The sequence below is a fragment of the Gymnoscopelus microlampas genome (genome assembly GCF_963454915.1).
Source record: "Gymnoscopelus microlampas genome assembly, chromosome: 12".
Lineage (NCBI taxonomy): Eukaryota > Metazoa > Chordata > Actinopteri > Myctophiformes > Myctophidae > Gymnoscopelus > Gymnoscopelus microlampas.
Genome location: NC_139949.1, coordinates 33706381 through 33850559, shown reverse-complemented (window position 1 = coordinate 33850559; position 144179 = coordinate 33706381). Strand labels below are relative to the sequence as shown.

The 144179-nt window shown below is 41.6% G+C and overlaps 4 protein-coding genes and 1 long non-coding RNA gene across 8 annotated transcripts; 2 read left to right on the top strand and 3 right to left on the bottom strand.

Moving 5' to 3' along the window:
• Positions 1–6289: 6289 nt before the first annotated feature.
• On the bottom strand, positions 6290–10046 carry tmem88a (transmembrane protein 88 a). Its single transcript, XM_084073738.1, has 3 exons — positions 9564–10046; positions 7729–8052; positions 6290–6809 (listed from the first exon to the last, which is right to left on the bottom strand). Exons 2-3 carry the CDS (start codon positions 8038–8040, stop codon positions 6528–6530), a joined length of 594 nt encoding a protein of 197 aa, XP_083929864.1. The 5' UTR covers positions 8041–8052; positions 9564–10046; the 3' UTR covers positions 6290–6527.
• A 3500-nt stretch (positions 10047–13546) lies between these two features.
• Positions 13547–43050, bottom strand: kdm6bb (lysine (K)-specific demethylase 6B, b). Of its 4 annotated transcripts, XM_084073434.1 has the most exons (24): positions 42962–43050; positions 39645–39955; positions 39080–39121; positions 38570–38829; positions 35333–35444; positions 31839–31962; positions 31412–31468; positions 30724–30943; positions 30357–30593; positions 27870–28025; positions 26978–27310; positions 23461–26126; positions 23222–23348; positions 22619–22724; positions 20511–20716; positions 18504–18703; positions 18007–18078; positions 17274–17422; positions 16987–17101; positions 16699–16886; positions 16369–16510; positions 16113–16239; positions 15855–16025; positions 13547–15436 (listed from the first exon to the last, which is right to left on the bottom strand). In XM_084073434.1, exons 6-24 carry the CDS (start codon positions 31955–31957, stop codon positions 15413–15415), a joined length of 5415 nt encoding a protein of 1804 aa, XP_083929560.1. In that variant the 5' UTR covers positions 31958–31962; positions 35333–35444; positions 38570–38829; positions 39080–39121; positions 39645–39955; positions 42962–43050; the 3' UTR covers positions 13547–15412. The 4 variants fall into 4 exon arrangements, with proteins under 4 accessions (XP_083929560.1, XP_083929559.1, XP_083929562.1 ...); XM_084073433.1 differs by lacking the exon at positions 39080–39121; XM_084073436.1 differs by lacking the exons at positions 27870–28025; positions 39080–39121.
• Positions 43051–45611: 2561 nt separating this feature from the next.
• LOC311057823 (endonuclease domain-containing 1 protein) lies at positions 45612–47679 on the top strand. The gene is made up of 2 exons (XM_084074921.1): positions 45612–45951; positions 46365–47679. Exons 1-2 carry the CDS (start codon positions 45643–45645, stop codon positions 46971–46973), a joined length of 918 nt encoding a protein of 305 aa, XP_083931047.1. The 5' UTR covers positions 45612–45642; the 3' UTR covers positions 46974–47679.
• An 8546-nt stretch (positions 47680–56225) lies between these two features.
• On the bottom strand, positions 56226–141138 carry nlgn2b (neuroligin 2b). Its single transcript, XM_084074927.1, has 9 exons — positions 140971–141138; positions 97407–98169; positions 88168–88221; positions 81622–81771; positions 65693–65878; positions 59983–60248; positions 59196–59349; positions 58359–58725; positions 56226–57457 (listed from the first exon to the last, which is right to left on the bottom strand). Exons 2-9 carry the CDS (start codon positions 97921–97923, stop codon positions 56515–56517), a joined length of 2637 nt encoding a protein of 878 aa, XP_083931053.1. The 5' UTR covers positions 97924–98169; positions 140971–141138; the 3' UTR covers positions 56226–56514.
• Positions 126409–129347, top strand: LOC311057504. The gene is made up of 4 exons (XR_014601962.1): positions 126409–126743; positions 127163–127223; positions 128760–128956; positions 129079–129347. It is a non-coding gene; the product is annotated as an uncharacterized lncRNA (long non-coding RNA).
• Positions 141139–144179: the final 3041 nt, after the last annotated feature.

Here is a 144179-nt window from a genome sequence, read left to right as displayed (position 1 = left end):
CGTTATAAAGCATTTATAAACGTTTATAAGTAGTTTGTAGACTATTAACAAATCATTAACAACCTGTTTGTTGACATTCGTAAATGATTACTAAAACCTTCATAACTACAGTTACAAATCATTTATAAAGTATTAGTAAGTAGTGAACTATTCATTAATAAGCCATTTATATACATCTGTAAAAGATTATTAAATCATTTGTAATGACCCATTCGAAAGCATCTATAAACGTTTATAAGCAGTTTGTAGACTATTAACAAATCCTTAACAACCTGTTTATTGACATTCGTAAATGATTACTAAAACCTTTATAACTACGGTTACAAATCATCTATAAAGGTATTTTATGACTATTCATGAATAAGACATGTATAATATATCTGTAAATGATAATTAAATCATTTGTAACTGATGTTACATAATATATACAAGCTATTGGTAGCTTGTTCATGTTTAACATATGCTTTGTTAAACATTCCTAAAGTATCTATAAATCCTTAATACATGTTATTATGTGCCCTATAGTAAAGTGAAGACAGTTCATCATTTACAACTGTCTGTTAATGTGTTTGTTCATGTTTAACATGCTTTGTTAAACATTCCTAAAATATCTAAGACTATGCATTATTATACTCTACCAGGAAGGCTGTACTTGTCAGCCATCTGTTAGCTCAATGGGTTGAGACGCAGTATTCATGATCCAGAGGCCATGAGTTCAAATCCCACTGATGTCATTCCTATGATTCTTTCCTTTGCAAACTGGCTTCCAGAAGATCAACTGAAAACTACCAGGAAGGCTTTATTTGTCATCCAACTGTTAGCTCAATGGGTTGAGACGCAGTATACATGATCCAGAGGCCATGAGTTCAAATCCCATTGATGTTTTTCTATGATTCTTTCCTTTGCAGACTGGCTTCCATTTCACTCCTAATAATACCTGTTTGATTTGACATCCTGACTTGCTGCTGTAGCTGAGGCTTGAACCTGTTACCTGCGGCTCACTAGTCAGTGACTCTATCCATTCACCTACAGCTGTTTCCTTGGAATCTGTGGTTCTGAAACTTTTTGTTGTCAACCCCCCAAATTGACATGTATTTGGGCAGTGGACCCCAATGTGAAAAGATGTAGTGTCAGGGCCCCCCATGAAAAAGATTTATATTTATGCTGTAACACATTTTTTTTTAAGTTATTTGTCTTGTTTGTTGTTCAAGTCAAAGCACCAGGAAGGCTGTGCTTGTCAGCCATCTGTTAGCTCAATGGGTTGAGACGCAGTATTCATGATCCAGAGGCCATGAGTTCAAATCCCATTGATGTCTTTCCTATGATTCTTTCCTTTGCAGACTGGCTTCCAGAAGATCAACTGAAAACTACCAGGAAGGCTGTACTTGTCAGCCATCTGTTAGCTCAATGGGTTGAGACGCAGTATTCATGATCCAGAGGCCATGAGTTCAAATCCCATTGATGTCTTTCCTATGATTCTTTCCTTTGCAGACTGGCTTCCAGAAGATCAACTGAAAACTACCAGGAAGGCTGTACTTGTCAGCCATCTGTTAGCTCAATGGGTTGAGACGCAGTATTCATGATCCAGAGGCCATGAGTTCAAATCCCATTGATGTCTTTCCTATGATTCTTTCCTTTGCAGACTGGCTTCCAGAAGATCAACTGAAAACTACCAGGAAGGCTGTACTTGTCAGCCATCTGTTAAGTCAATGGGTTGAGACGCAGTATACATGATCCAGAGGCCATGAGTTCAAATCCCATTGATGTCTTTCCTATGATTCTTTCCTTTGCAGACTAACTTCTAGAAAAACAAGTTAAAACCACCAGAAAACCTGTAACTCTCAGCCAACAGCATAGCTCAACTGGTAGAGCGTCTGTCCAATAACATGACTTGACTTGACTTGAGTGGGTTCGATTCCCACTCGAGTCAAGTGTCCCCGGTAACTTGGGGCAACGGATAAATTGACTGATATCCTTAGTGATGCTTCCCTTTGCAGACTAACTTCTAGAAAAACAAGTTAAAACCACCAGGAAACCTGTAACTCTCAGCCTACAGCATAGCTCAACTGGTAGAGCGTCTGTCCAATAACATGACTTGACCTGACTTGAGTGGGTTCGATTCCCACTTGAGCCAAGTGTCCCCGGTATCTTGGGGCAACGGACAAATTGACTGATATCCTTAGTGATGCTTCCCTTTGCAGACTAACTTCTAGAAAACTTCTAGACTTGACGTTAATGGGAATCGAACCCAGGACCGCTCGGTCCTGGGTTCGATTCGATTGAACCAGCACACTCCTACAAGTTATTCTACGGATATCAGTCAATTTATCCGTTGCTCCAAGTTACACTTGCCTCGAGTGGGAATCGAACCCACTCAAGTCAAGTCAAGTCATGTTATTGGACAGACGCTCTACCAGTCGAGCTATGCTGTTGGCTGAGAGTTACAGGTTTCCTGGTGGTTTTAACTTGTTTTTCTAGAAGTTATTCTGCAAAGGGAAGCATCACTAAGGATATCAGTCAATTTATCCGTTGCCCCAAGTTACCGGGGACACTTGACTCGAGTGGGAATCGAACCCACTCAAGTCAGGTCAAGTCATGTTATTGGACAGACGCTCTACCAGTTGAGCTAAGCTGTTGGCTGAGAGTTACAGGTTTCCTGGTGGTTTTAACTTGTTTTTCTAGAAGTTAGTCTGCAAAGGGAAGCATCACTAAGGATATCAGTCAATGTATCCGTTGTCTCAAGTTACCGGGGACACTTGACTCGAGTGGGAATCGAACCCACTCAAGTCAAGTCATGTTATTGGACAGACGCTCTACCAGTTGAGCTAAGCTGTTGGCTGAGAGTTACAGGTTTCCTGGTGGTTTTAACTTGTTTTTCTAGAAGTTAGTCTGCAAAGGAAAGCATCACAGTAAAGACACCAGTGGGATTTGAACTCATGGCGTCTGGATCATGTATACTGCGTCTCAACCCATTGAGCTAACAGATGGCTGACAAGTACAGCCTTCCTGGTAGTTTTCAGTTGATCTTCTGGAAGCCAGTCTGCAAAGGAAAGAATCATAGGAAAGACATCAATGGGATTTGAACTCATGGCCTCTGGATCATGAATACTGCATCTCAACCCATTGAGCTAACAGATGGCTGACAAGTACAGCCTTCCTGCTAGTTTTCAGTTGATCTTCTGGAAGCCAGTCTGCAAAGGAAAGAATCATAGGAAAGACATCAATGGGATTTGAACTCATGGCCTCTGGATCATGAATACTGCGTCTCAACCCATTGAGCTAACAGATGGCTGACAAGTACAGCCTTCCTGGTAGTTTTCACCTGATCTTCTGGAAGCCAGTCTGCAAAGGAAAGAATCATAGGAAAGACATCAATGGGATTTGAACTCATGGCCTCTGGATCATGTATACTGCGTCTCAACCCATTGAGCTAACAGTTGGATGACAAATATAGCCTTCCTGGTAGTTTTCAGTGGATCTTCTGGAAGCCAGTCTGCAAAGGAAAGAATCATAGGAAAGACATCAATGGGATTTGAACTCATGGCCTCTGGATCATGAATACTGCATCTCAACCCATTGAGCTAACAGATGGCTGACAAGTACAGCCTTCCTGGTGCTTTGACTTGAACAACAAACAAGACAAATAACTTTAAAAAAATGTGTTACAGCATAAATATAAATCTTTTTCATGGGGGGCCCTGACACTACATCTTTTCACATTGGGGTCCACTGCCCAAATACATGTCAATTTGGGGGGTTGACAACAAAACGTTTCAGAACCACAGAGTCCAAGGAAACAGCTGTAGGTGAATGGATAGAGTCACTGACTAGTGAGCCGCAGGTAACAGGTTCAAGCCTCAGCTACAGCAGCAAGTCAGGATGTCAAATCAAATAGGTATTATTAGGAGTGAAATGGTTGTTTCTTCACCCCAACTGCACATGACAGCAGTTTTATATCAGTTTACATGTACGTTATTTTCAGTGATGAAGACAAACCGCACAGACGTTCACTGTACTTTAGTACATTTTGTAAACTTATGACTCTGAGTAGAGTAAAATATCTATAAATCCTTAGTACATGTTATTATGTGCCCTATAGTAAAGTGAAGACAGTTCATCATTTACAACTGTCTGTTAATGTGACTTTCTCCTTACCTGTTGCAAACTACCTGGCTTTCATGAATGCAGATGCCAAACAATTACTAGAATTATCTTTCATGTTTAATATATGATTCGTAAGACATTTGTAAAGAGTGTGTTGACTATTTGCTAACGTTATCATGGGCCTTGTTGTAAAGTGAAGACTATGCATTATTATTTCATGTTTAACAGTGATTAGTAAAACATGTGACATCAAAAAGTGGCAAAAGTAATGTTATATAGTATACAAGTATACAACAATTTATTAAGATATAAAATGTAGCAACTCTTGGCCACAGCACACACACTGACATTTAAACAAAGAAATTAATCACAACAGAATCACAGAGTAGCAGCTTGGAGCCTCTGCAGTCACCACCTCCCAGTGCAAGTTAGCTTTAGCTGCTAAGCTAAACTGCTAAGCATGGAGGACATTACTAGCCTACACATCAAAACAAACATTGTGGATACAAACAGCCACCATCAAAATACCCCCTAGTCATAATGCTACTTCATGTGTGTAAGATTAGCCATTTTATGTTACCTCGATCACCTGCAACAAGACAGTTAAAACACATAAAACATGAATTAGACATATTTCTGTCCAGTCTGCAACTGCATCACTGTTCACTTCCTCCCTAGTAGGCTACTGCAGGTGTAATGCAGGTAATCAGTGTGTTGCCAGATTTTGCAAAAGAAACAAGCGGACAGGTCTATGAAAACAAGCCCAAAAGAAGCAACTAGGCCCAGGCTCATGATAACGTCTGCAAATGGTTTACATACTCTTTACGAATGTCTTACGCATCATTTGCTTAACATGAATGATAATTCTAGTAATTGTTTGGTGTCTGCATTCATGAAAGCCAGGTAGTTTGCAACAGGTAAGGAGAAAGTCCACATTAACAGACAGTCATAAATGATGAACTGTCTTCACTTTACTGTAGGGCACATAATAACATGTACAAAGGATTTATAGATATTTTAGGAATGTTTTACAAAGCATGTTAAACATGAACAAACACATTAACAGACAGTTGTAAATGATGAACTGTCTTCACTTTACTATAGGGCACATAATAACATGTACTAAGGATTTATAGATACTTTAGGAATGTTTAACAAAGCATATGTTAAACATGAACAAGCTACCAATAGCTTGTATATATTATGTAACATCAGTTACAAATGATTTAATAATCATTTACAGATGTATTATACATGGCTTATTCATGAATAGTTACTAATACCTTTATAGATGATTTGTAACCGTAGGCTAGTTATAAAGGTTTTAGTAATCATTTACGAATGTCAATAAACAGGTTGTTAATGATTTGTTAATAGTCTACAAACTGCTTATACACGTTTATAAATGCTTTAGAATGGGTCGTTACAAATGATTTAATAATCTTTTACAGATGTATATAAATGGCTTATTCATGAATAGTTCACTACTTACTAATACTTTACAAATGATTTGTAACTGTAGTTATAAAGGTTTTAGTAATCATTTACGAATGTCAACAAACGGTTGTTAATGATTTGTTAATAGTCTACAAACTACTTATAAACGTTTATAAATGCTTTATAACGGGTCATTATTGTAAAGTGCTACCACTATATTTAATAAATACTATTTGTTTTGCCGTTTTCAAAAACAGTTTTTTCACAGAATCAAACGTGAAACAAACACTTCACAGCTAAATTTCCATGGTAACTAACGTAGGATTGCGTACATTTTCTTTCGTGAAATCGAGTCATGGATAAACTTATCCAGGGTGCTCTGGCTAAAATAATCTGGCAAGATAATTCAGCTTTCATGAAACCGATTCATCGCTAATCCTGGCTAAATGAAGCCAGGATAGGTGTTAAATCCAGGCTTGACCCCTAATTCTGCTTTCGTGAAATAGGCCCCAGTTGGTGTTGAGCTAATAAATCATCAGCCCAGACATCAATAGGCCTATTAAAACACATTTTTGATAGTCAAAGATGTCTAATGTTATAATGTCTGATAGGAGGAGGCGGAGATTAAAGAGAAACAGCTGTCTTTCGCTGTGATGTTTTTTTAAAATAGATCTAAACTATTAATATAGGCCTAGCCTGTTCTCTTCAATTTGGCTCCTTTAGGTTTTGGCAAATGGCAACACAATAGTCAGAAATCAGACTATTTACTTGTAGCTCTTTATTGAAAACAGTAGTAAAAAATATAGGCTATATGAGATGAATATAAAACAGCAGTATGCATTAGTCACAAACAATACAAGTGACACATTTAATGGCTGATATACTTGATCCAGCATTTAAGTTTAGAATTTTTACATCAGTATTTAATTCCAACCCTCACCCTGACAGGATTAATCTCCTCTCATCTCTTACTCCTAAACATGCTCCTAAACCCATACTGTTGCTTTCAACTCCCTCTCAGACGCCCTCTGCTGGCCACAGCAGCCTCCTGCTCCACGGTGATGTGAGGCCGGCATGTTCTTGTAGACGGCCCTGCTGTAGGGAATGAAACACAGGCCGAGCTGTAGGTGTTTTGCCAGGCGGCAGTAAGCAGCCAGCGCCAGAACCAGTAGAGGGGTGAGCAGCAGAAAGCCCACGACCAAGAGAGCCACGCAGCCTCCGTCATCCAACAAGTCTGAACAATACATAGATGTTCCATGGGGCTGCACCTGGAAATCAGCAATAGAAGACAGAAGAGAAGTGGGGGGTATTATTAATGATAGAAATATAACATTTCCGAAGAAGCACATGCACAGACACACAGACACACAGAGACACACTCAGACAAACAGACACACACACACACACACACACGCACACGCACGCACACACACACACACACACACACACACACACACACACACACACACACACACACACACACACACACACACACACACACACACACACACACACACACACTATGAATTATGCCACAAACAAACCATTCTCGCTCATCTCTCTAAAGCAATGGTTCTCAAAGTGGGGTCCGAGGGGTCCCAGGGGTCATTGAGGGGGTTCCAGCGGGTCCCCACCCCAGCTAAATTATTGGTAACTCTGAGGGTGGATACAGGAAGAGCATGGGCACCTTAACATTGAGGGCACCTCAATGTTATTTTTTCCCAAAATATTAAAAATATATTTTTAAAATAAATGGTCTTAAGTAATTAAAGTATACTGTACATGACTTGAACATGAACGGTACATCATTATCAGACCTAAATGTAGGCTACCCTTCAACTTCTTGTTTATAGCCTACCCACAATGGCTGGCAAGCCACAGGTTTTGTTGCAATTTCAGAAATTGTAGAAATATTAGGCCTTAAATTTAAAATGTTCAAGCATTTTCAAATCATGTATACTTTACAGTACTTCCATGTTCACATTTTAGAAAAAATAGCCAATGGAATTTAACATTGAGGTGCCCACAATGTTTAGGTTCCCACTCTTCCGGTTTCCCTCAGTAGAGTTAAGGGAGTCTGTGGCCTAATGCATAGTAAACTGGGGGTCCTTGAAATGAAAAAAGTGTGAGAATTACTGCTGTAAACGTATGTCTTAAACATAGACCAATGTCCAAACATAGACTCACCGTGGAGTGACAGAGGAAGCCAGATATGATCATGACTAGTGAAGGGGTCATGATGGTCGCAAATATAATACTGGCCAGCACCCCGTTGACCAGCGCTATGACCAGGTTCTGTGCACTGACCAGGACAGAACATGCCCAGCAGTCCAGAGATCCCCTCAGCTCCAGAGGGGGGTCTCCTCCCGCCTCACTGCCGCCTAGCGAGTATGGGGGAGGCACGACGACCCCTGACCCTACTCCGGTAGAGGATCCTGGGTCGGAGAGTGGCTGCTCGCTAACTGTCTTCTCCAACGTCCCATTCCGTGGCAGACTCATCTTCCTTGTTGGCTGTGGTGGAGGTAAGATATGTTTACTATACATTTTTTTTGTTTTGATATTGATAATTTTATCACTATAATTTCGACCCCTGGTTGTCTACGTCCTAGACAACCAGGGGTCCAAATTGTTATTACTATTATTATCATTATTATTGTTATTGCTGTTATTATTATTATTATTATTATTATTATTATTATTATTAGTTATTAGTTGTTGTTGCTGTTGCTGTTATCATTTTGTTTATATTTTTTACTGTGGCCATAGTTTGGTTGAAATGTAGCTCTGGACCAGAGCGTTATAGCGAGAGAATTCGCTAAAGCTCTGGACCAGGAGTCATGTCCCTGGTGAGTGTTGTTATAGTTTCATCTCACAGTTTTGTGGTGTAATAAACAATGCAGTGTAAAAACGGCAGAATTGCCTCTTATTATACAGTTAAATATGTGACTTCCTGTGTTGAAATAGGATAAGAAGAATAGCCACATTATTTAAGTATAGCATGCCATCCATTTCCTCCAAAGATCCCCCCCAAAAGCTTGAGATTGCTGTTACATGAAGTAATGGGTTCCCTAAATGCTGTGCTGAAAGGTGTGGAAAGTCAACACAGATAACTTAAGCAACTCTAAGTGGGAGGAAATGGACTCCCCTGACCCCACCTCCAAACTCCAGGATAACCACTACCCAGAACAATGAGCCGGGAACAGCCAGCCAGTTCTAAAAGCTCCCACAGTGTCAGGACACTGTTCTTAGAATTGAACTTGAGCACTGTTTGTACCACTTCACACATTAGATTTATTTACATACCTGTTCACTTGATGTTAGTGATGACAGAGTTATGGTCCACATACAGGTATTTTAGCTCTGATTCATAAATCTTCATCCTATTACCTTATTGCTTTGAATTACAACATGTAAACTTTAGTGTTTGTAATCTGAAGAGAGCTAATTCCAATATGTTTCTGTTTGAGTGGTCATTATCATGCTCAAGTACTATCAAGTAGGCTAGTACCCAGTGACGCTGTGGGTTTGAAATGCTGTTTTTCCTGTCTCCGCGGTCTGTCAGCATGTACAATATTTGAAGGAAATGCAATTAAAGCGAAAAAGCTGCATTCCAGAAAGTGTCTATGTGACTACTGTATCTATCCAGTCTCCCTTTTGCTAGATCACCTAAGACTTCCCTCTTGATGACATCATCAAAAATCTAAATAGCTAAGGTCATTGGAATAACATACATAAAATCTATATTCCGCAAATGATGCATGGTATCCTATGTTATATATCTGTAAAAGGAGTGTCCAAGTAATGATGAAAATATAATAACGCTGAAAATATCTCTGCATTAGAATCAGAATCAGAATGATTTGCCAGGTATGTCCACATACTGTATACAAGGAATTTGTCATTTTAATTGACACTTATAACTTGACCATGGAAAGTTAAAAGTACATTAGTTATCAGGTTGACTTTTTCTGTTTCATCACTAATGAATACTTGAGAAATAGGGGAGAAGAGTGTTTACTCACTTTGTGGTCAGCCTGGTTATCTCTTTCTCCGTTTTCGCAGAGTTATAGACAGTGTCCAGAAGTGGTGGAGTTCTGAAAGACCTGAAGAAAAGTGAAAAGTCTGAGGGGAAAAAAACGAATAATCTTTTTGAGACTTCAACAGTATTCTCTTGGTGCGGATCTTCTTTGTCTGAAAATTCCGTTCTTGAAGTCCGTATCCAGGCTTCAAAAGACAATCCCTACATCTACTGGATAATGTCTGATGAGATGCTGTCCAGAATATATTTCAATATAGATGCCTTTAGACTTCCTCGAAAACATCTAGAACAGAGGTGTGCATGTTTCCTACTGATCCTCACTCTTCCTTTCCTAACATTCTGTTTCCTAACTCTGACTCCAGACTGACTTGTGATTGACTGACTAAGTGGGTAGGAGTTTGCGTTTCGTCTGCTTCGGTGCCTATACGGCTGCACAAGGAGAGCCTGCCAGGCTATTGCTGTGATAACCCTCAAACCCAGTGGGAAGTCAGGGGGGGTTGGGGGTGGGGGCAACGCGCTATAGGGAGAGAGTGTGTTTATTTGGATAGATTAGAGCAGTCAGGGCATGCTGCCCGAAGCACAGCCCTTTATATAACTACTGAACACTTCTTCACTTTCCAAGATAATAGAGAGTAAAAATAAAGAAAGAAAATGAAAATGAAAAAAGATGGTTCCAAGTGTTTTTCAGTTTCTGACTTTATAAAACACAAACATATAAAGCTGCCAATACCCAATATATACCCAGCTCATTTTTTTGTGCATAGTAGGTTTCTTTCAAAGTGAGCGTTCAATAGCACAGCTCTTACAATATGTTACAAAGTTCATCAGATCATGGAAATGATGATTGCAGGAATTGGGCCAAGACTTGTGCCAACATAGACTCCACCATACCTAGAGCCTAGACAAAACACAGAACTCTGAAATGAAAAGGTTGAGGGCAGGGGCTGGGTCATGCAAGCTAGGGTTGTTTTAGATTTATTCTAGGGGCCGGGATAACACTGGATTGGCCCTTGGCCTTTTGATGAAAAACAGAACACTGCATTCGCAAAACTAGGAAATGAGGATGGGGGAGCAGCGAGTAATGTGGCGGGAGAGAGACGCCATCAGGGGACTGATAAGAGGCCAGAGGGGCCCAGTTCAAAGGGTGAAATTAGTATTTTGATATCTGTTCTCATTTTTCTTTTTCTTTCTTTTTTCCCTTTCTGGTTAAACTTGTTTATTTATTTTTTGGGCAGATTTATTCTCTGGAGAGAATTGGATCATTTGAGTGATGGGTGTTGGGGAAAAAAAGTTAAGTGTGATGAAATGTCTCATGCCACTTGTTTCCCTGTGTACAAGAATATGCTGTTCGTAGGGAAGTTTTAGAGGCTTTGAAAGAATGGAGGTGTATGTATTCTTCCCGGTGATATATAATAAGCTTAGCTGTTATCTCACTCCCAATGCCATGGAGCTTATTGTTTATAATGTCTGTGTGTATGTTGAGTTCCAGGAGGTTGGTAGAGGAAGAGCGCTCTTCCTGTCCTTGGAACCAGGATATCCGTTGTTGTATCCACGGTCTAAGATGAGGTGTCCCCACTTCCTCACATTTTTTTCTCATGTCCTTTAACCCCTTGTCCCAAAGATAGCAAAGAGAGGGAGGGCTAGTTAACATTTCTAAAACTCTGTTACCTAGTTGCCACCTCGGTTGCCACACACCAAAACTGCTTGTTCGGTGGTCAGCGAATAAACTAAAAACTGCAAACATACATTTATCTATTAATTCACGAAACCTGTGTATGTATGTATGTATGCATGCATGTATGTATGTATGTATGTGTGTGTCCCAGGCTTAACTTGTTTGTGCCGCTTAGCCCCATAAGTCCCTGATGGCCAACCAAATAACATTTTTGTTTTCTAACTGAAGATATTAGACTGACAAGATCGAGAAGGTTACTTTCAAAATGTTGCAGATTGCAGCTTAACTGCAAAATTGTGTTGAGAATTTCACATCCGAGTCTAACCTAATCCTACAATATACTACATTACAAGTATCATCCTAAATATTACTATTATGTTTATCATGCAGGAATGTCTCATGAGAACTGTGGTTTAAATTTTTTTTTACATTACACCTTGCATTTACTGTCAGATTACTGTCAAGAAGCTGTATATTACTGTGATATACAGCAGACTATTTGATCTCTAGACAAAGTGGAATGACGTATGTGTTGGTAATGGAATTAAAACATTCACTTCACATAGGCGTAACAATGCTTCTGTTGCACAGTCATGCCCAGGATGGCCTGTCCAGGTTTTTCCTGTCGGCGAGTAAGACAGGAACAAGCATTCATTCAAGCAGTCAAAGACCAATACCCATTCTTAAAGAATTTATCAAAACATTTTATCTTCCTTAACAACAATACAATATGTCACAGAAAAATCACAGAGGAATTTAAGAGAGGTCTGGCTCATGTTCTCTTCTATGAGTTTTTTTTTTCTTTTCCATTTTTTTCAAGTGAGTGCAGCATAAATTAAAAAAAGCAGTCAAGAGGGAGAAGAGCAATAATACAATGTTCAAATTAGGGCTGGGCAATATATCGGTATTATACCAATATTGAGATATTAGACTAGATATCGTCTGGGATTTGGGATATCACAAGTCTTATCCTGGTTTGAATCACTTAAACCCTATTTTATACTTGCCCGGCCCTAGTTCAAATAATACATATGAGGACAAGACACAAAACAAACTTAACCTCGACACCGTTAAAAATCACATCCCTAAAAGTCTCAAGAGTTCTCTCAAAAGTGTCAAGAGTTACAACTACTGCTAAAGTTCATCATAAAACCACTAATGCCTCACAAGTTTCATACAATGTACAAAACAAAAAGAAAAAGGTTCTGTGTTATCGGTTTGATACAGTACAAAGACATCATTCCATTTAATTGACCAGTAAACAGAAGTGACATGGTTCTAAGCACCAACCTGTTGGTTTGAGTTATATTCATTGACTTATCTTCATACATCATTCTATGCAGTTTAATGAGGGGATGGTGAGGCAAGGAGGGGTCTAGCACCATGAAAATTAAACCTCCCCCTGATTGCACGCCCCCTATCCAAATATTGTGACAATTGTCAAATTTTAAAATATCTTTCAGCCCCTTATCAGGTGAAAGTTCTATCAATATGCAATAAATATATTTAAGAAAACAACCATATACAGTATGAATAGTCACAATTTACAATTCTTACTTTACTCTGTAGTCAAAAAGAAAGCAAACAGCAACAAAAAGAGGTATAAATTTGGGAAGATATTCCCACTGTAATAATTAAAAGTGAAAAAAGATATCTCATGTATTACAGGTGTATTACAGCAACCACACCAAAGATAACTTTGCTGGACTTATGTAAAACACATTTCACATATACAAACTAGATTTTCAGTTAAGAAACTCTTCTAGTAGACCTGAAAACAAATATATACAGTAAGTGGTGTGCACAGACCTAAAGGACCATACCGGTGGTCTGGCATGCTTAACCCATTGAGTACAACTCACAGTATACTTAGACATTAATGCTGACCATTTTCCAAAGCATACCATAGTTTGACTGATTTTCAAGGAAGCCATTGGATACCATTAATTTCAGTACGTTAAGAAAATCAATTTGACCCCTTTGAACTAAAACTAGCTTGAGAGCTATTTGAGAAGCAATTCAACACAGTGAACTTTATTGCGCTTTTATTTATTATTTTACTTTTCAATGCATTTTAACCACTTGAACCCTCGCATCCCTATTCTGGGCATGCCATTACAATAGGCAAACATTCGTTACAAATAGAACATTAATCGAAAATAGCTGATCTGACACATTGTGAGCTTGTATATCGGCTATTTTCAGTGACGATATTTGGTGCAGAGGGACAAAATGAGGGGACCAAATACAGATCCCTGGGGGACCCAGGGTTCAAGTGGTTAAAATATAGGGTTCAAGTGGTTAAAGGTGGACTGATTTGAAAAGTCTTGTCAAAAATAGTCCCTGGAGAAAAGATTCATTTTAACCCTTAGGAAAAAAACGTCAAACAAAGGCAAAATCTATAAATAATGCTATATTATGCTGTGTCTATGTATGGTATATGGCAGAAGATGTGAAGATGTGACATGTAATGACAACGGTATGGTCCTTTAGCAAGAGCTAGGGCAAAACATCTGAAAAGGGCACATCGTAAGGGAAAAGACTGATAGAAAACTTTAATGTTAATTTGTATGGACCTGAAAATATATCTTATTTCCAAAAATCATGAAGACCCAAACTAGCCCCACCCATAAAACCATATTATTAGACTGCAGACCAAATTATGACATATACAGTCATCAATTTGAATGCATGTTTAAGCTCCAAAAGGTTTGTTGTGAAATAAAATATTTTTAAAAAATCCTTGAATGGAAAGGAATACTTTACGGTAAAATGCATTAGTATTGCCAGTAATTATAGAATGAAAAAAGTTGAAAATATATTTTTCAATTCAAAGTTAACACAAAAGTTACTGACAAAAATAGGACATTAGGACTTCAAAGAAAACGTAAATCACAGGCCAAAGCTCTGGTATGCATGACGGTGACATCAGCTATTATTTGTCCCTTAAGGCTACCATAATTAAACATGATGTCTGATGATTAGACTTTCCCCTCACGGCTTTTGCTCTAGAGATGATTGCATGTTCCATAGGTCATTTCTGCTCACTTGGACACCCGAAACAAAAAGGGTAGGGGTGATTATCCACCTTGGCACCCCTGTGCACGTCAGTGTATACAGTATATGAACAGTATATGAAGTCACAATTTACACATATTTACGTTCTCTGTAATCCAGAGAGAAAGACATGGATCCAAAAGAGGTATGACATTGGGAGAATATTCCCTATCGCAAGAAAAAACTAAAAATATATAATGGATCATACTTTTGAGATCATTGTACCAAGACAATTTCGGATTATGTAAAAAAAAAATCACCACATTTCTACAAGATTTCCAACTAAGAATGAAACCATATTAGTCCTCTAGTAAACCCGTATCTTAGAGAAAGTGAAAAAATTCTTGAATCGCTATTTTTTTAATACTTACATAAAACATTTGTGTGTGTGTGTGTTCAATCATCTAATTACCTCTTTTCTAAATACAGTTCACAAGGCCAATGTGGTGTACTTCTAGGCTGGTAAAACTTTTGAAATATCTAAGTCAGAATAAATAAGATTGGAGTAGCACCTCAAAGAGTAGGTTATACAGACAAGGGCGTACCTGAATACGAAAGAAAATAGGAACCAGTATGATGCCATTGTGACAGCCAGCTACTTCGCAGCGATTCCCCTGCTGGTACCATACAATCACAGCAAATTCATGGACACATAGAACAACTAGATTGGTATAAAAAAGTTGGACTGGATTAAGTGGATTTGCATAAAAGTACCTGAATTAATACACAAAACCGGCTACTTGATGCTTTTGAATCACAGCAGTGCCCGTTGAACATGACCTGATTTCCAGTGCTTGGAATGCTCACATTAATTTTTTTCTTTTCACATGTCTAACATGCTTTTCATGAGTAGTACCAGTCTAGTCATTCTATTTCAAGACAAGTCCAATCAGCAGCTGGTATGGGGAAGACAGTGCGCAAAAAATTGAATTGGCTGAGAGTCCATACCTTATTGTGTGATGTAAACAATGTTGAGTAAACATGATTGGCTGTTCTGAAAGCAGTTGCAGTAATAGAGTGCCTTGGAGACATCGTTTGTGCTGCTGTTAAGAAGGAGTTTTGGTTATGGCTGACGCTTTCTTCAATCCAATATGGAGACTTCACTTTGAAATGGGTGTTGGAGCCTGAGGGGAAGAAACACATGTTGCTCAGCTGGTAGCCTTGTACTTAAAATATGCATGTTCATGTACGTGCGACGTGCGTGCGTGTTCTTGTGTGTGTGTGAGTGTGAGTGTGAGTGTGAGTGTGAGTGTGTGTGTGTGTGTGTGTGTGTGTGTGTGTGTGTGTGTGTGTGTGTGTGTGTATGTGTGTGTGTGTGTGTGTGTGTTAATGAGGACTCACACCAGCAAAATTATGAGTAATCTTTCTCGCTTGGCCTTTGTACTTGTTTTTACAGCAACTTGAGTGTAATGTTGGTTATGTGTGTCTGGATGTTACAAGTACAGATACTGAACAACTAGCATGGGAACGTTTCTTGAAAAGGCACTGCAGTGCTGACTGAGCCACTACTAGCAGAGTGCATCAGCAGGGTGTGAGACTGACCAAAGTGAAGCTGTCATAGGTTCTCATCAGCTCCTCCATACGGTACTGTTCCAGCACCACCACTCCTGCCAGGGAAGGGCTCTTGCGATGGGCGCAGTCGTCACAGTGCACCACATAGGTCTTTTTGCTGCTGTTTTCACTGGTCACGAACAGCAGGTCAAACACCTCTAACTGCACAAACACAGTTTTCATACGGTTGATATTTAGTGATGTTGATATTATTTTTTTGTAGTGAAAGCAGTATCAGGTGGGACTTACATCACATTCATTGCAGTAGTAGGCTGGCTCATCCTTCACTCTGCTCTGGTAGGAGATCTTCTTCCCTGCAGCCACCAGCTGGTCTCTTAGAATCTGGATATGTTTGATGGACTGCAGGAGACAGTGCCTGAGAAAGAAGGAGGGAAAAGCAGGTTGTGAGGGAGACACAGCACGTGCACGCACACACTAGTGCACGCACGCACACACACACACACACACACACACACACACACACACACACACACACACCGCTTACTTGATCAACTTGTAGGTGTCTTGGTCGGTGATCTTGATGGTACGGGCCACATTCCAGGAGACGTGGATCATGGGAACGATTGACTTGACCTTCTTGACTTCGTTCCACTCAAAGCGCTCCAGAGCTAGCTGATACTGGTAGGCTGCCAGGACAAAGATGACACACAGTAGCAAGGCCTCCCATAGACAACATAATAAGCAATGTTAAGGCTAGGGCAACGATTGTAGTTTTGTTTGTAAGTTGTGAGGCAAAAGGCCAAAACATGCATAGAAAGCCTTATCTTCCTTTCATTCTTTTGTTCGGTACCGCTTGGCATATTTAGTAACTTACAATTGAGTGGCCCGACGTTCCAAGCTATGTTATTGCACCAGCCCACTGCCTGGACCCAGTGCACTGTCCCTGCATTAATCCACACTAGGTCCCCTGGTCTCTGGATGAAACGGTACACAGGAATATTGGAACTGTACAGGTCCTCCAGAACTGGCCACCAGGACCCTGTTAGGTAGTCCACTCCGTGCCTGAGGGAAAACAATTAATGTATGCAGATCATTTATGAAGTCTGGAGTGAAAGCAGTGTTGCACTTATGAACACTGACGATTGATTGATTGCTCACTCACTTCTCACAGAAGCTGTTGATGGCTTCCCAGTAGTGCTCATGGACTGCAAACCATTCACAGTCACCTGGGCCAATGTTAATGTTGACCGAGCAGAAATTGTTATTCTCTTGATGACCTGAAAGGGAAATGCACCCAGTGTACTTTAACAAATAAATATAGAAAGCAATGTTTTCACTTACACTTGCAGACACCACCCCCCCTCTCCACATCAAAATAAATATCCGTAAAGGTTCCAGAGTTAAATTCACTCTCCAAACCTTACAGTGTGATGATGGACAGAAGCTAACCTGGTGTGCGGCTTCCCGGGACCTTCATGTAGAGCTGGACAGTGTTCATACCCAGGATGGTATGGCCAACGTGACTGAGCATATTGTTGCTGGATGCCACACGCATGAAGGCTGGCAGCTTCAACAGCTCTTGTAGCTGGGGCTTCCACCTGATGAACACGAACACGAACACACACACACACACACACACACACACACACACACACACACACACACACACACACACACACACACACACACACACACACACACACACACACACACACACACACACACACACACACACACACCAAGCGCAAAGGTTTCGCTGTTCAGAATTAAACCAATGTTGCAGTAATGAAATTGCTGCAGTTGTCATTAATGACCCAGCAGGTGGTGCTAATTGCCCTCCTGTGGCTGCAGAAAAACGATCATTCCATCAAAGTGAATGGGAACTTTGTGTAAATAAATGTGTAAATTATGGTCCCATTAATTTTCAATTGATGTTAAAGCAGGGTATGCTTCCGGGGCTCGCTCCCCTTCACAGCAATAGCACACAGTTTCCGGTTGCACTCACTGATCATTTTTCACTGAACTAGAACCTTCAAAACGGGTTTGTAGAAACCAATGGGTCCAATGGGTCTATGGCGCACATACGCAGACACACATGCACACACATACATACACGCACGTACGCACACATGAAGCTTGAAATGACCGGCAATGGCTCTCACACGCTTCACTATGATCTCACCTTTTAGCATCAGAGAGGTCGATGTTTGTCCCAAATTTTATGATCTTACCCCCAGCTAGTTTCTGTTCCAGGCTTGAGAAAAGAGAATAGAGTTTGTTTGAGTTAATATATGCAAACATCAGATCCACTCAATGATATGGTAACTGTGAACATAACAACTAGGGCTTGGCAGTGGGCAATTAACTGAAAATATATTGAAACGTATATTGCACGTTTTTTCAATATATATATTTTTGTTTCCTTATATCGAATCGTCACAAAAACATTCTAATAGATTTTTTATAATCGACTAAACCGATTAGTCAGATTAACCACTTGACCCTGTGTTAAAATTCATAGTGGCGTGTAAAAATAGCCGATCTACAAGCTCACACCGTGTCGTGATATGGCGTGTTGTGAGCTTGTATATCGTCTCTTTTCACTATTATTCTTTTCTTTCAATAATCGTTCATGGGCAAAAGTATCGCACAGCCCTAATAACAACCATAGGAACTAACCTGGGTGAGTTGGGGTCGTGGTCGGGGTCGGAATGGTCTGAGAGAGGATTTGGGTTGCCTTTACTGGTGGTGGAGGGGTCACTGCCTTTACTGTCTGCTAGGGTTGGACTGGTTTTAGTGGTGGTTGTGGTAGGACTGTCTGATGGATCTGAGGATGTGACTTGTTCTCCCTCCTCTTCATTCTCACTCTCTTTCTCCTCCTATAAACATATTAAAGGTGAGCTTAGTTGAGAGTGGCAGCCAAGGCATAACATTAGTAGAAAGTAGGCCTTAAAGAACAAGTGTTCTGTTAACACTTGGCAGCGGTTATTCCAGCTGTCGGACAGCATTGGTAAAGAAAATGCTATTAAGCCACTGGGCACTCTGTAGAAACCCAAACTGATCTCAGGGCACTGCTAGCCTGGTTCCAGACAAATCTGCTATTGCAAAAAAAAAAAAATCTGTGGCAGATTAGGTCTGGCCCCTCTCAATAGAAATTGGATTTCTCTCCCTCCGAAGTTGTGAGGGACCAATCAGGGCCCAGTATGCAAATATGGGGCGGGTTTATCACCAGAGGCATTTTTTTGTATTTGCCCCTTGGAAATGCAGGTTCCACACAGAGATTCCAGACTAATATCTACGCAGTGATATTAGTCTAGCCTGGGGGACCAGACGAATCTGCGAGTGCAAAAAAAAATTGCACTCTGCCATTTTGGGTCTGGCACCGCTCCATAGAGAATCCATTTCCTGCTCCAGAAGACGTGGGTGACCAATCAGGGCCCAGTATTCGAATATGGGAGACTGTAATTGGTAGTTGGTTGTAGGTCTAACCAATTGCGTCGAGGGCCATTGTTTTGATCCCGCCCCTTGGGGAAAAAAACGTCCTCATGGAAGCACCAGACTCATATCCACGCAGTGATATAGTCTGGCTACGCCAGGCTAATATTAGTCTGGCCATGCCAGGCTAGGGCACTGCATGGTGATTCTTTCCCAAAATCTTAACCACACCAAATCAACAAACATTTGGCGTAGAACTCAAAGGGTCAGATGACTTAGTATCCCCTGCCTTTGCATTAACCCATTAAAAATGGGAAAGCATCTGTGTCATTTTAGATTTTAGTGTTGGCTATTCAAAAATAGCAGATATACAAGCTCTGCTATTTCTTTTTTACGTTACAAGTGTTTGATGTTGAATATTTAGGCACATAACCTTTTCAGATGGGGGTCCGCGGCCAAATATATATCAATTTGGGGTTCCTTGGCACAAAAACGTTTGAGAATTACTAGTTTAGAAGGCATTTGTAGAATCGGCCTCAGGTCTTTATGGGTTAAACTTACTACTGTATTATATATTATGCTCTTACCTTTACTATTGCCTTTAACCACTTAAATCCTACACTTGGTTGACCATATTCCCAAGGGCCTTATAATTAGTTGACGATCTAAAGCTCACAACGCGTCGCAACACAATGCCTTGTGAGCTTTTAAATCTGCCATTTTCTGTTTGCTCCCAGAATAGTGATGCTAGTGCAGAGGTCTTCAACAGGGGGTCCGGGTAGGGGGTCCTCAGAGTTACTACAGGGGGTCCGCCAAATCTGCATGGGATTTTTACATTAACCATTTTAAACATCCCTATTCTGAGGAGAACTTTAGCCAAAAATAGCAGATCTACAAGCACACAACGCCTCGCGCTGCAAGGCTTTGTGCGCTTGTAGATCTGATATTTTTGGCAAAGTGGTTTGGTATAGGGGGAAAAAAAGAGCAGACTAAGTACAGAGTGAAAGGTCAGGTTTACTAAGTATTGTTTAAGTACATGGTTAAATGTCTGGAAATACACATTATCATGAATCCAACATGATAGTGCTGTGAAACAAGTCTATGAAGCTGCCTATGAAATCTATGAAAAAATAAATATTTTACACAATATATAATGGGGGTCCCTGCTTTATCTTGCTCTCAGCTAAGGGGTCCTTGGCCTGAAAACGTTGAAGACCCCTGTGCTAGTGTGTTAGGAAGTGAAATGCCTACCTCCAGGCTCTCCTGGAAGCTGGAGGCCTGGTACTGGGCATATTTGGCAACGGTAGTGTGCGACCGACTGCTCTCACACGGCCATGTCTGTGTTTTGCCACCATGGTCCCAGTTTTCATCAGCAGGCTGCTGCACCTGAGTCCTCACTTCCACTGCATGTTCTGCGTTGGCCTCCACCAGAGATTTAGTCGAGAACAGGCCTAGGTCTGACAGGGGTGAGGGTTTGAAAATGACAGATGACGATGGCGTTAGTAATAAATACTGATCAAATAGGACCTGGTCAAAACCAATTCCCTTTTTACATTTCTTTTTTTTAACAATGCAAACAAAATCAAGACATGTATTTGTTTGCTGCAGGCATTCATCATGTTTATCTGAAATTATCTATTGTTGTTATAAATACATTACATTTACTACTGTGATGATTATATAAGTGATAAATAATAACATATCTTACTGGTTATCAGTTTATTTTTTATGACATGTCTCCTCCAGTATACTGTACATGATGTGCCACCTGACAGCAAGGAGTTTTCCAGGATACCTTTAACAAATAGCAAGTCCCACTCCCTGCAGAAATAGGTGCCCGGACCAGGGCCCCCTCTTTGTCCCCTGGCTTTTTACACCGTTGTGACTAAGTATTAAGCAGGCTTCTCAAAGACACACTAGAACCAAACTGTAGACTGGAGTCACTATTGCAGCAACAGATATCGTCCTTCCCTGCTGGTTTCCAACCCATGAACACAGCCAGCTGTGGTCACTGGAGTGCCCGGCCAAGCCGGAGGCACCGTGGAAGGATCAAACCACGGTGGTGGGCAGGAACTTCTCCCCTGCGCCAACCGGATGCCCCAGCTTTGGCATGCTAGAATGCATAATCTGGTGGTATTTCCAGCAAACAACTTCAAAGACATTTTTTGGGGACCTCAGAGACCTGACTTGTTGAAAAGGAGTATAATATGTGACCTATAACTGAACTGTTTCTTGTTTTGACTTTTGTTTTGTTGGATAGCCAGGAAACCCTGAAGTGGAGTATTTTTGTTGAATGAACTGAGCTTCTTTGAAATAATAATTGGGAAATCTCGAACTGGAGTATTTTTACATGAACTCATCTGAATTATAATGGAACTGGACTGAAATAAAACCTCTGACTTGTACACAACAAATGTGCGTGCTGTGTCCTTCTTTCTCAGGCACTCTCTCCTGCAGTCCATCAAACATATGATTCTAACGAGACCAGCTGGTGGCTGCAGGGAAGAAGATCTCTCTTACCAGAGCCAAGTGAAGAATGAGCCAGCCTACAACTGCAATGAATGTGATGTAAGTCCTTTCACTACCACGTACAACATAATGTTAGGATGTCTACCTAACTAAACGTGTGTGTGCGCGCGTGCGTGAAATATAACCAGGGGTATGGCGTTTTCTGTTTTCTGAATGCATGTGTCCTTTCTGGGGTTTGGCATTGATTCAAAAAATTAGAATTGATGTAAAGGTCTGAGGCCTAACTTATACTGTACCAATGAATTAATCATAAGAAAGTTGCAAATCACAATACATTCACTTATACATTATACTTACATAATAATACAGAAAAAACCTATGTGTATGTGTGTGCGTCCAAAGGTCATAAATCTCACAGTGTCACAGCGGCCAGGCCAGCTGCAACATCTGAGAGAGAAGGGGGGGTGGGACTCAGGAGAGAGGTAGAGAGAAAATGTGGGGGGAAAATGGCAAAGATGTAGGTATATTATTAGAGGTGGAGACAGATTTAAAGGTGGGAAAGTAAACGTTCAAATGACAGAGCCATGAGTGATTTTTGTGTATGAAGTATGAAGGAAAATGGACAACTGGTATGGTATGAGTTGGTACTGTACACACATACAGGGTGGCTCGGGCCTTTGCGGGTTATAGTCGAGAAGATAATATAATATAATATAATATAATATTATACTCACCCACACACACATGCACACAATTAACCATTTTTCACTTATTACTGAACAAAGTTAAGAGGCAGGAGTGACTGAAATCCATGAACTCTGTGAAAATGTGTGTAGTTAATTCTGTATTTCCTGTCTTTAAGAACAGTGTACCGAGGTATTTAAACTTACTAAGACGAAGCGAGCCAGCAAGTCCTCTGATGACAGTGACAGCGTTCTTGGGGTCTGTGCAGAACTGCAGCAGGACTGGAGAGAAGGCATCTCTCTTGCTTTCCAGCTTGAGAAACAGAACATGTGTTGACTAGGATCATCAGAAGAAGCCACACACTCTAGATGCATAACTTACTGTACAGTCGAAACGTTGGTCAAATTAATAGTAATCACTTGCAACACACTTGCATCTAGAGAGTGCGGTTTAACTTACGAGAATTATCACCCGCAACTAGAGCCAGGGTGTGCGATTTAACTCATGGCCAAAAAGGAGCACTTCACCCATTTTCAACAATATTTCCATAATTGCTCCTCACTAATGCTTATAAGATAGCAGCATTTCTGTTTACTCGGTAACTACAGCCTTTCTTTTCCTGGAAATGTAGCACGATTAAATAGAATAAATTGTTCTTGCACAAAACAAAACAATAATAAAATAAAACGGTTGGTGATGCCATCTTATAATGAATATTAGAGAAGAAGACCCATTATATGACGATCAGGTAGAAAATGGGAGCTCTTATAACAGAACATTAATGACTTGACGTGTCTGTGTGGACTCACATAAATGCTTGGGGTGGGTGGGTTGAGCTTTTCTCGAGGGATGGGGATCTCAATGTTGAAGCAAGGCTTAACAGAGAAGGCAGGGAGCACATAAGACTCCTTGAACTTTCCCTTCACCGTTGCCCCCCTAGATGAAAGAAGACAGTGAGAGTATGAAAGATTTATCAGGGTGGATAAAGTAAAATTCTTGTTATGATTTCTAAAGAGAAACTAAGGTGGTCTTGGCCACCACTACTCACTTGCAAGCTCTGATCAGTTCACTGGCTGTGTGGTCAATGTTGATGTTGGAAAGTGGGATTCTTCTTTCCTCTACCACTCGGTCCACTTTAATCAGATGGATCTTGAGCTCCTTGTACAACCCCATGGACAGGGCCTTCAGCCTGAGCGGGTCAACTGGTGGGCCTGAACCGGGAGGTTTGATTGAGCAGGTACATGAGCTGGTTGTACTGGTTGCAGTGTTCAGAGTTGATCTTGAGGTGGAGGTGTCATTGTTTCTCGCTGGTGAAGTCATCGTATTCTCTAACTCCATGACCTCCCCCTCGTCCTCTTGCCCCTTATGTCTCTGGATGTCCTGCTGTATGTTATGATTCTCCTTAGCAGTCCGATCCTTCATACCTTCATTGAGTTGTTTGGAGGAGCAACCAGAGGACAATGACAATGATGATGACAAAGGTGTCGTTTTTTGTTCACTATTTTCAACCAACGTTTTTATTTCATCGGTGCCGTTCTTTTGATAACAGATGACACTGTGGTCTTCTCTCCAGCTCTTGACCTCTGCTTTCCTTTTCCCATTTTCTGTTTGCTTCCTCTTTTCATCTGTGCTGTCGTGCACCCTCGCTTCACAGGTTCCCTTTTCTTGCTTGGTGGTCACTGTGTGTGTGGTGGTGAGACGTAGTTCGGCACGCAGTGCGTCGTCCAACAGAGACTCTGACTCTGTTCTCCGAACAGAGTCCTCCAGGATATCCAAATCTCTAGCCTCTCTTTTCTCATTCTCATCAGCCTCAGTCTCTTTGTGTTTCTGCTTCAAATATTCTACTCCAGGTTGCTGTTGACTGTGATCTGAGGGAGTGTGGGGTCTCGAAGGTGTGTCTGGGGAGGTCCGAGTGGGTGACTGGTCGGTGGGTGTGTAGGACTTTGTGTGATCTGTTTCGTGCTCCTCTGAGGAACCCTGATTCTCCTGGCTGTGGATCTCTGGCCCCAGTGCCAGAGATGAGGAATATTTCACCACACCCACGCCTCCAGCAGGGGGCCGCCCAAATGGACCACCTCGACAGGTGAACTTCTGGCCGCCCAGAAAGGTGGCCAGGCTCTCAAAGACGTCATCCAATCCTGTCTGCTGATGGTGAAGCCGACGCAGGAGATCCAAACCAGATGCATCCGTGCCGTCGTCCTCTTCGTCTTCCTCATCCTTGTCTTCCTCATCAGCTTGTTTAGGGCTGAACGGCAGATCGCAGAGTGTCACTGTGTCATTATGGCCTTTATGAGGTGCTGGGTGTGGAATGGATAGTATCTGGCCATCTGACGTTTTGCTTTCATTGGCCTCCTCCTCTTTCGTATCATCGTCCCCATGAGAAGGGGAAAATCCATGGGTGGGACTGGGCTGGAGGACAGGTCTTCTCATCACCCCCTTATCTAGCTCATCCTCTTCATCATCTTCACCCAGAGAGGATACCGGAGAGCCTTGCCAGCTGAGCACCGGGGGACTGGCTGCCATATTGTCTCCCAGATCCATTACATTCGCCATCACGACCGCAGGCTGCAGATCCGGGGCCATGAGGGCTCCTCTTTGTATCTCAGCTTTATCCCAGATAGGCTCCTCTGAGCGACGACACACAGAGTCTTTACACAAAAATGAAGGACGGGCAAGTTTGGGCTTTGCTTGAGGTCTGTCTTCTGATGGCGAAGGGTGGATGGGGGACATGGTGCTAGTATGATTGATGTTTGTGTTAGAGTGTGGAGAATGCACTGCTAGACGTGGCCCTCTGTAAGAGGGCCTTTCTAATCTAATTCTATGATTGTACAGGTCCGGTGAAGAGCAGCTGGGACGAGAGGATGGGACAGTATCAGGGGTATAGTATGTCTCTAGATGATACCTTTGAAATGCCTTCTTTGCTCTGTCAGCAGTCTCAGTATGTATGTGTTTGGGTGGGATGCGTGCTGTCTGTGGGGAGTAGCTTTGCTTCTTTGGAGTCAGATGTGGAGAATGAATCTCACTGTGGTCCATTCCGTGGTCTCCTGCAGGAGAACATGGAGATGGGGAAGTCGCCATTCTCCTTTCTGTCTTTTCTCTGGTTTTAGCACTCCCACTCAAACGTGTTTTTCCTTCCCTCCTCTTCTCCTTTTTCTTTCTTCTGTCCCGCTTGTACCTTTCTTCTCCTCCCCGTCTCCGCAGGATATTCTTCATGCCATCCCTCACTTTCTCCTCCTTTTTTTTACCACCCTTTCTTTCGTCACCTATTCTGTCCATCTTGTGCATTTTATCCCTTTTATGTCTTCTACCCTGTTTGGCCTTGTGTTTGCTCTCAGATTTTTTGTGTTCTTCAGAATCCCTCTCAGGTTTGTTGACCCTTGACCTGTGGTGAAGGGGCCGTTCAACACCAAGGGGCTCAGAGGCTTTGATCAGTTTGACCCCTGACATTATGGCCCAGGACTCTGGACTAGGGGAATATGCCAGACGAGAGCTAAATGGAAGGATAGACACAGACGTATGGGTAGGACTCCCTGGTGGTTCTTTTCTTCCATTGGCCATAGTTGCAGAGGGACTGGATGGGGGACGGGGGCTGTTGGCAGAAGACCCCCCTTCTCTGGGGCTGTAATGGGGGTCAGTATAGGGATGAACTGGAGCAGCAGTCTCAGAAGGGGCTGGATTCCTTGACTTGCCCCTAACAGACATGCGCTGATTATCCTGCAGAGTGTGGACAATTATGATGATTAAAAGTTATCCTTCAACCACACAAAGCAACCTAATTACCACTTTACAGTAGCACAGTCATTCATTCGTTTTTGTATTGTTATTATATATTATGTATCTTAAACTATTATACACAAATACTAATTCAATCTTAAAATCTAAGCTAATTAAAGCTTACAATCAAAGTCCACAGTTACAATCCACTAATAGAACTGACTTAATAATTACTGGTACATTTGTATACAGTACTTGGTGATAGCTTGTGTGATTTTAATTAACCCTACACTGTATCCAGTGGTGTTAAGTAACTAAGTACATTTACTTAGTAAAGTACTGTACTACACTTTTGAGGAATTTTCACTTTACTGGAGTATTTCCCATTTTCAGTACTTTTACTTCTACTCCACTACATCTCAGAGGCAAATATTGTACTTTTACTCCACTACAATTATTTGAAAACTTTAGTTCATTGTTACTTTGCAGATATAAAGTATTACATTAGAGAACATACATTAACCATTTTAGCCCTATTTTATACCTAGGCTATTTGAAAATAGCCGATCTACAAGCTCACAACGCGTTGCATCGCGACGCGTTGTGAGCTTGTAGATCTGCCATTTTCAAACATTTTAGTACTTTTACTTTTGGTACTTTAAGTACATTTTGATACCAAAACTTTGGTACTTTTATGTCAATTTTGAATTCCGGACTTTTACTTGTAACAGAGTACTTCTACATTGCAGTATTGATACTTTTACTTAAGGTACACATTTGAGTACTTTTTCCACCACTGACTGTATCCATCCACCAATGAGCTATAAGTATATAGAGCATATGTTCCTTACTGTGCTTTGCATGTAGTCGTAGCCCCGGGTGTCAGTGCCCTCCGCCTGCTGCAGCAGAGGGCTGTGCTGTAGTGCTCTGTGGTGGGGGGCGGTGTGCCGTTGGTTTTGGTGGCTGTAAGGCACACGGGTGTGGTCTGCTGGTGAGGAGGCGGTTCTTCTGTCCACTTTCCCTCTGCTAGCATGGTGCAGCGGTCTGCTGCCGCCGCTCTGGGTCGGAGGAGGAGGAGGAGGGCGGTGATGAGGTCGGGAGGGGGAAGAAGATGAATGGTCTTGGCCCGACGGTTTGCTGCTATAGAAGCCTTGTTGTCCTCCAACGTGCGGTTTAGAGGATTCCTGCAAATCATCAAGATCAGGGGTCATCAATATGTCCGTACGTGGACAAAATTGTGTCCGTAAGCAAGACTTTTGTCCTTGTCCGTGGCAAATTTTTTGATTTACTGTTCTTTTACATAACATTATAATGTTCTTATTTTGATCACAAGACCTAATTACTGAATATTCGTCTTCAGGTTTTCTTCAAAATATGATTTACTACGACTATTGTACATAGGAGTCCACTAGTACTAGTGGTTCTCAAATGTTTTATTTGCAAGGACCTCCTTAACTCTGAGAGTGTTCAAATGGAACCAAATGGACCCTAGACCTGTTATGGTCATTCAGGGCTAGTTCTCTATGTGTTTCTGGTAATATTTTTGTCCACTAATTTTGTATGTCCGTGGCAAAAACAGAATTTTGACAAAAATGTCCACCACGAGCCAGCATGGTGATGACCCCTGAGTTAAAATGACGTACGAATCAATAAATGAGCAATCTTTTCGGGGTTCACTGCCACCATCAGTGTTGTTTCTATCAGTGATATACAACTATCAAGTTATGTACGGTATAAGGTAACCTGTTGTTGTGTTGGTGACGGCCTGCTGTCAGAGTGATGGAAAGTATCTGGATGATCGTTTAGTGGCCTCCAGTCATCTTGTTTGGAGCGGTGGTAATGAGATGGTGATTGCACATGGCCAGATAAAGGTGAATGCTTTGATCTGGAATGAGTTGACTGGGGAAAGTATTAAAAACACATTAGGCTGTGTTGGTCTTTACCATCAGATGGCGCTATTGTATCTATCAAACCAACTAAAATCAAACTTCCATAAAACATTTTGTACCATGCACTTTACATTAAGTGAAAATGTAGGCTTTTGTTTTCCAACTTTGAATCTCTGATTTAGATTGCTGACTGTCTTTACACATTCAGGATGCTGACCGAGATAAATATTAAACTAAGACAGTATACAGGGTTGCTCAGGCACATAGCCATTTTGAAAATGTATCACAGGCTGAATGTCTTAACCGTACCAGAACCAGAGTACCCGAGTCCAGGATTAACCACATAATCCAGTAATCACCACTTGAGTAAGGCTGGGCAATATGACTTCAAATCAATTTCACGATAATGTCAAACTTTTGCCCCGATTACGATTAATGAACCCTTATTAAAGAATAATTGAAAATAGCAGATATACAAGCAGCTCACAATGCGTCGAGATGCGGCGTGTTGTGAGGATGTAGATCGGCTATTTTCGGCATCATTGTACAACCAAGTATAATACAGGGTTAAGTGATTAATCAGCCTAATCGATTTAGTCGATTTTAAATTTAATCTCGTACAAAAAAGGGGGGGGGAAAGTGCTTCTCGATTATTCAGTTATACTGTATGTTAGTTATCGGTTCTAAATACCGGTTTCGATTTATTTTCATATATACTTCTTAATAAATTCTACAATAAATTAGAATCTGTAATTTGAAAACACTGTCACATTGTCGAGTCTGACCCAGCACACAAATGGTTTACAACACAGCAAAATCTGAGAAACCAGCTGGTGAGAGCTTAACTTCCACCACTTACCCTGTTCCATTTTATACAGACTATGCCTCAGGGGAACGACCGATGCAGTCACTGCACACAATGCAAATACACAATAAGATTAGGCCAATACTTTCAATTCCGGAGGGCACTAGCCTGGAATGCCCTGCATGGGATCAGGAGAGTGTGGAAATCTGAAATGGGAGACCTCAAGAGGTGGCTGTCCGTAGCTGCAGTGGAGTCAGTACTGCTGTATGGGGCTGAGACACAGCACAGCAGGAAAAGGCTAGATGGTGTCTACACGAGAATGCTATGAATGACACTAGGTGTCACATGGGAGGACCACATCAGAAACGAGGACCTCTACGGGGACCTACCACGGGTCACAGCGAAGGTCAGAGAGAGAAGTATGAGGCTGGCTGGGCACTGCATCAGGCACCCGGAACTGGTGGCAAGCAAACTAACACTGTGGGAGCCAACACCAGGGCAAAGCCAGGAGGGGGAAGAGGCGCATCACCTACGTAGATACACTGTGGCGCGACAGCGGAGCTAACAACACTGCAGAGCTCAAGACCCTAAATGCTAGACAGGAGGGTGTGGAAGGCAACGATTCAGGAGTCAGTGTTGGCTAGTACACACTCTCGCCTCACATTTTCAATCCCCCACGTACAGGTAAACCGGCGAGGCATAACATGCCATACCAATAAGGGGATCTATATGCTTAAATGACCATGTGGCCTAGCCTACACTGGAAAAACTACCAGACAACTTACAACAAGAATCTCTGATCACAGTATATCTATTACATGCAATCATGAACATTATAAGCCGTACAATTTACACATTTCGTAGCCAAGCATAGCCCTCTACTAACCATTTCATCCATTGAAAACGCGCTAGCGTATCTCCACGACCACGCACATGTCGTGCAGGGAATGATTATCGTATCCCTCCGAAAAAAAACTAGAACACCCCACTGATTTTACACAAGCATCCCATAATGTGTTTTCTCTCAAATATTTAGACATGGAACAGGTCAAACATCCCAGTCGTGGAGGTTATATAAATACCCCGTAGGTACTTTTGGATTTATACTTTGGACACATTGGTCCAAAAAGGGGTCAATGAGGACCTTTTTTTATTTTGACTTCTCTTGAGTATAGGCTATGCTGGGTCTATGTTGCTTATTGTCTGATACTGATACTGTTGATTATATGCAATGCCCTGTGTTTTTTGTTTTGTCTGCGTTATTCAGCTTGTGGGTCATATAACCTTTTTCCATTGCTGTGGTATTGTTTATTGCCTTCTTCATTATTACCACCTGTTTTAGGCTATCAGGGGCACCTCTTATGATAGGTTACATTTCCTTTATTCTTCTTGTTATTGCTTGACATTTATGATGGTTTATACCTGATGCTGAGTTGTTCTGATCAGCTCATGTGGCCACTGTACAAGGTGTGTGACAAAGCCACTACCCCAAAACAAATATTAAATCAAGTTGTATTGTACACTAGCCAATGTTACCTGTTCAGGCCCAGAGGTCCTGCTCCTCTTCGCAGGACATTCTTCGCGGTAAATCTGTCGATGTGGGCTGTGCTGGTGGTGTTGATCTCGTTGCTGGTGGGGGGCCAAGCGTTTCCATGGTCCCGGCCTGTGGTGTGTTATTCTGTCTGGGACAGCCCTGCGGTAGTCTGAGGGGGCCCATCTCTCCGGTGGGTGCAGCAGCTCGCTGTGGTTGTGGGGTTGTTGAGAACCCCCATACTAAATCAGAAACACAGACGGGAGGTTTGTGTCAAAATGGTTAAAGTAGTAGTAGACTTCAAATCGTCAGGATGAGTATGGCATCCTATGGACATGAATGGGATCGTAATTGCCCACTACTGAGTCTTACCGTAGAATTGTTCACATAGCTGTCCCATTTTTTGTAGGGTTCTCTTGGTCCTGATAGATACCCACTGTGGCTGCCAGCCCGGTTCTGGAATGAGTGTGAGGAGTGGTGCTGCCAAGTCTGGCCATCATAAGGCTGGTCCCTGCAGTCCCAGAGACGTGGTGGCGGTCTCTGTCCCTTTTCAGTACCCTTTCCCTGTGCATAATTGGTGATTCTCTCCCCCCTAAGCACAACATATTACACATCTTATCCAGTGATACGCTAGTTTTTAATTGTGTTGGTAGAGTAATGCCATTCTCACACACACACACACACACACACACACACACACACACACACACACACACACACACACACACACACACACACACACACACACACACACACACACACACACACACACACACACACACACACACACGTCATGAAAGATTTAACAAAACCTAACACCCGGATTTGATTGGCCAACAAATGTCACAAAACAGAACATCAAATTTGATTGGCCACGAAAACTGTCACAAATGTGACATCCGGATTTGATTGGCCAAGCATGACAGCGCTCTCTCATCAACGGTACAACAAAATCTGGATGTGAAGTCCGTGTGGCGGCCTGAACATCTAGTTTAAAACAATTCAATTCTGAATAAGATGCCTTATGTTTTGTTTTCTTGTTTTTGGTGGTTTTACTCACCTGCTAAAGATGTGGCTCTGGGGTGGGTGATGTGATTGACTGATTTCTACTTGACATCTATAATACAAGGGAAATCAAATCATAGTATAATAAGTGAATACCGTAAAAAGCACACATATCTCTCCCCCCTAAGCACAACACATGACACAGCTTATCCGTTTTTTTCTTTCTTTCTTTTTTGTATGGTAATGGCATTCATAGTATGGAGATTTGACTTGGAATGTTGTAACGTTCAACACAACTGTAACAGTGCAACTAAATACTACCACGGTAACACATCAAGTGTCTCAAGATGAGAAATTAGAGATGAAAACGTCATTTTATAAAGCAAATATGATAAAGCAGAAAAGGGGCTTTATGTCATCCATACATATCAAATAAACAGTAAAACATGTGTGGAGGTGCTGTTATAATGAATAATACTAGCCTGTTTGTGTGGCCCCACGGGCGAGTGGTCACGGAGGTCCATGGTCCTCTGTTAGGTCCTCCAGCTGGGTAGGAGTCCCAGGTGTTGCGGCCAGTGTACAGCTCTGCTGAGTGATACATCCAGCCTGAAATGACAGAGATGATGATGATAATAATAATAATGATAGCAGGGGTGGATAGTAACTAAGTACATGTACTTGAGTACTGTACTCAAGTGCATTTTTTGAGTATCTGTGCTTCACTTGAGTATTTGTATTTTTGGACACTTAACCCTAGAACACTCTGTCCCAGGAATGGGTGGACCAAAGAAGAAGTTCCCAGCTCCATTATTACATTTTTTGTGGGAATTCTTTGTTAACAATTCCCACATTTTTCACAGATTTTGCCTACATGAGGTCTTCTTCTGGTATTGCTTTTTTATAGGGCCCCCCGATGATGTTTTACATTTTGTGTGATATTTTATATTGAAACATTAAAGAAGAATACTTCAATTTGCCATGTATTGTTGTACTAATATTTTTTGATGAGAAGTATGTTTTATGGAATATATTATATTGGGTAAAATATACCCAACATTAGTGATGGTGTGATAATATTCAACGTTAGTGTTCTAGGGTAGCAGCACTACGTAACTTTCCTCTTCTACTCCGGATTTGAACCCAGTTTCCCACGCAAGTGCTAAATGTCTCAATAGAAGAGCACGGAGACAAAATACAACCACCCCAATTGTACAAGTTATATTGTATAATTGTACAGCATACAGATTGAGCAAAATTACATTTTATTCATAAAAAGAAAAGTTACATAGTGAGGATTTAAGACTTTCACTCCACTACATTTCAATAAATTGTGAGTATAAAGTATATTTTAGTTATAACTAGACTGAGCTAACAGTATGTTTCAATGTGTAGTGTTTATTCCGTTTTGGGAAAACAAAACGGATGAATTGGTTAAGGCTGTATATAGATGTAATTTTGTCTTTGCGGGGAGTACTGTATATCGATCCCTTTACTCTCACCCTGTGTCTAAGCCCTGTGAGGAAACTGGTTGTAAATGTGGCCAGTAACAAACTTCCAGAGTGTGCTCTGTGTACACCAGCTACTGCAGCTGTTCAGCCTTGCCTGCTAACGCAGTGTATCTCAACGTATTCCTTTCATACTGTATACCTGATCAACCACATCTTGCCATGGCGTCATGAGATACCTACAGTGATACCTGTAATGTAACCAGTGTTGCGCCACAATAACAGATCAAGTTTGGCATTGGTGCTCAGCATGCAATGCTGAGTATGCTTGCCATACACACTTGTTTGTGTGCTTAACCTTTATTTACACCTCAGGGACAGTGTGTGTGTGTGTGTGTGTGTGTGTGTGTGTGTGTGTGTGTGTGTGTGTGTGTGTGTGTGTGTGTGTGTGTGTGTGTGTGTGTGTGTGTGTGTGTGTGTGTGTGTGTGTGAGTGACACAACAATGAATATGGTGAAGAGAGTAAATCAGTCTTACTCATAGGTTGGTTTTTACTGATAGCCAATAGCAAGTTCCTACATCCTTTAGAAAGGAACAGTGGAACTATTCATTTCCTTACACATTATACTTGGTGCATGCATGTGCAGTATACCAGGCTATATAAGCGTAGTACATTTTGAAAGATGGCAAACCGCCATATGTGCCCATATGGGTTAGGCACCATGAGGGAAGTACTGTAGGCTACTTGAATAAACACAAATCAATCAAACAGTCAGATACTTTTACCAGTTGCATGCCCAGCACCTCCCCCCCATCTCTCTCTCTTTTCTTTGTCTCTCACTGACTGTCCGTTCTCTTTCTTTCACAACCACAAAGACACCCACACCGTATACTCTCCCCCCGCTCTCTTTCTCTCTCGCACGCTTTCTCTCTCTTCCTCTCTTTTTTCTCTTTACTCTCATGCTTTCTCTTTTTCTCTCTCCCTCTCTTTCTTTCTCCTTCCATCTTTCTCCCTCTCCCACCCCTCTTTCTCTCTCTACATGTTTCAGTGAACTTCCCTGTAATTTATATGAACAAATTGTATTAAGACCATTTTTTAAAAACATGTATTTTAATAAGCAACTAAAACATTTTCTGTCACTGAGGGACAGCTTGATGCTGATGCAAGTCTACACTAGAGTCCTACGCTAAAGTCTATGCAACTTGCACAACTGTGCTAGAATTCCACCAATTAGATTGCAATCAACTCAAAGGGCCTGTAGAAGAACTTGAGGAGTCAGCTGGCCAACAGAAAATTGCATTATGGGACTGTGATTTAGATACAGTAGTATACAGTCTAGACATTGGAGTCTAGGCTGTATTGCCTAGTAACTAGACAATAGTTGATGTGAGAGCAGCACTGCTGCCAGGATTGGAATTTCAGTATTGAAAGATTATATGAATGTCATTGATTGCCAGGAATTAGTCATATGGTTTGAAATATATCAGAGTTTACAGTGTCATTATTGATATGTTCTGTGTAGTGACATTGTGCTCTATTGATATTCTCAGCAACAGTGATTGCAACAACTTTTATTTATTTATTTTAGCATCATTCATTTTTTTAATTGATCATTGTAACTGTGGGGCTTGTTTCTCACTAAGCTACATATGCCCAGAGGTACAGTGCCATATTTGGACTTGCCTTTTGGGTTCAAGTCCAGCTGTTTGTTTGTTTATAGAAAGTGTAATTTTTAAATTGAGTTCTAAAACAAATGTTAATGTTCTGTTTTATCAGAGCACTTGTTATTGGGGAGTTACATTCATTGACTCCAATAAAGGCATTGCAAAAGTAAAAATATAGATTGACAATTGTTCAACCAAAGTAAGTTGGGCATCTGGAAACATTTCCCTGTTGAGCTGCATTTGAGCAACGGCATGATCAAATAAAACAAAAGTTAGCGCTAATAAGCCATGAAATAGTAGATTATTAACTGAATTAATCATTCAGAAATAGCTTAACCCATTAAAACCAGGAAAGCATCTGTGTCATTTTAGATTTTAGTTATATATAGCAACATATGTTTTTCAGAAAACTGTTAGGATTTAGAACAGTGGTTCTCAAAGTGGGGTCCGGGGACGCCCAGGGGTCCTTGAGGGGGTTCCAAAAAAGACATTTGTAGAATCGGCCTCTGGTCTTTATAGGTGAAAGACATTGCTTTGGTGTTCTTGGCTTCACAGTCACAGGATGTAACTCCTACTTGGTGGTCTGTGATTAGTTGATTGCTGCACAGAGCATCCTAGCATGTTCCCCTGCATACACCCCCCCCCCCCCTCCCCTCTTGTAACCAAGGAAACCTCCTCCATCTTCATCGCCATGGCAGAAGAACTATGTGTCCATCCATGAACCCCCGGTAGAGATGCCATAATGTACTAATCTTCTATTACAATTGCCCCACATCCTACTCTTGTTTCAAGTGTGAGTGGGATACGTGTGTGTGTGTGTGTGTGTGTGTGTGTGTGTGTGTGTGTGTGTGTGTGTGTGTGTGTTACCTTGCAGACAAGTGCTGAGACAATTGGGGAGATGGGCTCTCTGGTTCCAGTTGAACAAGGGTTGAACAGTCACGTACCTTTACACCACCCTCTGTCTGGAAAACATCACACACTAATGCACACGCACAACACACACACACACACACACACACACACACAGCACGCACAGCACGCACAAACACACACACACACACACACACACACACACACACACACACACACACACACACACACACACACACACACACACACACAGAGTAGAGAGTGAGGATACACCCCAGTTGCTCGACAGATGTAGGTTCATATCTCTTGTCCATGTCTCCTCTCTTGCCCCTCCCCCCAATCCCCACCAAAACTCGCCCTCCTCACGCATGCTTTCACACACATTCACATTTTCCCCTCAAAATAAAGGGAATGAAATGGTACTGTAGGAGTTAGACAAAAGGAAGAGAGAGAGAGAGAGAGAGAGAGAGACACATATAGAGAGACCCTCCCCTGGCCTTTCCCCCTTCACATAGTTGTCTATCTGCTTTTATTGACCAATTCCAACAAGTCTCCTTTTCTCTGTGGAAACCTTATATGCTAGCGTCTTCCTCGCTCTTTCAGAGTGCACGTACATGCTAGCCTCTTCCTCTCTTTCAGAGTGCACGTACGTGCTAGCCTCCTCTCTTTCAGTGTGCGCGTACATGGCTCTGTCTTTGCCTCACCCTCCCTCTTTCTCTGCACGCTGTGTCCTTGTATCCTTGGCAACCAATGATATCATTTACTCCAGAGCTGCGAGCGAGGCCTCAAACAACGAGGGGAGTGGTTGCACACGGTTGCGCGATCGCGCGCATGCGTGCGTAGCTACATCCTATCTAGTGCAACCCCTGTAAAGGTAATTTCAACAATCCTTCCACATTTTTATCCGTCTGGTCTCCCCTTCTCTTGTTCGGCGCCCCACTGTTTGAGCACGCTTTGCTCTGACTGTGTGTGTGTGTGTGTGTGTGTGTGTGTGTGTGTGTGTGTGTGTGTGTGTGTGTGTGTGTGTGAGTGAGAGTGGAGGGGGGGTTTGGAGTTGCAATGAGCAGAGCAGAATCTGCCGAGAGGCATTTCTCAGCTGTACATGACCATTGCTTGCACACACAAAGACTACATTTTCTTTCCTTCTTTTTCTCCATACATAATAGCAGTCTGACGCCTTCTGGCAGACTTTGCTTGCAGATGTGAATCACTTGTCAAGAGAAGTGAGAAAATAGCTTCAACAGATTAATGAGCAAAATCTCCACTGTTGCTTTAACTCTGATATTGTAAAAAATCTCAGTCGAATCAACACGGTGGATTTGACTGTGCAGTCTCAAAAGCTAAGAGGTTGTGTGTGTGTCAGGAAGTCTACTGTATATGTGCCAGGAAGGATAGAAATGGTATACCATAAAAGGGAGAATGGGTTGCACCAGACAGAACCCGTCTCTGGTGGCTCCCATAACAAGGCTGGCCAACACCAGGAACTGACAGGACAACAACAGATGGGAGGAGAGAGAGAGAGAGAGAGAGAGAGAGAGAGAGAGAGAGAGAGAGAGAGAGAGAGAGAGAGAGAGAGAGAGAGAGAGAGAGAGAGAGAGAGAGAGAGAGAGAGAGAGAGAGAGAGAGAGAGAGAGAGAGAGAGAGAGAGAGAGAGAGAGAGAGAGAGAGAGAGAGAGAGAGAGAGAGAGAGAGAGAGAGAGAGAGAGAGAGAGAGAGAGAGAGAGAGAGAGAGAGAGACTAGACATGCATGGACAGACAGACAGCTAGAGATGACAGACAGAGAAAAATGGACAAAGCATCTCTGAACAGTACAACCGGTAATGAACAATAGACAGACACACACCACACACACACACACACACACACACACACACACACACACACACACAGATGTTGGACATATTACGTGAGTGTAATTAATGTTGAATTACAGCAAAATGAAGTAGGAATAATTCACACGATCGCAGAGGAGGAGAAGAACATATGAGCCGGATATCAATCACATATTCTAAAAATAACTCTCCTCCCTGCAGCCCTGCTCCTTTCCGCTTCCATCCCCCTTTTCCCGTCTCATAATGGAGGCTTCTCCCTGTGTATGCTCCATAAAGCACAGTCCTCAGAGGGGGACCGGAACATACCAATGCAAGGTCAAGAAATAAAATGGGGGTGGCCTTTTCTTTTTACAGCGATACATACAGTAATACACCAACATAATTGGACCAGGTGTGCGTGTGTGCGCGCACGCGTGTGTGCGCATGTGCGTGTGGCCATGTCAGACTGCCTCAGACTGCACGTCGAATCTTAACCTGAAATGGCATGGTCGAATGCCTGCCGGGAACTAACTGTCTTCTTTTCTCCAGCCGGCTGTGGCCAATTTGCCCAGGTGTCTATGTACGTGCACATGCCGGTGGCATTATTGCACTGTATGGCTGTCATACCTGGGACGTCCTTCCCTCAAGTGTCTTTCTTACCAAAGATACAGTGAGACATTCTTTTGTACAAGGTGTACAAACTTTTTGTACACCCTGTACAGACTAGGTGTATTCATTAACACTGTAGCTTTTGAGCTCAAACACAACAAAACCCTTCACTTGCCAGTTAGCGGTCTTTTCTAAGAATGCGTGAGGTAAGAACCACGCTGATCTTGAGAAATGGTACAAGTGTGCAGCTTGGTCAGCAGCTTTCCCATATGTCATTCTATGTAACTGTGCCTACTGTCACTGGGTCACTTAGGTAGCTTCTTGGTACTCTATAACACTCTTGTTATTGCACACACGCGCACAGCACACACAGTACAGTACATTGGCAAGATTTAACACTGTTTTGCAGAGCAGTGCAAATATCAAAAGAACAGACATCTTCTTCAGCCGAGTCTAAACTGTGTATGTTGACACCTGTCAATCATGTTAAAATGACTGGTATTTACACACATATGCCTAGTGTGTGTGCTTAATGCATGCATGTAAGTGCAGCACAGTCTGCAGACATACCCTGCAGTATTTTCAGGTGAGACAGATGGCCCAGAACAATGACAGCAATGCCTTAAAACACACGCACACGCACACATGCACGCACGGACACACGCACACACACACACACACACACACACACACACATAGACACACGCACGCATAGACACACACACACACACACACACATTTCAATTCAATTAAGACTTGAAGAGATTGCCCATCAGTTCTCTATGAAGCTGCACACCTGCAGTCTTCTACTTACCTCCTGGTTCCCTTGGTTGTCTTTCGTCCACACGTCCCCTTGTCCTCCAGACTGGTCCCTTCTCCTCCCTGTCTCTCCTCTCCACCTCGTCTCACCCGATCCTTGCCTCCGTCTCCTTTCTTCCCCTCTCCCCCTCTTCCTGGTTGCTCTCCACTCTGATGCTCAGCCGCTCACGTTTAGACCGATCCATGTGCAGAGAGGTGGGTGGGGCGTCACACTGCCACTCACATTGCACCGGCCAATAGGGGAAGAGGGTCTCTCTTAGTTAGGACAGAGGAGGAGGAGAATAATGGCAAAGGGTATATGGCAGAGTTTGTCTTTCTCTCTAGTGCTGTCTGTGTGTGTGTGTGTGTGTGTGTCTGTGTCTGTGTCTGTGTGTGTGTGTGTGTGTGTGTGTGTGTGTGTGTGTGTGTGTGTGTGTGTGTGTGTGTGTGTGTGTGTGTGTGTGTGTGTGTGTGTGTGTGTGGGAATGAGGCCAATACAATACTGTAGTAAATATTGAAACTTCACCTTAGCGGATGAGTCATGCTTAATGTGAAACATTTGCTTGTTCTGCATCGGGGAAAAAGAGAAACATGTCTGTTTGTCTGTTTTTATAATATTAGGTTAAATGTGTTTGTTAGGAGAGAGAGACAAAACAAAGAAAATCTGGATTACATCTTTGTTTGAGTCTGCCTTTTGTCCAGAATGTCACCTCCCTCCTTGTCAGTGCCTGGTTGTGCTCCACAGCCACAGGCATTTTATCGTAAAGCGTAACATTGTTGAGCATGAAGCAGACAACAGCAGGACCATTTGACACACAATGATAAGCTGAGACATGTGGTTTCTCTAGGCACTGAATGGTGTGCAGAACCCAAGGTGAAATCATTGGGTTTAATGTTTAATTCTCTAACCACCCCCCAAACAAACAAACACACACACACACACACACACACACACACACACACACACACACACACACACACACACACACACACACACACACACACACACACACACAATAAAACCTGCAAATAATCAGAATCTTCCACTCTACATAAACACCCCATATAGTATCCTCTAGCTAAATAATCACCTTTCAGTCTTGTTGATGTGGTGATTGGGAAGTGTTGTAAGTAGAGGACATGGCTTTGTGACAGACAGGCTGTATGACTGGGCCCTCAGACCACCCACTGTCAGGTGACGAGATATCCAGGGGAGGCGGGGCTACAGCATGTCAATGGGTTTATGAGGGAGGGTCTTTGCCTTTGTAACTCGCAATGCGTGCCCACCATTCTCCCTCCCCCAGTTTCACCTCATCCACCATCACCAACCAATAAACAACAATGTTAATAGCCCAAATGCAGCATCACAGGGGAAGAGTGAGAAAGAGGGCATGGTGCAAACCTACAGGAGTCAATGAGAGTGGGAGAGGACCAGAGCATTAGTCTGCTTGTAGTGTCTGGAATCTGACTTTGCTTAGCAACAGCCCCTATTAAGCCCAAACCCCATTGGCCACTGCATAGCCCCATGTGGCTGCATGGACCAATCCGCAGACTTTGGTGCAGAAGTAGATTTGAGTGGATACAGCTTCATGTCTCGAGCTTGAATTCTTTGATAAATCATGCCCCCTTGTGGTTGGTTTAAGGATTGGTGCAGAATTTCCCTATTTCCAAGCTTGCATCCAACAATAGTAGGTTAATTTGTGATAGGTTACTGCTAGTAATTTAAGTGAAGACATGTCAAACGGTGGCCTCAGAGCAAGATGAAGATGAAAATGTCGACTTGCTCTGAAAAAGAAAGAAAAAGGTCGACTGAGTCCTGTCTTGCTCGTTTATTTTGGAGTGTCGCTTTCTTGCACTTTAATCGTTGTCGATTCTTTTAAACTATATGTTTTGTTAGCTGAGCACCCACAGCCAAGGAAGTGCACTTGCTCCAGCTTTAGATACCCTGCTCTCAAGTGTCATGCTTGATATCCATGATAAATCATTTTTGCCAAGGCCAAATACAGTTAAAGTCCCTGGACTTTGACAGTTGTTTAAAAGGACACCAAAACTTGTGCAAAACATACAGTTATAGTGGTCATGGGGGGGTCTGGCTGGCATAGAGGTAAAAGCACCCACCACAGAGGCATTAGTTTTTAGTTGAGGCAGTGTTGCCTCAGGCTTCGCTGGGCACACCAACAAAAACAAGTGTCAGTGTTTATGGGTGGGATGCTGGCAGGGGACTGTGTCCTTTTTGCTGCTCTAGCGACTCTTTCTGGTTACCTGTTCAGCAGGTGTGGGATAGATAGTGTGAAACGGTCTCCCGGGCTAATTCCTCACTGTCAGGTGAAAAGAAGCAGCTTTTGACCTCATGTGTATCGTAGCCTAGGAGGCATGTGGTAGAGCAGTGGTTCCTAATTGTTGTGATACACCACTCACTGTACTTTTTACATTTTTTATTTCTACTTGTTTATATCAGAGGTTCTCAACCTTTTCAGGCCGTGCCCCCCCCAAAATAATCATATCTGAACTGGGGACCCCCCACCCTCACGAGTACTTGGAATTGTAGGAATTACATTTAGTTTGACTCGGTTCCACAGATAAATATTGTGAAAATAGCCGATCTACAAGCTCACTACGCCTGGTGTTCAAGGCGTTGCGAGCTTGTAGATCGGCTATTTTCAATTGTTTTGGCCAATTAAATGTTTTACCAGTTTTAGTACAGTATAGTTTGCTGATTACTTTTGATGCTGTAATGGTTTTTCTTCTTTTTTTTAGGTATTAAAACTCCTTAAATTGTCACTTCACTGTCATCTGGGGACCCCCCTAAAATCATGTGTCCCGACCCCCAGAGAAGGGGAACCACTGGTTTATATGATGTTTTTTCATAGTACTAGTGTATATTTGTCTGTCATTAAATGTTTCGATGAATTGAGTACAAAACACCCCAATGGAAAAAAGCCATAGTGCTTTCTTGGGCTTAAAACCCTCTTAACAGACCTTGTATTGAATTGTACTTTCCTGTGCTTGTCTTTGCAAACTGTTAATAAAGTATTCAATCAACCAAATCAATACAAATTCAGGTGTGCTGGGTGAGGCACACTGGTGTGCGCGAGACAAGCCCTGGTGAGCCATGGTAGGTCACAGTCACATTATTATTGCAATATATACAACTGTACAGAAAGTTATGAATTATATTTTAATTTACTATATCACCCATTTACCATTTTCATCGATATAACTTTCCCCACAATAACAGAAAACAGAAAAGGTAGTAGCATAGAGCCCTGAGGGACTCCGCTCAACCATATGGGGTTTAAACAATGGCTGAAGTTGTGAATAGATAATGCCAGTGAATGACATAAAATTACACTGGTACGCTCAACCATATGGGGTTTAAACAGCCAGTCTCCCTGGCTGTGGATAAATATGAAACAAACACAAACACCACACCCATAACACTGTCTAACAAACTATGACATAGGCGTTGTTAAAAATATATAATAAATGTGGTAGGAAACTACTTATTATTGTATACAGGCAAAACTAAAATGCTGTGGAGCTCAGCTGATCACAAAGTTCACATCCCATATCTAGCCTAATTAAATCTTTGTCATTTTCAAAAGGTCAAGCCAAAAACCCTTCTGTGACTTATTAACCACATGGTTCTGTAAAGCCAACACTGACTCACTTGTTCAGGTAAGTTTGGTAGCATTTTTGTGATATTAAAGAAAATGTGAACAAATGCAACATCAAAACATAAAGCCACTAATGGTAAAAGTGTTCATGTACGAATAATGGCTGAAGTTGTGAATAGACAATGCCAGTGAATGACATAAAATTACACTGGTACGCTCAACCATATGGGGTTTACAGTCTTTCTGGCTGTGGATAAATATGAAACTGACACAAACACCACACCCATAACACTGTCTAACAAACTATGACATAGGCGTTGTTAAAAAATAGAATAAATGTGGTAGGAAACTACTTATTATTGTACACAGGAAAAACTAAAATGCAATGGAGCTCAGCTGATCACACAGTTCCCATCCCATATCTAGCCTAATGAAATCGTTAATCCACTGTAATGATTAATTAATCATAACATACGTCTGTCATGGTTAATTATTAGCTGTAGTATACAACCCTCGTAGACGTATACGAGGGTTGTATACTACAGCGAGTTAATTATAATTAACCATAACAGGCGTATGTTATGTTATAATATGGTAGAATTAACGCTGTATAGGCCCTACATGTAGGTAAATAAAAACGAAACTAGTGGCTAAAGTTAGCATGTTTTTTTTTACAGCCCAGAGCCAAAACATTACAACGCAGTAGCTCTGGTACCAGAGCTAACAACGCAGTATGCTGACTAAAACACGTTTAGTAAATAAATTGTTGCATTAAAAGCACCATGTTTTACCTCTTCTGCAGTGAGGTGGCACTTCGGGAACGCCCCTTCTATGGAAACTCGCCTCTTCATACATGTTTTCCATCCATGGGACAGACATGTACTAAAGAAGCCTACACTGCCCCCATGCGCCCAATATAGATACTACTACTACAGACTACAATCATGCAAGTGGAACTCAGCTCTTTCATGTCATCCAGGTTGCGCCTATATACACCCTAATGTTTAACTTCACAAACACTATGCCTAACCCTAACCTTAACCCTAACCTCACAGAAATTATGCCTAACCTCAAAACCACGTCGACCTGGGCGAAACACCGGGAAAAGAGAGTCTCCCGTATGCAAGTCTCATGTGTCTCAAACTGTGTGAATAGTATGGGTCAGTGTGGTTCCCAAACACTGGGTCGGACACATTTGTGGGTCACAGACACATTTTTATGTGTCGCGACTCACAACATATCCCTTTATTTTTTATTTCCTACATTTTTAATTACTATTATTTCAAAACAAATTTCAAAACAAAAAAATCCCCCAAAATGTAAAGAAAATAATTCATGAATTAAAAACTTCATTTAACGATTTCAAAAGAAAAATCATTGAATCATTGAAAAACATAAGAAATACTATGAATTCAAAAACAAATGTTTAAGAAGTAGTGAAAATCGTCAATCTACAAGCTCACAACGTGATCGCATCGCGACGCGTTGTGAGCTTGTAGATCTGCTATTTCCACTAGCTTGGGTCATTCTCTTTTGGGTCTCAAGATAAAAGGTTTGGGAACTAGTGGTATAGGTTACCACAGTAGCTTTCTTTCTAGACCTCTCATCTCTTCAATGAAAATCCAGTTTTTGCATTCTTAAAAAAAAGGTGAAAAAAGAAAGAATGAAATGTACTGCTGGGATTCACATTGCACATCTCATTGAAATGCTCTCCATTTCCTCTTTGCATGGAAAGACCTTGTCACAGAAAAAGAAGAGAAAAAGGCTATTGCCTTTGCTTATACCAATACAGTCAGGCATACATGCACAACATTCCTGTAACACACACATGCACATGTAGCCTTTGCCTCAACACCTAACATGATTTAAATGGCATGCTTTATCTTATAGAACCTTTAATCATACCATACTGAATAGCACACTATAGTAGAACACTAAACCAGATCCGCTACTGTGGGCCTATTGTTTTACACTGAGACAGATAAAACAAGCAGTTTTGCATTTCACCATGAGGTCAGCAGCGTACTTTTATGGAAGTGCGATTGGACCGTTTCACAATTCACAGAGAAGTTTATCAGTGGTTTGAGGTGTAATTTAAGAATTGACTGATAACAATACAGGAAAGGGCTGATGGCTGCTGCGTGTTCCTTCCTTCTGTGATGTTTGGTGACAACACGCCATGGTCTGCAGTGTTCCATGAGAGGACGAGGCGGAACACAGAAAAGTGAGGGTTAGCAGCCAAAGAACATTGTCTGCAATAACACAGGAAGTTGATATGCCTATTTCATTCCAGGAATGAGGAGTGTGCAAGAGGGCCACATAGCTGAGATGATTGTGCAGGGGAAGTCGTTCTATCTTCTGGCATTGGGGAAATAAAATACAAAACAGCAATTTAATTGTGTTATGATAAACATAAGTTAAGAATTACATATTGAATCCCTATAGAGCAGTTTAAGGTTTAATGTGTATTGTGTGTTCATCGATCAGTTGAGAGTTGTGGTGGACATCATCACTTTACCAGTGACCCTCCAGTTTCTCTTACACTTTGAAGTGACTGAAATAGTGACATGTGGTAAGTGTTGAGGGCCTTGAACATAATGGCCAAATTGGCGCCCCTAAAAAGCTATGAGCCTCAAAGCTGTGGTTGTTTAATTCTAGGATAGTTTATACATTATATTATACACAGTACAGTATATTATCATTTATGTATGTTTAAAGTTACTTAAAATAATCCAACTAGAACTTTACACTAAAAGCCTAATGTGATCATACTGTATACTGTAACATAGATACCCTGCATACAAACATTTTAGGGACATCACTTTCTTTGTCGATTTTAAAGTGCAGACTGATTTGAAAGGTCAAGCCAAAAACCCTTCTGTGACCTTCTGTAACCACACGGTTATGTTAGTTAAGCCAACACTGACTCACTTGTTCAGGTAAGTTTGGTAGCATTTAAGTGACATGAAAATGTGAACAAATGCAACATCAAAACATAAAGCCACTAATGGGAAAATTGTTCATGTACGAATAATGGCTGAAGTTGTGAATAGACAATGCCAGTGAATGACATAAAATTACTCTGGTATGGTCTTTTAAACAATAATGTCAAAGCAAACTACTTCATTACTTTCTCTAGAAGATAAACACTAATAATATTCTCTATCCTCTCTTCTTATAGTATTTAAATGCTATATGTTACTCTATTTGTTAATGTGTTATGTATATATTTCTTAAATAATGTTTTTAATTTCTTTACTTTTTCAATCAGACTGGACACCGACAGTAGTAATATGTAGGCTAAGCTCAACCCACACCCACGTGGGTTAGGTCGGTGGCCTGTCTTTGGGCCATGTTTTAAATGTTTTGCATATCAGATGTGTTACATTTAAATTCTAACTGGACATGTTCTCCCTCACTGTTCTTTTGCAGGAGACAGTAGTAGGACGAGGTTACAACAAGGTGTACCACCATGCATGTTTCAGGCCACGACTGGGTCGTGTTCACTCTCGCTCTGCTGCACTTTGTGCTCCATACTTCCTCTACAGTCGTTCGGGATTTCAACCATGTAGAGAGATGCAAGGACTCCCTGTACATGGGGACACCACCACGGGGGATCATCGAAACCAGGCTGAAAAAGATCTGCCAACGTTATGCAGACAAACCACGTTACGTGACCCTGTATGACCCTCTCAAACGCATACCGGTTTACTCAGCGTATACCTTCAAGAAGACGGAGGCAGACAGACGAGTGGACTACCCCTGGATGTATGAGCCACAGGTCAGACACTATTATTTTTTATGTATTTTGATGTATCTAATTATATCCTTAAAAGTTCATGTGAAACTACAACATAAATCCTAAGTGTTCATTTTACACTGAGAATACACGTACACGTGTAATCAAATGGATCCATGTGAGTTAAATGAACACAAAGGATTTTACATTGTATATCTTTAAGCAACAATTTTGTTGTAGTGTAGATTATTGTGTGTGTAGATTTAGAATGGCATTTAGAAGTGGGTCCTGCGCCCCATCATTATTTATTAGTAAGGTAATAGCACATTTCTAACTGCTCATGAAGAAGGTGAAAGCTCAGAAGATTCATGGGCAGTTTTGGCTTCACTGTCAACTATGACCTGCATATTCCTGTATCTTTTGCAAAAACTAAAAGTGTTCTTGTATTTCCTCAGTTGGCAGAAATTGACGGGAATGGAAACATGCTCCCCTTCCCCACTGGCTACCTGCACATGAAGTTTGAGGACAGCCAGGCAGTTCTTGATGACTATTCTGATGTGGTTATATATGAGAGGGGTCACCTGAACCCAGATCAGCACCAATCGGACCCTTATGACCGTGCTGCTACCTACACCCTCACCAATGTTGTCCCAGAGGTCCGGGAGTTCAACATCGGGCCTTGGCGTGAGTACGAGGAGCACATGCGCGTCCGTCTCAACAACTTCTGCCGTGGCACTGCGTACATTGTCACGGGAGTCACCACCACTGGCAACATGATCCGCCGGAACAACCAAGACCGCGTGGCCATCCCAGAAGACATATGGTCAGCTTACTGCTGCACCGAATATGACCGCAACGCACCGCATGACGTTCGCATCCGCTTCCCCTCCCACGCCGCCTTGGCCAAAAACGCCAAGGAGAGCAACAAAGTTCATGAGATGACGGTCCAAGAGCTGGAGATGATTCTGAAGAGCCGGATGGATGTGGATCAGAGCCTTCAGATCTTCTATGACAACTGTATTTCTCCCTCACCCCTTCCTCTTTACCTCTTTCACACCATCTGAGAGCTCACCCATTCTGTGTTCACATTTCATTCTGCTTGCTTTAATGTTAGTTCATTTTTTCAGTTATACCAGTGGTTCTCAAAGTGGAAGCCAGGGACCCTCAGGGTTCCTTGAAGGGGGTCCAAATGGATCCTTACAGGTCTGTAACTCTGTCAGTGCAACCAAATGGATTTGTGTCCATTTGGTTATATTTGTACACTCTGAGAGTTATTGGGATCCTTGAAATTAAAAGGTTATAGTGTAGGCCAGTGAGGTCCTGAAACAACATATATATTTTGTTGTTGTCATTGTGTAGCGGTAGACTATAGTACTTCCTGTAGCTGACCCGGGTTCGAATCCGACCTGAGGTGCTTTGGAGCATGTCATCCCGTGTCTCGCCTTTCCTGTCTCTCTCGCTCTATATATATCACTATCAAGAATTAAGCAGAAATTCACCATGTATTCCTTAAATAAAATATTTGTTTGTGTTCCTTAATATACTATGCACTCAACTGTGATCTTCATAACGGATTTACAAAATGTGTTCTCAAAGTAATATTTTTTTCCTTCTGTTTGCAGAGGTGTAGAACAATACTTTGTGCTGTTCGCTCATTTCATCATTAGACAGATATGTGAGCAAACATAGCAGCCATAAGCAAATACAGTATAGTACTCCTTTGAGATGAGGTCCTGCACTATCATTTATCTACACTTTATTTAAATAAAGTTTTGGTTGCAGTAGGCCACATCTCTCTCTCTCTCTCTCTCATACGGTATGTATGTATATGCACGCACACGCACGCACGCGCACACGGCACACGCGCACGCACACGCACACGCACACGCACACGCACACGCACACACACACACACACACACACACACACACACACACACTTTACACATTTATTTAGTTTGGTTGCTGCAAATATCAATGCCAGTGCAATCAGGGCCCCATATGGATTACTTTCTACAGCAGGAGGACAGCGTTCTCTAGTTAATCTTCATGCTTTGGGATGTAAGGGCAGTAGGCCTACTGTGGCAAAATAGTTAACTTAACAGCAAAACAAGATGGTGTTTCCTTGTCTCACCCATTTCCTTCTAAAACCAAAGACCTTCAAGTAGGCTAATTCAGGTGAGGAGATTCAAAAATATGAAAATGTGATTGCCTGTGATGGACTGATGACCTGTCTAGGAATTCTCCCTGCCCTCTGCCCAGTCTTTGCTTCAGTTTTTTTTTTTATCTAATCAAATCAAATCAATTTCTGCAGATAATTTCATTAAAGTCTACAAGCACCTCTATAATTGTTGTATGAAATTGTAGAAGATTGTAAAAAAAACAAAAAGTTTGATACTTTGAAATAGTATTAAACATCGTATCAAAGTTTACTCAGGGCTGTTGCATCCAGATAGTGAGATACATCATGAATCCTTCTTGGCAGCAGAAGAATTGTCCTTCACAGACATTCCCTACTATATCTCTATAACTGAGCCTCCACAAGCCGATGGAAGGAGGTGCTGTTGGCACAGTGACCTGTGTTTTGCTTGGAGATCATCTATTTTGAGCATATGCAACAGTTGTAGACAGCATAAATTAAGCAAGGCTGACTTTCTTAAGTGGACACACTGCCCTCTAGTGACAGAAAGAGCATTACTGTATGTCCTCTGCACAACAATGGGGCAACCCAACTGAAAATCATCTATTTAAAGGTGATATGCAAAAGTAAAATGACATGGAAATGCCAATTGCATATATAATCTAAATGATGTAATGTAAACAAGGTGTCCTATTTTTACTGAATTGAGTCTCTTCACTTCACACTCTATTGAAAATTCTACTGCTGAAGATTATTATTATGTGTCTATTCTCACCTTCAGAATAACTACATGGTATGACAACTTGCACAAGACAGAATAGAACAGCTGGATGTGTGCAAAGTAATGTGTTGCACACAGAGTCTCAAGACCAACTTATAGTATTCCATTCATCCCTGACTGGAATCTACCACACTTGCAGCTACAGAAGAAGATAAATAAGATAGTAAGGGACTCATGGCTCACAGCTAACCAGCTTTTAAATGTTCTCAAAGCAAGTCTCATGTAACCCTATGCTATGGCATATACTGTAGGACTAGCCTGCAGGGCGGCCCAAATAGTGGTCCAGGCCAGATAAGCTAAAATGATATAATGATATTGCTGTCTTGTTCAGAAAAGTTGTAGTGATGCACTGGAAAAGAAGAGCACCTATAATTCCTTACACCTGTGAAATGATGGCATAAAACCTGTAGTGGAGAGTAATCTTATTTACAAGTGAGCTATTATGAGCATGACTTTTGTTGTAGTAGCATATTGTTTGATGTAAAGAAAATCGTATTCAGCTGCTTTTTCAGGTGTCTTTTAGCTTTGGGAGACCCTCATTTATGATCTAAACATTTTTTGAATTGGTTACTGTATCTACAATAGAAACAAGTTAAAGTAAAAGTTATAAAACTGCATAATCAGTTGGCATTTTGGGGTTTATTTGAGTTGCAGAACAAAACTTCATAATGAGGAAATCTTGCTTCCAAGAATGTGTGAAGCTGCATGCTCAAACAGTTCAACTATCAGGATCACTGCATAATATATTTCTTTCATCTCGATTGTGAATGTCAAAACGGACAAGATTTTGCTCATTTTATTTTGTACATCTTATTCACTTGGCTTGCATTGTGTGTTGGAATACCTTTCTACATTACAGATACAACACAGCTATCACAGCCACATGCTGCATAGCAAAACATGAACTGGAATATTTATGTTGCAAATCACATTATTCTCAGAGGTAATGGAGCGTGGAGCTGAGAGTGGATCTGAAGGCAAAAAATAAAAAAAATAAACCTGTTCTGCTCCAAGGCCTTAGATGTTGATAAACATTAGCATTAGCCTCTAGTTCTAGTATGCTTCTTTTCTCTTGTTGGTGATCTTCATTTACTTCTGTGGGAGATTATAACTGCTAATCTAGGTGCTTCCTCCTGTTGTATAATATTCAATCTCTTGACAATTATACAGCTTTAACATATAGGCAACACGTTTAATTATGTGCTTTAAGAGCAACTGTAGAGGCATTTTCTTATGTGAGGATCTTGACTGTATTTCTCACTTGAAATTGGGTATTTCTCACTTGAAATTGTCAAAATAATAATAATGATAATCATTATTATTAAATCACATTATTCTCAGAGGTAATGGAGCGTGGAGCTGAGAGTGGATCTGAAGTAACTGTTATTATTATTATGAGCGACTTGAGCAAAAAGTATCAGCACTATAAATCTACGTATTTCCCATGTACACACATTTACACAATCTGCTATAATTTAAATGATATCTTACTTGAAGACAGATGGGAGTGGGACGCAGCCTGAGGCTATGGGTGTGTTGTTGATGATGCTCGTTTAGGCTAATGCATGGGAGTAGATTGGTGGAAGATTGAGGAGGGGGTGTGGTCTAGACTAGAGGACAGGTCGTCGGTCTGGTGGATGACACCAATTCCAGGACCTCAGTAGGAAAGAGAAGGAAGACAGGCATGATATGTTGGGGTTAGAGTTAAGTGCTTTAGATGATTGATTAGTGGAAAGATGAGAGAAAGAGCTTCCGATATCATGACCTTATCAAAGTAGGTGACGAAGGCTTCAGCAGAGAGTGATGGGGCAGTGAGGGGGTTAAAGGAGGGAGAAGGTGGCAAAGAGCTTCCTTGGGTAGAGGCAGAGGACTGAATCAATAGAAAAGAGGACTTAGCAGTGGAAAGTGAGAGGCAGCATTCAGAGAGGAGTTGGAAGAGATCATCTGATTGGTCCATTTTGTGCCACTTCCTTTCAGTTGCCCTGAGACATGTTCACTCAACTCTGAGGGTTTTGGATAACCAAGAAGCTGGCTTGGAGGAGAGAGGGCTCTGACGGTCAAAGACAGATGAAATAGTTTAGAGAAAGGGGGAGGTTGCAGAGTCAGTTGAGAGGGAGGGAAGAGAGGAGAGGATAGAAGACAAGACAAGAGAGAGGATGGGTGTAGACAGTATAGGTTCCGTGGCAGTTTAAGGTTGGGTAGGTTTAGATGGGAGAGTGGAAAGATATTGAGAAGGTTACAAAGCGGTGGTCATATACATGAAGCAGAGTAACAGAGAGGTTAGATGAAGAGCAGACTCTCAAGAACTCTAGGTCCAATACATTACCAGCTCTATGAGGAGGAGGAGATAAGATTAGACATAAGATAAGTAACATGATGATATGTACTTGTCTGTGGGTAGGTTGAAATCACCCAGTAAAATGAGGCGTGCATCCTATCTTCAGAGAAGGAGCTGATAAGAGTATTCAGCAAAGAGAATCCCCAAGTGGACTAGGGGGGTGAGAGCGCAATGATGGAAAGAGAGACAGGTTATGTAACTGAGAGAGCATGGCATTCAAATGTGAAAAGTTAAATATGAGAAGGGGGAACATATAAATTCCACTTGGATTGAGGTTAAGTAAACCTGTACCACCACCTTGGCCCGAAAGCCTGAGAGAGTGGCTGAAGTTGTAGGGTTTTGAGAGGGTGGCAGGGGTTGCAGTGATCTCTAGGGTTACCCATGGGCGAGGAATTGCAGAGACTGGAGGGAGGCATGGGCTGAAATAAATTCAGCTTTCTTGACTGCAGTGCTGGATGTGCTCATTGGCAGTTCCAGAGTCCTCCTTCCACAAGGATGTAATGACCGGTTGACCTAGATGAGCTTAAGAGATTTCTGTGACAAGGAAAGTTGCGCATGGGGCACAGAGAAGAGGAAAGTACAGGAATAGTGATAAATCATTTTGTAGCAAAGGATAAATACAAACACAATGTGACAGGCCTTCCTCATGGATTCACACAGACTGTAGGTGTAGTTGATTGATCAACTGGGTGAGCGTGTATAGTATACAGAAGTGCTTCAGCACGGGCTCAAAACACTGTAAGTTAACACAAAACCTACAGTTCCTAGGGAAATAGAGCAAATGAAAGATGTCCAGAGATACTAGTTCAACATTTCACGCTTCAAAAACTTGAGGCATTGTGGTGCCTGCATAGTGATAAAACACATTTTCTACAATGTGTTTTATTACTATTCCGGTTTCCCACAAGCAAACACAGCTCATTTTGTTCACCATGGAACATTTGAATGGCAGTATCCATAATGGTGGCAGGCACTTAACCTGCACCATCCGGACACCCCTTGAGCCAACTTTTTCCTCCTGTAAAGAATACAAACATGGACTTTCATGATCAATATTGCAAAAACAATAGCAGTGATGGTAAAGCAAAGGTAATATTTGTTTAAGAATATCTTTTTTAATGTTTTCCAGTTCAGATACACAACATACAGTGTGTAATAGCCTCTATTTGAAATAGAAATATTATCTTTCATTCTTTCAAACCATGTCGTTCATTACGCTCTCTCACAGTATCTTGAGCTTCAAGCAGATTACTGAGTCAGACTAAATGAAAAGAGAGACAAACAGGTGCAAGCCTTTATTTTTCCTTTCCACCATAAAAAATTGGAATAAGAAGATATTTGGATTCTTGTAATGTTAATTTTTTTGTTTGGTTATTTATTAATGTTTTTTTGTTTTTATTTTTAAATACCATAAGCCAACATCAAATTTGTAGTGTAAATATGTAAACATGGCGAGTGTGCTTCCATATTGTGTTGGCTGTACCAACTACTGTTTCCAGGAAAAAAGAAAGCAATGTATATACCCTAAAAGCTTGTTTTTGGAAGCATGGGCAACTAAAGCTGACAGCAAAAAAATGACTTAACCACTTAAACATTGTACTGTATATACTTTGCTGAACGTCAAATAGGAAAAATGTTACATTGCGACATGTGAGCTTGTAGAACTGCTATTTGCACCAAACCTTAGTCTATTTTAGCTGAATCTTCATCCATTTTTGCCTAATGTTCACCTATTTTGGCATGTCCAGAATAGGGATGCTAGGTTTCATGTGCATGGTTAAATAAGAGTTTATGGGAAACATGACTGTAAAATATAGCAACACAACTACAAAATATAGAGCCTGAAATAAGTGCAAAGAACAGCGGGTAATACTGTATGTTAACGCTCAAGACAATGTGAGATACTGACAACCGTTCCCATCATCATCGCCACTACTGAAATAACTTGTTTTGTGGTTTGCGTTGAGCATATAGGTAATCATGGCTCCGTCTCGTTATTTAATTTTTCCCTCCACTGCAGCTCTTGAATCTTTGGCTATATGTAACCAATGTGAAAGGACTTTTTTCAGTCAAAAGCTGCCTTCATGATTGATGTGGTGCTTCCAAATGTGTGTTTTGCTTGAGAGTCATTATGCAAGTAGAGCTGTATGCATTCATCCTTCACCATATCTGGGCTGGCCTGAGCCATTAGCTTTCTTCTTTGTATTTATGATGACCTTATAACCATGCTGTGATTTTCAACATACAGTAGCTTGCATTAACAGATCATTCATGAACGATAATAAATGTCTGCATGTGCCCATAAACTTGTCGGAATTTGACCTTGAAATCTAGGAAAACGAGAATCAAACATACACGTAAGTGCTAAAAATCTGTCTAAACTTGCACCTGTTGTCACAAAGAAAAGATTTGGCCAATCACTCAAAGCAAACAATAAACATAATATTTACAAATTCCAGTTTGTTCTCTTATGCTTAAAAAATGTACAGTTTGTTTCATGTATGATTTGCCCCCCCCCCCCATCCCTTTTAGCTCTACAGTCCAGCAAGAGGGATGGCAGTCCGGGTCCAGAGAGTTACCATCCTAAGTGGACAGGATAGAGAACGTGTTAAGAAGGAATGAATCCCACTGCCCTCCATTTCCTGGGATATGGTATTGTATTTTTTGTCCTTTTTTTATTGTGGGTTGTAGATTGTTTCCTCTTTACATTGTCATGTCGAGGAGCTATTCCATCACCACCACTGGTTCAGTGTCTGTTTCCCCCCAGTGTGGTCCTAATGTCCCCTTTGTACCCGTTGCTTCATAAATGTCCAGAGGCTGACCCGTCTCTGTGTTCAATTGTGCGAAAGGTCTGAAACGTGCGTACAAGGCTTTCTCACCCTTTGACCATCTTCAGTCTATCTTACCGTTGACCCTTTCTCCCAGAAGGGAGGATGTCGAGACAACAAAAAGAGCCGACAAAAAGAGAAAGTGTCAGCCAGTCTTCCAACATTTGAAGTGTGGTGATTAATGTCACTCAAAAGACATGACCCTTCTTTTAGGGAGAGTAAAATTCTACTCATATCTCTTTTTTCTTTTTTTTTTACCAGACTATTCTGGTAGACTATTCATGTCAAGTAGTATTTTTTTTCCCACAACTAAAAAGTGCTATTTTTCAGGTGTGATTGAGATTAAAATGACATGTGCAAACTTCACAGATTAAAACGAAAAAGATAAACTGAGAAGAAAAATAGGGAGAGAGAAAAAGAATGATTTTTGTCATACTATAGTGATAAGTATTGGTGCAACCTCGAGGCTAATTTATACTTCATCACACAACCCTTAAACACAAACAAAGAATAAATTAGCCTTTAGAGTCAGGGACTGAAAAACAGTAAAACAGAAATATTTACTCTCCTTGTTACAGTATAATCATAGCTTTATGCAATTTTCATTTCTTAATACCCATTGTTAATTACAGTACCACAAAGTGCAGGTGAGATAAAATGAATAAATAAATGTAAAAACAAAACCAGGAAAAAAGGCAAACCGTGAAAATCAATATTATTGAGGGGAAAATAAATCCACTCCTCTGTCCACACACACCCACACACACATACACACAAAATCATGCAAATTCCCAGATAGCAAACTAGATAAATGTTAATATGCTCTCTTTTTACAAGGATATATTAAATCTGAATTCCCTCGCAGAAGAGACCAGCCACAGTGCAACACTGAGTGTAAGAAAAAAGAAAAAAAAAGGATGAGGATCAGAAAGAAACATGAAAGGGTTGGCACTTTATGATGGAAATTCTTTTTGTAAGATAGTCAGGATGGGTCCCTCTAGGCGGTCCAGTGAACCCCCAGTGAGAGAGGAACTTTATCACAGTACTTGGCACCAAGAATGCTGGTAAAAACGAGATATCAGAATATCACTTTTTTTCATTCATATCATTACAATTTATCAATAACACATCATTTACATTTCTGTTTAGTTTTTTTTCTCTTCTGTATAAAAGACTCCAGATAGGAAAAAAGGAGTCTAGAAGTATTTGCGAGAAAGAGGAGAGATGTTGAGATGGAAATGACACGGGATTAGGTTTAAGTTAAATGAAAAGGAGCTACATGAATAGACAGTGAGAAAGAGAGAGAGAGACTCAGAGAGAGAGAGACTCGAGAGAGAGAGAGAGAGAGAGAGAGAGAGAGAGAAAGAAAGAAAGAAAGAAAGAAAGAAAGAAAGAAAGAAAGAAAGAAAGAAAGAAAGAAAGAAAGAAGAGAGAGAGAGAGAGAGAGAGAGAGAGAGAGAGAGAGAGAGAGAGAGACAGACAGACTGAGAGAGAATAAACAAACAAATTGATGGACAAGTTTAGAGCATGTGTGGCAGATCTGGAGTGGCTTATAATTGGCAGCCTGGATTCCAGGCTTCCACAGACTGTGTATGATTCAGTCATTTTCTGTACAGCCCAACAGTTAAGCCCCAATCTGGAAATGTTTTAAGCATATCAGTTATGGATATATAGATTATTTGAAAGGTAGGGTACTGACAGACAACAATGTCAGCTCACAAATGTTCATACCCAATCATTAAAAAAAAGAAAAGTTAACAAGACAAACCTTGTTTAAAACTCCTGTCCAACGATGTCAGTTCATAGTTCAGTCAATACATCTTCTATCCAATAATTCACAACGTAAAGACAATATTGTGGGTTGATAGTAGCTCAGCAGGAGTTGCCACACTCTGATTCCAGGTTGGGCCTTTAAAGCTGCATAGTGTCCAGAAAACGGAATCATCTAGAACCTTCTATTTGGGCATGTGTTGCCTCCCGACATTACTCCTACTTACTGATGCATGAAGATGAAATGTGTATTCCATGATAACATAGCTTCACAATGTCACAAGTGCGTTCTAAACAACCAAGCTGCAAATAAGTTGCCTGATTGCGATTAGCAAGCTCCTCTTCAAAAGAGGGAAACAAGCTTAAAGCTGTATTTGTAGTGTCTCATCTCGACACCTGATTTTGAAAGCGCTATAGTGGTGCAAAGGAGAGTCTTATGATGACAGGGTTTTGGCAGGGGGTTTCTTTTATCAATCTTTATTGATTCACAATTACATTTTAGAGGTATTTTAATGACTAGACTTTTACAAACTGCAGCTTTAAGGGCCATAGCACAGCCCATGTGAGAAATTGAGGACTTAATGAGAAATGACAAAAAATTATAATTGTAAATGAAATAAAATAAAATATATATATAGATATAATGAAGAACAGAGGGGGTAATACTAGGATAAGAGGGTAAGAAAGAAGCAGTCTGTGTGGTGCATCTCTGTAAGCCCAGACTTGGACAGCAGAGGTTGTGCCTTGTCCTATACCCGGGTGGTAGAGTGTTGGTGTGGCAGAGCATTGTTGCTGTGGCAAGACACAGGGGTGGTGGAGGGAGCAGGTACAGGGGGGTAAGTGTTGAAGGGGTGGAGAGGCTGCATTCCACTGATGGTGCTCGGGAGCATGGCTGTCATCAGTGGCACGTCCTCAGGTGCCCGCCGCAGGGCCAGGGTGTAGTCGGGTGGGCACACGGGTGGCCGCAGGGGGTCCAGGTCACCGAGAATGCCGCGTGAAGGGAGGGGCGTGCCGTGATCGAGCTCCACCCTCTGCTGCTTTATCTGCAGCGACATGAGCTCCTCCTCTTGGCTCAGCACCAGGTCGTTGTGTGGCGAGCCCCCCATGCCTCCCATGCCGACGCCAATGCCCATGCCCATGCCCATGCCCATAGTGGTGCCGCGCTGCGGGGAGAGGCGGCGGTGGCGTCTCTGCAGGAATTCCTGGCGCTTGTCCCGTTTGTAGTAGAGCGCTGCAAACGCCAGCACATTCAGGAAGAGGAGCGAGGCTCCCACGGCCACTGTCGCACTCAGCTCAGTGGAATAGTCCCTGGTCTCCTCAGGGAAAGGAGAGTAGCGGGGCCGCTCAGAACCATAAGGGTCGACTTCAGGCGCATAAGTAGCAGCGACGGGATGTCGAGTCGTAGATCGGGTGCCAGAGTTATTAGGGCCCTTCCAGACTACCCGTCCGCCAGGCGGCAGGCGGGTAGTCTTGGAGTTATAGTACTCCTCATTGAGGTGGTGCAGGTGTGGTACTAGCTCCAGCCAGAAGGCTACCTTGTTGGCCCGGTAGTTGTCTCTGACACGAGGCTTCAGACCAATATGGAGATACTGCTTGTCTTTAGAACTGAACTTGGTCCAGATGACTTCCTCGAAGCGGTTCGGCTTGGTGTGAACGAACTTGGTGTCCTGAGGAACTGGCAGGTTAGGATCCCTGGGAGAGAGAAAAATATTCTGTAAAGATAGTAACCGTTTATATGGACAAAGATATATGGGCTGGGCGGGTGTATGATATACAATGTCATCCCATCCTATACCAGAGGTTGTGACTCTTCTTTATGGATCCTACATGTTTTAGTGTCCTACATTAGAACCCCTGTGTCATTGCATGCACTTTGTTTCCCCCTCTCTCGTCTTTCTCTCTCTGTCCACTTTTAGGTTCCTCCAGGATATCCTTTAAATTGTACACTCTCTGAATTACAAATGGATAAATGAACATGATTTTACTGTATAAAGTGAATTTGGTGTCAAGGTACTGTATACAGATACTATACTCTGTGGTACTTCATTTATTTGATGTCGCAGGATTTGCAGTGCTTGTTATGATTTTGATTTACAGAATTCTTTCAGTTGTGGACTCAAGAAGCAGTAAACAAATGGCATAAAGATGAATTGTTAAGTATAGCCGGCCACTTTAATATTTCTGTCTTGAGGCATTTTTAAGCCCTATATACTTATTTGTCGTATGACAAATAGAAAAAAAATGCAGATCAAAAAATGCACTGCTTGTCGAAGTGTAACGTGTTGTGAGCTTGTAGATTTTTATTTTGAAATGTATTAAAGATTTTTACATTTTTGGAATTTGGTTGAAAGAACTAGGAGATGGAGCTTGTTGTACTGTATGCTCACCTACTGCAGGCTGATGCTTTCCAAATTATTTATCACTTCATCAATCTTAGTAATAGGCTAATGAAACACCCCATTGTACAAACAAACTATTCAGATGTGGTGTCTGCACATTAGAAATAATTTACTGTACGGACTGTATAAACACTTTAAAAGCACTCAATATTTTAATAAGCAAACATTATTCTTGACATCTGTGATGTACTCACCCTGTCTTGGCGAAGTTGGTCCAGTAGGTCATGACCACGGCACTGAGCATCACATCGTTCTTTGAGAAATTACAAGGAAACAGGTCAGTCGCTCCCACCATGGGAACTCCGAACACGTAGGGGAGCTCATCTCCATGTGCGGCGTCTGCCCACTCCGGCCTTGCCTCGGTCTGGCAGTGGTGGTGAAAGGTATAGAAATAAACAGGGGATTGGAACTCGGCGTGCAGCTTGGCCGTGGCCACGGCTGGCGCCACCCACTGGTGGTCTGTGAACAAAGCCAGCAGGGTCTTCCTGCGCATGTCCGTATTGTCTCTGTCCGCCCAGTCTGTGTACATGAACTTTATAGTCTCCCTGAGGATGTTTTTACCTAGGATGGAGAGAAGACAGCCAGGTGAGTTTGTATACGATAATAGTAGATTAACCACTTTCGCCCTGGCGTCCCTATTTTGACCATGTCAAAGTAAAATATTTTAACATTTTCAAAAATTGCACGAATAGCCTATCTACAAGATCACAATGCATTGTGACACATTGTGTGCTTGTAGATCGGCTATGTTTGTTATTCGTTGTACAACAACGTATACAGTGTAGGCTATATGGCTTAAAGCCTTAAACCCTATTTGTTTAATTGACCAGGGTCCCAAGGGGTCTCTACATCAAATCTCTTTGCCAAAAATAGCTGATCCACCAGTTCACAATGTTTTGAAACTTGTAAAAGTGCTTAATTTTTTTTTTTGCCAAATTTGACATGACCAGAACACGGACCCTAGGGTTCATGTTGTTCAGCATTGTGATTCATGTTTAACTGAGTCATTAGTCCAGACTCAGGATTCTGACCATCAGGGGATCCATACAGATTGTCCACGAAGTTGGAGATTGTGTAGTCGAATGACGCTGCTGAAATACCGTCCTCTCCTTCACTGTCATCCACAAACTTAAGGCCCTCTCCCTGGTTGACACCCAGCAAAATATCATAGTTCAGAAACTCCCCCTGGTGGCAAAGCACACACACACACGCGCACACGCACACACACACACACACACACACACACACACACACACACACACACACACACACACACACACACACACATAATGTTTCATCTTTTAAAAATGTTGCAGGAAGGTTCATATTAACAGGACCATACAAAGTATCATATTTGAAAACAAAAAGTTAATCTACAACTGTGTACTTGAATCTGTAGGGCACTTAATGACATCCCCCTGGTGACAAAGCACACGCACACACGCACGCACGCACGCATGCACGCACACACGCACGCACGCATGCACACACGCACGGATGAACAGGGATGGTAGTATGCATTAATAGGCCACGTCTGAACCCTGACCTTCCTGCCAGGTATGTTATTTAGCGATGCATGCTTGGTACAATAGTTTACTTGTCATCCTACTGTAGTTACATACTTGTTTTCTTGGCACTCAAATTCCATGACCACTTACCCTGTTGTTTGACAAATGTTCATGGCACTTAGTCTGACCTCGCACTTACTAAGTAACTATTAAATGTGTCATCTAAATGCCTACATTGTAAATTGCCACTGTGAGATGGGTGGCACATTACAGCAGAGCCGCGCATTAGATGATACCAAGTCAAGCCAACCTGCTGCATGAGCATCTCTGGGTCGTCCGGGACCACGTCCCCATCCACTACAGGTCCAAAGGCGACGTGGTATCGGGCAGGCTGGATATCCTGGTCCACCAGCTCCCTGAAGCTCTTCCTCCTTAGGCAGTCCACCAGCTCAGCCATGTCCCCCAGCCTACATCCCACCTTTTTGGCCAGGATCTTGGTGTACGTAAGGGGACGGTAGTTGACAGACCAACTGGAGATGGCTGAGCCACTCTGGGCAATGGCCCTCTGGAACAGACCTACAAACAACAAACAAATGCTGATTAAAGAATGGTAAATGGTACCATGATTTGATTGGATTGCATCTGACTTTGGTAAAAGAAATACAAGTAATCACAATATAACTTAACCCGTTCAATCCGGGAACGCGTCGTTGTTATTTTCGATTTTAGCTATAACCATTATTTTATACTGTGGCTATTCAAAAATAGCAGATTTAAATAGCAGGTTGGCGAAAGGGCCTACTCTGTGTGGAGTGTGCATGTTCTCCCCGTGTCTCCTAGGTAATACCCTCACAAAAACATGTATTAATCCTGGTCTCTAGACCGCCTCCACCATGACAGCCGGGGCGCCTGATGGAGGGGAAAGGAACTGGTTGGAATAACGTGTTCCTTCCTCACGCTACGTCCTACCGGGGAAACTCCCCCCTGTGAGGTGATAAGAAGGTCAGTTGGCTCTCATGCATTGAAGGAGGCATGAGCTCGGCTCTGCGCTCCCTAGGCTGGCGAGGGGAGTGCAGCACCCAGGATCACTTAAATAATTGGCACCGGGTGAAAAAGGGTTACAAAATCGTGGGATGAAAAAAAATAGTTTGTCACTATTTTGGATTTACATGAACCACCATCTTGACGGTTGCGGTTTCTGCTCCCTCGTTGACATAACTCTCCAATAGAAGGCTCTGCTGCATATATAATGTATATAGCGCATTTATACAAAGCGCTTTCGCAATGCTAGAGATTACATTCACCCATTCAACACACCGATGACGCAGGCAGCCATGCAGCACAATCAGCCTGCTCGTCCGGAGCAGTTAGGGGTTCAGCGTCCTTGCTCCAAAACACTCCCAACACAATGTCAGGAGAAGCAGGGAATCGAACTGGGAACACTCCGATTCACAGTCAAGTGCTCTCTCTCCTGAGCCGTTGTGTTGCCCCCATGGAATATGGATAGGGCATTGTTTCCACAAAGAGCGTATTATGATCTCTCTCTGTCTAGAGATCATTGCTCGTGTTGTTTTCTGCTCCTGACACACTTTTTTGTTCAGAGTGAGTGCCTTAACCCATTCAAACCGGGACCGCATCTGTGTAACCACTTTATCCATATCTTATACTTTGGCTATTCAAAAATAGCAGATATACAAGCTCATAGTGCGGCACCGAGTGCTGTGCTATGAACTTGTAGATCTGATCTGATTTTTTTTTTTTAAATCGCGAACATTGTGCAAATATATATATATACTTTTTAAAGCGATTTTTTTAAAACTAAAATCTTTGCTTCATGGGGGTCCCTGGAACTAAATAGTTTGCGATGGGGGTCCGCGGCCAATACATATCATTTTGGGGGTCCTTGACATGAAAAAGTTTGAGAACCACTGATATAGAAACATATGTTTAAAAAAAAAAAATAGGATTTAGAAGACATTAGAAGCAAATCCCCAGAAGCAAAGATTGCTTTAAAAAAAAATATATATATATATATATATATATTCAAAAGATAGAAAATAGCAGATCTACAAGCTCGTAGCGTGGCACTGAGTGCCGCGCTACGAGCTTGTAGATCTGCTATTTTTGAATAGCCAAAGAAAAATGACACAGATTCTTTCCCAGTCTAAATGGGTTAAATAATGCATGTGTTGGAGGAGGAGCAACCGCAGACTATTACATATGTGTGAGTGAGCTGTGTTCTAGATACCACGCCGCTTTCTAAAGCCTGGAAATCCTTGTAAACACCAGGGTTGTGTAAAACAGAACTGCAGTGAAAGACAGCGACGACTACAACGGTGACATCTCCGCAACATGGCATTGGCTGTTAACACCAACTAGTGAGCTCGGTGACTGTGTTAGACGAGGAGAAAATGAGAAATACAGCGAGGGAGAGAGAGACACACACACTGCTGTACTGTTCTGTACTGTTGTGTAAAGTAGCTTGTTGTTGTTCTTCTGTTTTCATCTGCAGATTCTGTCATTAATAATTAACCCCCCCCCCCCCCCCACACGCACGCACGCACGCACGCACGCACGCACGCACACACACACACACACACACACACACACACACACACACACACACACACACACACACACACACACACACACACACACACACACACACACACACACACACACATCTTACATGAGCCCCTCCCCTGCTTCTCTCCCTGTGAAATCAATTAAGAATCCTCTGAGCTGCAGGCTGAGCTCCACTCTTCATCTCGTCTCTTACTCTCTTTCCAACTAACCGACATCCATATTTACAGATCTCATTATGGGCCTGTCCTAACCCTGTACCACACGTAGTACATACGTATCCGTACTGACACATTCTTGCAAGTATTGGTTAAAACAGCTGTTATCGGATAAATGATTTACCATCCACTTCAGCATAATCATGAAACCCTTCTATCTGCATTAGATCATCATCATCAATTCATTAATGAAACTGATAGTGTCCGGATGGGCTGTAATGTTTTTCTAGATAAACAAACACACATGACTACTTTCCATAACATCACACCTCCTATGTGTCTTATATTCAGAAATGTAACTTATGTTATGTCTGTACACCAGATTAGAAGAGACGCCAGCACTATATCAGTGTTCAGAAAATATGTCTGCCATAGTTTCTACATGGTAGGGACAAGACAATAAACTAATTTCGCCCACTGGCCACCATCATTACCTGACGATAAACATGACATATCGTCTACTCTAAACTGTGCTGATTCATCTTCCTGACAACATGTATAATGCTGTATGACATCCAAAAAAGTCATAACTTGTTAACTTATTGTTAAACATGGACATACTGTATTATACATGCATGGTCTCAAATCAATTGCAGTGTCTACTATTCCTTAGCCATACTTGGACACCTTTCGACAATTACCGTTATAGTTATAGTTTACAGACTATATTATATCGTAGCTGTCGGTCAGAAACTTTGTGTTGTGTTCAAGTCTTTCAATTATTTAGATTTTACCATAACATTGTTTAAGAAGGATATTAAAGGTTATATGACATTCATTTTCCCTTTTTTTATTTTTTATGTTTTTTGGGGGGTTTTATGACATCAATTAGACCCCAAAAAACTGAACTTTGAACATTCAGTGGATTTTCTGGGGTCTGGGGTTTTCTGAATAATTTGGCTGAAAAGTAATCTGTGATTGGCCCCTGGACTTTGATGTCACAGTCCATTAATCCCGCCCCCTCTCCTCTCCGCCCCTCCCCTCCCCTATCCATTCCTTTGGGGGGGGGGGGGGGGGCGGAGCAGAGGCGATGATTGACAGTCAAAATCCCTCAACAGCGACACACGCAGGCAAAGATCTATTTTTTCATTGCAGTTGAAAAGGCTTTAGAAATCAGAGAGAAAAAATCCTGCCATGGATCACTGGAGTGGATGTTTCAGTTAAAACTTTTAATACACGTTTGAAGGACCATGATAAATACTTTTAATGTGTTGTAAAACTGAATGCCATGAAACCTTTAAGAGCTTACAGTGGTTTGACACTTCCAATACAATATAATTGAGTGCACCTGATTGAGCCAGGAACCTTTAAAAGGAAGAAACTGTTTCTGCTGGGAGGATTCAGAGACACGCGTAAGTGTTGCATGGAATCTGTGTTGGTGAGAGAGAGACAGGCTGCGTCTCAGGTTCTTAGGCTGGACTCAAGACTTTCACTTCAGACAATGCATCTGAAACGCAAGCTGAGACTTCAGACCCATCCATTTCCCATGATGTCTTGCGGGGCTGCGGGCAGTGCCGGCAGAGTGTTCACACACGTTGGACTTCAGTTCACACGCTGCAACAATGGGACGCTCCGCCTCGTTTCTCCCATACAATGGAAGTGAACGGGGAGCTTACTGTAAGTGACTGACACAGATGTGTGAGTCCAGCCTTATTCTACCTGCTCTGCCCTTTCTCCTCATATCCTCACTCCTACAAGGGCTTTATAAAGAAGGAAAGGAGATCTAATTATATGATGGTAGATATGTTGCAAAATCCCAGAGCTTGTAGGTTTGATTTGAGCACTCAAATACTATCACTAAATCACTAAAATACGATCTACACACATCTACAGTACATTGAAATTTGCACTTGCATAAAATATTTATATACATGTAAATTGACATTTGAAGTCACAAAGAATAATTCTGGTTGTGTAACTGTCGATGTACACGTGTGGATTACAGTTCAGATTTCAGTGAGTTTCAGAGCTAAAATCTACTGACATCTACAAGTTCTTGAATTTTGCAACATATCTACAATCATGTACTGCTGATGTCCTTTCCTTCTTTACACAACCCTTGTAGGAGTGAGGATAGAGGAGCTGTGACAGATCAAAATAAGGACCTGAGTGGTGCATGGCCGCTCAGCGAAGCGGTACAGCCACAGAGAATTGTTTGTGAAGTGAAGGAGGATTTCCTGGGAGAACTCGCTGCACAGAGACAATGTTAAGAAGCCTTTAAGATTCCCCTATGTGTTTATTCTTTTGAGTTATCTTCTGCCTTCGTGTCAACCCTTTCACGGTCAGGGAGTAGCAGGATTGACGACTGCAGTGCAGCCAACAAACCGACCAGCTGTCCAAGTGAAAGAGTGGATACGGCTAACCACAACGCGTTGCATCACCAGAACAGCCCAGCCAGTTAAACTACCAGGATTTTTTTTTTGTGTTTGGAATTAGGAATTAGATTTCAAGACGGTCTGTGAACACTAAGACCCTAGACAGGATGATGAGGCCAAATGTATTAAATAATAGCCTGGGTTATGGATTAGCATCCAACATGCCCTATTTTAATACTTTGTATCACAGTGTCATGGATAAGTGGGAAATAGCCGATTTACAGGCTCACAACGCGTCGTATTGTGACTCCCTCGTGTCCTTGCTGATGCATTGTGTGCACAGAGTTTAAAGTCAGTCGGATCTGTGGCCCTGGACAACCATCTCCCATATATGCCTTTATGTCTGAGTAATAGTGACTTCCCGATATATGGGCGTATCCGGTTTGTTCATGGTAATATATGAGTGATGTGACCGTGGTCCGCCCCCGGCCGGCCAGCCTGCCCTCCCAGTAGCTAATTTTAATATATAAGGAAAGAATTATAACTACATTGGATCCATTGGAACACAGGTTCTTTGTTCCATGTCCTGAAATGTAACAGATGTGGACATACAAGGTTACCACCCAACAGCATTGATTATTTGTATTTTGCAGTTGAATTTATGAGGTCCTGTTTGTCCTGTTGTTGGTTATGTTATGTCTAATGATATGCTTGACATGAGGTACAGTATCTGGCAGTGGAAGTGTTTCTTATTCTAACTTCACTGACTGTACTTGCTCCCTGCTTAAATAAATCATATCCCTACTGTATCTGCATATTAATATATGCAGATTTCATTCGATTATTCATAAATGTAGGCATTGCTAATAATAGCAAAAAAAATGATTTTAAATTCAAAGACTACCTTCAGAGTGGTGTGAGAGGATGAGGAGGTTCACACAGGAGGCACCCGCTCCGGAGCCAAAGATAGTGATCCTTTCTGGGTCTCCCCCAAAGCTGGCAATGTTTTCATTGAGCCAACGCAGGGCCTGAATCTGGTCAAGGAGGCCATAGTTCCCCTTAGCTGACTGGTCCCCTGTGCTCAGAAAGCCTGCACAACAGAGATAAAGAGAGAGAGAAATATATTAATTGTGTGCTAATGGAGAAAGGCACAAAATAAGAGGAGAGGGACAACATGTGTGACTGAACGCAGCAGATCCTCCACAAACAAATATGGGAATATCCAGTCATTGTTAGGAATTTACACAGTCAACCTCAAGAGCTTTCATAACAACGCGAACCAAATTGGTAAACTGCTGTATTATCTGACAGCTACCATGCAAGAGGTATAAGGTGCACCTACTGTATGACGCTCACAAAAAGAAGGAAAAAAATACTTTAGGTAGCAGCCCCCCGCCCCCCTGCTGAAAACCACTTCCAGCGCACAGAATTCTGGGAAGACAGTAGAGACGAAGTACAAATGGTAATCTTATGGCGCTCTACTCTTAGAATGGCTGTGGGTAGAAATGTAACTGCATTCATCACTATGATTATTAGGACATGCCTCTTGGCAGAGATTTGTGCTCTAATGAGCACACCCTTCTAGTACTGAAACATCCTTATCACAAAAAAACTGTGAGAAGGCCTTCCAAACTGGCCCAAAACAATGAAACATTATGAAAAAGTAAGCTCCTCAATTGTCCTTCGACAGTGCAGAGTACAGACAGCACCTTGAAGGCAAGGGAACACTAAAAAGGCACATCAAACAAAACATGCAGCACACAGCAACGCATTTCAAACTACTAGAGTTCTTCCCCAGGAAGCAATGCTGCCTGCTATTTAAGGTTGGACCCATAAAGGAACACAAACAGAAATGACATGCAGAGGACATAAGAACAGAACAGAATACATTCATGATTAGTCTCAATAAAGAGCATCAAAGGTGAGAGCACCCCCGATCACAGGGCAAATACAAAACATGATGTCATTCTTCATTAAGGCATTTAGGAGTCCAATTAGAATCCAATTGATAGATCCACCTAATCCTCTACAAAAGGACACGATTATTGTCACCACCTTTCAGAGGAGACTTCACTAGTCTACTGGGCCAGAATCTCAAATCAGAGGCAGTATGTTCCCTGACTTGATTAGTTAGAGGGGAGGTGCTGCAGAGTTGTGTCTATTTGTTTGCTATCTCTGTTGAATGATGTATGTGTTTTAAGAACTCTCATTCAGCGAAAATAGTGGTTAAAGCACGTGATGTTTTATCCACATAAATTTCAGCCTAGTCAAAGACTGTCAAAGACGGCCACAGGTCTTAATGGATTAACTGTATGAGCCATGAAGTAAAAATTGTTTAATAGCTTTAAAATGTTTGGAAAAACTGTTTCAAAGAACAATTTTAAATGTACTCTTAACTCATTCACTGCCAGAATTATTTCTGGCCGCGTTTGAACACTGCCATATTTTTCATTGAAAAAAAAAAGTACTCAGGAGCCGAGATACAGAATTTTTAAGTTTTAAGTTAACAAGGAAGTGGATGGGAGTCTATATCTTCGAAAAATCATATCTCCTTGGTCTTTGGGTCAAAAAAAAAAAAAAAATCTAAAAAAAAAAAAAAAAAAAAAAAATATATATTTTTTATTTTTAAATTTTTTTAAAAAGTCGTTTTAGTCGTTCTTGGCAGGCATGGCTTATGGACAGAAGTCGTTTTAGTCGTTCTAGGCAGTATATGAGTTAAATGGCTTACTATTATACTTAACCACTTAAACCCCCAGGGCTCTATACTAGGTCAACTCTTGTTTTCCTCCACCACACCAAATCTCTGGATAATGAAGGTCACAACACAGAGGAGACACAGGATCCAGTGCGCAATGACATCACAGCTGGATGACCTAGACTTTGCGGACGACATCGCTCAGCTCTCGCATAGTCAAAAGCAGATGCAAGAGAAGAAAAGAGTGCTGGCAGATACCTCCTCACAAGTTGGCCTCACCATCCATAAAGGGAAAACAACAGTCTTCAAGGTCAACATAACACTCAGAGATCCAGTGACGCTGGAGGGAACAGCACTTGAGGAAGTACAAAGCCTTCATACTGTACGTACTTAGGCAGTGTCATAGACAGTCAGGGCGACACGGATGCAGACGTCAGAGCCAGAATCGGCAAGGCAAGAGCTGCATTCATTCATTCAGTACAACAAATCTCTTAGCTGAAAATAGCTCACAACGTATCACATTAACAGTTAGGTTCATATGGTTAAGAAACATGTTGAATAAGCCTCTCTATGTATACATATATGTATGGCGGGGCTTTGATGCGAGGCCGACCTGGCTTTTGTTGTTCCCCCCCACATAGCAACCAGGAAGCTACGCTAGGGGAACGCTGAACATGCGTTCACACACACACACGTGATAATAGTTATTGTCCATGACAGAGGCGCGCCGACTCAGCAGAGCTTGAGGCCGAGGAGGCGCGAGTGCCCGTGCCGACCGGCCGAAGATCTGCTAGTCGAATCAGCGCCGTCCGAGTTGTGAACCGATAGGGGGAGAATAGATCTTTTCATGGGTTACAGACAGTCTATGGTTACTATCCAGTGTCCACGACGACACATGTGTGCGTGTGCATACGTAACCGTCTGGCCACCTAGGCTGGTTGTGTTCAACTGAAAGAAGAGGAAACAGCACAAGTACTAGAAAAAGTGCTCCTCGGAGCACAGGTGTCCGCCAGGTCAGGTAGGTTGTGGGCCAGCAATGCTCGGAATTCGTCAATCAGGATGGAATATGACAAATCTGACAGATCCGTCTTGATCACATGACTATAGAGATAATGTGCACTGATTTGCGTGATGTGACAAAATCAGTAATATCAAGAAATGTGTTTTGCAAGAATTGGCATCCTGGTGATGCTATATAAGGCCGATGGGAAAGAGGTTTTTCCTTGGCCTCTAGGGAGTGTGCGTGCAAAGTTTCACGCCGATCGGGCCAACGGTAACAGAGATTAGCTGTCCACAGGCGGACACACGGACACGCATGGCAGAGACAATAACATCCAAACCCAACTGAGAAATAACAATTGGTACACAGAAACCTGTGGAGAAGGATGGTATATGAAGGCACAGCACAGCAAAAAAAAATACCTCCACCGCGCCACAGAAGCCAAGCGACAACAAAGAAAGGAGAGATCCACCATCCAAGCGCTTCTCCAACTACCAATATGATAACAACCAAATGTAAACCCATTTGTCTGACAAATGCCTCCAAGGATCGGCCTCTACAGCCACCTGGAGACCCACAAATGACCAGACCCACCAACAACAGGAGGACAATCATACTTGATTGCAACTGATCGCATATTATGATAATTTGTGAAAATGCTGAAATGTTGTAGTGAAACTAGCCTTTTCAACTTGATATGAAACGGCAGGGTTGGCCAAAATTTCACATTCACTGCAAGAGACGCGGGCAAGATGTTTAGCTCTCTTTGGGAGTCACAAGATTTATTGTTACAAATTATGCCATTGTTAGCACATCATGACACTCAACAATTGACCTTGAGTGTAACCAATCCAGTCGCACGACTGTCTGAGCAGCAATTTTTTCCCAGAGGGTAGACTTGCAGGCGGAACAGCTTTCCTGGCAAAAAGCCGCATTCTCGGCTCAGCCAATCAAAATACCATGCAACTAACTGCTAGCAATCATTCCTACTTCATCAGTCAGAAGTGATTGATTGATTGAATAGTACAGTGGTACGATCAAACAATGGTGCTAAAAGGGTTTCCTTTGTGGTGCTGTGTATTCAATTCATCGAGACATTTAAAGATGGAGGATCTACTCTGAATTAGACGGGCACATCTGCCAGAGAGACATAAAGACTCACGCTTTGGAGGTATATGCATCATGAAGTTGTCTGGCAGGCAGCTAAATCACTACTGACTGATCAACACAGAATGAGGATCAAATACTGTTTGCCATTAACATTATTCATAGTTGATGAATAATGGTTTAACATTCTGCCAGGCAACTTTTATCCCATTTGTCCTATTCACTGTCTTTGATCCTCATTCTGAATTGATCAGTATAGCAGTGATTTTGCTCCTTGCCACATAACTTTATGGTGCATCTGCCACCAAAGCTTACATAGGAATATTTCTGCCTCACAGTAAAATATGCATGTCCCATTCAGAGTAGATCCTAATTCCATATCCTTTGTAATGTAGTTATAGGTAATAATGTAATGAATTGACATGCACTTTCCCCCCGTGCATCCCCTAATGTTGTTTTTTTGGCAGCCCCAAGAGTCAAGCCCCAAGAGAACTGGAAATGGCTGAACCGAGCCACAATAGTAAAAACCATAGGGTCACCAAAATCAGTAGGCTTCATCCTGGAATAATTCGATTTTGAGGTATCTAGTGTGAAAAATATTAATATTAATACTCGGACTGAGGGTAGTGATACAGGATAGGTCATGGGGTCACTCAAATAGTTACGGTTCATCTTCTAGGGAGCATGAATGCATTCAACAGGTTTCCTACCAATCTGCCCATTAGATGATGAGATAACGTGTCTGAAAGTGGAGTGAAACATAAATGTTCCACTTTTACACAAGGTAGCTCAAAAGGCAAAATTGTGTCCTATCGGGTGCTGTTAGAGAAAAAGCCAGGGTTCACCAAAATCAATAGGGTTCAACCTTGTTGAGCACATTACGTTTCATGGCAGTCTGCCCATTAAATTCTGAGATATTGTGTGTGCAATTAGAAAATTTGGCCAAAGGGTGGCATTAGGAAAGGCCATTCAGCAAAATCAGTAGAGGCCATCGAGCCTGTGTTGTCCAGCCTCACGGCAAGAGAGCGTTTGTTGCTGAGTAGGCCTAGTGCTGCAGCTGCACTGTACTGTGAAGCTGTAGGTATGCTGTTTGGCTGACCTTATCACCTGCACAATATCACATTGAGATGTTCTGTTCTGTATAAATTAAAATGGTTTCATCCGACTGACATTGCCATCCTTATGCTTGATTTATAATTCGGTGCGCAATCTACAAGCTTGTAGATCTGGTATTTTTGGCAAATGACAATGTCATATGATGGATTAAAAAAAAGTCCCACATTCTCACTAGTGTGGCAAAAAAAGAAAAGAAAAAGGAAATGGAAAATGATTATTGGCGGAATTGTTTTGTTTTGTTGTAAAATCGCTGTTGGAGGAATGAGGGGAAAGGCCATTGGGGCACCAAATTCATAAGGATTCATCCTGCAATCTGCAAAAAAAGAGAGAGAGAAAAAAAAAAGAGATTTGGAGATATTTTATGCAAGTGGACATTTTGGCCCATGGGTGGCGCTACAGGAAAGGCAGTCAGTGAGGTTCATCCTCTGCAGAGCATGAAAAAAATCCACAAGATGTCTTGTATGGACTTAAGTGTTGGACGGATGGACCAACATTGCCTTTCTTGGGTTCAATGAGTAGATGTTTTCATCGTTTTGTTGTTATTTTTATTTGTTTATTTGTTTTTTTGCAGCTGGCCACCTGGCCAAATTATGTACTGAGACCAATGAGTGAGATGATCCTTGTTGTCATCCCAGGGAGAGGCAAAGCGATTGGTCGAACCAACTCAATGACCTCTCTCAAACTGTCAACTAAGACATGAGCTGCCTATGATACCCAGAATCGCAACAGTGATTGCATCCACAGCTGCACAGCCAAGCTGTCTGGAAACAGCTGCCTGGCAATTGTCTTTTCATTGTCAATTGTCTTCAGGCAAAATGAGAGACTCACAAAAGCACTTGCACAATACAGTTAAATGCATACAAAGTCAGTTGCCTTATTAAGAATTAGCATGCTAGTGTAACACATGATTCCAACCCTGGTCTCCTTCAACTTCAACTTTATTGTCACATTACACACTTTTACAGGTGTAAAAGTGTGGGTGAAATTGTTTTCCACCACCCAACAAATTCAGCTATGAAATAGTGATAAGAATAGAGACAGAAACACAACAAACACAAAAGTAAGATAACAGGACAACAATATCAAATGCACATAAGGCGCATGCTGAAAATAAAAAATAAAAATGAGGTAGAATATCACTGTCTCTTGTACAAGTAAGAGATCACTTATCAGAAGATACTGCATAAATAGAGCACCAGATATAGAATATCACAGTATCCTGCATGGGAAGCAAAGCACACACCCCCCCAACCCCGGGCTAGGCTATTCTGTTACACTAGCATAAGCTTGCATTCTGTGTAGTTCAATTTGAGAGGATAACGTGAAGAAATTTGGCTCGTCTGCCAACATTGAAGATAAGTCAAAGAAGTTCCCTCTCCTCTTCTCTTCCTCTTTCAGTATAAGTTTGCTTTCTCTCCATCTGCTGAGTTTGGGTTCCTGCTGACTTTAGCGCTGAGAGCAGCAGTTTATGAGGCTGAACTCATGCATATTCAACACTTGCTTTAGGTAACAGCCAAGGAAGTGAGGAGTCTTCAACCTCAAAGTGAAGATAATAGGATGAAGAAGGGGAAGCGAATAGGTCAAAGTGAACGGAAGAAATGTGAACAATCAACTGAGCTAAATTTGAAACATGAAGAAATATTTACGTCTTGGAGAAAAGTGATCAGTCAGGATAGCATTTGTAAGAGCTTAACAGAAGGCTGCATAATAACTTACTATTCTACAGCTACTAATATTATATTTTATTTTGCTGATGTCTGCTATGCATATTATACAGTAAGAAGAAGAAGAAGAAGAAGAAGAAGAAAACCTTTAAGAGAAGAAGGGTAAAACCCTCATCCTGTCCTGCGCTCAGCTGTCTCCAGGCCTATTGCCGTGCTTCACTGGTTTCTGAATGGAAATCTATATCCTGTTACTGGACCAGAACTCAAACCAATGAACATTGAGATGAGTCAGAGTGGTGGCTACAGCCAAGGCTGCTTCGGGCTTACAGGGCTTACTTCAGCCCCAGGCCTACGATGGTCAGGGACATATCATGAGCCAAAATATTTATTTATTTTCACATTTATTGCCATACAAATTTTCATTGATTACTTGATATGTTTGCTTACAATTGGTCTGATTTACATCAGTGAACAGACACATGCAACTGAGAGAAATGCTCTGACCTACATTAATGCTGGTGAGTGACAAGTGAAGCAGAATGTACTGTAAGTCAAAGCGTCTAATGGGGAGACATTTGAGTGGTGTACATCAAATAAAAGTGTTACGATGAAAAAGAGATACGCAATAAGGAGTGTCTGACTCTGGAGTGATTAAAAATCATCCCAAAGCTAACTTTATTGTTTAATCCCTTTCAGCCTAGCATCCCTATTTTGGGCATGTCATTATAGGTAAAGAAGAAAGAAAGAAAAAGCTGCTACAGTATTTACTATTTTCACTGTGCGACACCATCATATAAATCAGGCTTATGTGGTTAAACCTGAGAAGGAATGTTCATCAACCTCATCACAGAATGAGCGGAACGAGGAGGTAGGCACATCGGCAGTGAAGTTAATTAAAGTATGGAGATGAAGAAAACTGTCTGCAGTGTTTACAACAAGTATAAACGAGCGGGTGAAATTATTTTATTATTTTACGCAAGCTTCCCACAAATTGCAATTACAATAGCCTAAATACAAGTATGAGTAAAATTAGGCTTTCATTTATAAACAACAATATAATACATAACCTTACTGATATCCATTAAGCATGACATTCTAAGGACATAATTTAGGTCTTTTCCACATACAAAAGAAATTCACTTTTGAAAGATAAGACAAATCTTCTCAGCCCCAGGTATGGCAGGTTAAGACAGAACTGGCTACAACTGTCAGGTCTTCAGGTCAAGGACCTCTTAGCTGAGCTAGAGACGAGGCAGGGACCCCCCCCCCCCCCCCCCCACTACATATATTAAACATTATTCTTTTTTAGAAAGCCTTCAATGTAAGTTGATCAGAGGCTCCTTTCAAAGCTAAATCACCATATTTAGCTGATTGTCGCATCAATGTCTGTTGACCGTTTTTGGGACTAGCTTGGAAGTGTTCCACAGGTTTTCTTTTTAAGTGCCTAACTGCCTATGGGTTGCCTCCAAGTGATGCTGCAGCTTGGATGGCTTCATAGATTTCTTATATCATAATGACATGTTTTTTGTTTGTTTGTTTACACATTATCTTTGCTAATAATATGTTGGATTCACGTTAATGTGTATTCTCAGACATTTACATTATTACACAAAAAATTGGTGGCCCTCCTGAAGCAGTGTTGATTTTGACAGCAATTTAGTTTTAGTCATATTTTTGTCATCTGAAAAGTTTTTGTTTTAGTCTAGTTTTAGTTGACGAAATATCATAAGATTTTAGTCGACTAAATCAACAGTTGTTTTTGTCGACAAAAAGTTATTTTGGCGGTGACTTGATGGCGTCGTAATGGCTGATTTTGCAATCGGTTGCATGATGAAAATAGCCGATCTACATAACGCGTTGTGAGCTTGTAGATTTGCTGTTTTCAGAGCGCAACACCCAAGCGCACCCAAACATAAAATGACTTGTCTTTTAGTTCTACTGAATGTCTTCTCCACTAGTCCCTCACTAACATTTTAGTCTAGTTTTTATTTGTTGACGAAATTGTCAATACATTTAGTCTTAGTTTTATTTGTTGACGAAATTGTCAATACATTTAGTCTTAGTTTTAGTCTTCATAGCTTCATTTTTATTTAGTTTTTATTTAGTCAGTGAAAAAAGGTAGTCGACGAACATTTTTCGTCATAGTTTTAGTCAACAAAATCAACACTGTCCTGAAGTAACTCTGAGGAGGACCCAAGGGGTGCTGGACACCCTGCTGCCTACTGTTTGTCTGCCTTTTCATACTTGGTTCCATAAATAATAAAGTTTAAATAAAGTGCATCTCCAAACATCCTACTGTATAACATCTGTGTACCAATTTCAGTTGCTGATGAGGTACAGTATATGGATAGACATAATATACCTATCAGTTAGAGAAGAGAGAGAATAATGAGGTTCTGATTCTCTCTGGCTTTGCATTGTGTATACAGTACAATACCTTTGAAATTATGGAATACCAAGCTACTCATTAATCACATGCAATGAAAAGCAGGCAGACAGGCAGAAAAATACAGCCACATGTTGCCTGTGCTGGCCATGCATACTGTATATAAATCTTGAATTTCATGAACTGCCTTTTGAGGCGAAGATAATGGTTGTTATAATTGATTCAAGACAAAGGCATCATCAGTAAATTCAGATGGGAGAGGAGTTCCATAAGAGATTACTGAGACGGTCTAATCAATGCAATGCAAACAAGGAAAAAAAAAAAAACATAACTGATAATAGTTATGATCATTATTTGTTAGTTTCTGTCCCACACAAGAACAAAACATTCCACACAGCTCCTGTATTTAAACTTCAGCTTGGACAACTTGGTCTCGTTGACCATTGGATGGTGATAAGACTGGACATGTCGAGTTACCGTGGCATGCAATGTCTTGTGCCTTTGTATCTCTGTGCATCTTCATATTCAGGGTCACAGAGTTTCTTTGAGAGACTTTGGCAGACCAATAAAGCAAAACACACCTCTGATCTTTCAACTACATGTACAGATGGTTAAATAGTTTTTTTTTTCCTCTGTTGAATCTTTCCTTGGAATCTTGACACAGAAGAGTCTTTGTAAGGCAGAGCCGAGGTGCAAGACAAGGGAATACAAGTTACGTTAAACATACAGTACATTTTTTATAAAATTAGATGATGGATATCGGATAATTTCCAATACAAATGAAGCATTTGTCAAAGGTCAAGTAAGCAGCTGAGATGTATTTTCTTTCTGTAGCAACTATTATGAACTCAAAGCCTGGCATTTTGTGGCGTGTTATGTTCTTTGCGGTCACACAGGTAGGAGTGATTTTCTAAGAGAAATCACACAAGTCTACAAAGGGTTTATTTCTTAGAGGTACCAGCTATTCAATCCATGAGATATTAAAAAGTGATACGGCACACTCTGACATGTCAGACAGATGTACAACCACAACATCAGGTAAAGGAGTATTGCACAAGTAGTAGGGCGCAGGTCTAGTATATGTTAGCCTCCCAGGAATGTCTGCTATTGTGCTGCTATTGTTAAAAAGCTTTTTAAGCTTCATTTTGTTTCAATTTTCAATACCTTTGGAGTCACGACACAAACACGGGAAGCAAGGAAGCTGTCTGTTACCAATCTGTTACTTGGTGCAATTTAAGGCTACTTGTCATGGCAAGGAGAGCCGTCTAGAAATCTGTGTTTGTCCCATATAACTGTGCAGTGCAAAGTGGTAATTCGATCGCACAGATCGAGAACTGAAAAACCATGAATATCTATGTATTCTGCAGAGGATGCACTGAATCTCTGGGGGATTGGGGGAGTGTATGCATCGGCTTAACTGATTGGCCAGGAAACACAGCACGACGCAAAGCGTCTCCGGCATTTCAGGTAAGTTGGTGCGGCAATGGCTTCCCTGATTGGCTAACCCAACCCTTCGACTTCACTGATTGGCTGAGCTTTGCGTCACGTGTGTATCGCAGTGCCAGTCTAAGTGGTGGCATGTGAGAAAATGAGAGACACGCCGGAGACTCCAACATGTCAGACAACATGTACAATCACAACATCAGGTAAAGGAGTATTGCACAAGTAGTAGGGCCTGAGTAGGGCGCAGGTCTAGTGTTAATTTAGTTCGTTTTTAGTTTTTCTAATTGGTAACTTCCTTAATGTGAATTATTTTGGGTAGATCCATGGAAAATGGATAAAATCTTTATCAACACATTCTTTACATCAGAACACTATAGCTACAGTATTTGTCTAAATGATTACAAATATTTCACATCAATGGAATTTACTCGCAGTGCAACTGCTTCCCAACTTGCCTAACATCCTCATGAATGACTTACGAACAGAAACCAGGTTCAGTTCAATCAATAAAATAATCCATAACAAATTCACAGCCATTCAAACAGCCTGAAGTCCTTTGTAAATCAGCTTCAAAGGCAGCTAAAGCATTAAGTTGTGTGGGCAGCTAAATTACACCTGATTCTGTAGACCTTTCTGAATCTGAATAATAGCGACAGTTCACACTAGAAGACACATTTCTCTGTGAGAAAGGAACACTAAATTAGCTTTAGAGGCAGTTGGGGCATAATGGCATCCAGAATTAAATTAGATTAGACCCACAGTCAACTTTGATCAGCCTTCCACGAGTGTACGGTAGGTTAACCGCTCTGCATGGCTTGTGATGTTTGGGTAGCTTGCTAACGACAGCATAAAAAATATTTGGACTTAGTTTGCACAAATTTGCACAATATCTATCTTATCTAAACCTAACCATCTACTCTATCCATCCATCCATCCATCCATGGATTGGGGGATGGCAGATTGGTGCCAAACATCTTTGCTTGCTGCAGCGTATCACTCTTTTAACTGTGTTCAAAACAGCAAAATCATTTTGGTTTGCCCACACAGTATATATTATGAGTGACAGAAAGAGAGAAACATTCATTTTTCAATGGCTCTACTGCAGAGCAGGCCAAAATGAATTGAAAAGAAAAGAGAACATCATCCACACACGCACACGCACACACACACACACACACACACACACACACACACACATCCCCCCGCTACCTCATGTCCTGGCGAGGGAAACCCACAAATTACACAGCCCTGGCTAGGCAACCAAGCCTGGTGGAGATATGCGCTCCTTTTTTAGTTCGAGGCCGCAAAGGGTCTAGTACTTGTCTGTAGGTATATCAATTTACCAACACCAGAGGGTGCTGCAAACCCAAACATGACTCAACTATGCACACCTCTACTACAGTATGTTGAATTGTTCAACTCTGTGACAATTGAGATATCACATGATCTGAATTCCTGCAACTTTTTTTTGTTCACAAACCGTGCACCCAAAAAGAGCTTATGGAAGAAAAATAAAAAAACAATCAAATCCAATGACATCCAATGAAATCGACAGGAAGTGATGCCCACGCCGCCCTAGGAAACGTGTGGATACCTTACTGGTAAAAAAAAAGAAAAAAGGGGGGAAAAGAGATAATTACTAGAGATGGCAAAACATTATTAGTTGAAGTGTTTCATCTCTCTTCCTGAGGTGAGAAATGTTCTTGCTCTTGCACAGCCTAGTGATGGTGGGCCTTTCCCCAGAGTTCATTAATTAGTTAATTAGTTAATTAGTCTGAACAGATGGCTGTGCAACACAAATCAGAAGGCTCTCTAGACCTAGGGCAAGATGGTAGTAGAGGTGAGAAGAAGAGTAATCTTAAGTCTTCTTCACCAACAGCAAACATTGTAAAAATGTCTCTTCATACATCCATTTTACTCCACAAACAAAGGGTATATCATACATTCATAAGGATATCCAGCAGCTGTATAAGTTGTTGAAACCCCTAATGAAAATCCAGTGCAGGCGATTGAGTAAGGTGCTGTGTTCACATTGCGTTAATATGTTTCAATGGATACTTTGCATCACTGCCGATTTGAAAAGCACTTCTGATGCCGATTTGAAAAGCACTTCTGATGGTTTATTTTTAGACCGCTCCCATCTCCCCCCTTCTGTTTCCCTTCTCTCTCTCTCTCTCTCTGTCTCTGTCTCTTTGTGATTCTACCGTTCTCATATGTCTCCCTCCTTTCTCTTCTTCCCTCTTTCCTGACACCCTATATTCCTCTCTTAAAGGCACAGGCGGCGTATGCAATGAGGTTAACATAAATGATTAGAATCTGTGTGTGTGAGTACAGAGAACAATTACATTTTTGAGCCCTTGTATTTGCCCTTTTGATTCTAATTCACATTGTCCAAAAGAGGAGCTGAGCATGTGCCGAGATGGCACTATAGTCACAGTATATTACTCTCCATGCATGAATCTGTAAATATACACATGCTTTCATATGCACAAGGAGAGACTGGTGTGAACATGGACAGAATGTGTGTGTATGTACACATACTGTACAGTATCACTCTCTCACACACACACACACACACACACACACACACACACACACACACACACACACACACACACACACACACACACACACACACACACACACACACACACACACACACACACACACACACACACACACACACACACAGATAATCGCCTTAGTACAGTAACCCATTTACGTGAAGCATATCTGAAAGAAAGCAAAAGAGAGAGAGAAAGGGGGGCACAGTCTATTCGCCCACGCATTAAACATTTTTTTTTATTTTTTTTTTACAGGAATTGAGGACACTGCGTCATCTCTCATAACCACTAAGTATAGGGCACGTTATACTGTACCTCTGTTCGCGCTTTACACGTTTTGATTACAGTTTCACATTGTGTGCATGTACATACAGTGTATATGTCTCATACATAATGTAATGTGCACAAGGAACATTCTCCCCCTCCCCTTCTGTGTGTAAGACAGAAAAACTTAAACATTACTGATGAGCCTTTTGGGTTGGTGCACAAAGAAAACATACAAACAAAGGCATTACATAGAACATTAAGGAAATGTATTTATTAACCACTTAAACCAGGGGTCTGTACTTGGCCTCCTCCTTTTCCCCCCTCTAGTCTACAGTACACCATATCTCTTAACTTACAATAGCCAATAGCTCATGGGTCGCAACTTATAGCAGATCTGCCGTTTTCACAGAATGTTCACTTAATGTTCACCAAATATGACACCCGGGTTCATGTGGTTATGATGTACCTAAAACGTACACAGTAAAATTCTGTAACCAAATGCACCCGGGTACATTTGTACACTCACAGAGTTAATGCAACCCTCCGGATTTGACAGTGTACGGTGTGCTCAGCCTGCAAAATGTTTCCAATTTGTCTGACAGCTGTCGGAAACCATACAGGACACATGATCAAGCACCATGTAACAAGTGCAAATCAAGCGCGACAGAGCTGCAGGTGCAGCGACTCATTTCGCAAACTCTCAATTTGTCCTTGTCTCTCTGTCATCCACTGGTACTGTCAATAATAGTCTGGATCATGCAACCCTCTGTTTACGCTCACGTCCACTCTTGGACAGCGTCCTAAAGCGCTCCCATTTCTGTTTATCATTGCTCTGATATGTTGAAACAGGCATGTTGCAATAAACACGATCAGATTACCCAACCTGGCCACTGCAGATCGCCTGTACGCAGATACCTCTTTCAAAAAGTGCCATCCTTTGTGAACAGCCGACTGATTGTCATTGGTTCAAGGGCTGGATATGCATTCACAATGCTCAGCGTACACTTACAGGACTTATACATGTATGCAGTGTACACAGCAAAATCCGGATGGTTAACCCATTAAGACCTGGAACTGTGTCATTTTTAGATTTGAGCTAAAAAGCATTATTTTACACTTTGGGCTATTCAAAAATAGCAGATATACAAGCTCATAGCGCGGCACCGAGTGCCGCGCTACGAGCTTGTAGATCTGCTATTTTTGAAAAATCGTGAAAATGTGTGCAAATCTTTGAATATATATATTTTTAAAGCGAACATTTTAAACTCAAATCTTTGCTTCTGGGGGTCACTGGAACAACATATTTTGATGGGGGTCCGCGGCCAAATACATATAATTTTGGGGGTCCTTGACATGAAAAAGATTGAGCACCACTGATATAGAAACGTTTTTCAGAATAATGTTGGGATTTAGGAGACATGTAGAATCGGCTTCAGGTCTCAATGGGTTAATTGAACTCCCAGCGTAATAATAATGGACAACTGTTATATATTAACTCTCGGGGATGTTGTTGTGTACAGTGTGCTCGTGTGGTATCCTGACAACCCATTCCGGAGACATCAAACAGACACATTTCCAAGTGCAGCTACTGTTTTTAATTGTCAAAAACACATCAAAGGTATTAGCTGGTGCGTCAAACACATTTTATGTGGGGGGAATAAAAGCAGGCAATCAAAATATGACATGACAATGGGGGACTCCGGGGCCACTAAATGAACATGTCATTATTTAGAGGGCTTGCTTGTGTGTTTTAATGCATTCTAAACAAAGAATACAACGCTAAATTGACAATAGAAGAGTTAACTCAAGATTCATGAGAGCTCACTGAGGGCGGGGAGGCCTCACCATAATTTGAAGAATGTGATAATGCATAATGATAATGATATCTGTCTACAGTACCTGGGGCACATAGGCTAATGATGTGCAATAGGCCTGGTGATACTGTGTGATTGCTTGCAAAACTCTTCCAAAACCCATTACAAACTGTAGAGGAAATAATGATCTAATCCACTTATCTGTGAATTGTGAAATTTAATTTGTGTTCATGAAGTTGTACTCGTGCTTGCAAAAGTCAACTATGATGTTCATCCCCTGCTGATACTCGTCCCTGAGCTCTCTCTCTCTCTCTCTCTCTCCAGTCTCCAAGTTCAATTCAATCCACCGCTTTGTATTGAAAAACGGTTGTAGGTTGTGTCACTATCCTTCTATAAATGCATGAAATCTCTGTGTGTATGTGTATGTGTATGTGTGTGTGTGTGTGTGTGTGTGTGTGTGTGTGTGTGTGTGTGTGTGTGTGTGTGTGTGTGTGTGTGTGTGTGTGTGTTTGTGTGTGTGTGTGTGTGTGTGTGTGTGTGTGTGTGTGTGTGTGTGTGCGTGGAGCGCGCATCTATCTGTCCTGTCGGGTATCAAGCAATCGACTTCAAATTCGGTGTGGGTATCACAGAGGAACCGAGGGGTATTAAATTGGGTATGAAAGGGGCACAGTTCCTATCAAACGTAATATTATCACTACTAACGTGCAATGTCTGAATAGTGAATTGATGTGTCAAAAGCCTTGCATGCTGTGGTTAGCATATAATGACCGAACTTACCGAGCACACCAAGGCGATAGTTCATGGTGACCACGATGACATTCCCATAGGCGGCAAGGACACTGGCGTCAAACATATTCCCTGAGCCCTCCATGTAGGAGCCTCCATGGATGAACAGCATCACTGGCTTCTTACGCCTGTCCCGGATATCTGCATGTCCGAGAGACACAGATAGACATGATCAGAACCCCAACACATGTAGTCATGAATGCAATACAGTTGGAAAAACATTAAGTAAATCATTATACATTATGTAAATTCTACCTACACAAGATCATACAGTATGTAATCATCTATATGGGAGGTACAGAGGCAGTGGCAGTGGCTTTAAACTCTGCAGGTGAGTACTACCATGGCAGGTTGGAAGAGAATTGCATGCGGTATTCTCATTCAAACTTGCTCTCCTAAAATCCCTGACATTGATAAGCAGAAAAGAGAGGAGGATGCCTTGGAAGACTAGAGGCAAGAAGCAGGCATGTGTATATGGTTGTATGTGTCTGTCCCAATGGGCCTGTCCTCTATATATTTAATTCCGTTCATGATACTGTCCTCCTTGCTGTGTTGCGATGGTACATTGCCATTCTGAGCGTGGAGCAAATGGTGTAGTCAGTCCCTGCACGCCCTCTGTTATAGGTATTTGGTACTGAAACTTCTGTGCCCACCCATCAGTGTGTTGCTATGGTACACTCTGTCAGCTCATAGCGCACGAGCTCGTGTACCGTGCCCCCCCCCCCCCACACACCCGGGTGTCTGTGGTATGATCTGTGTGTCCTCCATAAGGCTACGAGAGATGCCAGAGCAGCCCAGTTAGGCTGCACGTCTGCGCTGTGCAGGGCCTGTGGATAATTCGTGTGAACGCCAGACCAAGTGGAAACATAAATAACAGCCATAGCATCTGTTTACCCTGATGAGCTTTGGCACTCGGAGACAAGAGAGAGAGAGAGAGAGAGAGAGAGAGAGAGAGAGAGAGAGAGAGAGAGAGAGAGAGAGAGAGAGAGAGAGAGAGAGAGAGAGAGAGAGAGAGACATAAGGAGAGGAGGGGGTAGAGAGAGAGAGAGACAGAGAGAGTGACAGAGAGAGAAAGGAATTAAAAAAGAGCCAGCAGAGGTGGAGGATGAGATATGACGTGAGATAGCAGGAATTAGATTCAATCAAATGTTACATTGCGGGTCATACGTAGCAGGGTTCATGAACGGCGACATTCACACAGGGATTCGTGCAGCATTCAAGCGTCGCCACATACACACACACACACACACACACTCTTGCATAGGCAGCTGCGATGTGGAGTCGCTATGGAAACTGCCTCTCTCTAATAGAACTGCACCAGCCATTCCATTGCACCGACTCACTCGGTGCCTGTTGCCGTGGTAACAAATTCCACTCACGTACTTGCACACCCGCCCGCATCAAATCTCAGGTTACACATGCACTAGGGTGCATCACTCACAGGTAGACACACACACACGCTCGCGCAAACACACACGCATGCGCACGCACGCACGCAGTCACGCACCCCCAGACACACACAAAATAAAATGAGAAAGCATATTGTCGCAGTCGGGCAGAAACCTTGTATCTCTCCATATCTTCAATCATTTTTTTCCAGAAATGAATGACCTGTTTTAATTTGTCGTATGAACAATGTCGTGCTGAAGTAGCGAAAATAGCTGATCTACAAGCTCACAACGCATCACAGTGCAACATTGAGGAGGCCAAGGTTGACATTTAATCAAGGAAAGTATTAACAAGAGCTTGTGACTAAATAATAACTACATTAGATCCACAGGTGGAACACACTTTTTTTTTTTTTTACCATTTCCTCCAAAGTAATGGTTTTGGACATAAAACCGTTTCTAACCGACAGCGACAATATATACATTGCACACACACACACACGTGCGCGCGCTCACACACACACACACACACACACACACACACACACACACACACACACACACACACACACACACACACACACACACACACACACACACACAAACCTATGAGATAAGAACAATCTCTCAAAATGCATCTCTCGGTCACACACTCCAAACCTCCATTTCTTTTCTGTCCCCCTCTCCTGTGCATCATGAGCCCTTGTTGATTTCCCACAGGAGATGTAAACACGTTCAATTATTCCAGCATTACCAGGCCAGCACAGAGGTGTGACATGTCGCTGTTTGGCTGTCATGACAACACTCACGCCTTTACAACAGCTTTCTGTGAGTCTCTTGAGAGCTTGAGAGTTTTGAGGCTCTAGTCTGACAGAGGTCATCAGCTCCCATTTCAATAGCAGTGTCACTACAACCAGTGTTGATTTCGTTGACTAAAACTATGACGCAAATTGTACGTCGACTACCTTTTTTCACTGACGAAAACTAAATAAAAACTAAGCTACGATGACTAAAACTGAGACTAAATATATGGACAATTTCGTCAACAAATAAAAACCAGCTATTTTCAGCATGCAACCTAGTATCATTACAGCCATTACAACGCCATCAAGGCCTGCCAAAATACATTTTAGTCGACTAATTCAACTGTAGATTTAGTCGACTATAATCTTATGATATTTAGTCGACTAAAACTAGACAAAAGTAAAACCTTTCAGATGACAAAAATATGATTTTATTCAAGAGACTATGACTATTCAACGTTTTCAGCCCAAGGCCCCCCTCTCTGAGAGAAAGAAGAAGCAGGGACCCCCACTATATATTACATAAAATTGTGTTGCAGATTAAAGCTGTTCATAGATGTTGGATTCATGTTAATGTGTATTTTAAGACATTTAACGACTTAAATCGTCAATACTTAGCAAACTTTCACTCTGCACTTGGTCTGCTCTTTTCCCCCCGTCTCTTTGACGAAAATAGCAGATCTACAAGCTCACAACGCCTCGCAGTGCGAGGCGTTGTGAGCTTGTAGATTGGCTATTTTCGGCTAAAGTTGTCCTTAGAATAGGGATGCTAGGGTTCAAGTGGTTAATGTAAAAAACAATGATCCTATATCACACAAAGATTTGGTAGACCCCCTGTAGTACCTCTGAGGACCACCCCCTAGGGGTCCCAGACCCCCTGTTGAAGACCCCTGACTTACAGTAGACTTAATCAAAATTTGCTGTCAAAATCAACACTGACTAGAACCCACTGACACTATGGAGATGAGGTGCATTTTGTCACCATCTCTGAAATACTGGCCTTTCTATCCACAAGTTTCCTAGGGCGTTGTGGGCATCACTTCCTGTCCATTTGATCCAATGAAATCCAATGAAATCGACAGGAAGTGATGCCCACAACGCTCTAGGAAACTTGTGTATAGTGGAGTGCACTTTCATCAGGGATGGTGTGTGTGTGTGTGTGTGTGTGTGTGTGTGTGTGTGTGTGTGTGTGTGCGTGCGTGCCGCGCACGTGCGCGGGGGGTTGGTGAGAAGCACATATAGCAATGCCATATGCATTCATATGGATTCATGCATACAAGTTATTCCACCTTGCACATTGAATAGGTGACAAATCCTATTGTCACCGAAACATAAGGTTATTATAATATAACAATAACATACTGACATATTGTATGTCATTAGAACCATATATTACTAAAACTGTCCATATACCAAAACTGAAACAACGAGTAAGACAACACAAAAGGTATGACAAAGTAAAAACTGAATTGAAATGATATTCTGGTCATAAAACTAAACAAAGTAAGACATGAGCTCCTCTCATTATGACTGTTTTAATATTTGTATATGACTCTGATCAGCAGTATGTATTGCACACTAAAAAGCCAGAAAAATAAATATGTAAGTAAGTAGAGTGCGTGTGTACAGTACTTCATGTGTGCATCAATATAAGCATGCCTTCATATGTTTTATGGTTTTAATTTAGCCAGGTGTCTGTGTGTGTGTGTGTGTGTGTGTGTGTGTGTGTGTGTGTGTGTGTGTGTGTGTGTGTGTGTGTGTGTGTGTGTGTGTGTGTGTGTGTGTGTGTGTGCATGTGTGTGTGTCCACACGCCATGCCTGATGCTAATAACTCGCTTCCTGACTCTCACATGTGGGCATGCATGAAGGATTCATATTAAACCAGACAGCTGGCTTAATAACCATCAATTAGAAAGTAATGTAAAGTGATGGCGGGTGTGGTGTATTTTAAGCTCTGTGCTATTTTCATACAGGCGCTGTAAAGTATAATTAAACTAACCAAGTCTCTGGTCCGTCTGTCTCTCTGCTTACGTTTGTGCATGACCGTACGTGTAGGCTACAATTTCGCTATCAGCGCCGAGTGCTTGGTTGGTGACATTGACTTGAAGGAGCTCAGTACAAGGCGTGTCGAGATAGATGGAGGGGTGAAAGGGGTCTCCGTGAGCCCAAATCCAAGGCCTGTATACGGCCAACAAGGACCTCACTGTCTTGCCTGTCTGCCTCACAACACTGGCACATTATTCACCCCATTCTCTTTCCCTCTTAGCCTGATACTACTCAATATCTGCCGCTGCTCAATGTAATGCATCAACTCTTGATGGGACTAGCCTCTCCCTAGTCTCCACCATTCATCTCTGTTTCCTTCAGTCATTCACATGGAGTTCCATTTTAATTCTGGTCGAACAATTCTAAGCCAATCCAACACAAAACCCAATATAAAAAAAAATCCCAAGCACCAAATAAATCCCCAAAACACCTTATGAAATTACTATTTACTATACTTTCATTGATAGTGAACCAACCTTTTCTTCCAATCCTGACTGTACAGGTCCATTCTTACACATTCAGAGTTAAATTAACAATCGGGTTTGTTTTATGTGTACAAGCCTGATCTATACAGTCTGACAGGTTTCAGAATAAAGGTCAAGCTCTATAACTCTCCCATCCTCTCACTCTTCCCCGTCTCACTCTCTTTCCCTCGCTCTATAAATGTCATTTCATCATGCCCTTGACTTCATTCGGACTATTTTTCCACCCCTCTATCTCAGGCCTCATTCATGTCTCACGCGAAAATAGCCGATCTACAAGCTCACACAAAGCTCAAAGCGCTGTGAGCTTGTAGATCGGCTATTTTCGGTGTGACACAGACGTATGTCAAAGCATAAATGGGGCTTCAACCTCTCTGCCATCCCATGTGTTCTTAGTTCTCAGCTTTCCCTCGTCTTTCATCTCTGTGCCATCATTTCATTCCTCTCCTCAAGAATGCCGCATGGATCCGTCCCTCCACTTTCAACATTATAATACCGCACAATTGGATTATACAGTAGCTACTGCAGGTCTGTCTTTTTTTAAACCATCAGAATTAGAGTCGCAGGGAAGGGAAATTTAACATGCATACAGCAGCCAAAAATGCAAAAAACAAAACGTATTCACATTGACATAAGTAACCACACAGTACAGTACAGTACATCTCTCACACGCAGACGAACACACACACACACACACACACATACGCGCACACACACACGCACGCACGCACACACACACACACACACACACACACACACACACACACACACACACACACACACACACACACACACACACACACACACACACACACACACACACACACACACACACACACACACACACACACACACACACACACACACACACACACACACACACACCCACCCACACAAACTCAGATGTCAAATACAGGTACAATAGATCTTGCTTGTATAGGTGGCTTTTGAGCACTGGGAACATGGATCTTTGGAGCTTTTGGGAATCATCAGATAAAATGCTTCATAGCAGCAGAAAACACTGGAATCTTTCCAATTCAAGTTTTTCTGACAATGAAGCATTGAGGACTATTTCTTTTAAACAAATAACTTTGGTGTAAATCCACACACAAATAATAATAATAATAATAATAATAATAATAATAATAATTATTATTATATAATTAATAATTATATATATATATATATATATATATATATATATATATATATATATATATAATTTATTTATTTATACAAGTATTCTTTTTTTTTTAATACAGCCTGCGTGCAAAAATCAAGGTGCAGGTTTAGTAAAGAGTGACTATTGATTTTTCAGCTGTGCAGCACAGAGGACAGTCAGAACATCAGAGTGTGGGTGATCAACTGCATAGCAACCAGGGAAGGAAAGTCAATTAGCTCCCCTGAGATCTAAGCCCCCTAAAAAAAAACATCCTCTGTGAAAACAATTGGTTTGCGTGTGCTTATTTATGTATTTTCAGTTGTATGCGTATTGTGGAAAGCAGAGAGAGAGAGATTGTGTGTAATGGAGAGAGAGACAGAGAGAATGAGAGCTTGCATAAGGAAAATCGGGATTCTAATAAGAAAAGATAAGAAAGCTGAGTGTGCTTCTATTTACCATTCAGCCTATCATAATGTAGACATGCGGAAGACAATTTAATGTGCGCAAGAAAGAGAAGATGATTATAGATAAACAAACACAGACACAAACACATTAATATATTTTTCAGTGAATGTAAATGCTCCCAGGAGTTTAAAAAATACAAACAAAGGGGACAGGGAAAAGGAAAACAGAATAAAAGCATGCAATAAATATACCTTCATCCCTGGGTCTGTTCATTGTAGACTCGTCGTGTTTTTTTGTGAGCGGACCTATAGTTAAGAAAACAAAACAAAGTGGGGAGAGACAAAGGACAACTTTCAAAAAGATTGCATTTACAGAAAAGGAAAAGGCCAAAGGTAACAAGAAAGCAATGGAGGAAAACAGTACATCCATAAAATATCATCACCCTCTCATTTAATTATTACTGCATGCAACCAAACAGCATTGTAAATACTGCTCTGCACCCACAGTCCTGCATACTATAGGATGTAGTTATATGAACTAATGAGCATTTTCCTTCAACCTTTTCCCCATCTGTTCCCTACACATTGGTGCTTTGTAGTAAAAATCTATGAGAAGAATCAAGCCATCCTTTTTTTTTCCAGATGAAAGAACGGAATGATACACCATTGTGGAGTGTGGTCCAAACCAGACCTGGGCTGCAGCCCTCAGGCAATAGGCATTCTACACTAGCTCCACAGAGACTGAACTGTCAAAGCGCAGAACAACACTGAAGACATGCGCGTGTGCACATACGCGCACAAAACGGCACCCAAACAAACACTGTGTGCATTGACAAAATGGCAACATTCACCCTGAGATGTCAGTGTTTAAGTGTACATACTGTCTACTATCATACACTATCTTGTATTGCAGCAGTAGGCAATGAGGGTTATTTTCAATATCTTCACGGCCACTCGGCCAGTGAGGGTTTTTGACAGGATTTCCCTCAACAAGGTCAAACAAGGCAGCCACATTAATGGTCACACCAGTTAAATGCCCCATAGGGTACTACAACCATTGACTAAGATTTACTGGGCCGATCAACTAATGCCCTGGTCTGCAGACCTCTGTAAGCCTAGCCCATAGAGATCCTTTTAAACTTAATTTGTTTGTGGCCTTTACTGTCGTTTGTATAACATTCTAGAATCACAGAGTGATTCACACACACACACACACACACACACACACACACACACACACACACACACACACACACACACACACACACACACACACACACACACACACACACACACACACACACACACACACACACACACACACACACACACACACACACGTAAATACACTGCTGAGCGAAGTGCTCTGTCAACCACCACCTCCCTCAGGGCTAAATGATATTGACAAAACATCATATACTACATACTGATATGTGTACAGTATGCATGTACCTACGGTACCTACCTAACTACCTACCTACCTATCTACTGTACTGTATACATGTGCACGTGTGTACTGTACTGCTGTGTGTATTACATGCATGTGATTTGCAATGTGTGGAAAAAAATTACAAATTTAAACCTGATTTACAGTATTTGCCTGTGATTCTACACAATGACTAAACTTTGTTTAGGAAGACGCCTGAGAGATTTTTTTCATCTAAAAAAACTGCATCCTCTCGTGATATTGCATTAGTCAATAACACAATATGTTTTGCTCTATACATTTGCAGCTCTATCTCACATCATATTCTCTTTTCCTCCGCAGAGGCGATGCAGTCTCCCATTTGAAGTAATACTGTACTCTCTGTAGGATTCAAGAGGTTTATCATTCTGCCAGGGAGCTAATGATATATCGTCTTTCTCACACTGATAGGAGCCTCATAGTGAGCTAATAACATGCCTTCTGCCACACTGTGCAGCAAATGCTTTGCGACCACTGACGCAAGGAACAGAAAAATGAATCCACTCTTAAATGGTACAGCACAATCCACAGTGCTACGGGTCCATTTGGTTACATTAGTACACTCTCGTGGATTCATTAACACTGAGGTTCTTTTTTACTGTGCAGATGCTAAATAAGACACAGAAAGTTGTCCATCAGTGCTTCTATGTAAATGTGATTTCCTGATAATAAAAATGCTTTATCTTCCGTTTAAATGGGCAAGGATCGATGCTGAATAGATTTGCTGCCTCCACCCATGCAGTCCCCCCCCGTGTAAGGGCCTGTTCCAGTAAGGGCTTCCTGGGTGTGTGGTGGATGATAGTTGGTAGCGTACAGGCTCTGTAGTGCAGGGCAGACAGGTAGACAAGGCTGGTAATGGACAGAAAGGTACATTAGTCCACCGCCTAGTCAGCACTTCCCCCTTCACTTAGCACCACTCCAAAACCACACCTCACCGCTTAATGGAGCCCACTCTGAATTCATACCTACTCTAATATCCATTAAACAGCTTAAGCTATACGCGGGGAGCAGCTCCACTGAAATGGACCCTCGCTCTCTTTGAAACTGGCCGCCAGACTTCCGCTAGCCTTGCGGAGCTATGCGAGAGGAGACTAAATGAGAAATGACCGCTGGATCTGCTTGCTCCGCTCTGCAGTTAAAAGAAAGCTTCTTTTGGAGAGATGCGATTTTTTTCCTTCTTTGGGGAGCTAGAAAAAAAAACTTGAATGTGACAGACAGTCATGAAAGCTAACTTTTAGTCCTGAGACATAAAAAGAGGGAGAACAGAACAGACAGAAAAGTCTCAGCTGATGTGCCTCACTGTAGTATTAGGCCTCCTATTCAAGGGTGACTGTCTCTGTTCTGGATACCAGCTCTGCACAGATAGGGCAAAATCGTGATCTTATAAAATAGGCCAGCATTCTTACAACTTCGCCGAGGCCATGTACTGTATTAACCATATTAGAGGTAGCTCATCGTGGGAATACATACTCATGGGAATTTAAAGAAGTCTTTGTCTTTGTTCTTAACATTATAAGCGATTCCCTACTAAATCTGAATTAAATGTGAAAATGTATTTGGCCAAAATAGAGTGAACTAGAAAATGTGCTCCTCGGAGCACAGGTCTCCGCCAGTACTGTTCCTGATTAATCCTGTCTTAAGTGTTACTTGATTAATCCTGTCTTAAGTGTTACTCCGCCATTTCTCAGCCATTTCGTGATTACTCCTGTCTTACCTCACTTTGAAAGAGGCTAAGAATCTTTCAAAGTGACACATCTATTTATAGGCCGCTGATACGTCATGCGTCTCACTAGCCAATCAGAGCACACTCTTTCAACGTATTGTCACGTGTCACGTGAGGCTTGACCAATGTTAGCTTGGCCGAGGGGGGGGGGGACGGAAAGTGAAAACATAGTCTCCTGGCGGAGACAATAACAGCCTCATCCTGAACAAAATTCAACTTGATTTGAATGCATACAGCAGTCCATAGTAAAATCATCAGTGTTTATTTAACTGACTGTGTACACAAATGGAACCAAAATGACCTGTATGGGCCCTTTTGGTTCCAATTGTACACTCTCAGAGTCCAACATTTCCAGTCCAGCACATCCAGCATTTTACAGTGTACTTGTGGGCCGGCAGCAGTGGTGAATATGGACATTTCAAAGAAGCTTATTTAACTTTTGACTCCTCTTACATTTCTAGGAAGGTGAAAATAGCCGATCTACAAGCTCACAGTGTGTCGCATCACTACACACAAGCTTGTAGATCGTCTATTTTCACTATTATTGATTATTTTTGTACTTTGTAATTTGTACTTTTGAATACTAAAAAAAGTATTTTTAAAACAGAGCAACTTTCACTTGTAGTTGAGTAATATTTGACCGAGTACTTTTAAACATGTTTGTGGTCATTTTATCATCTACCCAGAACGTTTTTAAGTTGCTTTGATTCAGTATATAGATTTAAATGTTTTCAGACACGCCCCCTTCCAATACAATCCCATTGTAACTTCAAACTCCATTGTTAGATTAATTGAACACACACGTCCTTACTAGTGGTGTCTAATATTGTCTTCTAATGAGTGAGGGGGCAGTGTTTTTTCAATTACTTTTTTCATTTATTTTGGGGGAAAACAAAAAAATATATAATAATACATAAAATATCTAAATACTGAATCAAGCAACTTAAAACGGCCTGGGTTTGCTCACTGCTCACAAAAGCCAGAGTAGATGATAAAATGACTGCAAACATTGTTTGAAAGTGAAATATCCCTTTGGTCCACCGCTAGCCGGAAGCAGACATCTGGCTGACCTTCTGGCGTAAGGGGAAGACACTCTGTGAAACCCAATGGCCCTATGAGGGATCACTTAGCTTCGGTTTGCCTCAGAGGGCATTCGCCCTAACGTACTGTAACTCCTTCCCTCAGTCAACAGTGTTTGTGCTCGGTTCAGTGGAGCCGTTGGCCGAAGCTCAAGCTGTCTCCTGTCCCCTTCCATTTCCTCGGTGCAGTAAACGAGATGAAGCTGCAGTATGTCATGTCTGTGCTGCCCTGTCGGTCTGACAAGTTGTCAGGACACAGCTTCCATCGCACCAACCCCAACCCCCCACCCACACACACACACCCACCACTACATACAGTACATGAGGCAGCAGCTTCCAGCATTCCCAGTCCCTCCCATTGCTCTACTCTCTCCATCTCTCAGTCCTCAGCCTCCAGCCCCGTCCCCTGCCCTGTTCTGCCTTACCACCCTGCCTATACTGAAATATGTTTTTTAATAAAGAGGACGGTAAAATGGCTGTTCTGGCAGCAATAAAAATGAGGGATCCGAGGGCCCTTGGCTGAGGAGTGTCTGGAGGAAATAGGAATGCGGTGACACAGTGTTCTTGCCTGGCTGTGCGGTTGCTCACATAGGGGTTTGTACCAGAGGTAGATGGCTATAGCTTGTGTGCATGTGTGCACGAGAGAGAGAGAGAGAGAGAGAGAGAGAGAGAGAGAGAGAGAGAGAGAGAGAAACTAAAAGTGTGTGTCAAATTTGGCGTTCGATCTAATTAGATCATTCGATCAATTTTATTTACATTATTCCACAATGCTATTTGAATTTCATTTCAGCTGCAGGCAGGAGTAGGCTACATGGGGCCCCAGTGGGCAAGGACATTGAAGTGATTTGTATTCATAACAGTGACCCAATACCCCTCCTCCACCACCACCATCCGCATAGATGGGAGAGAGGAGGCGAGGTAGGGATACAGGGACAGGTGAGCAGTAGAGGTTAACAGATGCTGTATGGTGCCAAAAGTTGAGTATAATGCTTCAAAGACATACAGGAAAGCTAAACAGCAACCACACATTACCGTACATTTAAAGCATGGCACTGTGATGATGCCTAATAACCACAGATGTGTGCGCTATCAAAGGGCCATGACAACAAATTGTCACAAGCGTTACATATGACTATATCATTTTAAATAAGTTGCACAACATAAAATCTGTTATTTTCAGCGACACCATTGTGTGGTAAAGTATAAATTAGGCTTTAGCGTGGCTAATTTCATGATTACTTAACCCTCCCTTAGTGTCTCTTGTTTCTCTCTCTCCCGCACAGAAAATGAATCATATCCTTAGGGACTGCATCGAGCTTGTGTGAGCAGTGACCTCTTACAATAAGTGACACATTTACAGGAACACAAGCTACAAGTTAAACCAGTTGCACTCGTTTGCACTCTAGGAATCCCCCAGGAAAGAATTAAGCCTCTCGGCATCACTGTAGGGAGGAATATGCAAGATAGCTACCGCAAAACATAGTTATAGAGATCATTATTGTTCAAATAACACTTGAGCAGAGATGCTACATCCCTCATGTCCATGTCCATCTCCTTAACCCATTCTATCCGGGAACGCATCTACAAATGTCTTCTAAATCCTAACTGGTTTCTTTTTCATGTCAAGGACCTCCAAAATGATATGTATTTGGCCGCGGACCCCCATCTCAAAATATTTTGTTCCAGCCAGGGACCACCCTCCCCTCCCCCAGAAGCAAAGATTTGAGTTACAAATGTTCGCTTTAAAAGATATAGGCCTATATATATTCAAAGATTTTAACAAAATGTTCACGAAAGAAAATAGCAGATCTACAAGCTCATAGCGTGGCACTCGGTACAGCGCTATGAGCTTGTATATCTCCTATCTTTTAATAGCAAAAGACATCTAAAAATGACACAGGTGCATTCCCGGATTGAATGCGTTAAGAGTTTCTCTAGGAGATGATGACTCAACTAACACACTAGAGAGGTTATTCTAGATGCAGTTGTCATTACATGATGGAGTGTTGTTGTTAATCTACAACAACCTTTCTGCTGGTCATTATGAACAACATTTCTGCAATGTCCTTGGTAGCAGTCATTTTTCATCTCATTCCACAGGTACTTAATGTTATAAGTAACCCTCTGTTGTACACATGAAATTACATAAACCTTGAGATTCCGGGCTAATTAGCTAACTCATACAGCGTGTGCATGGATGCGTGCGTGCAGCTGGTACTCAGGTACTATACTACTCAATTTCTGATTTCCTGTACCTGCCCGTATTTTCATAAGATCAAGGACTGCAAGACAACCAAGAATGAAACGGAAATAAGAGAAAATAAAATGACAGAATAAATTTGATCTGGCATCAAAGCCAATTCATATAACAGTTCCTCTGCAGTGCGGTTCGCTCTTCATTTGCTCATATAATACAATATTCCAGACCTCCTGTCCTCAACTAAATATGTATACTCCAGATCTGCTGATGACTCTTGAACTGTTCTATCTTTTTTGTTGAAGCACTTATCAGTAAAATAGATATTTGGCTGGAATGTTGCCAAGATGCAGCCAAGCAAAACGTGAGCTCACGTTCAGCGCATCACTGTTGTGGAACCATTCTTTATGGCAGCTCTGCGTCTTGCTGTAGGGAAGACAGGAGAATCTAACTACACTATAATACTTCAACAGCAATGATGCACAAACTTGTTGGCTGGGTTGGCAGATCTTAAGTGCACTCATTAATCTTATACGTTTCAGCAATTTATCATTAGACTTGCTTACGATCATGACTAGCTTCTGCTTTGCCCGGGGAATTAGCCTTTGATGTTATCATGTCTCTTTGCTTGTCCATCTGCTTTCGCTGCTGTTGTCCAATGGGTCGTTGATGCAAGAAGCGTACCGAAACTGCTCATGCAAAAGTGTAAGTTTGCTTGTAGTATCCTAGCCAAGGTTTTCACCGGAAGATTAACTTTAGCATAGGAGGCTACACAGTAAACAAGATTATATTCCTTGGCAACATTGTATCATCAGTAAACAGCTGCCAAGCCAACAACAGTTCTGAAGATTTGGGTCCAGTAGCCTGCTGTGATGCCCACATCACAGCATCCATGCAATGTGCAGTTGGACAGACAGGAAGCCTTACTCCTGGGATTTTAATCAAATGCCATATCATGTTTTGAATTTTCGGGTTATAACCATAAAAGGAGTTCCCAATGCAGCTACGCCCAAATATGGAGTGCGTTGTCTAACCTAAATGTGTCGTCATGGCATCAGGCACAAACAAATAAGTCAGCTCCATATATGGGCACAAAAGGGGGCATGCCCATATATGGGCATATATTGATGACATCAGGGATCTCCATCCATATATGGGCATATAAGGGACAGGGACTGACAGATACAGAGATCTCCATATTTGGGCATATCAGTCAGATCAACGGTGCAACGTAGGTGTGAGGGCCGTATAGCGTCAGCTCCATGATATATGGGCATATATTGATGACATCAGGGATCTCCATCCATATCCATATCCGTATAGCGGCCCGCACTAATTAAATAAACCAATAAATCAATACGTGATTGATTTCATGAATTGTGTATTTGAACGAATTACTTCATCGTCATTCCTTATTTTGGCTATTATTTTGACAATCGACCCCCTACAAGGAGGTGTAAGTTCCAAGGAAAATAGAAAATAATTCTAGCATACTTGAACATTCAGTAGGGAGGGATTCCAGGGACAAAAAAAGGAAAATATAAAGGGGGGTTGGGAGAAAGGGTCAGAACCAATACCTAGGCTTTACTAGTTAACATTGCACAGAGCAAACACATCCACGAATGCTAATGTTACTAACAGTTCATAACACTATATTCTACAGCCCATCACTGCTACAGTGCTTTCATTAAGTTTTCATATTTATTTTATGAGTCAGATTTATGCCAACAGCACAAGTTCAGTATGTGACCAACTCTACCTAAATCACATTTGGAGTTATGTGCAGTGCAGGAACAATATCCTTAGCTAATGGTGTAATGATACCTACACTATATTCCAAAATATTCAGCAATATCATATTACTGTAAACATCACCTAACCCTATGTTCATGACCTGAAGAACAAAGGGTCCCCTGGTACGCACTGCACATCCATACCTGCTCATGTTTATTTTAATATACTTTCCGCTTCATTCTCATGGGGAAATATCAATTGTCGCTAAGCTGCAAGCTTTTGGCCCTGCCAGCAAGTCTTACAGTTGCCATCCATAGAAAGAGATTATCGCATATAAGTATGCATACCTTCTGTTGACCAGCTTTGTGCATTCTCTCCTGTTCTTCATTTAGAACGCTTAACAAGTCAAATGTCACATTACATTTACAAGCTTAAAATTATATTTCTCTCTTGTATTAAAAACAGACAAAACGCCCAAACGGCATCTACATTTAGAAGACCTTTTTTTCTTTCTCTTTTTATAATTGTGGTTCAGTGACATACAAAAGATTGTGGTAGAGCAAGTCTCAAGCTAGTTAAAGTAGGTGTATTCCTACTATCACTGAGACATGAAGTCAAGATTTGTATGCTACCTCTGTTATTGTTGTCAGAACTCTCATATGCAAATTAGTGGGAATTCTGTAACAACAAATAGCTACTTTCCTCAGAAGACAATTGGCTGTGGATGTGACCTTGTGTGGGCTCATACAAAATGGTGTATCAAAGAGAGTACAGTACTTTTCTCAAGCAGTGAACTCAAGCAGTTCCTGTACTGTAGGCCTATGTAATTCTAGAAAATCTGCTGTAATTTGAGAAAATGATACCAGTTCAAGGACAAACTGCAATATAATATCCTTGTACTGAAACAGAAATGACAGTTGCACCAGGACATAAAGGAGAGGAGTACAAACTGTACTCCTAAGCAGAAACAGCAGTGTAAATTGTACATTATACTTAAGCCTATATTTATTAAAATATTATACATTATGTGAACCCAGTCAGACCAAGTGCAAATGGCTAGGTCAAAATTCAAGTCAACTTATTTTTATGTATTATCTTTCATATATTCGTACTTAAATTGTTATATTAATCTTAGTCATCTCTCTACTCTTCCCTGTACCAACCCTGTGTTTCATGCTTACTGTGCTGCTATGACACGTGCATTTGCCCATACATCCATCTATCTATCCATCCATCTATCGATATTTGCAATTGTAATTCACTGCAAAACAGTTTGTGTCCAGCCAAACTCACCATCTTCAGTGGGTACATAGACATTGAGGTACAGGCAGTCCTCACTCTGGTTTTGAACATAGCTTGCAGCAGCATCCAGATTGTCTGTGAACCACACTGGCAGCATGATCTCAGGCAACACTCCGTGCACGTTCTGGGGACACACGGGGGCAAAATGGGTGGCGTTACGGATCTCCTGCCAAGAGCCCGGTGCTTCTGGTGGCTGGAAGCGGCGCTCGCCAATAGGTGCCGTGGCATAGGGCACGCCCAGGTACTGTTCTACAGGGCCCAAGATCTCGCTGTTGAGCTCCTTCCTGATGCCGCGCAATTTCCCATAGCCAGTGGTGACTATGGGGTGTTTCAAGTCGACACGTTGACATGAGGACAGGGCCAGGTGGAGGACTAGCCCCAAAAGCCACACCAAACAATGATCTGAGATCTGTTGAGCACTGTTGCGACGTCTCCCAGCACAGCCCGGCAGGCTGGCGGCTCTCGCAGGGAAAAGCAACATGTCCAAGATAAGGGATCTCTTAGTCATAATATCACAAGGGTTGTAGTTGGGTGTCGAAAGGCGGACACTAATGAACCTTCTTCAGCTGAGAACGGGAGATATAGTGGGTAAAAGGAGGATCTGTGGGGGGGTAAGAGGGTAACATCAGAGATGCAGACAGCGTTTCCTAGCTTGACATGGTGAGGTTGGGGGTAGCTCGCATCCTGCTCTCATCCATCTTCTTCCTGGGAGCTCCTGATTCGTCCAGGGCTGCAGTCAGGAAGCTAGTCGCACCTAGAAGACACAGACAAGTTGCAGGTTAGAGCTGATGCGTGTGCTCTTCAATCCTTGCCAATAAGAATTACATTTTATTTATCCTTTATTTAACCAGGGTAAAACCACTTTTCAAGTGGACCCTGGCCAAGAAGGCAGCATAGTGTACATATACGTAGTTTCCCATGTAAAAACATTAAAACAAACACAAATAAAAAAAATATGAATTTGCATATGAACCCAGTTAAAATCATCTTAAACTAGAAAGACTGCACTAACTAAGTAGAATGCATGCCTCTGCCTTCCACCTGAGATACGATAGATTATGTCATTTTAACCATGACCTTGACCTTTAACCTGTTCCACCCAGAAGTCATATCTTTGGGAAAACCTACTGATCACGCCCACCAAGTTTCATGAAGTATCATCCATCCATTCTCAATTTTAACCTTCGGCCACGTGTGTGACCTTGACCTTCGACCTTTTCCACACAGAAATTAATCATCTAATAAGGGCAACCTTCTGATCATTCTCACCACGTTTCATGAAAATACGGCCACCCGTTCTCGCGTCATAATGCTATAAGACAAACAGAACAACACTAATGTAATAGGGAGAAAACATAACCCTGTCAAACTCCGTTGGGAGAGGTAAAAAGGAGAAAAACTAAGGATTTTCAGCCAAGAGACAGTATAATGCCCAATGCATTCTAAGCTTGCATGATTGAAAAGAGCACGAATAAGGAAACCATTTCACTGAACAAGGACATCTTGCATTTATGTGAACTACTTAGCAGCTGTCTCATTGATTGTCAATGGCAGCGCATGTGTGCAAGTCAAACAGTAGGCTACACAACCCGACGTTTGATCAACAACAAAATAGAATACCTCCTGATGTCCTGATGTCACTCGCTCATTCCCATGGTCACGGAAATATTTTCTCTACGGATAATAACATTGGCCATCTTAGAATCGTCTCATAAGAATTATAAAAATTATAAAAACTAGTCCATACCCGTGGGGGGATATGCGCACATGATCTGGCAACCCGGGAGCCAGCGAACACAAAAACGCAAATAAACAGCTGACATTTGGTGAAATCAAAAAACGGGCTTTGCTGTTCTGTGCACACAGAATCGGGGGAAAATAACTGTGACCCAGGTAGGATGCGTAAATTACGTCAGACTTCGGTACTCTTCTGTATATACAGTAGATTAATAAATGTGACAAAATACAGTAAAATCCCAAAATGATGAGTCTTATATCCAGAAAGCAATAGAAATTAATAACTGCAAACAAATTCAAAGTTTAGAAATAGATAAACCTTTTGCAAGTTTTCAGCAGCTAGAATCATTCAGTTGCGTGAGTGTCTTTTATCCTAAACTCTTTGATTTTGTATTGCTGCCTACCACCACAACATGAATAGTAGGTGTGTTACAGTACATGCAAGTCAGTGGTCTTTGTCATCATAGTAACGGGCCAGTGGGCTGGTGAGAAATTGTTTGTTTTAATGTTGTGTCACTAAAAACATTGAGCCAAATTTATTTGAGACAGAATTGGCTATTTTCCAAGCAGGGTAGATTCAATTAATTTTAGCTTTTTTGGCTTGGAATTACTCGCTTTCATTTCACTGATGCATGGTTGTGCAATGACCAGTTCACAGACAGAACCACACGCATTCCTATGCCTGAGCCACTTGGGGACTCTCAGATTGTATGTAGCCACATTGACAATGCTTGCCCTTGGAAATTAAATCCCAGGGTTACTGGGTTTGAGCCCCAACCCGAGTAGAAGCTACATTGATCTGAAAGTGGGATGACACGAGTGGCTATAAGACAGATGTGATCCATTGAGAATAGTGTGACCTGTGATTAAACTAAGCAAAGCCTGAAACATCACCAGCTCAGTGGCCTTGTGGTTAAGAGTGTCCGCTCTGAGTGTGGGAGGCCAGGTCATAACGGAGACTATACAAATGGGACCCAATGCCTCCCTGCTTGGCACTCAGCATCAACTGTTGGATTGGGGGTTAAATAAATAGCAGATCTACAAGCTCACGCAGTTTGTAGATCTGATATATATTTCTTTAAAGGGGTTCTAGGCAACTTCAGAGATCAAAAAATAAATAAAAAAATGTTGTCAAACAGAGCTGGGCTGGATTAGTACCGTTGACTGACAACCCCTTCAGCCAATGAGCAGTTCGTTCCCCATCAGCCAATCAGCAGCTCATTTCTCCCACCACCAGCAATATGACGCAAGGGGACTTTTGAAGGGGCTATGCCGAAAATAGCTTGCTTTATTCGGATACATACGTGGCACTGCCCGCCCCTGCCGGTTCTGATTTTTTATTTTTAAATAGGCTCTGTCATGATAAATTGACCACATATATGAAGTTAAACAACTAAATTGACAAACGATATCTAAAAGTAAATTCTGTGCCTCAAAAAAGAAATGTGAGAGCGTTTTAAAGTTTTAAAACCAAAACCAAAACCAGGGCACAGAAAAAATGGCGGCTCGTTCCATTTTTGTCGGCTGCACTCGGTTCCATTCGGTTTCACTCGAACTCGGCACCTGATTGGCCAACCTTTGCTGTCAATCACAGAACATTGAGCGAGGACGCTGATAGGACAGTTCACACGGACGCACATGCACTTCATTTCATTTACGTCCCGGACAGTCCCGGATACCTGGATGTCAAAACATAAATAGTAGGGAAAATATGGATTTCAGAAAGATTGCTATATTATCAGTGGTTCTCACACTTTTTTCATGTCAAGGACCACACAAAATGATATGTATTTGTCCGCAGACCCCCCCATCTAAAAATATTTTGTTCCAGGGACCCCCAGAAGCAAATATTTGAGTTAAAAATGTCTATATATATTTTGCACACATTTTCACGATTTCTTTAAAAAAATAGCAGATAAACAAGCTCATAGTGCGGCACTCTGTGCCACGCTAAATTACAATGCCTGGCACCGCCAAACGTGCATCCCAAGTGAACATACACAACATGCACTCTGATGCACTGTTGGAGGTAACAAGCCCACATAGAGCGACATTTGAAAGTACAGCCTGGTATATTATGAAAGATAGAGCAGAGAACACAAATCCAAGAAGACGGCTTCATTCTGGTGTTCCTGCAATAGAAACCCGCACTGCAACGCATGATGTCATGTTTGCTTCGCGTTATAATTTTCAGGAGACACATTCATTTCATTTCATTAAATTTCACAGGCAACGACGTGTGAAATCAATCATGTGCAGCTTGAAGCGTCCACGTACGCTGTACCCGCACTTGCGTGGAGCATGTTTCAGGCTTTATAAATGAAACAGCCAGATTGGCATAATTGTAGTCTGTATTTTAGGCATACAAAATGAGTTCTTACAAAGTTCTCGATTTATTTCAGAATTCATGGCTCCCCCGAAAAACATAAAAATGGATTCTTGTCCTTATTACTCTCCCTAACAGCAAAAATGTCCTGATTTGCATTCCTAACAGAGACAATATGTTGTAGAGAGGATAACTGTAATGTGTTTCTTCATCGAGTTCATACTGCAGATATTTGCAGCTCAGGGAAAACAACATTACACAACATAACATTACATGACAGAGAATACAACAGAAATGGAAGCCGATAAACAAATCCCACGCTCACTCACTGAATGGACTGGGTCAATACCATTCTGACAGGGAGATGGAGCCATTTAGGTGTGATAAAGGCTTGAATACACGCATGCCCATTACCGGTATGATGGCAAAAACATGGCAAAATATGTACAAGCAGCCTCAAAGAAAGAGAAAAACAATTAATTACAGTGTGTTGGCAAAATACGGTAGTACACACTGAATCCTTCAGGGGTATACATATTCAGCTGAAAATTAATGCCGATTAGTGCAATATAAATATCTATAAAAACCAATAGGTCTATATTTCGTTGAGCCGGCGATGGAGAACAGAGATGGCACAACTCTTTCAATCTCAATGGCTCTGGGTGCCCTAGCTAGTGGCCAAAATGTGGAGCAAAAATCTTAACCAAATAATTTCAACCAAATAATTTGCATACCAAGTGCACCAACACACAAAATCCACTGCTCTTGGGTTATATTTAGGGTTATGTATCTATTCTCTGATTAATCTAAATGGAACAGGCATCTAGCTCAAGCTTCCTCTGTTTAACTGTGTGATGAGCTAGAGGCATATTGATTGCATTACTTTAATACGTTGCCAGAGTTCAAATACAGCAGTTGTCAAATGAAGCCTTGCTTCACCTTTTATATTGTAAAACCTGCTTGAGTGAAACTGGGCGGGTGCTGCACAAATCTTCATATGATACAGTAATGTATCAAAGAGGGTAGCTTTTCCCCAGAATGAAGTTGGCATGAGTAGGACATTGACATCACCAATTGAGGCATTTCATGGTTCAATGGTCCTGTCTGTCTGAAGTCTGAAGCCCTTCTGCATGATGGTGACGTCACTGACGAGTCCTGGTGATTCTTTATTGTAGCTTCTTCCTTAACAGTTTCATTTGCGCATACTCACATATTTAACACCACAAGTAAAGTGTGAAATGTGAATCAGCATCATTTTGCCCGCTTGTAACATAATAAAACAAATCTTTTTTCTTGTTTTCCTCAATATGCAGACTATATGGGGTTGTGAGTCATTATGGCGATATTAAAATTGTCCAAAAATATTGATTCATAACCGAATGCATTTTCTCCCCATTCTGAGTCAAGGCATAATAAACATGCGAGTGTATACTTTCATTTAGAGCACTGGGTTTTATTAAAAGCATGAGGAAGACGCCTCGCTCCATCCCTGAATGAGGTCGCATTTCTCTGGTAGATAGCAGACACAAGTTCATTGAAATACAGCCTTCTGTTTCTGGTGTGCTAAGCTGCTTTTCATCCACAGATGTTGACTAGCAGAGCAGAGCAGTTTGACAGCTGAAATCGTGCATGTAGTTTTTGCACTGGCAGCAGACACAAACAAGAAGAAATCTTTGAGTGTGCTCTTTTCACAAACAGATCCATTCTGCAGTGTTCATGGTTCGCTATGACCATTCCCCCACTTACAGTGAACATAATCCCTAAAAACTGCCCTGCTGGCTGAAAGACATCACCGCTGTACATCAAGCAGCTTCACCTGACATTATATAAAACAACCAACCCTAACCCACTCTAAGTGTCAAGGTACATGATTAATCCCTTTTCAACTCATGGGTGGTTGACATTAACAGATGCTTGGACAAACAGTACCACATTAAATGATAAAGATTGAGAACTGAGTCATGTGTACTTCGACTCAGGGCACTCTCCTTTACAGCATCTAACACTGTGTGCGTGCGTGCGTGCGTGCGTGCGTGCGGACGTGCGTGCGTACGAGTGAGCGAGCGTGCATGCGTGCAACTCACTAATGCTTGAGTGTTGAGAGAATAATAGACGACAAACCCAAGTATGCAAAACCATATGCAAAACCAGTGGATACTTGAACACCTTGTCCTAAATACTCTCTGATTGACATATGATGGAATAGAAAATAAGGGGAATGTTAACACAGACAGGCACCGGTGTATAATTCATCATGGTAGCTGAAACCACCAACAGTCCCGCTGTTTGCACCATATCTAGAGCAGTGTATGCTAGGTATTACCTGGGTGTAGAAATGTTATGCTCTTATCAGCTTTTCCCATTGCTTCCATTTACTTGTTTACTTGCTTTGTTTTTTCAGGTCAGGGTGCATGGATAAAAATATAAAAGCATATATATTTATGAATAAAATATTTTAGTTCACCAACCAGCTATAAAGCAGAATATCATAATTATGCCCTATAAAATACATTAACAATCCCAAGTAAAGAGATTTTTACATTAATGATTTGTGTTTGTTGATTGCCCCTAAATGTGATCAGATTTGTGATTGGTCACATTTAATACTGCTCTTGTTGTTACAGTATCTCTTATTATGGCAATTTCAGTAAAATCTTTCTTCACCTGTCAAATTGTGGTTCTTGTATCATCAGTATTTTTAGCCACATCCTATGAATCCTAGTGTATCTATTTTGATCATGCCAAATGTGTTTTTGCCAAACACATTTGGCAAAAACAGATGTACAAACCCCCCACAACCACCACCACAGATACAGTATAGTGCAGGGGTCTTCAACAGGGGGTCCGGGACCCGTAGGGGGTCCTCAGAGCTACTATAGGGGGTCCGCCGAATCTTTGTGTGAGAGGATTTTTTTTTACAGTAACCACTTGAACCCTAGCATCCCTATTCTGAGGGGAACATTAGCCAAAAATAGCAGATCTACAAGCTCTCAACGCCTCGCACTGCGAGGCGTTGTGAGCTTGTAGATCGGCTATTTTTGGCAAAGAGGTATAGAGGTGTAGAGGGAAAAAAGAGGGGGAAAAATCTGAAACACAATTTTATACAATATAGAGGGGGTCCCTGCTTCATCTCTCTCTCAGCTAGGGGGTCCTGAAAACGTTGAAGACCCCTGGTATAGTGCATTTTGGAATTGCTTGAAGAGCTTTGGTGTAGAGAGAAAAAAGGAGGGGAACAAGTATAGAGGCCCACTCCACTGACTGGACTGCTTCAGTCTTCAGTCTATCAGCCTATATATCAATACATCGCTTCTGTTTGTTTTCATCAATGTCCGACGTGCTTTGACATAATTTGTCTCGGACATTTCGTCATTTCTGGCGACGGACAGTGGACTAAGTGTGTGCTCTCTCTCCCCACTATGAACTGCCATGTGGTGCCATGTTTTGCAGCTTTAATATACTGTAGTTATATGTCTACAAGTAGACTGTTTTTTTTCTGGCCGTGATGCTGGTGAGAAACAATAATGACAGACAATACAGACAGGATGTACCTTTCTTCAAAATGGTACATTGCTGACAGATTGCGAAAACACAACAATATTACAAGCACATTGAGTGTCAGAGCAATCACACACGATGTTCCGTCGTACGTCGGTTGGACTATGTAGTTAAATTATATTATGTAGTTATTCTTATTGTGGGAGATGAGGGAATAACTGACATGATTGTTTATAAAGGACCTGCTCTGTCTACAACTCATTCATTCAAACACAATGTTTGAAAAGTTATTATAGTTAAATAACACAATCATAACATATTCTCTAATAACTTCTGCTTTTCAAAAACAAAACTACATTACTGACTACGTTTTGTACTGTAATCTATGTACTGTAGATTACGCTCAAAGGTGATGGGGACAGTTGGGAGGAGGCCAGGGCGTATCTGGGGTCCTTTCACGTAGTGAAGGAAGGGGCCAAACTCCCAAAGGACACTTTTTTCTAGTTGCTTCAAGGCACACCTGCACCAGGATCAAGGTGAGTTTGCTTACTGATCCCAAACATTGTGACAAATACATTACATCAAATACTTGTCTCTTGCAGACGTTCTGGTTAACTGAGTCAGAGTGCGATCAGCAATTACTTTCCAGTTTGCCTGGAGTGAGGCTTCAGAAATGGACCATATCGGCCTGGACCGCTGGCCTAGCGGTCCGGGCACCTAGGCTCTGATAGCCTGACAGCGCGTTGCGGGTTTGAGTCCTGGTCCCGACGGCCTTTGCTGCTTGTGTCTCCCCCGTCTCTCTCCCTCTTCCTGTCTATCTTCACTAATAACTATCAATAGAGGCAGAAAAGCCTAAAACTAATCTAAAATAAAAAGGAAATGGACCACATCCACTTGATGTCTGTTTAGGGCAGGGGTCTTCAACAGGGGGTCCGGGACCCCTAGGGGGTCCTCAGAGTTACAACAGGGGGTCCGCCAAATCATTGTGTGATATGATTTATTTTTTTACATTAACCACTTGAACCCAAGCATCCCTTTTCTGAGGAGAACTTTTGCCAAAAATAGCAGATCTACAAGCTCACAACGCCTCGCGCTGTTGTGAGCTTGTGGATCTGCTATTTTTGGCTAAAGAGGTATAGGTGTAGAGGGAAAAAAGAGCAGACCAAATAAACAAAAAAGGTTTAATCTGAAACACAATTTTATACAATATAGAGGAGGGGGTCCCTGCTTCATCTCTCTCTCAGCTAAGGGGTCCTTGGCCTGAAAACGTTGAAGACCCCTGGTTTAGGGAAAGGAGGTCCTGGTATCAAGCCACCAATGGCAGCTACAAAAGACCTGAGGCATACATCGGATGAACCTAATGTTTCAACGGGACAAAATGTTTCACCTGGGACTCATTTTGGCCACGGTGACTAAACCCCTGTTCAGTGCTGATTTTATGTGTAGCATGGGCCTATTGATGCATGTAAAGAACTGCTGTCTCATCCATTCAGAAGTACTTTAACTCCTTCTCCTGTACACTCAGTGGTTGTTCCATGATAACGCTGTCCACCTCACTTGCTACCACCACTCAGTTCCAGTTTCATGACAGCACCAAACCGCCCCATCTTCACGACAGTACACGCCTGTGCACATCACCTCGACCGTGCAAATCTCACGGTTGCAAGGGCACAGCTGAATTTTTTCCCTGAGTGTTGACGTATAGGCAGATCAGCGCAAAAACACACTTTTGCGGCTCAGCCAATCAAAATGGCATGCATCTATTTCACCTACAGTCAGTGATTTCAACAGTAGTGCAGTGGTCATACGTGATTATAGACATTAGACAGACAACTTTATGGCACATATTCCCCCAAAGCTGATTAGGAGTGTTTCTACCTCATAGGCAGATGTTGTTTGTCATACTGTTTGTAGTGGATCCTTACTGTTGATTAATCAGTAAAGGTTTAGCTTTCTGTTGGCCAACATTATGGAACATCTGCCTCCAGAGCTGAGGACTACTCTGCCTCAGAGACAGATTTAACCAATTTAAAGCTTATTTGAGGTGATGCGTCAGAAGTGATTTAGCCTCCTGCCAGACAACTTTATTCATTGTACTGTACATACTGCATGCCTCCAAAGGTGATGGACTCTTTCTGCTTTACAGATGTTGTTTGTTACTTGCTGTTACTCCTGTGGATTCAATACCTACGCACTATGGTGAACAGTACCATTATTATGCAGTATGAAAATAGCGTGGATACACGTAAAAACAGCAACAACTAGAAAAGTGTGCTCCTTCAAGGTCGGGTGGCCTACCCAGGGTCTCAGTCGTGAGGTTTAGACCTCATTTGTGGCGCCCCCTATGGGCAGAAGTGAAAGCACTTTTGGACTCAACATGTAATTCCAATTTGGGGGTGATTGGATGTTGTAATATTGTAAGAAATAGGCCCAGCCCATTATTTTGTGAATCTAATAACAGGCAAACAGTATGGAGTATGAACAACAAGTAACATGGATATTGCATAAACGGGTGGGGAATGCACCACCACATATCCCCTCTGGCATGTAGCAGGGTCTGGCTTAACTAGGTTTTCCTAGTCTTGTTTTTAGCAGCTGCTGCAAGCGCTGCTCTACAAAGAGACAGGCACATCATCATCCACGACACCTATTCGACACCTATTCATCATTGGCTGTCCTGGCTATCCTTCACTCCTTTAAGCCAATGGGGACACTTCCCCGTTTAAGCCAATGGGGAGACGGCCCGTCCTCCGCAGTACCTTGTTCTTGTTAATTGGAGGCTCCACTTATGCTCAGGCATTCATAAGAACCTGGGTCACTCGGTTGAGCGTGCCATGTGGTATCTCTTCCAAGTGCGGGGCCCCGGTTCACCTCGGACCATTGGATGTTCCATCTGCAGGCCATCTGCATGAAAGCCTTCTCGAGAGCCAGTCTGAAGTACGGCTGGCATGATTGGCTTCCTTGTTGCGCTGTTGATTAATGCAATACATAGGACCACAATGGAAACAAGTCCCCAGGACTTTTTTGTGTTATCCTTTTAGCCCAAGTATGTTACTGTACTGTACATCCGAGCCGTTTACATTTTCATCAAATAAAGTATTCAAATCAATCAAAAAGTTCAGCTCCTTCACTGGTTCCAGACAGGGGTTTGCCCATGGGCGATAGCATTGCACATTTTTCCCTAGAGGATGCTATCACCCCGCCCCCGCCAAGGTTCAGGTTATGCTTCATTTATACTCCATCACACAATGGTGTCGCACATCGAATATAGAAGGCTATAACAAGCTCACAACATGACGCATTGTGAACTTGTAGATCTGCTATTTTCAATGCTACACTCATGTGGACAAAACACATGATACCTCACGTTAGATATTTAAAACCAGTATGCTGTTAACGCAACGAACGGACGGACGGATGGACACACGCACGCAAGCATGCACGCACGCACACAAAACACAAAACACACAAAACAGAAACATCTCTTAGAGTAAGAACATTTATTCAATGACAAATAATCTGAACTGTAGACAGCGCACTGCTGCATTCACAACTTTACTGTAAAGCCTAACTTATAATTGTTAGTACGATGGTGTCACATGTCAAAAAACGAATAAAACTAACTTTATCTGTGAGTGCACCCTCCCTCGTATATTACATCATCAATCAGTACCATAAGAATCAATATACAGTATCATTCCCATCCCTAGTCTTAATCTATTGGCTGAACATCTAGTAGTCCATCATCCTAATATTGTGACCTTTGCCAGGAGGTAGAACTACAAATATTTACTAATGTACTCATATATACAGTACTATGTCATCAAATCATGGTTGTTTGATTTGAAACTTGTGTTGAATACTACAAAAACTAAACTGATGTTGGTGTCTAATGATAGGAAGACTTTAGATTCTCTTCCTAACATTATAACCTTGCAGGGCAGTCACATTGAATTAGTGTCACCATAAGTATCTAGGCATTTTAATACTGTAGATGATCGTTTAACTTTGGAATCTCTCACATTGATTTAGTACAGTTAGTAAAGCAGCTTAAGCTATAGGTTTTTATTTTAGAAATAGGTTGAGGTTACATTACTCCTTTTGCATGTGTCTATGGTGATATGCAGTATACAGTACATGCCTCTGGCAAATGCTTACAGTGGCTGCGTGGCTGGATACTGTGTACCACTGTGCTCTGAGGTTTATCACAGGTTGCAAAGCTCTCACTCACCATTGCACCCCAGGGTTTCCCCCAGGACAAAACTTAGTTTAGGTGACAAGCACATGTGCACAAGAATGCTAGGGCTGCACAATATGGACAAAATGTCATACTTCTTCATACTCAATAGCTATACGATAAACAGTATGACTATAGGTTCACAGTTATTACTCTCCGTTATTAAGCAAACAGCAATGATTGACCTTTTGTTTTAACCATAAAATATAACTCTTTAGGTGTAGCAGCACTGAAAATTAAACATTCTTCCAAAAACTACATACAGTAAGTTATTTTGAAGTCCATAGACCGGATATCAAACGCTTACTTTTCTACAGTTTTACTAACATCCTAAGCATGGTCAGAAAATCACTGATAATTCAATTAACGAATGTCATTACTGTTTTGAGTCTGACATAAGGTACAGATGAAAATGGTAAAGGGTTTCATATGGGAGGCTTTTTAAGCAGCTTGCTGCATTCAGGTCTTTTCAGGCATCGTCTGTAATTCATTTTTAGTGAGAGGCGGGCGAGCAAGTCCCGCAAAACCCTCACAGTTGTGCTCATCTCACACACACGCCCCCCTAGCTGAACATCCTTGAACTTTTTTCTATGCGACACGCATGGAAAGAGGAGTTGAATGATCTGAACTTGAAAAAAGCTATTAAACACACTCAGAGAGTGAAGGGATGTTTGTAGAGACGTCTTAAAGATGCCATTTCCCTCCACAGCTTCCTCGGGCCTTGATGGTAAATGGACTGCATTTTATATAGCGCTTTTCTCCAAAGCGCTTTACAATGTACTTCACATTCACACCGATGGCAGAGGAAAGCATGCAAGGCACCAACCAGCTCATCGGGAAGCAGTTAGGGGTTCAGTGTCTTGCTCAAGGACACTTCGACGTGTAGTCAGGAATCGAACCTGGAATCTTTGGATTCCAAGGCAGCCGCTCTACCGAGCCACTGTCACGACAGTGGCTTGATGGCAACTGCAATGCCTTACACAGCCTTGGGTAACCCAGCCAGCCTGCCGGAGATATGCACTACACAGAGCTCCATTTTCTGTCAGCCCTCTGTCCAACACTGAGCTATGGATCTCTCTCTCTCTCTCTCGTTGGTTATATGGTTATATAATGGTTATAATGAGCATAGTGAGGACCAATTATATGAAGATAGGCTGAAAATCGGTGAAGTGGTCCTTTAACACGCCATCTCCATCGATTTGTAGCTATTTCTGACTGAGTTTTGGATGGATTTTGACTATCACATCAAATAAATAATTCTCCACGTACATCCATTAGCTTTTACACAGTCGTATGTTTCATTTAATCACTCAAAAGCGTCTCGGGCTGAATGTCATGATGCTGTGACTCTCAACAGATTGCTCATGAAACACGTCATAAGAGCCTGTGCCCTTATCAGCCATGTAAGCAAACCTAAACAACAGCTAAAACCTTTCCATACAAGCACAAAACACTTTCACCATGCCAGCTTGGCTCCACTAGTCTTCTAAAAAAGACACTTCCATGCCAGGGTCCAGTGCAGAGGACACATTTAAATACCTACTTCCTATTTCCTCAAATCCAAAATCAAAGCCTGTGCAGCATAAAGGTCTGGCAGATATATTATCGTCTCAAACATTAAAATGCATAAATGCAGAATGAAGCAGTACAGAGTACAGTATGTCACCAAAATGGACATATGTCCATTATCGTCCTATAGGACCTATAGCACATAACAATGGAAATCATGTTGTACATAGCACACAATGGCCCCTTAATTATGAACCATTAATGAGTTTTGGTTATCCTGTACAATCAACTATCCAAGATTATTAAAAATATATATATATGGAATGTGTTTCAGGGCCACAAGAAAACTCCCCACGGGCCGAATTTGGCCCGCGGGCCGCCAGATTATCACTGGACTAGTGCATACTCACTCATTGGCACATATTTAGGGTTTTCCTTCTTACCTTTTTGTGTATATTTCACACAAAACAAATGATTATTTGTGATCAAAGGTTCATACTCAACTTGGCAAACAGGAAAACTGCCCCTGTAGCACAGAAACCACTTGTAGACAGATCTGCAGCTAGATGAGCTGATCCCGACACAATTATTATTATTTTTTTAGAAGGGTTTGATGGTAGATTCAATTTGAATTGCTATGCTTTATTAGGTATATTCTGTTTCCTTGTCTGACCTTTATGCATATTATGAATGATTATGGGAATTTCTACTGTATGTTCGCTAATTATACAGTATGTGGCTTGCAACGCTGTAATTGCTGCCATCTTGGCCAGGGCTGCCTGGACAAAATAAATGATGAATCTTAATGTTCAAAGTGTTAAGATATTTGTCGAAGACTCAAGAGCCTCGCATTGGAAACAGGTGTATGCCTTCCTTTGGTGCTGCAAAACAGTGGCTGTAGAATTGACTTTGTTGTTGTGTTGACTGAAAGCTTCTCATACTTTCTTTTTTTCTCTTTTTCTTTTTCTTGTTCCCACCCTTTTTCTTTCTTTTCGTTTAATTATGATTTTTTACCAGGGATCAGATTTTCATCTTGTGAGATTAAGGGATGACTCTTGTTTCACTGTGGATGTGATGAACATTTGAAGCGTGGAAGGGAAGCAGAAAATTGCAGTGTTAGCTTCTTTTTTCTCCCCATAATTTGCATGATCGGATATGACTGCTATTTTGGAGCCTGCTGACGCGCTCTCTCCAGTAGTGGAATCACCAGGGGAAGCATGTTCTCAAAGAGCTGTGTTGTTTATATGACAAAGAGAGGCTCTTTTAGAAGCCTAGCCATTGTCAAGCGGAGCAAAGCAATGACTGAGGCACTCTAAGGAGGGCCTCTGCTAGTGCTGGAATCCCTGGGCACACTGGGCAGAGTAAATTGGCCTCAACTGGTGGGCAAGAGGGAAAGCAAGTCCTGGAAGGGAGCTCAGATTGATCTTGGCAGCTATCCTATGTAGACTCAGATGGAGAGCCTCATTCTACTTTCAGCTCACTGGGTTTAGAAGCTAAATGGCTAAGCAAGGTAGCATTCATAGGAAATTGATGTTTATGGGGCAACACAGTCTATAAGATCCTGGGGGATATGATGTATCAAATTAAAACAAATGGACCTGGGATGCAAACCCATACCCGCAGCAGCATCTTTTGTCCCATCTACGTCTCTCAATTGTGCCATCTGTTCAAGCTGTCTTGCTAACAACCATACACACAAACAGATACAATGTCTATAGCTATGTCAGATGAGTCATATCTGAAGCAAAGTGACAACAAACTAAAGCTACGGAATGCAACAGGTCAAGGATAAATGCTTGTTGAAATATAAATGAACCACGAACCCTGTATATATCTCAATGCTGCATTAATCAAAGAATATTAGGACTGGATAACCCCCCCCCTCTCACTTCTCTCCCTCTCTCTCAAATACATGCGTACATTAATATAAAGATTAAGGTGGGCTTCTTTTTTGTTCCTTATTGTCACGCACAATAAGGAACACGCACGCACGCACGCACACACACAGATGCACGAAAGCTTTGTCATTTGGCTTTAAAAGGTTCAGTAAGTGCTGTGGTATTTATCCTGGTAGCCTCATGCTCATAGAGTAACACAAATTCACACCTGAGAGCTGTCCAGCAGCCTACTTGATATTATTGTCTCTGCAAGGCCCCCAAGGCATGGCCGAGACTATGTTTTGCACCCTTTCTGTCCGTCCGTCCGTCCGCGTGTGTCCATGTGTCTGTCTGTGAACAGCTAATCTCCAGCACCCTTGGCTTGCTCGCAGCTAAACTGTGCACACACACTGGATGCCAGATCAGAACCTCTGGCCCACATTGTTCATATGGGCCTGTTATAGTGCCACCAGGAAGCCGATTTTCACAACAAAAAAAAACATCCCGCAAATCTCAGTATCTCTATAGTAAACTAAACGGGTCTTTCAGATTTTTCATCTTCCATCCTACTTGGCTAAGATTGGCTTCCAAAGTTTGCAAGAGTGCTCCGTTTTGAACAAAATGCCTCAACTCATGTGGGAGTGTTTGGATAATTAATGGGAGATGTACTATTTATTAGAGCCTAGATTGTGGGCATGTTTGACCTGAGGGACAGTGAGGTGTGCGAGCTAGCAAGAGGGAGAGAGAGAGAATCTCACCAGTTAAAACAAAAACATTTTGTAACCACATTGGTCTGAGGATTCACCACAACAAGGCATAAGAGAGAATGAAATACCCAAGTTAACAAATCAACAAATAAAAAAGTCAATTAAGGGGCATCTATTTAAATGGCACCACAGGTTATTAATGAGTCAGAGGGGACGATCATAAAACAGCAAGCAGTTGGAAAGATTTGACAAAAGGCCCCCATGTCGCCCATAGTGAATATTCTTTCACACCCGCTGACCAGTCCAAGACTCTAAATTCCCTTAATCTGCCAAATTGCCTTATCAAGACACAGGCTACATCCAACACACATACAAATACATACTTTGCATTGGTAATTATAGATACAAAGCCATTTATTAGCTGTGCTTTTAGCTCAAATCTGTCTCTGACAAACTGGTCATTATGCCAGGCTAGTTATTATGTGTGATAATATAGAATTGTAAACTTATTTTTTTCAGCTTGGCAATCCTGAGTTGTAGAATGCATTATAATTAAATCAACTGGTGTGAATAATATGTCCACACAATAATTGCTATTGATATATGTTGAATACATTATTGTTTATTTGTCTACTAAAATAAACAGGGTTCACCACTTACTAAAAGGTAAACCCTATACTGTACTCATTGGCCTCTCATTCATCTATTTTTGTCATAAAAATTAATTTGATGGCCTTTAAATTGTGTGTCCCAAACATTCTTCCAAGTATAATTAACTAATGTGACCTTACCCTATAGCGATCGATCAGTACAGTACACTGACCCTTTTCCTTTTCAAGTGACATATAGATCCATCCAGTATGTGCCATTGTGACATACATTTTTAACAAAAAGTGATTGTTCAAGCAGAAGTTATCAGCACTGTGTTGAACAAACAAATTAACAGACACATCAAAAAATGTCATGAACAAAGTAAAGGACAAATGTTTAAAGGACCACAAGGCTCCTTTAAGGCTGCCTTGAAAAGACACCTATTCTCTCAGGCTTATGGCATATAGTTGTTTGTTTGTTTGTTTGTCTGTTGGTTGTTCATTGTTCTTGATGTAAAGCGTCCTTGGGTTTATGAAAGGCGCTATATAAATTCAAGCTATTATTAAGGTTGGTCTGGCATGCTCAGCTCACTGAAAAAGACTCACTACTGCCGACCAGTAGCCTAGTGAGTTTGTTTTTACAGAGACTTGAATTTTGATTGAGGGAAGTAATCCAATATAATCCTTTTGTCAAAATTATGTTTTTAGGACAGCTTGATTTGAAAAGTGTAACAAATAAGAGGAAAAAAGATTGATTTACACACCATATTCATTGTTGGCATAGCTAATGAGCAAAGTTGTCGCAATGTCAGTCGCTACTGAGAACATCTGCTGTTTACCAAACATACTGTATATTCTCTTTGTGTAGCCAGTCACAAAATTCTTCATGATTAATGGGAGTCTTTTCAAAACAGCTTCAATAGAAATAGAAATTCTATAACATGAATTGCACCATTGTTGTTTTGAACTGTCTTATAGTGTTGGGCTCATTACCCTGCCAACAGTGGATACAGGATAGGTGGGCACTATAGGACATCTGGGCACCTCGATGTAAAATTGGCTATTTTGTCCAAAATGTTAAAATATAAAATATTTCAAAAGTATGTAATGTAATGTTAAGTAAGTATACATGATGTGAACATGCACAGTACATCATTATCAGACTTAAATATATCCTTCAACTTCTTGTTTATGCTCCAAAATGACTAGTGGATATACAGGTTTTGTAGCAATTTGTAGCAATTGTAGAATATTAGACCTTAATTGTCGAATGTTCAAGCATGTTCTAATCATGTATTATTTACTTTACTTAAAAACATTTTCCATTTTGGAAAATAACTGCCAATTTAACAGAGAGGTGCCCACTCTTCCTTGGTGCCCACATTTTGTTGGCCTTTACCTGTTACACCCCGCACAATTAGTAAGTGCACCCTTTCTCTCTGAATATTCTGACTTTGCAGTGTAGTGCACCACTAGCAGTTTTTTTCCTGTAGGCCTAACTGTAAAATCCTCGGTGTTGATTTAACTCTGAAGTGTGAACAAATGGAACGAGTCCATAATTTAGTTATTTTTTCAGACTTTTCTTGCCTTTATTGATAGTCCACAGTGTAGAGAGACACCAAACAGAGAGAGAGAGCTTGAGGGAGTGACATGCAGCAAAGAACCGAACCCAGGACTCGTCAGGCATCACAGCCCACAGTATGTGATACGTGCCTTAGCCACGGAATGGGTCCATTTGATTAAATTTGTAATAGGAGTTTTAAAACGACAGTTCAACTGAGAGATTGAGCAAGCTGTCATTCCTGCACCTATCAATTCAATCACCTCATTTGGCCCTGTTCCAATCAGATGAGTTGAGCTCATTGACATGTCCCTTTAACCCATTAAAACCAGGAACGGATCTGTGTAACCACATAAACCATTATTTTATACTTCGTCTATAAAAAAATAGCAGATATACAAGCTCATAGCGCGACACCGAGTGCCTCAATATGAGCTTGTAGATCTGCTATTTTTGAAAAATCGTGACATTTTTTGCAAATCTTTGAATATATTGTATATATTTTTAAAGCAAACATTTTTAACACACATCTTTGCTTCTGGGGGTCCCTGGAACAAAATATTTTGAGATGGGGTTCCGTGGCCAAATACATATCATTTTGGGGGTCCTTGACATGAAAACGTTTGAGAACCACTGATATAGCAACACAAGTTTTTTTTTAAACTGTTAGGATTTAGAAGACATTTGTAGAATCAGCCAAATTGCACAAATGTTCACGATTTTTCAAAACATTGCAGATCTACAATCTGCTATTATATCTGCTATTTTTGAATAGCCAAAGTAATCTAAAATGACATAGACGCTTTCCCAGTCTTAATTCGGTTAAAAGGACTCCTCCTCTTTCCCTGTCTCACCCATGCTCTCTATTCCGTTCACCCGCCACCTCCCCGACACAACCCAAGCAGCAGGCACCACCAGGGTTGGCCCTACAGCCAAAGGGTTATTACTCTTTCATGTCAAACATCATCTGTATTTATATCGACAAATATTGTATTCATCGCATAGTGATGTCCGAGACCTCCAGCTCTCACTGGATCGATGCGGTGGCTGGGATGAGGATCAGCATCTCCAAATCTGAAGCCATGGTTGTCAGCAGGAAACCGATGGATTGTGCTCTCCGGGTAGGGAACGAGACTTTGCCCCAGGAGTTTAAGTAGATTGGGGTCTTGTTCACGAGTGAGGGGAGCAGTGGCGTGCACAGACATTTTGAGGGGCAGGTGCTCAAGTAAATTATACTTTTTTTGTTGACTTGGTCTGCTATTTTTTCCCTCTACACCTATACCTCTTTGCCAAAAATAGCCGATCTACAAGCCCACAACGCCTCGCAGCGCGAGGCGTTGTGGGCTTGTAGATCTGCTATTTTTGGCTAAAGTTCTCCTCAGAAAAGGGATGCTAGGTTTCGAGTGGTTATGGTAAAAAGAAAAATCATATCACATAAAGATTTGGCGGACCCCCTGTAGTAACTCTGAGGACCCCCTAGAGGTCCCGGACCCCCTGTTGAAGACCCCTGCTGTAAACTGAAAAAGTGCCCTTTTTTTCAAAAGGGCACTTCTGGTCAAGAGGGCAAAGGGCAAGTGCTCTAGCACCACCTAGAGTCTATCTGTGCACGTCCCTGGAGGGGAGGACGGAGCAGGAGATCCGTTCCTACTCTCACCTATGGTCATGAAGTGTGGGTCGCGAGACTCGCGACCGAATGAATAAGATCGTGGATACAAGCGGCTGAAATGAGCTTTCTCAGACAGGTGGTCGGCCTCTTCCTAAGAGATACTGTTGGGTGAGAAGTTCAGTCATCCACGAGAGTAGAACCGCTTGCTCCTTCACTTGGAAAGGAGCCAGCTTAGGTGGCTCGGGCATCTAGTACGGATGCCTCCCGAGCGTCTCCCTAGGGAGGTCCTTGCTGCACGTCCCACTGGGAGGACACCCCCTGGCAGACCAAGGACCAGATGGGGGAATGATATCTCCACACTGGCCTTGGAACGTCTCGGGATCCCCCAGGTGGACGTGGCAAATGTGGCTCAGGATAGGGAAGTCTGGAGGGGAGACGCAAATTAATCTGGTTGGCCCAGAGATCAAACAGATTAATTCATTTTAAGGACTTTAAAATAAGGCAACGCTGTAACTCCTTATTAGCTGTGAGGAAAGTTATACTGGCGTCCTGAACTGACTGCGTTGTTGCCAGTAACTGGACATCCTGCCAACACGCATAATATCACATGACATGCATGCATGCGTGTGTGAAAATTGGAACAAATCACTTTTTGGGAAAGGGTAACTGTAATATTATTACTGAAACGTCAAAGTAATTTGTTATAACTGCGTTACTAGTAACGTTAGTACTAGTTACTAGTAACACATTACTGCCCCAACAATTCTGGCTCGGGCAGTTTAATTCCGTCATTGCAATCAAAGGACGCCAATTAGCCTGCTTGGAATTTTAACCGAGGACACACTGCTTGGACAACAACAACATTAGAATGGTAACAAATAATCTATTTCATGGACATAACTAGGGAAAGTTAGAGGAATTTTCAGAGAAAGCTTGTTAGCATGTTCTAGCAATGCTAATGGGAACTAATGGCATTATCTAGCGAGTTCAAGTAAGCGTGTCCATATAGCTGTAAGTTGTACGTTGATTTACACCTGGTAAAACCGGGATGATATTCGTTAGGAGGATACAGAGCAATTTTTTAGAGATGTGAGGGCAGAAGAGGACAAGAGAAAACTGTGAGGTCAACAGGGTGATGCAAGGAGATACTGTAAGTGGGCTATTTCAGTTAGAGAGAGAGAGAGAGAGAGAGAGAGAGAGAGAGAGAGAGAGAGAGAGAGAGAGAGAGAGAGAGATGGAGAGGTGGAGAGAGAGAATCAGGTGGACACAGGAAAGACATTTTCAGTTAAGTGAGTTCCCTCACGTCAAGTTGCAGCTCATCTTGCTCTCCCATTACTCAAAGCCCTGACATGGTGAACTTTTCTGCACAAAATGTTACCACTACAGATGAAATGTCTGCCCTCACACAAATAGCTTTTAGCCCCGCTAGTGGTGGATCTAAGGATGGCAATATTCGCCGGTTGGATTAGGGCAGTGGCAGTGGCTCAGGGGTTGAGTGGCCGGTAGAGCGGCTGGATGGCAACCGCAAGGTTCCCAGTTCGATCCCAGGCTCCCCTAGAGTTATTGTCGAAATGTCCTTGAGCAAGACGCTGAACCCCTGAAATGCTCCCGATGAGCAGGTTGGTGCCTTGCATAGTTCCCGCCGCCATCGGTGTGTGAATATGGGTGAATATAATGCGCAATCTATGTAAATCGCTTTGGTTACAAAGTGTCCAAAAACAACAGAAAAAAAGCTCGCAAGGAAAGTTAAAGGGATATTTCACTTTCAAACATGTTTGGGGTCATTTTAACGTCTACTCAGGCTTTTGTGAGCACCCCAGACAGTTTTTATACAATACAAACCCATTGTAACGAAAACATCCGTCCTTGGTTCTGGTGACGCATACTGCCCTCCTAATACATGAGAGGGCCATGCTTTTTCGATTCTTATTGTATTTGTTTTTTCAAAACATGAAAATAATTAAAAAAAAAATAGCTGGGCAGTATGAGTCACCAGAACTAAGGACGGCTGTTTTCAATGAATCTAACATGGTTAAAATGGAGATTGAAGTTGTATAGGAAGGGGGCGTGTCTGATAAAATGAATATCAAATATCTAAATACTGAATAAAGCAACTTAAAAACTGTCTGGGGTGCTCACAAAATCCTGAGTAGGCGTTTAAATTACCCCAAACATGTTTGAAAGTGACATATCCCTTTAAGCTTGGGAATTTGGGAAATTTTAAGAGAAATCACAAAAGAGGGTTGCAAATGTGGATTGACGCTAAGTCTGTGTGACACATCTCAAATGTTGTATTGCTGATGCTAACCGAGATACATACAGACAGCTCTATGGTAATGCTGTGGCATTTGTCATTGTTTTCCACAAGATAATGACAGAGAGAATGGGTAATTAATTAGAGCAAAGAGATCAAAACAAAACAAGCAGTAAAACTGCTACAACTTTATTATGCTAAAATATGATTGACGGATGTGATAGTGAGTCTGCTCCACCTCCTCTCCTGACCTATGACTCCAGTAAATGATGTGTACCCTTTAATTGGTTTGTGAAATTCAATAATTCATTGCAAGAAAATAAAATGATTTAGATGCATTAATTTAATCCCAAGAGTGTATGGGTCTATTTGGGTCCAGTTTCACTCTCTCAGAGGATTTCACTGTATAGTATGTATTTCCCTTGGTTCCCTTGGTTCTTGTGAAGAGTAGTACACTTTCAACTTGGTGCTCGCTAGGATCTGCTTGCATCCCCATGAGAGAGCAGCTCAGTAACTTTGCAATGTCTGAGAGAAACCTGTCTGCAGCATCTGCTTCATTCTTATGTAAGCACACAAATGCACAGAAATCCAGGCTGTCAAGTGCACTAAACATACACAGTCAACACTAGAGAGTATCATAATGCACAGCGCTTGTTAGTTCAGAACTTTGCAGTGCGTGAGGGAATAGGGCATCAACAGCAACATTAAAGTAAACACTATTGTAGCAGCATACCGTACAGTAGGTAGGGACTGTACTGCGGGAGCCGTGTCAGATTTAAGATGGAGTGACAAGGTGGGTATCAGAAGCAGGAACATACAGTTGAGTGATACAGCGATATCAAGAATGATATCTAGATTTAATGAGGCATAAAGACTAATGTAGTGCATACGCAGGGTGTTAGGAGCAAGAATGGATGAAGGGTGACAGAAATTAGGCAAGATTGAGCAGTTTGGTGGTCCTGGCTATAAAGGGGAGACACCCTGAAAAATAAGACATGACATCAACGATGAAGAGAAGGGAACAAGGAGTGATTATCCCAGAAGAGTTATGAGTAGACTAGAGGCAGCTGCCTAGCCTAATGATAATCTTTTGTCTCAAGGGTACAGGATGGTGTTGATTTCAAACAAACAATCAATTTGCCACTTTAGATTACTTCAGCCATTACAATTATCCATTCAATAGCTTATCCAAAGACATATACAAACTGTCTGAGCACCAATAATAATCCTCCTATAATTTGACAAACCTCTGTCTGTAGTGGTGTCATGGTGAAGCTGCCCGGTTCGGTTCTCCTCAGTGGCTGGAGCAATTGCTCTGAATTTGCACACAGCCATTGACCATTACCATCTGAACGCAACTGCGAAGCCCGTTTCTCAATTTCATCAAATCTCAGCTGTTTATTAGCGTTTCAAAAAATAACGGGAGATCAAACTGCGCATGCGACGGGACGCGCGACAGGACGTGCAATAACCCCACGTTTGCAACTACTTTCGACTGCGCACTTCACCGGGTATGGTCTAGTTCCTTTAATTATGCAAATGTGTTTTGTTATATTCAGTGTATCAGCGATGAAGCAGACATGCAGCCCTATAAAGCAGCTTGTGATACATGCTTGCTTTGTTACAGTATGCATCATAGTTTGAACGTCCAGATGTACACCTTCAGGGAGGCTTGTATGCTTTAAATAGACGACAAGTTTTCATTATGTGAGGTGAGCCAACTCACTTAATGAATAATTAATGCAATGGCCTATACCTCAAGATGATCTGGAAAATGAAAAACTACAAAAGTACAGATCTCCGCCAGACTGGGTTGCCTACCCAGGGCTGAGTCAGCGTGGGGTGCACCCGAGAGAGAGAGACGGTAAAGGTGTGGAAAAGAATTGATTCTGAGACGCGACGCAGCAGTGCGCGATTCTGCGGTGATGCAGTGACATGACAATTATAGCCCGTTAACATTTATTGTTACAGTTGTGATTCTGGTCAACGTCTATACAAATACAGACAGGCGGATGTTAATACTCCTGCATTTGACAGATTGGATACTAGGGCTGTGAATCGTCTGCTATCTCACGATTAGATTTGATTCCGATTCTTGAGGTCACGATTCCGATTTTTTCAAAACAAAAGATTCTCAATTTTAAGAAAAAACGTTTGTTTCTGATTCAAAAACGTTTTCTTCTCCGATTCAGCCCAGAACTTGCCACTTCTTAAAAATGTCATTACACAAAATGAAAAAAAAAAATAATAATAATAAAAATCAATTCTGAATCGTCCAACATGAGAATCGCGATTCGTATTCGAATCGATTTTTTCCCACACCCCTATTAGATACTGAAAGTTATCTTAGACCACACACACAAATATTTTATGTTATCACTATCTTGCTTAAACAAGGCTAATTGTTAAACAAATATGTTATCCATCTGGTTGGTGTGCTTTCACTGGTTTGGCCTTTCTGCCTCACTGTTGAAACATAGTCCCTGAACTACTGCAGTAATGTAGTCCAGCTGTGATGCGTTTATCCAAACAAATTAATATTTAAACAGTTTACAGAAATGCTGGAATAACCTGTGGTTTGTGTTCTTCTTCAGCAATACAAATCCCTATTTCCCCTTTCAAACACTCACACTTACAGTAATGCAAAACATTTTCATTTCGTAAATCTACCAGGGATACTTGGGCATAACAAATTACCTTTTTCTCCTGTTGTTTGTTCTTTATTCATATACTACATTTTTCAATTCACAGTCACCTCTGTGGAAAAAGAATGTACCTTGTACCTTCTGGGCCTTCATTTATTAACATTGCATAGAAATCATTACAAATTCTCTAATATGAAATGTATATGGTGTAAAAAGAAGCAAGGTGATATTTTTCAAATACACACACAAAATTTTGAACATTTGGCAATGTTTGCCTATAACAGCATATATACCCAAAATAGGGAGATCAGGTTGAAAAAGTGGTTAAAGTTCATAGATGTACATACATACAGTACATGTAGAAACACTACTGTAAACCGCAGATTAAGTAACAAGCTAAAAATATCACATGATGATAGGTATGGACGTTCAAATTCATTTGAAGCAAGACTTTTAGTCAAAATCAGTGAAGATATATATTGCTTGAAAAAAGGATGGGGGGAAATAAGGAAAAAGACCAGGGGTGGGGGGGTGGCTGGAAGAAGGATACTGCTCTCTCTGGTATGAACCAGCAGAAAGACTGCATCATTTGAAAGACCGTCAGTACACTGTAAACTCCTGAATGTAAATGTAACTGTATATTAACAGTGCATGAGGATCTTACCATGTACGGTATGAGTCAGCAGTCACTCTTTGCTCTTACGTGCAAAATCATGCACTCTCATGGTGCTCCAAATGCAGGGCAGAATGCCATATCACTATGGCAACATCAGCCATATGTCTCGATGCATTATATGTGACTGACTTGATTCTGATTGGACTTGATTCTGATTGGATGAGCCCTATTGTAAAATACTCGATTAACACAGAACTAGGACCGCATGTATCTGGATCCCTGCGCAATATTTGTTTACACATATTCACCGCTACGTTACATTGATGGATGTGTTTGTTTTTCCTATCTATGACAAGGAAAGATGAGAGCTCCTTTTCATCCTACACGACAGTATGTGAAATATTTTACAAATCACTTTAAAACAAGGCAGACACTGTTTTAATTGCGATATACCTATGATTTTCATGTTGCCATATTTGGTAATCGTAATAGAAAAGCAATAAGCCATGCAAGGCCATGGTTTACCCTGATTGTAGAAAGGCTGAGTCGCCAGCACTCCGCGTCCTGCTTCCTACGCCTCTTATGCCTGAGTTATACTTACAGTAGTTGTGAGCGGATGTCTTGCACCGAAACGAAGGGCAGATTCACACCTGTGGTTCGGTAGACTTGGTGCGAACACTGCACTTTGTCAAGCGCACCAAATGTCACAGTTAAAACTCGTTGTTTGGACAGAATTTCTAGGGAAACTTATGGAAGTCCATTGGTCCAAATAAATATTATTTTACAATATTCTTATAAATGACGTCAATGCCAGGTCTGTCGCCATCGGGCAGTGAAGGCATCATTCATATGGTAGATAACAGCGCCAACTGGTGGAAAACCACTGAAAACACAACATCTCGTCTTTCTCATTGGCGGCAGGCTGAGCCTTGGCAGAGGGAGAAATGAAGAGAAATTTGAAGAGAAATCTCGTCGTTGGCAGGCAAAGAGTTAATGAGGTAACTTCAGGGTTCGCGGACAGACGTGTTGTGAGCTTGTTATTGCTATTTTTGGCGTGCGACGCAACAGTTATCGAATAGGGGAATATGCATATTTATTTGTTATGTAAATACTACAGCCTTTTTGTTATTATCGCGAATGCACTGTCAGTGGACCATGACATGTATTTGGGCCGCTGGACACAAAAATGTATTGTTTATAGGCTATGTGATGATAATAATAATAACAACAATAATATATTGCAACGATGAGCAAAATGATGCACGGCCCTGTTCCTACAATTCTCATCAAATACCCCATATCCCCACTAAGAAATACACATTTGTAAAAGTAGTCAGATGAATGGTGGGCCAGTGATATTATAAGCCTGTTTTTTACGCACTCACAAAGGCGATCTTTTTGCAAGCAGTCATGCATTTGACAACTGCAAATAATTATGTTTAAATTATTCCTATTTGGTTATTATGTCATAATAAGTTAATGATTTGGTCGGAAGTTATCATATGTTATAGAATAATACACTGAATTAACATGTGTGTACTACTAATCTTTATTATCGAGTGTATTTTGGTTCACTAGCTATTTTTGGTTCGGATTGTATTCACACCTACAGTGAACCGAGCTCTGGTACACTTGGAAGCGAACAGAAACCCCCGTTTTTTGGCGGACCAGGGTTTGTTTGTTTGGTCCGCACCAGAGTTCGAATGAGCATTCACACCAGCACAAACAAACCACACTTTCCGACAATACGCTCCAAGGTTTGTTTTAATCGCACTAAAACGTCCAGGTGTGAAGGCACCCTAAGTGTAACTCAGGCTTTAGCCGTTTATAAAATCCACGGTATGTGTAAGCATACAGATCTTGCATTATTCCGCTCTGACATTAATCAATGGCACCATATTGCAGACCAATGGTCAGGTGGTTTACACTTTGGAAATAATTGCACACACGCAAACTAACTGTCTTTTTTAACCTGGAGCAGTTTGAAACATATTGAGGTTAATAAGGAAGTGGGAGCTGTCATTGTTGTTTGGGAGTCCAGATGAATACCTTCAGGCAGCCATGCATTTCTTTTACAAAAAAAAGGGGGAAAAGTACATAATAGATGAGACAAAATGCATACAGAATATATTTGGAAAATCACAGCACTACATTTGGCCACAGACATTAATTTGTCTTTCCAAAAGAAAAAGTAAATGTAGCACCTTATGGGAGGTTAATGGGAGGTCCTTCTGTCAGTTAAGTAGTTGGCTAGCTGGAGTTAACTGTGTCTCATTAAGTAAAAGCTGTGGCAGGGGAAACTAAACCCTCCATCTCTACTCAAAGCATTTCAAGCAATGTTGAACTCATGGTGAAGGTTTCATAGCTACCTGGCCATGATAAACAATAAGTCCAAAATCCAAATATCTTTCTTTGTGTGATTCCATTCACACCCACTGCATTGAGAAAAAGAAAATATTTTTTAGCACATGAATGCAATGTGGATTTTGATGATATATTGTTTTGTTTAAAGCAAGTCTTGCTAATTTATTTCTGCCTATTTTGTCCTCATGCTACACGAATATTGGTGACCTATGGACTTTGTTTTACACTCTAGTCAAAGGTAACAAGAATACAGCCATTTCATTTCCCCAAATATATTATTCTTTTCTTTACATACATAGTTGCACAATCCACTTTGTCCACCTTCATTTATGTGCTAAAAGTGTTGAGACTTGTGTCCCCGTTAGTGATGCGCGGGTTGACCCGTAACCCGCGGGTCAACCCGCGGCGCGGGTGGGTCGAGTCAGAATTTCGGAGAAAATTATGCGGGCTGCGGGTGAGCGGGTCACGCGCTCTCACACGCAAAAAAAATAAAAATAATAACATGCTCTTGTTTTGTCTTTATTCCTAATAAGAATAAGAATATTAACAATAAAACAGTTTGAATACACTTGGGGATTATTTTCTAACCATGATTTTACAGAATAAAAAAAAAATCGCGGGTCGCGGGGCGGGTTGAGCCGTAGATTTATATATGGGTTCGCGGGGCGGGTTGAGGCGGGTTGGGTTCCGTCGCGGGGCGGGGCGGGTCATGAAAAAACCCGACCCGCGCATCACTAGTCCCCGTATAAGACAAGTGAATGAAATCGCTCCTGTTCATCGAACACAGAGCATAGAAGCAAAAGAAAAAGAAAGAAAAAAAGAAAAGATTCATAATATTTGGACTCATATCATGGCACGGTACGTACGGTATACAGTCCAAGGTAAAACCAGAGCTCGACATCGCTTTCTGTCACCCATCCATGAATGTTGCGCAGTTAAAGGAGCACTTTACCCATTCTTCATATAATTGGTCCTCACTAATGCTCGGCACAATTTCCAGCTACTCACTCTGTCTCATTGGTGGGCTATTAGTCGCTCAGAAACCTGCCTACCATTGACATCAATGATGGGGATTCCAAGCAAATAGAAAGTACAGCCTCCCTCTCTCTGGAAAGTTAGCATGCGAAATAGAACCCATTATTCCAAAGTTTAAAATGTTGTTTGAAATAGCCAAACCTGCCTACCGATGATGTCACTGGTAGGCAGGTTTTGAAGTGTCAACAGCCCTCCTCTGAGACATAAGGTCTGTCTCAATTCAGGGGTTGCAGCCTTCAAGTGCGGATTTTAAGGGCGATGACGTCACAGTGGCGCGCCAAGTGCTGTCCCATTTCGAAGACCCCTTCAAATCCACCCTTCGAATGTGCCCTACTTTCCCCCTTTTCCAAGCGTACACGCGATGTACGCTTCAAGCACTTCGGTGAACAGCCGAGTCCCACAATGCAACGCGAACTGAGCTGACTGGAAAATTTTCTGAGCGGCCGCCATCTTTTTCACCGCTATAAATTCTCGTCCATCTAAACTTCTAAAACTCTCTCTAACTTCTTTTTTGTGCCACGGAATTTACTTTTAAGATGTTTTAGGATAGCATTAAGTTGTTTAAACTTCATATATGTGGTGATACTATTTAAAAATAACAATTCAGAGAACCGTCCCGTCGGGTCCTGGGGCGGCCAGTGAAACTCACGTAGCCGTCTAATGCAACCTGTTTTCGGCCTGACTCTTCCAAACATGCCGCTGCTCCCACGGTTGTCCGTGGAACGAACTTGGAGCCAGCCTGAACCAGCCTTAATGGTGGACCAAAGCTGTAAGTTTTAAAACCTTTTAAAAGTGTTGTTGTGTCACGGAATGTACTTTTAATATGTTTTAGGATAGTATGTAGTTGTTTAAACTTCATATATGTGGTAAATGTATCGTGAACGAGCCTACTTTAACGTTAAACCGCGGCCAGCGGTGCTTCTTCTACCCGAACACAGCCAGCTGTTTTCGGGGTAGTCCTTTTCAAATGCCCCCCCCCCCCCGAGATAGTCAGTGGTTAAACATTACTGATATTATACGGCTGGTGTAATTGTTGTGTTTAAACATGAAATGTAGTGGGTTGTATGTCACGAGTCCGACTAGTATTTGTTTTAAATTTTGTTAATGGTCAAATTCAGCTGTCGATTAACTGTGGTCGTTAGTAGCGTAAGAGCCCTTTTTGAGTAATGTTTTTATTGCATTCAACAGTGGAGGAAGACCCCATTGATACTGGCCCCAGCCCCCAGTGCCCCGGAATTTAATTTCAAATGTAAGTACCGTGTGTGTGTGTGTGTGTGTGTGTGTGTGTGTGTGTGTGTGTGTGGTGGGAAAAGTACTCAAACGTTTTACTTAAGTAAAAGTATCAATACTGCAATGTACAAGTACTTTGTTACAATTAAAAGTCCGGAATTAAAAATGTACTAAATGATCATATTTGAACAGGCTCTTGGAATTGTAGGAGTAGAGGCATAACATTTTTTTTACTCGGTTCCACAGATAAATATTGTGAAAATAGCAGATCTACAAGCTTGTAGATCAGCTATTTTTTTAATAGTATAGTTTATTTTCCTCTTTTTTTTTTTAAAGGTCTTAAAAGTCTTAAAACTGTCACTTTACTGTCATCTGGGGACCCCCCAAAAAGCATGCAGGTTGAGAACCACTGATTTAGACCCTGAAGTGTATGATCAGTGTTGCCAGCTTTTGTGAGAGAAATAAGCAACCGGGTCTCTGAAAAGCGGCTATAGACCACATGAGCACTTTAAACCTATATACCTATTTGAAAATAGCCGATGCATCTTTGGGGTCCATTAGCTCTGGTCGTTAGAAGGAGTTGGAGAACTCCTTCTAACACTAGTATGGACCAGTCCAGAGCTAAGGGGTCCATGACATGAAAATATTTGAGAACCACTGCTGGTTTAAATAATAATAAAAAAAATGTGGAAGCAAGCCCAAAAATACAACTACACTTTAGAAACAGGCCCAAGAAGGCCCAATATTTACAAGCAGTAAACAAAAAAAGAAGCCCAAAGTCGCTTATAATAATCTTACATGGCAACACTGTATGATAATGATCTGCTGCAGTTCAACTGTGAAACAGACGACCTACAAGCTCACAGTATGTCACAAATGTGACGTGTTGTGAGCTTTCAGATCTGCGATTTCAAGCAACACCCACAGCCATTCAAAAACATGAATGAATAGCTAACGCTAGCTTTTAGGTTAACTGTCATTACTGTCAGTAGGCGGTTTATTATCCAGAGGGGGAGATCTCTCTCCCCCTCCATGTAGGCTGACACAGTTGGCTGCACAGTGGATGCACTGTTTACATTGCTCGCTTTTAACTTATCTTATGTAAGCCAATTCTAGTCTCACCATTGTGGTTGAAACTTTCTCTCCCTCTTTTTCGTCTCATTCTGCTTTTCACTCTGGCAACTTTCTTTCTGTATTTGTTTTTACCTGGTGTTTGACCGAATACTGGTGGTTTTAAAAACATTTTGAAAATGAACGAGGGGGTCCAAGGATGACGGGGAAAGGCTCTTCTGTGAGCCTGCCCTGCTCGAGTTTACAGATATGTTAACAGAACACAGTAGTACAGGGAAATTATGTGAAATTATTAGATGTTAATGTTTTGATTTTATTTTCAAGGCATTATTTTCACTGGCCCCACCGGGCAAGTGCTTGTTGCATTCTGCTGGCCCTGACGGTTTAAAAAGTACATCCGGGCCACTGGGCCATTTATAATGTCGACCCCTGAATTCATAATAATAATAATGTACCCCCCCCCCCCCCATTCATATAATTTCAGGTCATAACAGCATGTGCAGTTCTCCACAACATCTGCATGGATGCTGGTGATATTAATTTGTGACCCCAGAGGATGAGGGAGAGGATGAGGGGGAGAGGGTGTCTGAGGCAGTCAGTGGCGATCTGTGGCGGGAGCAGCTGACTGCGGAGGTGTCTGGCCTGGAGGAGGTGCCCATGGACCATGACTATTAAGTACAGGCAAGTAGAACAAATGTATATATCTACTGATTCCCATTTACTTAAAAATGTTTTGTATGTTTACCTTAGGAAACGTTTGTAATAGGTTTGCTATTCTTGCCTCTTTCTAAAACCATCCACAGTGACATGGCAGCCGTCTATTGGGTCAGCCTTGCAAACCCACCTGATGAACGATGCGGTGGACAGTGGACCACCCCAGATGATGCTCTACTTGCTACCTCGAGGACAAACACCAGGGTCTTCATATGTTGCACCCCATCCGTTTCACTGTTCCTGGTTGAGAAGGTCTAACAACACTGACAGGGACTCCCTGTTTAGCCCAGAAAAAGACTGTGTACCCTCATCATTAGAAAGTGTTTATATGAAATGTGTTTTTAATTAGAGTTTCACTGAAGGCACTTTACTGTAATGTTTCCCTGCATTTGAAATAAAATCAATTTGCACTGTTTGAATTGTGTTGGACTAATATGATCATATCATGTAGCTGGAATAATTAACATGTTTACTTAAGTAACATTTTGAGGTATTTGTACTTTACTTGAGTATTTCCAATTTCCAATACTTTCACTTCTACTCCACTACATCTCGGAGGCAAATATTGTACTTTTACTCCACTACATTTGATAGAGTTAATCTTGTTGATAATAATTTGTCAAGTGTCAGAAACCTGCTTAAAATGTCATCTCTGATATAATATGCTTCTATTTCTCCTATTCTACTTCTGTGCAAGGCCGCTGAGCTGGCTCTGTTTGAGATAACACTCTCTCCTTAGAGTCCCACTAACTTTGTTTTGCTCTGATGGGTTCAGCCTGGTATGTTAACCATAACACTAGGAGGTTAATCTCGGACTGTTTTCAGAACAATACATCTCGGTGTTCTTCTCTACGATAACCATTCTTTTCAGTGCCACGCAGTGACCACTGACCACTGACCGGTCAGAGCTGTCACACCATCATCATCTACCATCCTCATCTTCATCATCTTCATGGCTGCCTGTATTAGAGTCTTCTTTCCTATGTTGCCGTTATGAAAGTGTCTGGTACTTTGTGTGGGTGATGAGGAAAAACAGCTCTATCAACATTTATTTTAAAACTTTAGTTACTAGTATACTTTGCAGATACATTATGATATAATGAAACACACATTAACCACTTTAACACTATTTTAGACTGTTTGAAAATAGCTGATCACAAGCTCACAAGCTTGTAGATCGGCTATTTTCAAATAGTACTTTTACTTTTGGTACTTTAAGTACATTTTGATGCCAATACTTTTGTACTTTTACTCAAGTAAATGTTTAATTCTGGACTTTTACTTGTAACAGAGTATTTTTATATTGCAGTATTAGTAGTGTATACCTTCAAAAACTGTTCAAAACAGCGTATCTGACATGTTTCTTACCCCTTTCTGCACATCGTATCCAAAAAGTAAAGGTATTCTGAAATGCTCACACAGATGTTTGAAATTTTAACGTACCATAAAATCCATCCAACGAGTTGAAAAAAGTGTTTAAATCGCTTCTCTCCTCAGCCGGTTCAATAATATTATGCATTAGAAGATGCAATTCAACATTTGACCAGTAGGGGAATCAGTAATGTTATCTCTATGGGCGCAACTCTTGCGCAATGTCTTAAAAACATGTAACCGGCGGAGGAGAGAGGCGAATTAAGTGCCTTTTTCAACTCGTTGGATAGATTTTATGGTACTTTAAAATGTCAAACATCTGTGAGCATTTCAGAAAACCTTTACTTTTTGGATACTATGTGCAGAAAGAGGTAAGAAACATGTAAAGTGGAAAATGTGCGGAGATTTTTCAACCAAACGGCAGAGATAAACGAGGAACCTCATCTCGGAGCTATACAGCGGAGGGTGAGGTTCCGATTGGAGCTAGTCGGACATCAGACCGTTATGACAAAACCAGAACATAATTAATTTAATGAATATTATAACAATAAAGAGCGAGGAATCAACCACGATAATAGAATGGCCTTATGAACAAATATGCTAGAGCAGTGGTTTGATTGATTGACTGACTGATTGAATTTTTTGTTGGGCAAAAGAATGTAAAACAATCCTTTTCATGTCAAGGATCCCCAAAATGATATGTATTTGGCCGCGGACCCCCATCTCCAGATATTTTGTTCCAGTGACCCCCAGAAGCAAAGATTTTAGTGACAAATGTTTGCTTAACAAAATATATATTCAAAAATTTGCACAAATTCAAAAATAGATCTACAAGCTCAAGCTATGAGCTTGTACATCTGCTATTTTTGAACCCATCAATGAACTAACCCATCAAAGTCACACAGTATAGGTTACGTCGGACATCATACCGTTATGACAAAACCAGAACATAATTAATTGAATGAATATTATAACAATAAAGAGCGTGGAATCAACCACGATAAATAACATGGCCTATGTACAAATAGGCTAGAGCAGTGGTTCTCAAACATTTTCATGTCAAGGACCCCCAAAATGATATGTATTTGGCCGCGGACCCCCATCTCAAAATATTTTGTTCAAGTGACCCCCAGAAGCAAAGATTTTAGTGACAAATGTTTGCTTAACAAATAATATATTCAAAGATTTGCACAAATTCAAACAATAGCAGATCTAAAAAATAGCAGATCTGCAAGCTCAAGCTATGAGCTTGTATATCTGCTATTTTTGAATAGCCAAAGTATAAAATATGGTTAAAGTGGTTAAAATTATGGTTACAATTATTGTGACGTCGCTATATTAATTAAATCGTTTTGTGGAAGACCCCCTGGAACCCCCGCAAGGACCCCTGGGGGTCCCCGGACCCCACTTTGAGAACCAATGGGCTACAGTTGTAAGTGGGTCTGTCAATCCCATCAAGTTCGTTCCGCAGACAACCGTGGGAGCAACGGGACATTTGGAAGAGTCAGGCCGAAAACAAGCTGCTTTCAAAGGCTACATGAGTTTCACTGTTCGCCCCAGGACCCGACGTGACGGTTCTCTAAATTATTATTTTAAATAGTTTCATGATTAATTGACCACATATATTAAGTTTAGTCAACTTAATGCTATCCTAAAATATCTTACAAGTAAATTCCGTACCACAAAAAAGAAGTTTTAAAGCTTTTTAGAAGTAAAAAAAAAAAGGTCGGAAAAACAACAGTGGTGGACGCTCGGCTTTTTCCGGGTTCACTCGACTCGACTCGGCGAAGTGCTGTCCCATTTCACAGGCAGAGTGTATGCCCTATGCGCCCTCCAGGGGGCAGTGCCCTACCCACCCTACCTAGGGTGTGCACTTGGAGGCTGCAACCCCTGAATTGAGACAGACCTATTGAGTGAGTAGACAGAAACGGTGCCATCTTATAATGAGCATTAGTGAGGACCTTTTGCCAGTATATAACGATAGGTTGACAATGGGTGACATGGTCCTTTAAATATTTCACACAGAAAGGTTAGTCAAGTGCATCTGTCATTTGGGTAAATAGGCTACATAAAGCTGAATATGCTGGGCTTTCCAAGCTGGGAACTCACAAGCTGCTGCTGAAATTTAAAATCTTGCCTTGAGAGCATTGTCAAGTTCAGTAGGAAGAAAGAAGACCTTGCAAGATGGGCTGGCTACTTTGACCATGTTAATAAGATTGCTTTATGTGGCGCACACTTGGATGAGCAGTACTGTATGTATGTGATGCACTGTAAAAATCCTGAGGGTTCATTTAACTCTCAGAGTTACAAATGGATGGTGATGCTGTGTAGAGGACCATACTGGCACCATTTTACAAGCCCATGAGAAACACCTAAATAAAGTAACAAAGAGAGTGTACAGCAGTTCCTGCTAATATAATTTGATAAGTGGAGAAAATGTAGGCAAACGTATAGCCTACACCTTTGACTAGTAATTCTTTGTGAACTATTTAATAGCTCACAAATAATGACTAGTCATTGGAACTAGAGCCCGATCGATGTATCACCCTCACCGATATATCGATTTTTTTGCGGCTTTTTTGACTGGCAGAGGTTCCTTGGCCTCCAGGAAGTGTGCGTGCAAAGGTTCATGCCGATCGGTGCTGGAGATTAGCTGCTCACAGAAATCTGCCTGTTATAGGCCGATTTGAAAAATGTAGGGCCATTTCTTTCTTGCCCTAGTGGGGATGTGCGTGCAAGTTTCACGCCAATTGAAACTTGAGAATTGTACAAAACGGGGCAGTCCTGCAAACTTTGTAAGCCAATCTCGGGCCAACACCGTGATGTTTGGACAAAATCTGTATAAGTAATATCAAAAGAATTGTTTTGCAAAAATCGGCCTCCTCGTGGCGCTATAACAGGCCGATGTGAAGAACTTGGGACAGAGTTTCTGCTCTGGCCTCAGGGAGTGTGTGTGCAGTTTCATGCCAATCGGTCCTGTGAGCAGCTAATCTCCGACACCGTTGGCCCGATCGCAGCGAACCTGTGCACACACACTCCCTGGATGCCAGAGCAAAATCTCTGCCCCAAATTTTTTTAATTGGCCTGTTATAGCGCCACCAGGAGGCCGATTTTTGCACAATTGTTTTTTATATTACTCATACAGATTTTGTCCAAACATCACGCACATCGGTACACAGTATCTCTATAGTAATTAAACCAAACGTGTCTGTCAGATTTTTCATATTCCATCCTGATTGGCTAAGATTGGCTTCCAAAGTTTGCAGGAGTGCTCTGTTTTGAACAAAATGCCTCAAATCATGAACACAGCGTACAATTACTCTGCAGTCTCACGTAACCAGAAGATCAGAGATCTCCGCCTACTACGTCTGGGGAAATATAAATATGTGCTTGAACGCTGGAGAACTAACAATTAACAAACCTAGGCCCTCCGCTTTGAAAACCAATCCTGACACAGTCTCGATATGAAGGGCAGCTCTAAAGTCTTTGCATTGGTTCTGCAATGCAGTTATCTTTTTAATTTCCAAATTGTTTCCACACACTTTTAGTTCATTCATTGAATTTAGATGTCACGGCCCGGACCGCTGGTGTAGCGGTCCGGACACCTAGGCTCAGTGTACCCTGACAGCGCGTCGCAGGTTTGAGTCCCGATCCCGACGGCCTTTGCTGCGTGTCACTCCCCATCTCTCTCCCCGTTTCCTGTCTACCTACTGCACTGCATCAATAAAGGCATAGAAAGCCAATCTTAGCCAAGCAGGATGGAATATGACATATCAGACAGATCCGTCTTGATCACATGACTATAGAGATAGTGTGTAGCTATTTGCGTGATGTTTGGACAAAATCTGTATAAGTAATATCAAAAGAATTGTTTTGCAAAAATCGGCCTCCTCGTGGCGCTATAACAGGCCGATGTGAAGAACTTGGGACAGAGTTTCTGCTCTGGCCTCAGGGAGTGTGTGTGCAGTTTCATGCCAATCGGTCCTGTGAGCAGCTAATCTCCGACACCGTTGGCCCGATCGCAGCGAACCTGTGCACACACACTCCCTGGATGCCAGAGCAAAATCTCTGCCCCAAATTTTTTTAATTGGCCTGTTATAGCGCCACCAGGAGGCCGATTTTTGCACAATTGTTTTTTATATTACTCATACAGATTTTGTCCAAACATCACGCACATCGGTACACAGTATCTCTATAGTAATTAAACCAAACGTGTCTGTCAGATTTTTCATATTCCATCCTGATTGGCTAAGATTGGCTTCCAAAGTTTGCAGGAGTGCTCTGTTTTGAACAAAATGCCTCAAATCATGAACACAGCGTACAATTACCGTGAAACTTTGCACGCACATTGCCATTAGGCCATAGAGGAAATGCCACTTGAATATTTTCATTTTCCTCATGGTGGCGCTAATAATAATAATAATAATAATAGGCCGATTCACGTTTTTGCCTATAACTGGACCGATCTGTGTAAAACTTTGTACGCACACTCCCTAGATGCCAAGGAAAAACCTCCTCCTTGCATTTTTCACATCTGCCTTTTATAACACACCAGGAAGCCGACTTTTGTAAAACATTTTTTATAAATTACTCCTTCAGATTTTATCCAAACATCACACACAAATCGGTACACAGTATCTCTATAGTCATGTGTTCAAGATGGATCTGTCCGATTTTTTATATTCCTTCCTGATTGGCTAACATTGGCTTCCAAAGTTTGCAGGATTGGTCCGTTTTGAACAAAATGCCTCAAATCATGGACGCACATTCCCAAGGAAGAAATGCCACCCTTTTCACATTGGCCTGTTGCACTACCAGCAGGCCAATTTTTGCACACAAAATGCCTCAAACCATGAACACAGCGTCCGATTGCCGTGAAAGGCTGACGAAGAAATGGCACCCGTTTCACATTGGCCTATAATAGTGGCACCAGGAGGCCCCAATAACCTACCTGACCTGGCGGAGACCTGTGCTCTGGGGGGCACTTTTTCTTGTCTGACAATATATCGGTCAAAACATCAGTAATCGGTGGTCTAAGAAAATCGGTAACGGACTCAAACATCTGGCATCGGTCGGGCTCTAGAACTATACTGTTATGATGCTGACTGTGACAACTAGACAAATCAATGTTCATGATTTTCTAGCCTGTCACAATTTTCCACATTATGAGCAGTGAATCCAATGCCAATCCCTTGCAAGATGCTGACACCTATGTGAAATAAATGCTTGTGATGTCTAATGAATAATTCTGTCTGCCAAAGGTGCTTGAAACTACAAATGAGAAGTAATGTAAATGGTGTAATGTATTCCAAATTTAAATAAATATATATATTTTATTTGTAATCATATACCAAGCCTTTATATTCCCTGGGTGACAGGAATGATAAAAGGAGAGAGGATGAGAAGCCTTATCAACCCTTGGGCTGATAACTGTTATCAGCAAGCTAGAAATAACTTCCTAATGTGGTTTCTTGTTCTTTATTTTCGACAAAAGGTGTAAAATATCATCTCTACTTTAGAATAATCTTCTCAGTTAATGTGGGTAAACAAATTATATTCAGCTTGCTTATGCAATTATATTAGCAATTCTAATGTAGCTCATGATGGTTTTGAAGTTTGATACGCCTGCAACATGAAGACATCTGAAAGTGGAGAGAAAAACTTGACAGTAACTGGCTTGAGTAGAAACTGAAATTGTGGGATTAAAGTTGTAAGGATTTTTGCAGCTATTTAATTTCTAGCTATGAAACTCTTGACTGTTTTGTCTTGTGATCACATCATTTGAGGCTGTATGGGATTCCCAGTTAATGGGTATTCATTTACAAATACAGAGTTTGTTGTAACTTTAATGCTATATTTACCACTAGGCCGGTTTGCTCATTGTACAGCACCCTGTAGCTGTTTTGAAAGGTTCTTTATACAGTAAATAACATTTAATTACTTACTCTACACTGTAAAATCTTCAGTTAATTTAACTTTGCGAGTATACAAATGAGGGGGAAACATTGACCTGTAATGGGACATCCCCACTAAGCACAATAAATATAACCATAACTATAAAAATAAAACATAAAATCAGTGGATGGCAAAATCCACACCACAACAATAATAACGACAGTGGTGAACAATATAGTATATTTAGTTATAGTGCTTGGTGTGGACAGCCATCAAGTGTCTATTTTGTTACATTTGTACACTCTCTGCAGTCTCACGTAACCAGAAGATCAGAGATCTCCGCCTACTACGTCTGGGGAAATATAAATATGTGCTTGAACGCTGGAGAACTAACAATTAACAAACCTAGGCCCTCCGCTTTGAAAACCAATCCTGACACAGTCTCGATATGAAGGGCAGCTCTAAAGTCTTTGCATTGGTTCTGCAATGCAGTTATCTTTTTAATTTCCAAATTGTTTCCACACACTTTTAGTTCATTCATTGAATTTAGATGTCACGGCCCGGACCGCTGGTGTAGCGGTCCGGACACCTAGGCTCAGTGTACCCTGACAGCGCGTCGCAGGTTTGAGTCCCGATCCCGACGGCCTTTGCTGCGTGTCACTCCCCATCTCTCTCCCCGTTTCCTGTCTACCTACTGCACTGCATCAATAAAGGCATAGAAATTCCCCCAAAAATATTCTTTTAAAAAAAAGTATTTACTTGTCACCGAATGCACTGTACCTGTAGGCAGAGATATCTGATCATCTGGAATATGCAAGACTACACTCTGAGTTATATATGGAGTTATAAACTGGGGATTACACCCAGGCTTACATTTCACTCACATTTCACACACAATTGTAATGTCACCCTCAGTTTCAACAATAAGGAAGTAGGAAGTATGGCCTTATAGCGATTAGTGTTGTGTCAATAGTCTTAAGTTAGATGATTTATGTTCATAATAGATACAATACAGTGTGTATTTTTTGTAACGCCATGACTGATGTCTATCTGTTTTGAACACCACCTCTCTAGTTGACATGTGTGTTGTGTGCGTTTACCACAACAATTGCTGATGCCTTGTTTATACCTCATCATGTGACAGTCAGTGTTGCGTGACGGAAAATAGCCGATATACAAGCTCACACGTGACATGTGACCTTGTAGATATTTTGCCTATTTTGCCATGTGACACTGTAGTACAACAGAGTATGAAAATGGGGCTGAAATTAAGTTTGAAAACAAAGATGGCTGCCAAATCACATTACAGAGTTATTGCCTGAAATCATGGTTGAATGACAGCACTGTACTTATGATTGGCATAGGTTACAGTAAGACCATGGTGTGTCAACCCAGCCCAGAGCCAAAAAGATCATAACTCTGATATGGTGGAAAAAAATGGTCTTACTCCACAATTCAGTAAAACATATGTTCCAGAAAAATGACATGTTTTCTACCATCATGGCTTTATACAAACATAACATGTATCATGTGTTTAGAAACAAATCATTACATTTTCTTTACAGTGTCTTTAAAGCTAACATCTTGAGTGTGAGTCAGGCTCCGCCCAACCTCTGCTTCTGATGACTTTTCCCCCCTTCTAATCCAATCCTTCAGTGGCTGGCCATCCAATAGACTGAATCAGATGTTAGATTGAGTATCACCACATGAACCCTAGTGTCCCTATTCTGGGGCGAGAATAGCAGATCTACAAGCTCACAACGCGTTATAGTTACAGAATAGACTCCGGTCAATGAAGAATATACACATAGTCATAGGCTATCCTGGCCAAAGGATAGGAGATAGTTTCCTAGACAAGGCAGACAAGAAAAGCTGAGCGCAAGTTGTGCCACCATTAACTTATAACTCAGAACCACTTGAACCCTAGCATCCCTTTTCTGCATGGGCATGTCATAATACTGCAGGCAAACATTTGGTAATAATAGCAGATCTACAAGCTCAAAATACGTTGCGTTTGAACACATTGATCAGCTATTTGATTAAGAGATGTGTTGCAGAGTGAAAAAGGAGTGGGAAAAGGATAGATAGAGCCTTGTGGGACCCCGGTCAATAAAGTATATAGTGGTTAAAACAGACATTGACCAACACAGAGGCCTGCATCCTGGTTGTTTTACTTGCTACCTTTGTCAAGCAAAACATTGATTAGGTCGTTTAAAGTCACATCATGAGACGCTTGGCAGTAGCAATGTACGGTCTACATTATAGATAATGTAGATGAACCAATACAGTATAGCTCACATATAGCCTGGTATCCCCATTGGGTTGGAGATTTGACAAGACCAGCTTACCAACAGTGATGAAACAGTGATTAATGAATTACTGAGGAAAGCCATGTACAGCCCATAGGAAATTCATCTCATTTGAGACATTCTCACTATATGGGCTATTGTTAAATCTTTGTGTTAAACAGTTAGCTGTGTTAAGGTAATTATTTTTGTCATCAACATTCCATGCATTTCAATTTCACCGTAAGCCAAATGCTACAATTACTACTCATAATGACTGAATTCAAAGAGCTTGCCTACATTTATAAGACAGTATACTGTAGCTGACAACTTGATTCTAAAGTAATGTCACTTACAGTAGCCACTATTCTGCTAAATCAGAAACACCTTCTCAAATTAAGCCTCTATGGATCAATGTAATATAATAAGCCCTGAAGCTATTTATTTATTATTTTCTAAATGGGGATATTTCATCCTATCCATTGCTGCAGCATCAGCGATGTTGCCTAGCCCCCAAGGAGTGCAGCTTTAAGGGATGCTTCACCAATAAATTAAGATGATATATTAAACACATAGGCTATCTTCCACTATTAGGCTATTTCAAAACTGAGCATGACTAAAGAACCAGATTAAAGACTTCCCAAGAAGCCAAAAGTCAATGTCTGATGTCACCACGTATCTAGATGTATGTAGCTCTGAAATTATTCCATCATCTTTTTCTACTTTTCCAATTTCTGGTAAAACACACACCAGCATTCTTCTCACTATTGCCTCTTACAGTCTCTTCCAATATTTCTGAGAAAACATTCCAAGGCAGTTAGGCAACCCTCTGATTTTCTCACTCCTTTTTTTCTCTTCTCACCATGGTTTCACAGCATCATCCTTCCCTTATGTAGGAGAGACTTTTGGCAAATGTGGGAGGTGGTAGCAAGCAAGGTGTCTTCTCAAGAATGAGAAAACAAACTAAAGGAATAAGTGGTAGTAGGCATTTTAAAAGTTCAGCTGCTTGCTGGTACTTCTTGGTAAATTAGAGGCTTAAGGATGGGGTCCTATTGATTCACACACAAAAAAGAAAACTACATGTAATGTCCAATGTGATGTGGGTATTTAGGTGAGCATGAACGGTTCATGTTGAATGCACTATATGATGTGACATTGCTACATACAGGTAAATAATAAGAGAATGACACTGTAGTTCCCAGGGGACATGCATACTGTATGTGCTATAACAATATCAGCAAAAGTCCTCAAAACCACCTTCTGGCTTTTCACACTTGTGAAAAATGCATTGGTGCAAAATAATACAAAAATATTTTTGAAATGCTAAACTTTATAGAGATAATTGAAGTGAAACACATAATTTGGCTGGGGACTTCTGTATTATCACCTTAAAGAGGACTCGATCAGGGTACAAGCTCATGCATGGCCCATCAGAACAGAGGTCCTGTTGTCTGTCGTCAACCGAGCACTGGCCAACCAGCACTGAATATTAATCGAGCTCTGCTGCTGGATCATCAAGAGGCTGCCTTTAATCACAATTCACAATCCTACCTGCATCTTCACGGTGCATAATAATGCTACTTGCGTGCATGTGCTTGTGCACGCGCACATGTGACAGCAGGATGCTCGTATGTCAACGTGCACACGCATGCTAAAACTGTGTGTGTGTGTGTGTGTGTGTGTGTGTGTGTGTGTGTGTGTGTGTGTGTGTGTGTGTGTGTGTGTGTGTGTGTGTGTGTGTCGTGAGTGAGTGAGTGAGTGAGTTCTTTGCATGCAGACTTGTGGGCCTATCATGTTTGTCATAATTTAGCCTTGGAACAGTGCAGGCCTATATTGGCAGAAGGATAGACATTTTAGGCCTTAACAGCAAAGTAAAAAAAAAAAAAGAAGAAGGGGGGAGGGGGGGGGGTCTCCATAGACCAGAGTACTAATGATGGACAAATTGGGCCACAGTTGAGCTCAACGGCCGATTAGACAGTCCGGGCTGTTTGACAGTGGCCATCATCATGTCCTGCTTCAAATCAAATCGAGTGCGTATGATCTTGATTCATTCAAAAAATAAATAAATAAAATGATCGAGATCACGTATTACACGATTGTTCACTAGATGTAACAGCATACCCTGTCATCAGCAAACATTAAACTGGCATATAGCTTATCAACAGGCGAGGCCACTCAAACCTGCACCGCCATCCATCCCACAGAAACAGAGAAAACGTGATATAGCAACAAATTGGCATGAAGGTTTGCCGACTGACATCTCATTCTCCAACTGTGACAGTGCGTCAGAGTCGATATGCGTGTATTCGTGTAGGCTACAGAGACACAAAATCATGGTAGAACATCGAGCCCAGATTGCGCACACATAAAACACAGTGGCATAATGGATATATCACGTTTCTAAAAGCGGAACATATGACTTTTACTTACCTAAACGATTCGATGCGATGCGAGTGACAGAATGATGACGGTTCGTCCATAAAACGCTTGTTATTCTATGGCCTATTTTCTCTCTCTTGGTGTATTTTTACTACGCCATTTCGTCCGTTATCACAATTATTTCTCATCAAAGTAGCGCGTCGCCAGCTTCCGCACATCAATACACCTTCTCCGTGTCCGTCTGTCTCCCCCGTTTCCAAAAAAAGAACACCTCATAATGCCCCCCTCCTCCTCTCATTCCTCTCTGACAACACCCTGCTCTTTTTCTTATCGACAGATATAGGTAAACCTTCCCTACAAACAATGTAAATCTTGAGAGATGAGCGGAGAACAAGAAAATAATAAAGCAAACTAAAACAAACGCGCTGTCGTCGCTAGAACTCAATTACATTGCTTCAGAACTCAGCGCAACGGTCTGTCCTCATTTCTCCATTTGTCCATGGTGGTAATAATCCGTGCTGTGCTGCCTACCTCTCAACACACCGTCAAACGGCTTTTTAACCACTTACACCCCATATGGGTGACTGGAGTCCCCCAGGGCTCAATACTAGTGTATTTTCAGTTTTCTGTGAGGAGTGAGGGGAAAGCTTTCGCTGAAACAAGCTCACAACGCGTCGCGTTGTGAGCTTGTTGATCTGCTATTTTTCAGCGAAAGCTTTCCCCACAATACCGATACTGGGGTTTAAGTGGTTAAAGTAATATATAGAGCTACACCAACAACACCTGCTGTCTGTTTCTGAGCGCGGACGTTCGTTTTCCTGTTATAGTTCGTTGCTATTCTATTGCTCTTATCAGCTACAGCCTAAAACAAAATGTCAGTAAAACGTACGCAGGGGTCTTCCGTTTCATCGTGGCCTCGTTTTGCAACATGACACATCGCAAATAATTGCAGTATTATGATTGTGTGAGTACTGATGCCCTGACAGCATCCAACATTGCCTACACACACCGGGTCAGCCAACAGCCTCAAAAGAGTCTCTCTCTCCCTCTCTCTCTCTGAGTCTCTCTCTCTCTCTCTCTCTCTCTCTCTCTCTCTCTCTCTCTCTCTCTCTCTCTCTCTCTCTGAGTCTCTCTCTCTGAGTCTCTCTCCCTCTCTCTCCCTCTCTCTCTCGGCTATGCTTAATCTCACGGATGTATTTAAATCTACACCGCATGAGACAGGTCTAATTTCCAGCCTACATCATCTGCGAATCTACATCACGATGACGTCAGAAAATGTTATCTTTTTATTTTTTTGCGGTTTGTGTTTGGGCATGTATCAACAAATAGCATATGTTAAAGCTGTTATACAGAGAAAGGCAAGAGGACTGCTTGCTTTAAATGTACATTCATGTTTGAGGCAGACCGTTTTTGACAGTGTGTTCCAGGTGTCATGGTAAATTAAATGGAAAGGTGTAGGTGACCCTGTGGCTGGGTGACCAGACCACTCATCCTAGGTGAGAGCAGAGATTGCTTACAGAGGATTGTGCCACTGGCTGCAGATGTATGTAGGCTATCATCTGCTTCCTGAGTCTCTATTATTAAATACAACAACAAACAGCTACTCAGAAGCTGTCCAAATTAGACCTGAGAGTTCTCTACACCAAAACGGGGTGTTTATATATAGATCTTTTTCAGGTTCATGTAATTGCTTCAGAACTGAGGTTGTGCAGTATGTGATAGCTACAGTCTACTGTAGACTGTAGTCAAGTACATTGTTTTGGATTAGGATTTTTATTTCTTACATATTTAGGAAAGGAGAGAAGCTGTCAGCACACTTCCGTCAGCTGCAAAAAAGAACATTTATTGGGCTCAGCTTTCAGTCAATGACCTTCATCACAGTTGTGCTCAGAGATTAGGTGACAAGATAAGTGGGGCACAAGTGTGCAGTATTAATGGCATGACTGACCGTTACAAAATAATACATGCTCATAAAATCATAGCGGATCCGTAATAATAATACATTATTATATACAATTTATATAGCGCTTTTCTGAATACTCAAACCCCCCTCTGTCTTATGCATATTGTCGTAGCGAAAATAGCAGATCTACAAGCTCACAGCGCGTCACGATGTGGGCTTTAAGATCGCCAATGTTAATACTTTTGCACGACACTCTTGTACAACAAAGTAGGGCATACATTTATGGGGGAAAAAAAGTTGAAATATGGAGATACAAGGTTTCTGGCCGATGGCAACGATATGCCCTCAAATCACTGGGACTTTTTATGGCCCCAGATGATGAACATTGAAATCCTCAATCCCAATTTAACTCTGAGTGCACAAATGAAGTAAACAATTTGGTGTGTGTGTGTGTGTGGGGGGGGGGGGGGGGGGGGGTGTTAGCTCTGGGGAAGAAGCTGTTCCTCCTCACTCTGGAGGTATGGGCTGCTGGGCATGCATAATCCTGAACCGCTTATAGGATGGAAAACAGGCAATGGCTGGTTGAGTGGGTTCTCTGGTGATGCTGGTAGCTTTCTGTGTACAGTCAGTGGGGTGCTATAGATGTCCTCTGTGTCTGGTAGTTGAATTCCTATAATGTGGGCAGTCTTGACAACCACTGCACACTGGAATGCAATGCATCAGTATGCCCTCTATGGTGCACGGGGAGAGGTTTTTCAGCACCTGGCACTTTCTTCAGCCTGGTGAAGACCTCTGCCAGTTGATCAGCACAGACATTACAGTAGCCTAAGTACATGACCAGCATCACTATTGGGCCTTACTGCATTGTGTGTACAGAATCTGTACACAGATACTGCATAAGACACGCCTCACGTCATGTGCACTGTGTGAGCACCTGGTAGTCATCAGGCAGTAAGGTTTTCACTGCTAACTCCCTGTTGTCTCTGTCAAAACGAGTAAAGAAAGATGTTAAGCTCATCTAATAAGTATCAGTGCTATCAGCTTTGTGTGCTGTAAGCAGATTTCAGACCTCATTGTTCATTAATGGTCTCTTAAGGTAGTGTTGGTTGCAGTGAAATTGCCCAAACAGCTGTTTGTACAGTATAGAATTAGGACTGTGTCGCAATACCTCAATGTCTATGTGTGAGTCTTGTGTTGCCTGTCTCGCAAATGGGTTCCATGCAATAAGTGCACTCAAAGCAGTCCTGGACTTGTGAGGCAGCCCAATCTGTCCTAGCCTTCACTGACCTAAAGATTTAGCGTTGTTGATGAGAGGTCAGTAGGCCGGTGTCAGAAAGAAAGACAGGTGGTTGGACTG

What these genes read in the sequence shown, in the direction of transcription:
- tmem88a (XM_084073738.1), bottom strand. Translation starts at nt 8,040, where the DNA reads ATGAGTCTGCCACGGAATGGGACGTTGGAGAAGACAGTTAGCGAGCAG. An exon ending in GCTTCCTCTGTCACTCCACG is followed by an intron (nt 6,810 to 7,728) that starts GTGAGTCTATGT and finishes GCTGATTTCCAG; the next exon opens with GTGCAGCCCCATGGAACATC.
- kdm6bb (XM_084073434.1), bottom strand. Translation starts at nt 31,957, where the DNA reads ATGTATCACTCAGCAGAGCTGTACACTGGCCGCAACACCTGGGACTCC. An exon ending in CACCCACCCCAAGCATTTAT is followed by an intron (nt 22,725 to 23,221) that starts GTGAGTCCACAC and finishes CTGTTTCTCAAG; the next exon opens with CTGGAAAGCAAGAGAGATGC. An exon ending in ATCAACAGCTTCTGTGAGAA is followed by an intron (nt 16,887 to 16,986) that starts GTGAGTGAGCAA and finishes GTTTTCCCTCAG; the next exon opens with GCACGGAGTGGACTACCTAA.
- LOC311057823 (XM_084074921.1), top strand. Translation starts at nt 45,643, where the DNA reads ATGCATGTTTCAGGCCACGACTGGGTCGTGTTCACTCTCGCTCTGCTG. An exon ending in CCTGGATGTATGAGCCACAG is followed by an intron (nt 45,952 to 46,364) that starts GTCAGACACTAT and finishes GTATTTCCTCAG; the next exon opens with TTGGCAGAAATTGACGGGAA.
- nlgn2b (XM_084074927.1), bottom strand. Translation starts at nt 97,923, where the DNA reads ATGACTAAGAGATCCCTTATCTTGGACATGTTGCTTTTCCCTGCGAGA. An exon ending in CTATCGCCTTGGTGTGCTCG is followed by an intron (nt 65,879 to 81,621) that starts GTAAGTTCGGTC and finishes TCTGTTGTGCAG; the next exon opens with GCTTTCTGAGCACAGGGGAC. An exon ending in TCTGTATGGATCCCCTGATG is followed by an intron (nt 58,726 to 59,195) that starts GTCAGAATCCTG and finishes TCTCCATCCTAG; the next exon opens with GTAAAAACATCCTCAGGGAG.